General features: G+C 33.9%; 15 protein-coding genes across 20 annotated transcripts in view; 11 read left to right on the top strand and 4 right to left on the bottom strand.

Annotated features, from left to right (window-relative positions):
- The window catches only part of LOC130827621 (putative serine/threonine-protein kinase), a 3,233-nt gene extending 1,336 nt beyond the window's left edge, over positions 1–1,897 (top strand). Inside the window, exons 2-5 of one of the 2 annotated variants that reach the window (XM_057693391.1) lie at positions 317–533; positions 752–989; positions 1,098–1,248; positions 1,328–1,897. In XM_057693391.1, the coding sequence (XP_057549374.1) occupies positions 317–533; positions 752–989; positions 1,098–1,248; positions 1,328–1,648 (927 nt within the window). In that variant the 3' untranslated portion in view covers positions 1,649–1,897. The remainder of the gene's footprint in view (positions 1–316; positions 534–751; positions 990–1,097; positions 1,249–1,327) is intronic. The other variant, XM_057693390.1, reaches the window with a different exon arrangement.
- A 3,658-nt stretch (positions 1,898–5,555) lies between these two features.
- On the bottom strand, positions 5,556–8,371 carry LOC130827620 (serine/threonine-protein kinase-like protein CCR1). Its single transcript, XM_057693389.1, has one exon. The coding sequence runs from the start codon at positions 8,100–8,102 to the stop codon at positions 5,808–5,810; it is 2,295 nt and encodes a 764-aa protein (XP_057549372.1). The 5' UTR covers positions 8,103–8,371; the 3' UTR covers positions 5,556–5,807.
- Positions 8,372–39,107: 30,736 nt separating this feature from the next.
- On the top strand, positions 39,108–42,706 carry LOC130827618 (putative Peroxidase 48). The gene is made up of 4 exons (XM_057693386.1): positions 39,108–39,405; positions 39,707–39,904; positions 41,499–41,664; positions 41,781–42,706. The coding sequence occupies exons 1-4, from the start codon at positions 39,121–39,123 to the stop codon at positions 42,251–42,253; spliced, it is 1,122 nt and encodes a 373-aa protein (XP_057549369.1). The 5' UTR covers positions 39,108–39,120; the 3' UTR covers positions 42,254–42,706.
- Positions 42,707–43,509: 803 nt separating this feature from the next.
- Positions 43,510–46,053, bottom strand: LOC130827619 (aquaporin PIP2-1-like). The gene is made up of 4 exons (XM_057693388.1): positions 45,415–46,053; positions 44,585–44,880; positions 43,998–44,138; positions 43,510–43,890 (listed from the first exon to the last, which is right to left on the bottom strand). Exons 1-4 carry the CDS (start codon positions 45,698–45,700, stop codon positions 43,771–43,773), a joined length of 843 nt encoding a protein of 280 aa, XP_057549371.1. The 5' UTR covers positions 45,701–46,053; the 3' UTR covers positions 43,510–43,770.
- Positions 46,054–54,663: 8,610 nt separating this feature from the next.
- Positions 54,664–55,496, bottom strand: LOC130827617 (60S ribosomal protein L12-1-like). The gene has a single exon (XM_057693385.1). The coding sequence runs from the start codon at positions 55,345–55,347 to the stop codon at positions 54,847–54,849; it is 501 nt and encodes a 166-aa protein (XP_057549368.1). The 5' UTR covers positions 55,348–55,496; the 3' UTR covers positions 54,664–54,846.
- A 2,501-nt stretch (positions 55,497–57,997) lies between these two features.
- LOC130827616 (uncharacterized) lies at positions 57,998–61,492 on the top strand. The gene is made up of 4 exons (XM_057693384.1): positions 57,998–58,252; positions 59,291–59,402; positions 60,587–60,658; positions 60,831–61,492. Exons 1-4 carry the CDS (start codon positions 58,086–58,088, stop codon positions 60,909–60,911), a joined length of 432 nt encoding a protein of 143 aa, XP_057549367.1. The 5' UTR covers positions 57,998–58,085; the 3' UTR covers positions 60,912–61,492.
- Positions 61,493–62,182: 690 nt separating this feature from the next.
- LOC130827614 (serine/threonine-protein kinase PCRK1-like) lies at positions 62,183–68,490 on the top strand. 2 transcript variants are annotated; one of them, XM_057693383.1, is made up of 5 exons: positions 62,183–62,631; positions 63,791–64,206; positions 65,727–65,987; positions 66,379–66,501; positions 67,522–68,490. In XM_057693383.1, exons 2-5 carry the CDS (start codon positions 63,823–63,825, stop codon positions 68,023–68,025), a joined length of 1,272 nt encoding a protein of 423 aa, XP_057549366.1. In that variant the 5' UTR covers positions 62,183–62,631; positions 63,791–63,822; the 3' UTR covers positions 68,026–68,490. The 2 variants fall into 2 exon arrangements, with proteins under 2 accessions (XP_057549366.1, XP_057549365.1); XM_057693382.1 differs by having other exon boundaries at positions 62,183–62,582; positions 67,522–68,489.
- A 1,326-nt stretch (positions 68,491–69,816) lies between these two features.
- On the top strand, positions 69,817–74,955 carry LOC130827613 (RNA polymerase sigma factor sigF, chloroplastic). Its single transcript, XM_057693381.1, has 9 exons — positions 69,817–70,157; positions 70,777–70,925; positions 71,322–71,428; positions 71,555–71,737; positions 72,409–72,658; positions 72,743–72,973; positions 73,230–73,370; positions 74,087–74,287; positions 74,380–74,955. Exons 1-9 carry the CDS (start codon positions 70,067–70,069, stop codon positions 74,677–74,679), a joined length of 1,653 nt encoding a protein of 550 aa, XP_057549364.1. The 5' UTR covers positions 69,817–70,066; the 3' UTR covers positions 74,680–74,955.
- Positions 74,956–76,311: 1,356 nt separating this feature from the next.
- LOC130827612 (uncharacterized) lies at positions 76,312–81,104 on the top strand. The gene is made up of 7 exons (XM_057693380.1): positions 76,312–76,843; positions 77,407–77,503; positions 77,615–77,730; positions 79,426–79,470; positions 79,728–79,753; positions 80,110–80,245; positions 80,355–81,104. The coding sequence occupies exons 1-7, from the start codon at positions 76,489–76,491 to the stop codon at positions 80,447–80,449; spliced, it is 870 nt and encodes a 289-aa protein (XP_057549363.1). The 5' UTR covers positions 76,312–76,488; the 3' UTR covers positions 80,450–81,104.
- Positions 81,105–81,777: 673 nt separating this feature from the next.
- On the top strand, positions 81,778–100,897 carry LOC130827611 (uncharacterized). 2 transcript variants are annotated; one of them, XM_057693379.1, is made up of 8 exons: positions 81,778–81,990; positions 87,401–87,581; positions 88,278–88,327; positions 89,592–89,679; positions 89,762–90,390; positions 92,401–92,613; positions 92,731–92,784; positions 100,290–100,897. In XM_057693379.1, exons 1-8 carry the CDS (start codon positions 81,982–81,984, stop codon positions 100,446–100,448), a joined length of 1,383 nt encoding a protein of 460 aa, XP_057549362.1. In that variant the 5' UTR covers positions 81,778–81,981; the 3' UTR covers positions 100,449–100,897. The 2 variants fall into 2 exon arrangements, with proteins under 2 accessions (XP_057549362.1, XP_057549361.1); XM_057693378.1 differs by lacking the exon at positions 81,778–81,990 and adding an exon at positions 82,047–85,153.
- A 5,387-nt stretch (positions 100,898–106,284) lies between these two features.
- Positions 106,285–114,135, top strand: LOC130827610 (helicase protein MOM1-like). Of its 2 annotated transcripts, none has more exons than XM_057693377.1 (8): positions 106,285–106,720; positions 106,867–106,936; positions 107,647–107,728; positions 108,598–108,702; positions 109,516–109,737; positions 109,882–110,064; positions 112,886–113,834; positions 113,948–114,135. In XM_057693377.1, exons 1-8 carry the CDS (start codon positions 106,567–106,569, stop codon positions 114,133–114,135), a joined length of 1,953 nt encoding a protein of 650 aa, XP_057549360.1. In that variant the 5' UTR covers positions 106,285–106,566. The 2 variants fall into 2 exon arrangements, with proteins under 2 accessions (XP_057549360.1, XP_057549359.1); XM_057693376.1 differs by having other exon boundaries at positions 108,595–108,702.
- Positions 114,136–114,246: 111 nt separating this feature from the next.
- On the top strand, positions 114,247–119,654 carry LOC130827608 (uncharacterized). Of its 2 annotated transcripts, none has more exons than XM_057693373.1 (4): positions 114,247–115,587; positions 116,922–117,257; positions 117,335–117,539; positions 118,734–119,654. In XM_057693373.1, exons 1-4 carry the CDS (start codon positions 114,247–114,249, stop codon positions 119,147–119,149), a joined length of 2,298 nt encoding a protein of 765 aa, XP_057549356.1. In that variant the 3' UTR covers positions 119,150–119,654. The 2 variants fall into 2 exon arrangements, with proteins under 2 accessions (XP_057549356.1, XP_057549355.1); XM_057693372.1 differs by having other exon boundaries at positions 118,731–119,654.
- A 720-nt stretch (positions 119,655–120,374) lies between these two features.
- On the bottom strand, positions 120,375–125,528 carry LOC130827609 (phenylalanine ammonia-lyase-like). The gene is made up of 2 exons (XM_057693374.1): positions 124,949–125,528; positions 120,375–122,335 (listed from the first exon to the last, which is right to left on the bottom strand). Exons 1-2 carry the CDS (start codon positions 125,338–125,340, stop codon positions 120,586–120,588), a joined length of 2,142 nt encoding a protein of 713 aa, XP_057549357.1. The 5' UTR covers positions 125,341–125,528; the 3' UTR covers positions 120,375–120,585.
- A 7,254-nt stretch (positions 125,529–132,782) lies between these two features.
- On the top strand, positions 132,783–136,328 carry LOC130827606 (29 kDa ribonucleoprotein A, chloroplastic). Its single transcript, XM_057693371.1, has 4 exons — positions 132,783–133,222; positions 133,334–133,435; positions 134,776–135,075; positions 135,886–136,328. Exons 1-4 carry the CDS (start codon positions 132,866–132,868, stop codon positions 135,946–135,948), a joined length of 822 nt encoding a protein of 273 aa, XP_057549354.1. The 5' UTR covers positions 132,783–132,865; the 3' UTR covers positions 135,949–136,328.
- A 2,156-nt stretch (positions 136,329–138,484) lies between these two features.
- LOC130827605 (pentatricopeptide repeat-containing protein At4g02750-like) lies at positions 138,485–141,823 on the top strand. Its single transcript, XM_057693370.1, has 3 exons — positions 138,485–140,481; positions 140,950–141,093; positions 141,171–141,823. Exon 1 carries the CDS (start codon positions 138,912–138,914, stop codon positions 140,085–140,087), a length of 1,176 nt encoding a protein of 391 aa, XP_057549353.1. The 5' UTR covers positions 138,485–138,911; the 3' UTR covers positions 140,088–140,481; positions 140,950–141,093; positions 141,171–141,823.
- The last annotated feature ends 1,541 nt before the right edge of the window (positions 141,824–143,364 follow it).

Genomic DNA, 143,364 nt, shown 5'->3' with positions numbered 1-143,364 from the left:
ATCATTTTAATCAAAAGTTTAAGCTTAATGATAAAATATATTACATATTCAGGAACTGCCATCATCAACTTAAGCTTTTGATTTAGTTAGTTTCATGATATGATCTAATCAGAAGCCAATGTGACAGAAAGTCACGAGCTCAAATTTGATTCATCCCTCATCAGAGATCAAAGGACTATAACATATGCTGAGACTACAATCATCAGTTTAGGTTTTTAATTGCGTTGCTTTCTTGGCTATTGATGATTATAATCTCAGAAGATGTTATATACTCGATCAATTATAACTAATCTTATGCGTTGATTGGATATTAAAGGGTCGTCTTGAAGATGGATCAACCGTGGCAGTAAAAGTCCTTTCAATAGAACTCGAGTCACTTAAAGGAGAGCGAGAATTCATATCAGAAATAATAGCATTGGCTGATATCAAACATGAAAACCTTATCACTCTTAAAGGATGTTGTATATCTGGTGCCAATCGATTTTTGATCTATGATTACATGGAGAAAAATAGCTTGGCATTGGCCTTCCTAGGTACTTCGAAAAATTTATATATTTGTTAGAGTATATAACATATCGCGGGGCTTCAACCATCAAACTTAAGCTTTTGATTGGGTTGGTTGCTTGACATGGTATCAGAGCTTAATCTGATGATTAAGATCCTAGAATATGTTATATACTTTAAGAATATCAATTCGAATAATCAACTAATTGGTTTTTCATGTGGGGATTAATGGGAAATGTTATTCTAGGAGGATATGAAAGTAGAAGAAAATTTGATTGGAAAAAGAGGAAAAACATAGCATTAGGAATTGCAAGAGGGCTAGCGTTCTTGCACGAGGAAGTAAAGCCACACATAATGCACCGCGACATTAAACCAGCTAACATATTGTTAGACGAAAATTTCTCACCTAAGATCGCGGATTTTGGATTGGCAAAGTTGTTCGTAAGTGACACTTCTCATGTTAGTACTCGTGTGGCGGGAACTTTGTAAGTGATCGAGCATTTTGATGCATTATTTCATGTGTGTGCCATTTTTTGTGCCTATCTGTGACTGTGATTTACTGATTTTGATGAGTCTTTTACTTTTTGTAAAAGGGGATATCTTGCACCAGAATATGCAATTACTGGTCATTTAACACGAAAATCAGACGTGTATAGCTTTGGTGCGTTACTATTACAAATAGTTAGCGGACTCTCAGTGGTGGAATTCGACATAGAACATGGGGATACATACCTAGTCGATAAGGTACTATTGAGATAGTTTTACTTCCATCCATTTCATCGCGTAAATTACAAAGTTTTGTTAATACAAATTCGTTGCTCAGGCATGGAACGAGCACAAAGCTAACAACCTTCTACGACTAGCTGATCCCTCACTAAATGAAGAGTTCTTGAAAGAGGAAGTTGTCGAAGTATTTAAGGTTGGCTTATTATGTGTGCAAGAGACAGCTTCACTTCGGCCTCAAATGTCTGAAATCGTGAAGATGTTATCGAATGAATCGAGTATAAACGAAGTGTCGATAACCAAACCCGGCCATCTTCCTGATCTAAAGACACTTAAGATAGGCAACAGTGATAAGTCCTCCTCAGATAGTGCATCCAGTAAAAGCTATATGTCACTTATTACTACAACTATGACAAAGTGATCAAGTACAAAGGGGTTGGGGTAGTAGCCTATACATGAAAATCTAATTAAATTTGTTTAACAATTGTTATTTTTTGAATCGTTCTTATTTATTTTGTTGTTTATTTTCATCGTAGCCCATTAAATCTCGTGAGCTTCTTTTATATATATGAATGTGTGAAGTTGATGTATATAATCACATGAGCTTCTTATATACATATATGAAGTATGTCATAAGTGTTATTAGATGTTAATAAAAAAATATTTTTTTTGAATTTTGTTAAGCAGAAGTTTGCGTATATTACATTTTTCGAATTTTGATTTAATGGAAGATTGGGTCATGGGTGAAAGTCATTTAATGATTTTGTGATTACGAGTGATCCTAATGAGATTTGAAAGAAGTCCTCCCCAACTTTTTTTCTAAATAAAAAGGCTTAAAAATCGGTAAAGTATATAAATCAAAGCAAAATCTTAAAATGATTGTTGAGACACCAAAATATATTATATATTCTAACAAAAAAAATTTGAAAATTAAACAATCACTCTTTGTGCTCACCTATTGAGACCACTATGCATATCATGTATGATTCTCATACTACTACATAAAAAATAGAAAAAAGAACATAAAAATAGAAGAGTATAGACATGCTTGGCTCTCTGCACGCCATAAGCCGAGGCCGCCCTATGACGGGTGGAACTTGCAAATGGCATACAGGGAGCCAGGCATATTATTTACATTTTACCTAGTTTACTTTCGCGAATAAAAAATTGTTTTACATACCAAGGGGCTATAATCATCAATTAAAGCCTTTTGCTGAGCACTTAAATTAATTCCTTCACATCGAACACGATTGTTTGATCCCAAATGCAAATGCAGCAAATAAAAAAAAATGTAAGAAACTAAAAAAAGAGTAAACTACTAAGCCTATGATAAGAGAAGATCACATGAAACATAATTGTGGAAACATTGAAAAAAATGTGACAAGTTTTAGAACTCAAACAGTTTCTGTTATTTTTATAACAAACTGAAATAATATATGTTTTAGAAAAATATTAGATGAATTGATTATTGAGCTTTTATAAATATTTTATTTTATTGAAAAACATTGATAAACTTTAAAATAAATACGTTAAACACGTGAGGCCTAGTAATTTTTGAATAGATTCAAGGTTAAATATGATGTGAAACTTTTGAATATATTTGTTAAAAAAAAAAAAGAAATAGACAGATTAATAATAAAAATCACATAAAGATCTCTAAACTTTAATACTTATTGTGAAATTAGCTCAAATTTAAATTTGAATTTTTTGATTTTTCAAACACTTATATTGAGCAAATTTTAGATTTTTAAATGAAATCATAATTTTTAAGTGTATATATATTTTAATCGTTAATTATTCTATTCTTAAAAAGTAAGCCATTTTTATTAAATAAAAATGATTAAATAATTAAAAATAACAAATGCTTTTAAATATTTTTTTTAACATAAAGTAATAAATGCTATATGTTATCCTCAATGATCTCACATTCAAAATTAAAGTTTTATTAATTATAGTGATTGGCTTTAGAATTGTTCGTTGGGGATAATTAATCAAGGCTTGTTAGCTTTCTTATTTTTGGGTAATTTTTATTTGTTATCTCTTATAATTTCGGTTTCATAAATCTATTCAAATCGTAGTAAATGAAAAGATAATTAAAACTCTCCCTTACTATATTTATTTCATTTTATTCATTGATCAATTTCCGAACATGACTACATAGTAAAAACAAGGTTGTGTCATTGTATTGTAATCGTATTATAAAGGTTTTTATGCTTCCCGTAAAATTCATACCATAATTGCAATTTTAAATTTTATAATATTATATCAGCTAGTCTCTTGAGAGATCGTCTCTTTGAGAAACGTATCTCAAGCCTAATCCATTAAAGATTAATGTCTACTTACCGTATTCTTAATGCATACTTACATTATCCTTAATACTTACTTGTCGTATCCGTAATGCCTACTTTTAATACCGTAAATGTCTACTTACATCATTTTTAATGTCCACTAACATTATTCTTAATGCCTACTTACAATATTTTAAAAATAATATAATAAATCGATCAAATTAAAAATAATCTTTCAAAAACACCATTTTTCATAAGGATATTACATTTGAGCTATTTAAAGATTCTCAACTTGCAAGGTTTTACTTAAATTTAGACTATCATGAAAAAATTAGTGTGATACACATACTCCCATTTTCCAATTAAGTTTATTATTAAGAGTGATATTTTTTTTTCGTAATATATTACATTTAATAGCAAATTGAATAAAACAAAGACGTAATTAGTTATGGAGCTGTCACTATTGTTGCCTAATTTTCAACCACTATCTACTATCAAGTGTCTATATTTATCTTTTAAATTCCCAGGAGATTAGTAATGGTGACACTTTGGACTTTTGGAGTCTTCTTGTTATGCAGGCAGGACCACGGACCTTTTTTTTTTTTTTTTTTTACTTTTGTCAATATTAATTTGCAGCTCAATTTTAGATAATTATTTGACATTTTTTATCATACGATTTCATCATAAAACATACTTTTTTAAAAATGATTGTAAAACATGTTTTATATATGCGTTAATCAATCAAACTAATAAAGTACAAATTATTAGCATATGGGCTCTTGTTAAGTCCTAGTGTTACGTTAGTTGTGTGGGCTAAGCCCAAATCTAGTTATAGACAAATTGAATTGCCTTTTGATGTTGAGAAAATTATTTAAAACTACCTTTTCTATACCCTTCTTTGCAAAAAACTACCTTTTGTAAATTTTTTTGCAAAAAACTACCTTATTTAAAGTATTCTTTGCAAAAGACTACCTATTAACGGTTTCTTAGTGTTTGACCGTTAAAACTGACGTTGACCATCACGTGCAAGTCACGTGATGTATTAAAATTTTTTTTTTAAAAAAAGTAACAATAATAATAATAATAAAAATAATAAAAATAAATAATAATAATAATAATAATAATAATAATAATAATAATAATAATAATAATAATAATAATAATAATAATAATAATAATAATAATAATAAAAATAAAATTTAAAAATAAAAAATAAAAAGAAAAATAAAAAAATAATAATAATATTAATAAAAGTAATAATAATATAAATAAAAATAATAATAATAATAATAATAATAATAATAATAATAATAATAAAAATAAATAATAATAATAATAATAATAATAATAATAATAATACTAATAATAATAATATTCTTATTATTGTTGTTGTTATTATTATTATTATTATTATTATCATTATTATTATCATTATTATTTTATTTTAATTAACTTTTTATTATTATTATTTTTTTTTTATTTTATTTTTATTTTTATTATTATTTTTTTATTTTTATTATTATTTTATTTTTACTTTTATTTTTATTTTTATTTTTATTTTTATTTTTATTTTTATTTTTTTTATTATGATTTTTGTTAGTATTATTATTATTATTATTATTATTATTATTATTATTATTATTATTATTATTATTATTATTATTATTTTTATTTTTATTTTATTTTTATTATAATTTATATTATTTTTTTTATTTCTTTTATTTTTATTTTTATATTACTATTACTATTATTATTATTATTATTATTATTATTATTATTATTATTATTATTATTATTTATTATTATTATTATTATTATTGTTACTTTTTAAAAAAAAAAATTTTTTAATACATCACGTGACTTGCACGTGATGGTCAACGTCAGTTTCAACGGTCAAACACTAAGAAACCGTTAATAAGTAGTCTTTTGCAAAGAATACTTTAAATAAGGTAGTTTTTTGCAAAAAAATTTACAAAAGGTAGTTTTTTGTAAAGATGGGTATAGAAAAGATAGTTTTAAATAATTTTCTCTTTGATGTTTGACAACAGGGTGTTATTGTAAGAATTTGTATGAAAGAACAACAAATCTGAAATGGTACAACAATTTGAATACATACTTCACTTTGTGAAGTAGAAAATGGTAAAAAAATAAAAACAAGGAAAGAATACAATACAATACAATGGCAAGTGAATGTACAAGAACAATAGACTCTGAATACATGTACAATTGATAATCACACTATACTTCACCAAAACTATCTTTCCTTCGATACACCATAGAATTGTTTAGGTACTATAGAATTAGTCCTTCTTTTACGATCTGCTCGAGTAAATCAGCAATGGTAGACATAGAAGGCCGATCACACGAATTATCTCGTACAGCAGACTCAGCTATATCAGCTAATCTAAGCAATGGTTCGACATTTCGAGGAAGTGCCACATATCTGTCGATAATAGCAGCCGCCTTCCCCTTCCTTACGAGGGGGACAGCCCATTCGACGATATTAGGAGGTGAGTAATCAACATCGTATGCTTTCCTTCCACTAAGAATCTCTAACAAAACAATCCCAAAATTGTACACATCATTCTTCATATCTTCACCAAGCTCCTTCTCATTGAGATTACAACACCCGAAATCTGAAATCCTGGCTCCCCAATCGGAATCCAAAAGAATGTTAGACGACTTAACATCTCGATGAACAACCGGGGGACTAGCCTCCATGTGAAGGTACTCTAGTCCCTTTGCGGCTTGTAATGCAATCCTCAACCGGAGAGTCCAACCAAGAGGCGAAAGACCTCCATGGAGATGATCGTGTAAAGTACCGTGTGACATATATTCGTACACAAGAAGCCTCTCCCCCATCTCCGTACAATAACCTAACAAGTTTACGATATTACAATGTCTCATCTTACAAAGTATCTCCAATTCGTTCTCGAAATCCCTAATGTTAGTGTGGATTATAGTAGCTGCATTCGCTCTCTTAACCGCTACTTGTCGCCCATCGGTCAATAAGGCCTTATACACAAACCCATAGCTTCCTCTTCCTAGCTCATTAAACTCCTTGAACCCATTAGTGGCATCCTTTAGCTCTGACAGTCGGAATATCTGTGCTTCCCCGGGACATTGTGCAGCAGGCACAGGAGGATTCGCATCTGCGTTTGCATCAGATTCAGGATCTTTCTTCCCTATACACGATCGAAACTGCTTTGTGGGCCCATCTTTCGATTTGAAGAAGTACAGATACGGAAACAGACACCAACCAATCAATATCAACAGAAAACCAGATATGGACGGTCCCAAAATCAGGACGATCTTTTGCATTTGATGCTGATGTCTACGCTTCATTTCGACCTGTGCAAGCCCACAAACGTCCCAACACGAGCTATTCTGGCAAAGCGAACAAGGGGTACAAATCCGATCAGCATTCTCCGTGCACTGACTCGATGGAAAATACCCAGATGAGCAATTTGTCCCACAAGATGAACAAATATGCAAATCTTTCCTTATGCATATATTAGCCAACTCAGGTTCGTTCAGCAAGCTTGCATTGAAGGTAAATTCTCCTTCATTGCAAGCCCTAGGAGTACAAACCCCAGGACTACATAGCTGCAATGGAGGATTATAATCAGGAGGCTCAACAGTTTCATTAACAAACCAACAATCAAGAACCAAATCATCTTCTCTTATACCACAAGCAGCTATATCCGATGTAGCAATGGCGAAAAAACCAGAATTCTTTGGAATTAATGAAGAATTAAAGTCTCCCCAACATTGAACCCCATGAGTATCAGCTCTAATCCCACAAAAATGGCGGAAACCGCCACTCAAAGCAATGAATCTAGCTTCAGATGGTGGATCATTAACATATGAATCGTTTTTACCCCAACATTTGATTTCCCCAGACCCTTTTACAATTCCACAAACACTATTCTTACTAGATGCTAATGATAGAAAATTCCCAGAAATTTTAGAAATTCCCAGATTAGATGAATTGGGTCCCCAACAAATAAGCTTATTATCTTCTACAATAACTCCACAACTGAACCCATCCCCTGAAACAATCTTTTCAAAGAGCAAATCAGCAATATACTGATCATAAAACAGAACACTCTGTTTAGCAGTTAAACTTTTAGAACTACTTGACCCAGACCCAGATTCATGAAAAATATCCCAACAATCAACAGAACCCACATCATTATCCGAATAATAATACCCTCTAATAGCACAAACATGATTAGTACCAGCAGCTATATGAGAATAAGTATTGTATCTATAAAAAGACGGTACAAGATCAGAACCAGTACCATTAGAATCCCAACAGTAAGGTTGTGAAGTGTTTGCTAAAATGCCACACATAAAACCTTGACCACCGGAGAGAGCCGCCATGGAAGGTATAGAAGTAAAATTTTCCGGTGACGTACCCCAACAAATAATGTCTTGTTTACCACTAGCATCGATAGCACAAAAGAATGGATCATAATGACCGCCAAAAGAAGCAGAGATGGGACCCATGGATCCAAGCCCATATGCAGAAATGGTAAGAGAGAGAAATATGAAGGAGAAAAGGGAGGAAGAGAGAGAAAGCATAGCTTGTTATTGTGGGGTTGGGATTGGGAAAAAGGGGGACTGAAACATGGAAGGAAGCACAAAGAGAGTGAGATTTATGAGGATATGTTTTATATATTTTTTTAGTGAAGAAATTAATTGATAGTGAGATGTTGACGAGTGAGAGAGAAGATGGGGAGAATTTTGATAGCAAAGCAACGTGGAGATCCGCCATTTTTACGGTCTTCTGCTGACAATTGGTATGAACTTAGAGTGTGAGAGTCGTTTACCTGCTACTAATTGTTTACTGCTCTTTTGAAGAACTTATGAAGGTCAATTTTTCTTTACTTATCGGCATTTGGGATGGGATAAGTTTAGCGGTCAACATGGTTTGATTTGGTTTTGTCTGATATTAAAATTAAATTAAATTTAGAATTTTGGTTTAGAAATTTTTCAAATTGGATTGGACTAAAATTATTTAACAATAGTCTGTTTTGATCTGCTTTACGATTTTTTATGTTTATAATTTTTTTCAAATTAATATAAATTAATATATCTTATATAAAAATATTTCGCACTTACAAACACAAAATATAATAATTAGTAATTAGTTGATTGCATTAACATTATTCAAGTATATATTACTATATAAAAATAATTACATCTCAAAATATCAAGTTAGCGACCTTATTTTTTTTAAAAAAAAATTATAGTTTATGTCATAATACGGTTTGCAATCTGGTTTCTGAAAAATAAAAAATCGGGATCAAACCGTAAATCATAAATTTTTTATTAAAAAAAATAGAACTGACCATTTAGATCGTAGACTAAACCAAATACTAAAATTATAGGTTAATCCAATTTGGTTTACGGTTTAAATCAAATTTTATTGTATTCGTTACCTTTTTCTTCAGGAGCTTAACTTGTGCGGCTCCTATATTTAACCAACAATAAATATAAAGACATATCATCAACTCAACTACATGGATTTAGGTTTGAATCCAAATTTTAAACCAATGAAATTGAGTCAAACTTTGAGTTTACTCAAAATAAATGGATTTGTGTCAATTTCCACCTATCACCATTGCTAAATAAGCACATGGTTAATTAATTTTTGTAATTGTATAATAAGGCAAATAAAATCTTTATCAAAATGGTTAAATATAAATAAAAAAAATTAAATAAAGTGTTATCACTCCAGTAAATTAAAGAGGCATTGAACGGAATATTTATGTTTCAATGAGAGTATATATATGTTGTGCAACTTGAGTCTTAGAAGGCTTTTGAAAACATTATTATAATACAAACTTCCAAAAAATGACATCAAAAGTTTTTAGTACTAAACAACAATAAAGGATGGAACAAATCAAAAAGTGAAATATATTCTAAAATTTAAAAACTATAAAAGCTAATCACTAAAAATACACCTTAATAGAAGTAGAAGGAGGGGTGTTCAAAAATATTCGATCTGAAATATCGGATGTTCGATTCTAAAAACCGAATAATTATATGTTATTTGCAAACCAAATAACGGATTTATATCAGAATATTGACAAAATGGGTATCAGGTTTCTTTTTATTATTATGTAGTATTTTTTTTAAATATATATATGTTTATTAAATTTTTTTTGTTTAAGTAGTCAAATTTACTAATATGTACAATTCTCAATTAAAAGAAAAAAAGAAAATAACTACTTTATTGCTAATTAATTTAGACTTTTGTAACCATATATGATATATCCCAACACGATTTCTATTCAAAGTTTAAAAAACAAGCTTGATTAAAAGAAAAAAAGCAAAATGAGCTTAAATATTTATGAGTGAAAAAACGTAACTATGTTTAAAAAAAACCAAAAAACACAAAAGTTCTATAGCGGATATTCGGTATCCAATCCGGATTAAATCGGATATCCGCTTGTTCGGACCAAAACCGGATCACAATTTTCACTATCCGAAAAACCGGATATCCGGATCGATCTGGCATCCGATTTTGAATACCCCTAATTAGAAGTACATCAATTACGTTAATTTTTGGAAATTCCACGTGGTAATCTTGAGGTTTTGGGTTTTCCACGTAGTAACCAAAATTTTTAAAAAATCTATGTGGAAACTCTAAGGTTTACCAAATTGTTCCACTGTGACCTTTTTGAGCATAAAACGTTAGTAAACGTTAATTTCGAAGCTTTAAGGCTGTTGTACGCCTATCTATGCGACTCAGCATGTTAAATTCCATCAGTTTCAACGTTTTCCCCCAAAACATAAATCCTAATTGTACCTGTAATACCCAAGATTTAGCTTGAAAAGGGATTAATAAACTACTCATATCACAAGGTGCATCTTCTCTTCATGGGAGCCCATTTGTTAAGAACTCCACAGTTAAGCGTGCTTGGAGGGGAGCAATTTTAGGATGGGTGACCTCCTAGAAAGTTTTCCCGGGCGCGCACGAGTGAGGCCAAAGTGTGCTGGAAAGACTTGTGTTGGTCTGTGGGGCCAGTCTACAGTCTCCATGAGTAGTCACCAGCGGTCCGTTAGGCCGGGGTGTTACAGTACCATCTTTCATCAAAATCATATTTTTTCCCCAAATTCAAATATAGTACTTGAAATGGTGAGTTAGGACTTATGTTTTGGGGAGAAACTTGAAACTGGTGGAATTTGAAATGATGAATTGCATAAATAAGCGTACAACTGCCTTAAATCTTTGAAATTAAAGTTTTCTAACGTTTTATGTGTAAAAAGGTCACGGTGGAATAATTTGGTAAACCTCAGGGTTACCGCATGGATTTTTCAAATGTTTTGGTTACCACGTGGAAAACCCAAAAGCTCAGGGTTACCACGTGGAATTTTCCTTTTTTATATTGACTATGTTTGACAAATAGTTGATAGTTTGTTGATAACCGATTGGAGTTATCTATTTGACCACTCGATTAGCTGATTTTATCAATGTATTTGACCATGTTGGTTAAAGCAGCTTGTTGTAAATTATTTCATGACAAGTTGTTTCACTAGCTAATATACCATAATAGGCAGCATTGGATGATCACTCAACCATTTATTTACACCTAGATAAGCTGAAATTACAACAAACTACTTTGTGAAACATCTACATAGTATATTTCACTATTTTAATTCAACATATTTTGATCAATTTATGTATAACTAGAATATAAAATTTAGCACTAGCAAAGTATGTGATTATAGAACTAAATAAAATATTACTTGATTATATATTTTTAGCAACAATATCTAAGTAAAATTAAGTAATAAAATATTAAATACTTCTTCATTATATAATACTAATACCAAAACAATTAACGGACGAAATACTATATGAAAGCTCTAATCAATAATAAGTGAATCTTTTCCCAAATTAATGCAAATTATAAAAATATTTCCTAATATGCCTCAAAGGAAAAAATATTTCCCTAAATACTGTCCACGTAGGATAGCTTATTTTTTTTAATGCAGTTATACAAAACTGTCATTCCAAATGACAGTTTCCTTGACATTATAAACCGTTGTTACGCATAGCCATTCTTTTTTAATTTTTGAAAATACCAAAACTACCATTAAAAGTGGCGGTTTAATCTGCAGGATTTTTCATATAAACCGCCATTTAAAGTGGCAGTTCACCTTTCATATAAACCGCCATTTAAGGTGGCGGTTTTGTTTGCACCATTTTTCCTACTTTCTGTCAAACTATTCAACATTAAACGTTTCATACCCTGCATTAAAATACTTTAACACTTCGTATTACATAACAAATGAACCAACAAGCTCCTCCAGTACTCAAAACACCTCATTCACCGAATTTTCAATTAAAAACGAGGACAATTGTACACATGATTAATGAAAATAGCGCATATATATTACATAACGACCATTCAAAATAATACGTAAGTTGAATATGTACAATAATCATCCCAAGTCAAGTAATCTAGACTCCCCGACCCCGTTTGCTACGTACATCAGTCGTAGAGGTCGATGTGGACTCCTCAGCCTCTATGATGACTTCAAGAACAGGTGCTCGTCGCTGACTAGCACGTTGATACGTCAAGATCCGATTAGGAGGCGATGGATGTGGAGGAGTGGACACAGGCCATGGGGAAACAAATGGGGACATAGCACCTGTAGATGTTGATGGAGATTTCGAGGATCGACCTCGACTAGATGAACGACCGGATCCTCTTGATGAACCTCTACTAGAACCTCGTGAAGAACTACCTCTGTGACCAAAACCCCTAGTGGAAGGAGTGTGCAACGTGTCATCATCAATGGTAGTGGGACGGGTGGGAATTAGGTAATCATACCCCGTCAGACTTGAGACCTCCGTCAACGACGTGTTGATGGAGCCCAAGGTCTGAGTACATAAGTGATACCCTACAACAATAGGCAACGTAGAGGCACCTTGTGTTGCATCATTACACTGTACTAGAACCAATCTTAGGCGCTCAGCCAGTATATGAATAATAAGTTTTATAAGAATTAATTGTACTAATTAATATTTTGAACGTTGAAAGAAAGCCTACCAATATTGTAGTAGTGGGATGATAGTGTGATGCTGGTTGTGCAAATGTTGGGTTCGTGATGCGCAATATCGTGATCTGCCTATACCACGCCATGTACATACCCAAGCTCTAACCTGTGTAGTTCTCTCCTTGCACGATCACGCTTTCTCGATCATTCCATCTACGTGCGATCGATGTCGAACCAAGAAGTTATAGTCGGCAGTCCTTCGATCAATGACATGTCGTGTAGCCTGAGTGTCACAAGCATCCGGAATAGGCTGCTCCAAACCAAACGGGCGCATGACACGATCCGGCAAATAGAACTCCACGATGTCAAAGCAAATTAGGGGACAGTGGGATCGTCATATTACTTGGTTATCCCTACATATGTGAGGCAAAGCCTCCATCTTAGCCCCCGTGTATGGCTGCCATGTAACAGGCTCAAATTTCTTAATATTAATCTTCCGATTAATTATTCCAAAATTTTTTTTCGAATTTCTAATCCTTTGGTTATCTAATTCAAATCACTTGTAATTCCTAAACCTTATTCCGATTTTGTAATTTCTTTATAAGCACTAAAATATTATTTTCTTATTTTATACTACGAAAAGTAAATTTTTAATATTATATTTACGGTTTTATTAAAACGTTACGTTTCAATTTCGTTTCCTTAAACTAACTTTACTACTTATCATTTTAACCTTACAACTTTGATTTAATTATTTTATACTTAAAAATGAACTATATTTTTCTTATTAACTTTAAGTATAGTTTTAACCAAAATTTTCTAAGTAAACTATCATATTTTTATAATCAAACCTTAATCATACTTTCCCATTAATCTAAAACATTTCACTAGTATAAACTAGAACAAAAATTTGATGAACCAAAATCCTTTCTACATCAATCCATAATGTTCATCACTTGCACAAGCTATCACTATTTCCTTACACAAGTTAACCTTCTTCTACACTCCAAACTCTTACACATCCACTTACACACTCCAACTCTTACACACTCACTTACACACTCTAAATCACTTACACAAGTTAACCTTCTTTTTCATACAATCTTATGAATTAAAAAGTTGCCCGAAACCCATTATAAATACCCCTCCTTAGCCATGAGATCACTTGCACCCCCATCATTAAATCTTTCTACCATTCTTTCTTATATCTTCACTTCATTAACATCTTACTAACTTTATACCTTTTTTATTAGTTGAAGAATCAAATGAAGATGGAGCTTGAGCTTATCACTTCTTAAGCCAATAATCATCGACTTTTGAAAAATCAAGTATTATCTTTTAGAGCTTGGATATCTTTTTCTTTTGGGTAATTGAAGATCTACTTCTTTGAAGCTTGGAGCCTTGAAGACTTTCTCTTTTGGAGCTTATTTCTTTAAGTTCTTATTTTCCTATTATTATTCTCTTAATTGGTATAGCACCACCTTTGGAGGAAAATGGTACACATTTTCTTAACTCTCTCGTTATGTGATATTTATTTATGGTTACTCGATAATATAAAAGCATGATCAACATGATTTTATTTTAATCATTTAAACTTTACATGGTAATATTAAAGTCATATCCAGTTTAGTGATATTTTCGTCAAAATAATAATACTTTTGGGACACTCGAAAAGAAAGTCGTATATATGGAAATTTTTGATTAATATGATAATATAGATATATATGAATTTTACTAGTTAAATAAACTTATGTGTTTAAAATTATTTCATATCATCTTGGTGTTTTGATAAATTTTTTTTTATTTTGGACTCAAGTAATTATAAAGAATTATTAATCGGTTTATCGGTAAAATAGTCAAATAAATTTGTTAAAATGCTTAGCGTTGTTTTTCTCGAAAACTCATTTCATTTAGATTTTGGACCCTTAATAACTTGTCGGATTATTTTTTTATAGTTATGTTAGATCCGTTTTACTATTTTACTGATTATTTGATAAAATATGTTATTAAGTACTTAGAAATATTACTCTTGACTTTTATGATTATTTATGACATAATAATGACTTAGTTTAGCCTCAGGAATCTTAGTATAGCTATGAAAATTTGTTATTTAATTAATATTAATTTATTAGATACTAATAATTTATTTCTCTTAAAAGGGTAGAATTGTCAAATTTTTGACTAGTGGAAGTTTGACTTATAAGAATATAAACTATTTCGGTTTAAAGTCTTGTTTGATATTGCATGATTTTGATTGTATGACTCTGATAGTAAGGTAACGTCGAACCATGGACCGGCATGTAAAATCCCGGCGTCCGTGTTAGCCGGCACGTAAAATGCGATGTCAGACAGGGGGTCCGAGAAAAACCCATCCTGTGAAGTCTCGAGCATAACAATATTGAGAGGAGTGGCGACTCCCACCACAGTTAGGTTTAGGACAATGGTCCTCACCTAACCAGACCCTTACATATATCAGTTGTCATTATTTTTGTGATCTTGTGATGCGCTATGATGGTAAAGTTATGAGGCTTAATTGAATTTGATTAAATAAGCATTAAGGTTACCAAGTATTTAGTAGCAGTAATGAACTTCTGCAAGTATTGTGAAAATAACTTAGTGGCTTAGTAAAGGTGAATAATGAGTAATAATCTTCTATATTGTGCTTAATGATTATTCTGTAAGCATGATTTAAGTATCGCATCATAAGCTTGTTGAGAAAATTATACTCAGCTTCATCGCTGACCGATTTAATCGGCTGTCATCCGTATTATGGATGACAGTATTTTGCAGGAAAATTTAGCTCAGGTTTCGATTCAGGCCGCAACTTTAATTATTCCATCGAGGACTTAGCTGCATTGATTTTACTTGATGACTTTGTGCCGCTCCTGCTACATGCCATGTCATTTGTGAAAGAAATCAATAAGCTTAGTAATTTTACACAAATGATTCAAAAGTAACAAAATTATTAATTACTACATCACTTGATCGTCCCTTTGTCGATCGAGGGAGTCCCGGTAATAGACTAAGTACTTATATGCGTTCTCATCATATTCTTTAAGGCGATTCATATAGAAATTATATTTCCGAATCTTTGTCTGTTCAGAAGCTTTTCCAAATAAGTTTTTTATTGCTATGTTCTTGAACTTCTTATGCACATTTGAAGCAAGATGTCGCTTACAAAACCGATGGAATGCATATGGCTCTTCCCACCCTTTTCCAACTCTGTTCATTGCATGCGAAATTCCTTTGTGACGATCAGATATGACACATAAGTCATCCCTTTTAGTGGCATACTGTCTTATACAATCCAAAAACCAACTCCATGTGTCGTTGCTTTCTCCCTCAACAATGGCAAAGGCAAGTGGGGACAATTGAGAGTTTGCATCTATCGCCATAGCAATCATAATTGTGCCTTTGTACTTTTCGTATAAATGTGTCCCATCTATGGAGATAAGGGGTCGGCAGTGGGGAAAACCCTTAATTGATGGTCCAAAAGCCCAAAAAATTCTCTGAAAAATAACTCTAGTAGGATCCATTGTTGGTTGGATATCCCAATGCACCATTGTTCCTCCTTTAGATTGCATTAACGCCTGCAGGTACCTTGGAAGCTCCTCAAAAGACTTATCCCTAACCCTAAAGACTTTGGTTATAGCCTTATTTTTAGCCAATCAATTACACGGAAGTTTCTATTGTTAGATATTGCCCATGCTTTAACATTCTTCTTAAGGTGGTCTAACGAGTTAAACTCTTGCCCTATCTTAAAGTCACCATTTTCAGTCATGGAGTTGTCATTATTCCAGGTCATCCATGCATCAATCAATCTTTAATCAACCTCATCAATTCTAAGCCAGTCATGAGATGGAGCACCATCTCTAATCGCTGCATCTAGAGCTTCTCTTTTTTCATCATCCTCTTCTGAATCAGAATTAGTATGCTCATCCTCCTAATTTAAAGAGTCAACCTCGTTGGCATTACGCCTACCCAAGTGAGTCGTGGAGAAGGTGTTCATTCCACCACAACCAATGGCACATGAATGAGTTGGAGAAGTAAACTCATCTAAATGCTCATTAACATAATTTGGGTTTGTTAACATTTTTGTCAATGTATTATGGCGTACACTTACAACCTGATTCTGGAAGTTCCATGCTACACATGGCTTCCCTCGCATTACCCAATTTTGGAACCAATTCAACATACACCTCTATTGTCGTTCAAAGGGCTTGGGACGCCACATAAGCAAGAGCACTTATGCTTTCATCATTCCTAACCGGAACTAACACATTTTTCCCAGTCAGCGAATATTTCATCTCCATTTTTAATATAAAAGAGTTGCGATCACAACCAATTACATCATAGACTTTGCTATGAAACACCTCAAAAGTAGTATTTTGACGATGGATAAACATCACTGCATTCAATCCTCCATTATACACAACATTGGATCCCATATAACTTACTTCCCTACCCTAATACACTATAACAGGATAATGATCCATATTCTGCACACACAAGCATGTTTTTCATGTGATATCACATATACTTTATTGTTAATTGTGAGTAAGGGAACTATAAATGTGTATACAAGAATGTGTAATATTAAATTATTACAACACTTATTAGAAGAGTCAATTCAAATATAAAACTAACAACACCATGAATATATACTAAATCCATTAAACAAACCTTACAAAGTTGTAAACTTTCATTGTAGCATTTCATCGAACACTTTATATGCATACAAAAGAAATCATAAAATTCAACTATAAATGTGTAAAATGTAAGCTTAAATCATGAAATCAAGACAATGTTACAAACAATCAATCTATTATAAGTTCAAATGACAACAATCATGAACAAAAAAATCAATTTGCAAATTGAAAAAATTTAGGGTTATATTCATACCTTAAATGAGGAAGATAATAAACACAAGTAATGAAGGAGAAGATGGCAATGTAGTTGATTGATTTAGTTGAGTGAGAGGAATTGTGAATATGAAGTAATTGAGGAGTGTAGAAAAGGTTTTTTTAAAAAAAAACAGTTGAATGAGGAAGGAAGTAAAAAAAAAAGCAGCAGCAGGTTTTGTACATGACCAAAACCGCCATCTCATGTGGCAGTTTTGCCTTATACAATTTTTTTTTATTTTCCATGTATTGCAAAACACTATTTCAACTAACGGTTTTGTTTGAATTCCTAAGTAAATCGCTGTTTAAGGAAGCGGTTTTATTAAAAAAAAAAAAAGGAAAAAAGAATTTTCCAACTATCCTATGTGGACTTTCCTTTTGAGGCACATTAGAAAATTACTTTTATAGTTAGCATTAATTTGGGAAAAGATTCATAATAAGTTGGCCCGATTTATTTTTATATTTGGAAAATGGCAAGTAACTTCAATGTGATAAGATTTTAGTCTCTTGAAGAATGAGCTCCCCACTTGTTGTTGAATAAACCAAAAGTAAATTCTAGAAGTATCAATAATTCAATATTTTAAATTGGAAAATCTACTCATTTTTTTTATAGGATTTATTTGACCAACTCAAAATATTGACTAATTTTATTGGCCTTTAAATTAATTAGATGATCTAACTAGTTAGTAAAATATTTGTAAAATTATGTATTAATTGTTAACTGTTTATTAAAGAAAAAGTTAGTCAATAAATCAAAAATCAGTGAAAAAAGCTGATAAAATTAGTCTTTCATTTTGATGTAAAAAGCCAATTTTCAAATTACTAAAAATCATTAATGAAACACTTTTTTAAGTTTAACAAAGAAACAAAAGAGCAAATAAATTAAAAGCAAATGAAAGCTAACCAAACTAAAATAGCCTTAACCAGCTAAAAAGCCATGTTACATATTTTTTTTTTTATTGATCTACTTATAAGTTAAAAGTAAAAAATTAATCAAAAGTTAAATTAAAAATCATTTACCAACAACACCTATTATTTTTAAGATAAAAATATTCTTAAAATTATAAACAGAATGTGAGTCAAGTTAAACAAAAAAGAAACGTGAATGATTATAATTAATTGATTTACAATTTTAAGTCACATGCTTACACTAAGGACCACGATGGGTCGAGCTCAGATCAACTTATATATGTTTTGATTTTATTTTAAATAAATGTGAATTTTTTTTCACCTCCACTTTCGACTGAGACTAATATTTCTTGTTCTCCGACTTTATTTGGACTCAACTTTTCCAACTGTCTGTAAAATTAGATTATGACATATTTTTTTAAGAAATATTATTTTTTAACAATATATAAATTTATAAAAACAATGACTTCAAATAAGTAGCCGTTTGCAAATTTCACTTTAAAAAATATTTTTTGAGCTTTTTGTAAATGATTATTATATCTCATCATGCATAGATTTGTACATTTAAAATTTTAGACATTCAAACAGGTAGAAATCCATAATTGAAATTATTATTTGACTTTAAAATTTACATTAACATCTGCAAAAGAGAGAATAAGAAAAATAAAGAATAAGTTATGACATTTTGTTTAAATCTTTTTATTCTTAGATATTATTTCATAATAATGTGAACTCTATATCATTCTAATAAATTATTTGATTAAATTTTGTTTTAGGATTATTTAATTTATTTCCACACATAGTTTTAGTTGTTATTCTCAAAACTACCCAATGCCAAAAAAGAAAAAAACAAACCCAACAAACTAATCATCTATTAAAAATGATTCCTTATCATAGTAATGTGATCAAATTAGCAATCCTGAGAGATTAACATTTAGGATTTGGTTCCACAACAACCCAACAGATGTAACCTATAATTCATTGAGATGTTAAAATTATTATTCTTCATTATATTTATATAAAAGAAAATCTTATGAGATTACATTATATTTGGATATATCATTACAAACTTTAGTGATGGTATACCCTATAACGTACAAAATAATATTAAAATTAATGTTTATTTTCTATTTTTTATAAAAATTGAAGACCTAATTTCATGATTATATATATATATATATAGGGTCGCGTTCAGGTGAAAACCAAGGTTCTGTGCGAACCGTGAGAACCAAAAAATGTGTTACCTTTTTACAGAAAACGTGCTACTTTTACATGAAAACTGTGTTACTTTTATTTTTAAAAAAATCTGGTACTTTTTAGCAAAAAACTGTAACTTTCTGGAAAAATAATACAAATCCAAAGTAACACGTTTTTCTGAAAAAAGTAACACCTTTTTATATAAAATGTAACACCTTTTTTTGGTTTTCACGGTTCTTATATATGGATGGTTTTTACTTGAACTTCTCCCTATATATATATATATATATATATATATAATTTTATTCTATTAACTAGATAGAATTTGATTCTTAGTTTCCAAATGGGTGAAGAAGATAATATATTTGCAAACAAATATCACTATGATGAGAAATTTAGCTTCCGAAAATTTGTTATTGTTTTTTTTTTTTTTCAATTTTCATCTTTTTAAAATTAAAAGCCGAAATAAGAAATCAAAAAAGTGATTCTCACTATTTGGTTTTCGATTTTCAAAATCAATATGTTTTCAATGTAAAAATAATAAAACCAAAAGACAGAACAAGTGCAACTACAAAAATATTACTGAATAAACCCTTATTTGTTTCATAATTTTGATTTTGGACTATAGTTAGGTGACCGTTAACTTTTAAGTAACTTCTTCGTAAAGTGCCGCCTATTTCATGAATAGCACGTTTTCTGAGAGACTGTCTCTCAAACTCAACCCACTAAAGATTAATTAAACGAAAAAATAATAATGGATTGATCAAATTAGGGTCGTCTCTCAAAGAGACCGTCTCCCACAAGAATTTATGTTTCATGAATTATAGTTCATTATTATTCTAATCACGAGTCTTCTGTCAGTAACCAACATAGCTAAAAGTTTGTCAGAATATATCATAGTATACTCTATATATCATACTCTTTCGGTAAAATATGTAGAAGCAATATACGCCCTTTTATATATGATTCAAAATATTTTAATTGAAATAAGTGAACATGTAACCGTTTAAAACATACTGAAGTACTCAACTATTATTTTAGCCCCAAACTAAAATATAAAATAAGTCGAATATAGACTTAGTATGCAATATTTTCATTGTGCACCATTTCTTAATTGCCTCTTTAATTTACCAGTTTACACTTTTCACTCACTACTTCACTAACTCATATATACCCTAATCCGTACTTGTTAAGATTGATACACGTTATTTTAATGTTACATGCTTTATGAAGTATCATCTTGAATCTTCATTAGTGTCAATGTCAAGTACAGATTTTATGCACCATTTTCTTTTGATTTATTGGTCTTCCATAATTCGTTTCCTAAGTGTACAAAATCTGTACTATATCTCATAGAAATATATTACTTCAATATAATTATAATTAAGAAAAAGAGTTGACAAAATATTTTTGAGTATTCTGAAGTGGTGCCAGACACTATACAGCCAGATTTAAGCAGCAAAAACTGGCCTAATAATGAGCAGAAATGACAAGTAGTGGTAATAACTAATAACTAATAACAGCTGTTCTTAATTCATATTTTTAAGGGTTAATTACATTGAGCAATTTTGTACTGATTGTACGTTCCAACATCAAGATATCATGTGATCAATTTGCTGATTTTCTCTAATTAATTAGCTAAACCCATTACTATTACGGTCCCATATTTGTACCCCTCTAAGAAAAAAGACTAAGAGGACTGGGTACCTCCTAAAAGAAATTAATGTGATTGATATATATCTCGCAACTACAATAAAATTAACTTTTTACGATGTAAAATTTAGTGACATTTACAAAAATATTATTGATTTATTTTTTTAGTGTAATAATTGTTGGTTTTATCTTAAATTCCACTATAAAGTAATTTAGTAACATTATATTTGGCCTTTAGTGATATATATAATTGCTACTATAGTTTATAGTGGCATTTATGAGAAATGTAACTCGTTCCTATGTCGCGAAAAGTTTTAACTTGATTTTTTATTATGCAGCTAAAGGGTCTAATAAATATCATTAATACCAATAGAAATTTAATGTAGTGACATTTAAATTAAAGGTCACTAAATATATCCCAACAAAAGTATATTTTGTTTTACTGCGCTGAAAAGACTCATACAACTAACAAATCACATTAAAATTAAGCCAAACCCATTAATGATGGAGCAATACAATTAATAAATGTTGAGGCTTTGTTTATTTTTTAGATATTTTATGTCCTAAAAACAAGTATTTAAACTATATTGAAAGTGTTGTAAACTAATATTTAGGGTTATAATTTAGGGGGTTATGTACTTTCAAACATCTTGTTAATACACAGAACCATTCTTATGCATCATCAGATTTAGTGGTTAATTTTTAATAAATTAATAATTAGTATAGTAAACGAGGTAATCTAAATAATGTAGTATTAAAATAAAAGCAAGTTGTATTAGTGGGTGCAAATGTGCAATTGGGCATATTATTAATGAAGTCTAGAGTCATCCATATTGCCATAGAAAAATTGCTGTCAAAGCAAAGAAGAAGGAGGCATCAAGTAGTACGAAAGGGAAGCACCTTAGACAATTTGGCCCACTCACATTCAAGCTCTTGTCTCATGGTCATGGAGGCTTTCCAACTTACCATACAAATTACTTACACAAGTGTTTGACAAATGATTTTTTTAGTTGGCTTTTAGCTGGTTAAACCATTAAAAAGATACTCTCTTCGTTTTTATATGTTCTTTGCAATTATAATTTACGAATTTTAGTGTTAAACTTTAATATGATCTCTCATCGATCTATATGAAAAAACATATTCATATGAGATCTTGATAGATTCATCTCAGTATATATTTTCAAAATATCAACTTCTTAGGATTTTTAAAAAGTCTCGCTTAAAATTATTTGACTTTTAATTTGCATTAGGATTTGAGCAAAAAATAAATGAGAAGAACAAATGAAAACAAACTAAGTATTTGATAAATAGTTTTTAAGTCAACTGAAAGCAGACGCTTAACAATAACATAATAACACCTTTCAAACCAAAACTAAATGGTGCATTTGACAGAATTAAAAAAACGGGTACGAGTTATCTGAATCAAGTGGTTATCCACTTACAAGCTTAACCGAGGTTCACTACTAAAACTAATTGGTATTAATAAAAATTACTTCTCAGGTTTATAAAGTGACATATTTTCTTTTTTTTTTCAATATGGGATAACTAACATGAGTTTATACTTAAGTTGTTATTTCTTGTTAATGTTGTTCCACTTGCTTTATGGTAAAGGTATTTAGGCTCGGGTCTTCCCACATCATGGCCTGATTGTTTGATTGAAATTCCTAATAATATTGAAAAATAATTGTCGAGTTTTTTAAGCATAAATGTCAAATTTAGTCTTAAATTCATCTAATATTGGTATCTTAAATTCACTTGTCATAATTAAATTGTGAAGGTAGAGTTTTAATTTCCGGAGTAATATACATGAAGCACCCTTTGGATTAGAAAATTATTTTAAGTCTTTTAATGGTTGTTACATGTTGATGGAAAGAATGTCATGGTAAGTCATAGAAAATGTAAGAGGGGCAAATTAGAGATGATATGAAATTTTACTTGAGATAAAATAGTTGGAGATATGTATTTGTGTCTTAGATTATAGATATTTATCTTTGTCATGATTATTGTATGTGCATTTATATTTTTTTCTCTATTTTTATGTTATTATCATTAGCTATTTGAGTTGTCTTATTTTGCTACTTTATTTGATTTGCCTATGGTGTGTGGTTTTATCTATTTTCATTTGTAGGTTATTCTCGAATCGATAATTTTATTAGCCGCAATTTTTTTGGCTCTTTCAGTAGAAGTATTGTCTGCTGCTATCTAATCCACCCAAAACAGAACTCAATCATAAGTATATTAGCGAGGTATATTGAATACTGTTGGGATGAGTTATCCCACATCGATAAATTGAAAATGGTGTGCACGCTTTATAAGCTATTAGAGACCTTCTTCCCATTGCCATATGGTTTTGGGATGGTAAATATCTCTTTGGCTTATGAAGTGTGTGCACTTGTGTTCCCCCGTTAATATGCTGGCATTCACAATAAGTCCAGCCTAATTTAACATGGTATCAGAGCCAAGACGTTTCTGAGGAGAAATCGTCTAAGCGGCTTCATCATATACCGGGAAATTAAACCTCACCTGAACAGAAAAAATGGAGTCAAAGGACACCATAATCATGCCAGACCAACCTGTCACAATGGGGCAGCTTTTGCAACTGTTCTCACAGTTAAACACCAATAAGCCACCACCCGAAACAACCACAAACACCACCACAATTTTGATTCCCACATTCTCAATATCAGAAAAGCTAACTCACCAAAACTACACCATGTGGTCCAGGTTGATGCAATTAGCCCTAAGTGGTCGTGATCGGATCAACCATATCATCGCCGATCCACCACCACAAACGGACCAAGAGTACAGCCAATGGACAAGGCAAGATTCAGTGGTTATCTCATGGATAATTGAAAGCATTCATCCGGATCTAGTCAACCAGTTCATCGATTTCCCAATCGCAAAGACTCTTTGGAAGGGGATCGAAACAGTATACAGCAGTGGCAGTGATGGTCTCCAAATTTTTGATCTCACTGTCAAGGCTAACAAAATCGAGCAAAGGACCGACACCTTGGAGAAATACTACAGCAACTTAATAACTTTGTGGAAGGAAATCGATAGGAGGCAACCAAACCCGATGAAGGACCCAGAAGATAAAATCATTTACAATCAATTAACCCAAAAAAATCGATTGTATCAATTCCTTGCAGGGGTAAATGAAACCTTTGACAAAGAGAGAAGGGACCTTCTTCTTCAAGATCCATTACCCACGGCAGAGGAAGCATATGCATTCATAAGGAGGGAAATAATGAGGAGGGGAATCATGAAAAAAGAGCCCTCATCGGAGTTAGATTCATTGGGCTCAGGGGGCGTGTTTGCTGTCAGAGGGAGATCGGAAAGATCTTACCGGAAAAACGACGAAAGAAGCCATCTTCAATGTACCCACTGTGGTGGGATGAGGCACACGAAAAACGAGTGCTTTAAACTCGTGGGATACCCAGATTGGTGGCCAGACACGAGAAAGAAATGGGCAAAAATGACCGGCCAACTCTCCGATCAACCAAGGCCTGGAAGAGCAGCGATAGTCTCAAGCACTGATGGAAAATCGGATGAACAAAATTCCGTGGCAGCCATGGTTAAACACTCAAAGGAAGATGGAGGTAATAAGGGAAAGCAGAGCCAGAGAAAGAGTAAAGGGGAAAGTGACCCTTCAAATGAAGGGTACACGGTTTTAAAAGGGACTTTGAGGGGCGACGTGACCTCCTCTCCTTCACATGCTTTTTCTTTTTTTTGTGAAAATAAAAATATCCTGCCTAATTGTACTAACGGTGGATTCTTGATCGCGGAGCTACGGATACGATGTCTTATGATCAAAATGATTTTTTAAACCGTGTTCGACCGAAAAAAAATCTCATTAAAACCGCTAATGGGGAAGAAATTAAAGTCGTGGGTGCTGGAACTATTACTGTGTCAGGAAATTTAACCTTGAATAATTGTCTATTTGTTCCCAATCTCTCACATAAATTGCTATCCGTCAGTGATCTCACGAGGGAACTCAATTGCGCTATGCTTATAAAATCTGGTTGTTGTGTTGTGCAGGATGTTCAGACGGGCAAAATTATTAGGCGTGGTATTGAGGAAGGTGGTTCCTGGTATGATGTGGCTCACATGTGAGGGGGAGTGTTGGAAATACTTCACATGTGAGACAAGATCATCGATCCGTGGTAACGGGTACTTATTCTTAACAGTGACCTTATTAAGTTCTCTGTAATCAATACAGAGACGCATCGTTCCGTCCTTTTTTCCTTACAAACAACACTGGGGCTCCCCAAGGCGACACACTAGGTCTTATATACCCCTTCTCTAACAACTCCTCCAATTGGATTTTCAATTCTTCCATCTCCCTTGGGGCCATTCGGTAAGGAGCTTTTGAAATTGGTCCTGTCCCAGGGATTAAATCAATCGAGAAATCCACGTCCCTTCTTGGCGGCATACCAGGGAGTTCTTCTGGGAAGACATCTCTAAAATCACAGACCACTGGAATGTTCTCAAGCTGCAACTCCCGCTCCCCTACTTGACTTATACTACACAGAAACCACGGTTGCCCTTGCTTGATCAATTTCTTGACCTTCAATGATGATACGATTTTTATCCTCGGTCCCTTAGGAAGACTCCTATATTTAACCTTCTCCCCCCTAGGTCCACTTAAGGTCACTGACTGTTCTTCACAATCTAATATCGCTTTATATCTACTTAGCCAATCCATCCCAAGTATTACATTTAAGTCATCCATTTCTAGAGAAAATAAATTACTTGGAAATTTTACTTTTCCTATCTTAACCGGCACTTCACGGAACAACGTATCACAATGAAACATCTCCCCGGAAGGAGTAGAGACTGAAAAAGACGTTTCCTCAGGTTTTTCCAATTCTAAGTCCTTAACTCTAGACTTTGAAACAAACGAGCATGATGCACCAGAATCAAACAGTACTTTAACGGATTTTTCATTAATACAGAACGTACCTATGACCACATCCGTCGCCTGCGCTGCCTCTCTCGAGTTAACTGCTGAAAGCCTGCCGTCGTTCTGGGTAGAAGTAGTAGCACCTCCTTGATTCCCACGTTGGCTTGCAAAGAAATTCTCGTTTCTAGCATTTCCCGGTCGGTGCTGAAGACCGGAGTTATTCCCCGAAAACCTTGGGTTTGAGGCACCTCCCAAGTTTCGGCCAAAACTTCCACCATTGTGATTCCCCCTACCAGCATCATTACTACCCCGTCCATTAGCGATTCTTTGTTGTTGGAAACCTCTATGATTTCCCCCTTGCAATTCTTGTTGTCCTATGCGAGTATAACACTCGTACAATCTATGGCCCGGCTTACCACAGTAAGAACAGTCCACTAACGCACCCCTGCAGTCCCTTCCTGGGTGGTTCTTGTGGCATCTCCTACAGTTGAAGATTCTCTCTTTCCCATTACGATCATACAAAGGCTTCTGCATTCTAGCCTCTAGCCTCAAACTTCCCCCACTCTTGCTGCTTTGACCAGAATGGAAACCTTTCTCCTGAAAGCCCCCAGACGGTCTGTGCTTTTTAAATTGATTTTGGACTTGGTTACTCGCATTCGTATCATTATAAAACACAGGTTCTTTTCTCTTTTCCCCGCTATGGCCCAACTTCTCTTTTTCCTTCCTGATAACGTTCCCAATCTGCGCAGCTCTCTTATAAAGTTGGTCTAACGTATCATACCTATCGGTCTCAATGTGTTTTTGGATCTCATACGATAGACCTAACTCAAAACGCTGTATTTTCTTACCCTCAGTTGGAACATCGTCAGGGCAAAACTTCAAGTATTCCATAAATTTCTGGTAATATTCATCTACCGTTAGGTTTCCCATTTCGAACCTAGCAAACTCGTTTGATTTGTCCTTCCTAACATGAGGCGGATAGAATTGGTCCCTCAACGCCCCCTTAAATTCTTCCCAGCTTAAATCACCGTCGTTTTCGGATATCAATCTCATCTTACTATGTGTCCACCAATAGTCAGCGTCTTCCACTAGAAAAAAACGCGGCTTGGTCAACCATGAGCTCAGCAGGACATCTCACCACGCTAAAAAGCTTGTCAAATTCTCTTAGCCAGGTTTCCAACACAGAAGGTTCCCCTTTCCCACTATAAGTCGAGGGTTTACTTTGGGCTATCCTCTTACTAATTGACGAAGCCTTATCCTCCAAGGATTTCGGTCTCGGATTCCTTGCGCCAGCTAGGGCCTTGATTAGGTTTCGAAGTACGCGATCAGAGTTTCCTCTTGGCACGGACCTTCTCAAAAAGGGTGGCATGATGGCAGGTATACTGCATAAGGTTTAAACAAGGTGTGTAAATACATTTCTATAGCGTTTGAGGTTTAAGGAAATACTCATTCTGTTATTGCTCTAAAATATACAAGGTAGTAGCCCTAAAGGTAAAAAGGTTGAACAATAAGTCTAAAATCGGATTTATTTATTTTCCATAAACACAACTCTGAATCGATTCTACTTTCAAATGTTTATATTATCAAATAAAAGGGAATCAAAATTCAAATTCAAAACAAATAAACCATATACTTCCAATCTAGAAAGAATACTTGGGTATAATTTCCCACATAGCCATTGTTCAAAACTACAAAAGTCCGAGATAATCAACCAAATCATCAAATCAACAAAATTGTTCGCAATTTATTCTACTAAGGGACTAGACATACGAACTCAAACACATGCATAGTCAAATAAAGGAAAAACAATCAGGCAAATAAAGGTGATGCATCCATGCGGTCCCGATCCTCCATGTATTGATCAGGGTCAAAATCAGCATCATCAGAGTCATCGCTAGACGCGCTATCGGAATCAGAAGGGGTTCCCACAGATAAGGAATCACTCATAGAAAGTCGTTCTTCAGAATCAGAAAGCTCTACAATTATTGGTTCGGGTGGTTCCTCTTCCCACATCATAATTTCACTCTCTTCCTCACTCATAAGATCCTCTCGTCTCACCGGCCCACCCCCTAAAATAATATGCTCACTATCATCATCACTCATCATTCCAGCTCTATAAGCTAGTTCCCCCTCATCAGGATCTTCTACCACTCCTAAAGGATCCTCCTCCATGAATTCTCCCTGCTCCTCAAATTCCTCTTCTGGATCCTCATCGGGGTCCTCCTCCTCCGGGTCCTCTTCTGGATCCTCTTCTGGATCCTCCTCTGGGTCCCTCTCGAAGTCCAACCCCTCAAAGATTATAAATGGCATTGGGTCAGGGTCTACTATGTGAACATCCTCCTCCCTATTATCTCTCCTTGCCCCACTAGACCCTGGAACGTCAACTCCGTTCCGACCCTCAGATTGAAATGTTCTTACCCTCCTGTCAAACTCTAGGTGAAACTCGTCAATCATCCCCATCAATGTATTAGTTTCCTTTTCCATTATCCCTTCATACACCTGTTTGGACTTTTTGAAAATCATTTCCATACGTCGGGCGTAATCCAAATCACATTCTCCCTCTTTTCTATCCCAAATTCCCTGAGCCTCTATTTCTGCCCAAATTGGGGCATTATCTAAAACTCTCCAGGGTTCATCTCGGGTATTAATTCCCTCATCGGCCGGTCTTTTTCCTTTATCCATGAGAGAAGATAATGATCGAACTTCCTGACTCACAAGGAGAGAAAACAAAACAATCAATTTCTAAGATAAGACAAGGGTAGATATTTCAAATCATCAGAGATATAGACACAAAGGTCCTATCATGCACACATCAAGTTATCCATGATATCATGCTTAAAGACACAAAGCATAACACGTCATATCCCCTTAATGTCTACCCCTTTTACTCTCGTTAATTTTTTTTTTTTTTTTTTTTTTTTTTTTTTTTTTAACGTTAGTCTATCGATATAGATAAATAACACTAAATAAAACTCCCGCTCTGATACCAGTTGTAACATCTCGGAATAACTCGGGTCATACGAAAAGGAGAAGTTCATCTTTTAAAAAACGGAACAAACTGTAATCCGAGTCAAACCGGGATGTTAGAAACAGTTTAAAACAGTTTTGAAGTTAAGGAAACGTGCAGATCGAGTTCTATTAGCGTTATTTAAAACTATTAGATAATAAGAAATACTTAGCAGCGGATAAGAAACGAAAAGTCAAATCTACTTATTACAACTTGAGAGCGAAAGTCGCCTCATAAAAACCAAATGCTCTTTAACTAAACTTTGAAGTTCTTTTTAAGACTTCTTTACTTTAATAATTTATTTCTTCAAGGGACAATTCTCACTCCCCAGACCTGCAACTTAACTTACTGCTAGTCATTGCCCAGATAGGACACAACATCATCGCAGGGTCGTTAAGACCAAAAGCACACGTTAGCGAAAGTCGCATACCAATAAATAATAACATCGAGAAAGTTTAATTTGATTAATTAACAATTCACAGAACCGTACGCTTGATCATACTTATTAAGAATATTTATTTTTCTTGTAAAAGTTAGTCAGCTATATTGCTGTACTATCCGGCCATACTGCCAGTACTATCCAGCCATACTGCCGGTACTTTCCAGCCATACTGCCGGTACACACCAAACTCCATAAGTGAGACAATACATTAGGGGGAGCTAACCCCTAAGCAAGCCTCTACCATAGACACTCGCCATACTTCGGTGCCTATGGTTAAGTATGCATACCCCCCGCGGTGGCTCATAAAGCCCTCATATGCCGCGAGTAATTCTTTTCCACCAATTGACGACATACTACGTCCACTTTTTAAGTTAGTGAGGTCATACTACCTCTACTTTCAAAACAATATATAAAGATTGACGTCATACTACGTCCACTTTTGAGTTAGTGAGGACATACTACCTCTACTTAAGTTATTGAGGACATACTACCTCTACTTATCATAACAATGTATAGAATTATTGATTCGAACGATAGCATTATTCGTTCTATATACCCATGCCTTACTTTTGGGTATCATTAATACATGATACATCGATCTATTGCGAACCACGCTGCGTGTACATACCTTAAACGAAATAACCAACTCGCAAGCGTCTCAATCAATTCCCGGTCACGAACCGACTTCAATTGCTCAAGAACACACCAAAATTTGATGAACCAATTTGATGATATTAGGCGTGAGGATTAGAGAAACTTTGAGAGTATTTTTTTTTTTTTTTTTTTTTTTCTTACTTGCAATTGAATTTGAAAATGAAAAGGAGTAAGGAAAGGAATAAGGAAAGGAAAGGAATTGATTAAGGATTTATGAGATTTTATTATAATAATTTCCTTAACCTTCCATTTACTCAAATGGAAGTTACAAATCCTCCCAAATATTCCCATATGGCCGGCCAACCTTTGCCATTTCCCTTTTTTTTTATTTATTTATTTTTTTTTTTTTTTTTGAAATTAAAGATAGATTAGGAAAAGATTTGGACATAAAATGATTTTAATTGCCTTAAAAGTTGGATTCTCATGATTTAACCTACTAACAAAATAAATAATAAATGAAATATTTTTTTTTTCTAAAAAGAATAATAATAATAAAAATAATAATATTACTAGCAAATTATTTAATATATCGGGGAAAATTTCGGGGTGTTACAGACTACCCCCCTTAAAAAGGTTTTGACCCCAAAACCTCAACGTACAAACACAAAACACGCACCCATCAAACACAAAACACACACAACCACACATAAAAAAAAACACACAACCACACGATAAAACAAGCACACAACAAAAGAAATAGATCAAAGTAACTCAAAGCGCGCAAAATCCTACCGCTTCCTACCCCCTTAAAAAAGTTACGTCCCCGTAACTTACTAACCTGAGGAAAAAGATGCGGATACTTCTCTCGCATTGACGCTTCTGTTTCCCAAGTTGCCTCTTGTGACCGATGATTGGACCATAAAACCTTAACCATTGCAATATCTTTTCTCCGAGTACTGCGAACCTTTCTATCTAAAATATGGACAGGTTGCTCTTCATAGGTGAGGCTTTCATCAAGTTCTAACGGTTCCGGGTCTAAGACATGCGAAGAAGCCGCAACATAACGTTTTAACTGGGAGATATGAAAAACGTCATGAACCTTACCCAACGCATTAGGTAACGCTAACCGGTAAGCTAACTTCCCAATCCGCTCCACAATATCATAGGGGCCAATGAAACGCGGGCTCAGTTTCCCACGAGCACCAAAACGAACCACACCTCTCATCGGAGATACCCGGAGTAAAACTTTGTCGCCCACTTCGTACTCATCAGGCCGACGTCGGAGATCGGCGTATGATTTTTGTCTATCCTGGGCTGCCTTCATTTTCTCGCGAATCAACTTTACTTTCTCTGTCATTTGCACCAGCATGTCAGGTCCTAAGGTGACGGATTCAGTAAAATCATCCCAACATACAGGACTACGGCACTTACGACCATACAGTGCTTCAAACGGAGCCATTTGAATCGTTGCCTGATAACTGTTATTATAAGAGAATTCTACTAAATCCAAATGTTCATCCCATGAACCTTGCCATTCCATGGCTATTGCTCTCAACATGTCTTCTAGTATCTGATTGACACGTTCAGTCTGACCATCCGTCATAGGGTGAAAAGACGTGCTATGAAGAAGAGTGGTCCCCAAAGCCTGCTGTAATGACTTCCAAAAATGTGACAAGTATCGAGTATCACGATCGGAGACAATAGTACGAGGTATTCCGTGATATCGAACAACGTATCGAATATAGGCACGAGCAAGTTGTTCCATATCCCACTTACAGTTCATCGGAATAAACCTTGCAGACTTAGTAAGCCTATCCACGATAACCCAAAGAGTGTCATTACCAGTCTTAGTTCGTGGCAACCCTAACACGAAATCCATAGATATGTCATCCCATTTCCAGACCGGAACTTCTAGGGGCTGCAGTAACCCAGCTGGTCTTCGATGTTCACTCTTAACCTTTTGACACGTTAAACACTTGGAAACAAATTCAGCAATATTCTTTTTCATACCAGACCACCAAAACATGCATTTTAAATCTTGGTACATCTTATCCCCACCAGGATGAACCGAGTATCTAGAATAATGAGCTTCGTTCAACAATTTTTCCTTCAAGGAGTCACACCCATCCGGCACACACCATCGTCCTTTAAAACGAAGACTACCGTCCTCATGAATTGTAAAACCTTCAGCTTTCCCTTCACTGATCTGCTCACGAAGTTTAATGAACTTTGGGTCTTCCAGTTGCTTAGCCATAATCTCTTCGAAAAAGGTAGGTTGAATAGACAAGGCACTCAACTTGGCTTCCAATTCCCCTTCTTGGATTATCTCCAAGTTCATTCTCCCAAACTCCTTACTCAACTCTTCAGAGGTTATTAACGCTGAAACGGAATGCCTCGATTTTCTACTCAAAGCATCGGCGACTACATTCGCACGACCTTCGTGATATGAAATCTCCAAATCATAATCGCTGATAAGTTCTAACCAACGTCGTTGGCGCAAATTCAACTCGGATTGAGTGAATAAAAATTGCAAGCTTTTATGATCCGTAAAGACCTTGCATTTGACACCATAAAGATAATGTCGCCAGATTTTCAATGCAAAAACCACAGCCGCTAACTCCAAGTCATGTGTTGGATAATTCACCTCATGAGTCCTTAGTTGACGTGAAGCATACGCCACCACCTTTCTCTCTTGCATTAAAACACAACCTAATCCATGTTTGGAAGCGTCACTGTAGACGGAGTATTCCAAAGATGGGTCAGGTAAGGTCAACACAGGAGCTGTAGTTAACCTCTCCTTTAATAACTGAAATGCTTTCTCGCAATCCTCAGTCCATTCGAACTTCTTTTCCTTCTTCATCAAGGCTGTCAGTGGACGAGCGATGCGAGAAAAGTCTTTGACAAAACGACGATAGTATCCCGCTAATCCTAAGAAACTCCGGATATCCGTAACATTCCGAGGTGTAGACCAATCCCGGACAGCTGCTACTTTTGCTGGATCAACGGAAATTCCCTCCTTAGAAACAATGTGACCCAGAAAAGCCACTTGTTCTAACCAAAATTCACACTTCGAAAACTTAGCATACAACTGATTCTCTCGTAGAATCTGCAAGACCATCCTTAAATGCTCTCGACGTTCTTCTTGACTTTTGGAATATACCAAAATATCATCAATGAACACCACCACACACTTATCGAGGTATGCGTTAAAGACCCGATTCATCAACCCCATGAATGCTGCGGGTGCATTGGTCAACCCAAAAGGCATCACCGTAAATTCAAAGTGTCCGTATCTGGTTCTAAAAGCTGATTTACTAATATCCTCCTCCTTGATACGTAACTGATGGTACCCGGACCGCAGATCAATCTTGGAAAAGACTCCTGCCCCTTGCAACTGATCAAAAAGATCATCGATCCGTGGTAACGGGTACTTATTCTTAACAGTGACCTTATTAAGTTCTCTGTAATCAATACAGAGACGCATCGTTCCGTCCTTTTTTCCTTACAAACAACACTGGGGCTCCCCAAGGCGACACACTAGGTCTTATATACCCCTTCTCTAACAACTCCTCCAATTGGATTTTCAATTCTTCCATCTCCCTTGGGGCCATTCGGTAAGGAGCTTTTGAAATTGGTCCTGTCCCAGGGATTAAATCAATCGAGAAATCCACGTCCCTTCTTGGCGGCATACCAGGGAGTTCTTCTGGGAAGACATCTCTAAAATCACAGACCACTGGAATGTTCTCAAGCTGCAACTCCCGCTCCCCTACTTGACTTATACTACACAGAAACCACGGTTGCCCTTGCTTGATCAATTTCTTGACCTTCAATGATGATACGATTTTTATCCTCGGTCCCTTAGGAAGACTCCTATATTTAACCTTCTCCCCCCTAGGTCCACTTAAGGTCACTGACTGTTCTTCACAATCTAATATCGCTTTATATCTACTTAGCCAATCCATCCCAAGTATTACATTTAAGTCATCCATTTCTAGAGAAAATAAATTACTTGGAAATTTTACTTTTCCTATCTTAACCGGCACTTCACGGAACAACGTATCACAATGAAACATCTCCCCGGAAGGAGTAGAGACTGAAAAAGACGTTTCCTCAGGTTTTTCCAATTCTAAGTCCTTAACTCTAGACTTTGAAACAAACGAGCATGATGCACCAGAATCAAACAGTACTTTAACGGATTTTTCATTAATACAGAACGTACCTATGACCACATCCGTCGCCTGCGCTGCCTCTCTCGAGTTAACTGCTGAAAGCCTGCCGTCGTTCTGGGTAGAAGTAGTAGCACCTCCTTGATTCCCACGTTGGCTTGCAAAGAAATTCTCGTTTCTAGCATTTCCCGGTCGGTGCTGAAGACCGGAGTTATTCCCCGAAAACCTTGGGTTTGAGGCACCTCCCAAGTTTCGGCCAAAACTTCCACCATTGTGATTCCCCCTACCAGCATCATTACTACCCCGTCCATTAGCGATTCTTTGTTGTTGGAAACCTCTATGATTTCCCCCTTGCAATTCTTGTTGTCCTATGCGAGTATAACACTCGTACAATCTATGGCCCGGCTTACCACAGTAAGAACAGTCCACTAACGCACCCCTGCAGTCCCTTCCTGGGTGGTTCTTGTGGCATCTCCTACAGTTGAAGATTCTCTCTTTCCCATTACGATCATACAAAGGCTTCTGCATTCTAGCCTCTAGCCTCAAACTTCCCCCACTCTTGCTGCTTTGACCAGAATGGAAACCTTTCTCCTGAAAGCCCCCAGACGGTCTGTGCTTTTTAAATTGATTTTGGACTTGGTTACTCGCATTCGTATCATTATAAAACACAGGTTCTTTTCTCTTTTCCCCGCTATGGCCCAACTTCTCTTTTTCCTTCCTGATAACGTTCCCAATCTGCGCAGCTCTCTTATAAAGTTGGTCTAACGTATCATACCTATCGGTCTCAATGTGTTTTTGGATCTCATACGATAGACCTAACTCAAAACGCTGTATTTTCTTACCCTCAGTTGGAACATCGTCAGGGCAAAACTTCAAGTATTCCATAAATTTCTGGTAATATTCATCTACCGTTAGGTTTCCCATTTCGAACCTAGCAAACTCGTTTGATTTGTCCTTCCTAACATGAGGCGGATAGAATTGGTCCCTCAACGCCCCCTTAAATTCTTCCCAGCTTAAATCACCGTCGTTTTCGGATATCAATCTCATCTTACTATGTGTCCACCAATAGTCAGCGTCTTCCACTAGAAAAAAACGCGGCTTGGTCAACCATGAGCTCAGCAGGACATCTCACCACGCTAAAAAGCTTGTCAAATTCTCTTAGCCAGGTTTCCAACACAGAAGGTTCCCCTTTCCCACTATAAGTCGAGGGTTTACTTTGGGCTATCCTCTTACTAATTGACGAAGCCTTATCCTCCAAGGATTTCGGTCTCGGATTCCTTGCGCCAGCTAGGGCCTTGATTAGGTTTCGAAGTACGCGATCAGAGTTTCCTCTTGGCACGGACCTTCTCAAAAAGGGTGGCATGATGGCAGGTATACTGCATAAGGTTTAAACAAGGTGTGTAAATACATTTCTATAGCGTTTGAGGTTTAAGGAAATACTCATTCTGTTATTGCTCTAAAATATACAAGGTAGTAGCCCTAAAGGTAAAAAGGTTGAACAATAAGTCTAAAATCGGATTTATTTATTTTCCATAAACACAACTCTGAATCGATTCTACTTTCAAATGTTTATATTATCAAATAAAAGGGAATCAAAATTCAAATTCAAAACAAATAAACCATATACTTCCAATCTAGAAAGAATACTTGGGTATAATTTCCCACATAGCCATTGTTCAAAACTACAAAAGTCCGAGATAATCAACCAAATCATCAAATCAACAAAATTGTTCGCAATTTATTCTACTAAGGGACTAGACATACGAACTCAAACACATGCATAGTCAAATAAAGGAAAAACAATCAGGCAAATAAAGGTGATGCATCCATGCGGTCCCGATCCTCCATGTATTGATCAGGGTCAAAATCAGCATCATCAGAGTCATCGCTAGACGCGCTATCGGAATCAGAAGGGGTTCCCACAGATAAGGAATCACTCATAGAAAGTCGTTCTTCAGAATCAGAAAGCTCTACAATTATTGGTTCGGGTGGTTCCTCTTCCCACATCATAATTTCACTCTCTTCCTCACTCATAAGATCCTCTCGTCTCACCGGCCCACCCCCTAAAATAATATGCTCACTATCATCATCACTCATCATTCCAGCTCTATAAGCTAGTTCCCCCTCATCAGGATCTTCTACCACTCCTAAAGGATCCTCCTCCATGAATTCTCCCTGCTCCTCAAATTCCTCTTCTGGATCCTCATCGGGGTCCTCCTCCTCCGGGTCCTCTTCTGGATCCTCTTCTGGATCCTCCTCTGGGTCCCTCTCGAAGTCCAACCCCTCAAAGATTATAAATGGCATTGGGTCAGGGTCTACTATGTGAACATCCTCCTCCCTATTATCTCTCCTTGCCCCACTAGACCCTGGAACGTCAACTCCGTTCCGACCCTCAGATTGAAATGTTCTTACCCTCCTGTCAAACTCTAGGTGAAACTCGTCAATCATCCCCATCAATGTATTAGTTTCCTTTTCCATTATCCCTTCATACACCTGTTTGGACTTTTTGAAAATCATTTCCATACGTCGGGCGTAATCCAAATCACATTCTCCCTCTTTTCTATCCCAAATTCCCTGAGCCTCTATTTCTGCCCAAATTGGGGCATTATCTAAAACTCTCCAGGGTTCATCTCGGGTATTAATTCCCTCATCGGCCGGTCTTTTTCCTTTATCCATGAGAGAAGATAATGATCGAACTTCCTGACTCACAAGGAGAGAAAACAAAACAATCAATTTCTAAGATAAGACAAGGGTAGATATTTCAAATCATCAGAGATATAGACACAAAGGTCCTATCATGCACACATCAAGTTATCCATGATATCATGCTTAAAGACACAAAGCATAACACGTCATATCCCCTTAATGTCTACCCCTTTTACTCTCGTTAATTTTTTTTTTTTTTTTTTTTTTTTTTTTTTTTTTTTTTTAACGTTAGTCTATCGATATAGATAAATAACACTAAATAAAACTCCCGCTCTGATACCAGTTGTAACATCTCGGAATAACTCGGGTCATACGAAAAGGAGAAGTTCATCTTTTAAAAAACGGAACAAACTGTAATCCGAGTCAAACCGGGATGTTAGAAACAGTTTAAAACAGTTTTGAAGTTAAGGAAACGTGCAGATCGAGTTCTATTAGCGTTATTTAAAACTATTAGATAATAAGAAATACTTAGCAGCGGATAAGAAACGAAAAGTCAAATCTACTTATTACAACTTGAGAGCGAAAGTCGCCTCATAAAAACCAAATGCTCTTTAACTAAACTTTGAAGTTCTTTTTAAGACTTCTTTACTTTAATAATTTATTTCTTCAAGGGACAATTCTCACTCCCCAGACCTGCAACTTAACTTACTGCTAGTCATTGCCCAGATAGGACACAACATCATCGCAGGGTCGTTAAGACCAAAAGCACACGTTAGCGAAAGTCGCATACCAATAAATAATAACATCGAGAAAGTTTAATTTGATTAATTAACAATTCACAGAACCGTACGCTTGATCATACTTATTAAGAATATTTATTTTTCTTGTAAAAGTTAGTCAGCTATATTGCTGTACTATCCGGCCATACTGCCAGTACTATCCAGCCATACTGCCGGTACTTTCCAGCCATACTGCCGGTACACACCAAACTCCATAAGTGAGACAATACATTAGGGGGAGCTAACCCCTAAGCAAGCCTCTACCATAGACACTCGCCATACTTCGGTGCCTATGGTTAAGTATGCATACCCCCCGCGGTGGCTCATAAAGCCCTCATATGCCGCGAGTAATTCTTTTCCACCAATTGACGACATACTACGTCCACTTTTTAAGTTAGTGAGGTCATACTACCTCTACTTTCAAAACAATATATAAAGATTGACGTCATACTACGTCCACTTTTGAGTTAGTGAGGACATACTACCTCTACTTAAGTTATTGAGGACATACTACCTCTACTTATCATAACAATGTATAGAATTATTGATTCGAACGATAGCATTATTCGTTCTATATACCCATGCCTTACTTTTGGGTATCATTAATACATGATACATCGATCTATTGCGAACCACGCTGCGTGTACATACCTTAAACGAAATAACCAACTCGCAAGCGTCTCAATCAATTCCCGGTCACGAACCGACTTCAATTGCTCAAGAACACACCAAAATTTGATGAACCAATTTGATGATATTAGGCGTGAGGATTAGAGAAACTTTGAGAGTATTTTTTTTTTTTTTTTTTTTTTTTCTTACTTGCAATTGAATTTGAAAATGAAAAGGAGTAAGGAAAGGAATAAGGAAAGGAAAGGAATTGATTAAGGATTTATGAGATTTTATTATAATAATTTCCTTAACCTTCCATTTACTCAAATGGAAGTTACAAATCCTCCCAAATATTCCCATATGGCCGGCCAACCTTTGCCATTTCCCTTTTTTTTTATTTATTTATTTTTTTTTTTTTTTTTGAAATTAAAGATAGATTAGGAAAAGATTTGGACATAAAATGATTTTAATTGCCTTAAAAGTTGGATTCTCATGATTTAACCTACTAACAAAATAAATAATAAATGAAATATTTTTTTTTTCTAAAAAGAATAATAATAATAAAAATAATAATATTACTAGCAAATTATTTAATATATCGGGGAAAATTTCGGGGTGTTACATTTAACAAATACAATGACAACCATAATGGATGGGGGTGGTTATCTTTTCTTTTTACATTAAAAATTTCAAGTATTTTATTAAAAAAATCACTCGTTTTAATGCGCGCCTTTCGGTTCCCTCCATGCTAATATCATAAAACATTTTCAAAACTACGACAATGGCGATCTCAATGAGCTCTTACTATTTTTCGCTTCTCCTCTACATCGTTATCCTACACTACTATGCGAACGCCATTAACGATGACTCCACTTCTCTTCCACTTCCCGACACTCATTTGTCGAATAAGGCTTCCGAAGTCAAGAATCTTCTCTACGACTACTATCGATTAATTTGCCCTAATGCTGAAAGCACCATTTTCCAGATTATGCGAGATATTGTCGCCATTGATAACAAAGCTACTGCTCAGCTTCTCCGACTCATGTTTCATGATTGCTTTATTCAGGTCCATTTATTTCTCCATTTTCCTTTCATTTTCACTTTCTTGATGTCCACTTTTGTTAATCGCGTCCATGCGTTCGATGATTAGGGTGTCTTGATGTTTGAGTTGTTAATTTTTGAGAATTTGTGAAATTCGTTAGTTTGAACATTCTTATTGATTCATCCGCTTCGGAGTTTGATTTAAGTATTGGCAATAAATTGTGTTTATTGAGCTTTCACATCAGATTCTTTATGCATGAAATTCTAATGAAAATTGAAACTCAATGTAGAACACTGCTGATTTAAGAAAATTTTTTGGTAATTAGGGTTGTGACGCATCTCTGCTTCTAGATGATAGCAATGGAGACCAAAATCATTCAATTGAAAGAAATGCTGAGCCAAACCAAACTCTCAAGGCGTTTGATATCATTGACAGGATCAAGCAAGCCTTAGAAACTCAGTGTCCTAGAGTTGTTTCCTGCTCAGACATCATTGTTCTAGCCACTAGAGATGCCATCATTCTGGTAATCTCCCGCCTTTTCCAGTGAGATGCTTTCAATGGTTTATGATGATGAAGTTACATATTTTTAAATTTTTTCTTCCTCGTTCGACAAAATTGTTGCTATATAATGACGGATTACAATCCTAGAGTAATTTCTATTTTAGACTTTGTAAAGTCTCAAAATTAGAGTAATTTAATAGTGACGGATTACAATCCTATACCTAACAGTCTTAGGAAATTTAAGTTAAAACAAGTTATATTTTATCTTTTAAAAATTTTGATCATTTAGTTTGCTACAACTTCATGCTAATTTTAAGTTCAACATATCTATCAATGAGTGTTCAATCCGATTGTTTTCATGAAGAATGTACAAAGTGTATAGAGTAGTTACATATTTGTTTCCAACGTGTTACAGTTCCACATCGGTGAAATGGGACATCAATATGGGATTGATAAAGATGAAGGGATCTCTTCCCCGTAGCTAGCTTTTGGGAGGTGCACTCCAAATGTCCTATATGATTGCATATCTGCTAGGTCTTAGCTATAGTTGGATCCTGGAGTTGAGTATGTTTCCTTGCTTTCATTAAGGTGATTTAAGATTTAATCATCCATTAACCTATTCATGGGCTTTCTCAATATTTAAGATAACATCTTTCGAGGCCATTTGATTTAAATGAGCATAACAAAGAATAACACACAAATTAATGGGTATCTTCTATACCCTCCTCAACCAACAAAACATCTATATTTCTTATACGTAATTTTAACAAACTACACTAAACACATCCGCTTAAATACTCACGTTGTTTGTTTACATGACTCTCAAACACTCTCAATATGTTTGTTTTACACAAATAAACTACAGACACTCTTAGAGCTCTTTACCATTTGCCTTCTATTCCTTGCAAGTTAGGGCACTCATTTAGCTTCAGGAGCTCTTATTTCAGCTACCCCAAGCTTCTTCAATGGAGTAATCCTACTTGAAGTTCAATCCTCTTTGGTAAATCTCCATTTTGACTCTCTTTCTCTCTAGAGCTTCTTTTGGAGATGCATGGATTTCAACACATTCTTGTATTTCCACTACATCTTTTTATGGCTGTGAGATGCCTTTTTAAGCCCTAACACGACAGAGGAGTTAATCCTTGAAGGTCACAAAGTCATCATGCATGCTTGGTACTACTTCCCACAGGCCACAGCACAACGTTCTAACGCAAATTGCATGCTTGCTAGGACAACATTTGCTTCGTTACTTGTTTGATCTTATATGCTCCGGATGATTTAGTACTTGACACTTCACAAAGTACATCCGGCAGGGTTTTTCTTCTAGTTTATGCTTATATAGGCTTAGCTTAGCAGCTGAGTTATAAATATAATGCTTTTACTGCTTCAAGATTTTATGTAGATTGCAAAAGTATAAAATTTCTTGCTGGCTTTTAATCTGTTAATCATTTAAGAGCTTTTTATGGTCTGAAATTCCAAGTATCTTTATCTTAGATGTATTTTCTTGCTTTTGCACTTTGCCTAACATCATTATTCATTCCGAATGAACAAAAAGCATTGCTATGGTTTTGAGGACATCAAATGTTTTTTCTCATGCTCTTTGTCTTAAATTGCAGTCTGGAGGACCATTTTTCCCTGTGCTCACTGGACGAAAAGACAGTCTAGCATCATATTTTGATGAAGCTAATGAACAGATACCAAGTCCTGACAGTAACGTTACAGAGATGCTTAGTTTGTTTTCACAAAGGGGATTCAATGAGAAAGAAATAGTCAGCCTCTTGGGTACTTAACCATTATTACCTTTGAGGCTTTTACAATGTCTTAAGTTTTCGTTTCTGCTCTTAGTTTGTGTTCTCACAGTACTGTTTTAATTTTATTTTAAATATATGTTTTTAAAGGGGGGCACAACATTGGAAAGATTAGCTGCGATTTTATTCAAAAGCGATTCTCGAACTTCAAAGGCACCGGAAGTCCTGATCCCACAATTCCTGCAGAATTCTTGCTTGAGCTCAAAAGAATCTGCAATTCAGATGCATCTCCAAGTCCTTCTCCATCCAGACTTAGGAATTTGATAGAATCTTCCACAGGCTGGCCTTTTTCTCAGTCACTGGCATCATTTATTTTCTCAGGCTCTGGTTTTGATTCACATTACTACAAGAGATTGCTCATGGGGCGAGGCTTACTTTATGTAGATCAGCAACTGATGGCTGATTACAAGACTGCTAAGTTGGTAGAAGTGTTTGCTTCTGATGATGGTTCGACGTTCCGGAGAGAATTTTCTAAATCAATGCTGAAGATGTCCAACCTTGGATCACTCACTGACTATCATGGTGAGGTGCGTACCACATGCTCCCTTCGAAACAGTGATTGATGGTAAATTTCCAATTCTTTACTGATTTTTTGCTAGCTATTAACTAGTTCCCATGCCTCTTTTATCCATACTTTGCTCTTGAGGAGGTAAATTGTAGATCATTTGAGCCCCTTTTCAGCCAAATTTGGATTCTTTACTATTGTTGACATGCAGGCCTAAATCTTTTGCACCATTTCAGTTTATCAATAGAAGTAATACATTAAATCCTTTGTTATATGTAGAAAAGGTCTTTTTCTGTGTAAATGATTCAGTATTAGGCGTTAATATGAATGCTTGATATAGCTATATTAACACCTTACTGTCTGCACTCTGGTTGTAGACTTGCATTCACTGGCCAAATAAGTTTTTAAAGTTCAGTTGTGTGTTCAGATTATTTTTCCTTGTTATTACATCCTTTCTAGATATGCTGTTATACTAGAATGGCAGATTCCTGGACTTGAGCCTCTCTTCACTCCAAAGATGGTTATTTTTGTCAATTAACACTAGCAAATCCGAAACTATACAAGCCTCCAGACATGTCGTTGCATAGCTCTCATGAGCCTGACACCACATATGGCTCCCGTTAAGTGTGCTATCAAGCATGAGAATTGAGATGGTCCTCTTTAGTACTGTTTTTGTTGCACAGCTGAACCACTCTTAATCGGTCACCATACTAATTTTCTGTTAGTTGTAGGCTGTAGCTCACTTATAGCGTGGGTTTGTCTAGGCATTCTTATCAACCATTTGTGGATTTGTAGTTGCTCTTAATTTTTATTCTTTCCCTTTTTCTATCCCCTGTATATCTTTAGATTTGGTATATCTTTGCTTTGGAACCCCAGATTGTGATAGGAGTATCATCTTTGTTTGTCTGTTTTCATTTTGAGATATATGTTTCTCAATGTGGAACAGAAACCTGACTCCATTCATTTGTTATTTCCCCACTGAAACGAATATTAGTTTGTTGGGATAAATATGAGTTGACTAGTCTGAGTATGGCTCTCACTTAAAACAATTCAAGAATTGTTTAGATGATTAGTAGTTTTACAAAGAGCCCACTCGATCGAGCACTTAGATTAGACAGGGGCATAATCGTCTAGTGCAGAAATTCTTGAACAAGCTAGGCTGCTTGTTCGAGTTAGGTAGCAGCAAGCTGCATGTCTGAGTTTCTCGTTTGAGAAACACAACCCAACGCAAGTTACGTTTATTTGACCATCAGACTTCCCCAGAGCCCCTTAACCCTTACAAGTACACAATAACCGTAATTGTTGGGAGACTTATTGCAGAACACTGACATTTATTATTACTCAAAAGTGCAGAATACAACAAAGGAGTGGGAAGAAAAACCAAACAGAAATCTAAAGGCACAAAGTGAAAATAAGTGCCAAGACACCAACAATGACTTAAGAATAAAAGGTTATATACATCTTAAGGATCTCTCATTACTCTTTAAGCAAATTTGAAGGATAAATCAGCAAATAATCCTCATTGTAGCCAAAAACCATGCTTAAGATGAGGATTATTATGAACTTAAGAAGACATCACACATTAGATGAGCTCCTAAACGACCCAAGAGCCTTAACAAAACCGGCACGCAATATGTACTGGTGATAAATGGCAGCAATTGCAGCTCCTATAAATGGTCCCACCCAGAAAATCCACTGCATTTTTTATTTACAATAAGAAATAAAAATGATTAAAATTATAATTAATTTCATAAATAAAATGATAATTAATTAAATTAATTAAATTGGTAAAATGTACATACATGATCATCCCAAGCCTCGGAGGAATTGAAGATAACAGCAGCACCAAAACTACGAGCAGGGTTGATACCAGTTCCTGTAACTGGGATCGTAGCTAAATGTACCATGAATACTGCAAATCCAATTGGAAGTGGCGCCAACACCTACACATTTTATCCATACAATGTCTATTTTTAGTAACTTTGGAAAAGATACTCTCTCTATTCCAAAGAATTAACGTCAAATTTTTTAGATTAAAGATTTCGGAAGAAATGTTAAGATGAGACTATGTGTAGATTTTTTTTACTTTCTGACATAAGAATAATTCTCTACAACTAATCATAATTATAAGAGTGAAAGGAAAACATTTGAATTATTTATGATTTCTTATATATTTTTTTTCTCTGTTAAAAAGACTTTGCTTTATTTTCCCTTTGAATATGTTTCATTAAATTTGCTTCATTTTTTATTTTGATTATAAGTTATGACTCATTTTTCTATTTATATTCAAATTCACATATTTCTTTTTAACTTTCCTTTTTATTTTTTTATTAAATATATATTAAAATAGTATTATTTGAGAGAAACAACGGAAATAGTTGCAACTTACAGGAACATGAGAATCCCTGGCACTACGCTTAGGATCAGTGGCAGAGAAAACAGTATAGACCAGAACAAAAGTGCCAATAATCTCAGCACCCAATCCAGTACCCTTACTGTACCCATCTGCTAAAGTGTTGGCCCCACCTCCAAATTTGGTATAGTATCCACTTTGGAAAGCCTTAACTAGCCCAACACCACATATGGCCCCTAAACATTGGGCCACCATGTATAGAATGGCCCTTATTAGTGTGACTTTTCTTGCCAATAATAGCCCAAATGTCACCGCTGGATTTATGTGTCCACCTGCCCATCACAATAACTCATATATTAGGATTTAGGTTACTACACTTTTACCATTAATTCATCATATAAATTTGTTATTTGGCTTGCACACAATCAGATCGATACAAGTGGAGATTAACTGCACGAAAATCAAATATGATGCAAACTCGAAAAAATAATGTAAGTAGTTTTGAAAGGGTAATTCTATTGTATAGTATTGGATCATACAAAATCTTAAATTAAGGAAAAATAAATATTAAAAATCTAACTTTTTATTTATATGCTATAAATAAACCTATCGAAATAATCTAACATTTACACTTAATTTGCTATAGCATAACTTTTTATTTTAATAATTTAATCTTTGGCCTTAGTTTACTATCAGTATATCATATTAATATACTGACAACAAACTGAGAGCAAATATTGATTTATTAAAAAATAATTCAAAATTGAAATCATTCACGGGGAATGGGCGAAATGTTTGATTATTAATTGTCAAATTTTTTTAATTAAAAGACCTCAAATAATTGTGTAAAAAAGAAAAAAACATACCAGAAATACCAGCAGTACAGTAAACAAGAACAAAGATCATGCCACCAAAAGCCCAAGCAATACCAAGTAAACCAACACCATTACATTGATCAGCTTCATTTTGGGATTTATGGCCAATGACAGTTAATACAGTTATATACAAAAATAACATTGTTGCTATAAATTCTGCAATAACTGCCCTGTAAAATGACCATTTTGTTAGTTCTTCTCCATCTATTAATGGTGATGGTGGAGGGTCTTGGTAGTCTTTTCCTATTCCTCCTCCCACTTCTATGTCTTTCACCATTTTTTCTCTTTTTTTTAGTTTTATTTTGATTCAATTTACACTCAAAATGAAGCTCAATTTGTTGAATACTCCTAAGCTATGAGATGGTGATGGGAAAAAATGGGACTCAACACTGCCTATTTATATAGGGTTTTCTTTATCATGTTATTGATTTTTATTCATAAAGATAATTTATTATTCTTCCCTCGTCTTATATGAGCCGTTTTACAGTGAGACGACTTCAAAACAAAAAGCCGGTAAGCTAAAAGTTTTATTATTGAGTTATTTATCAAGTATGAGGCTTATCTCACAATAAGACTTTCTCCTATAAGAATTTATGTTATTCTTTTACTTTAGATTTTTATTAGTGCAATGTTCGCTGAGAGAAGGAATAGGTAAAGAATAAGGGCATATCTAATAAGTAATTTGAGTAGGCATATGATAACATTTAAAAATGGTTAAAATTTAGGATAAATTATCGTGAATAATATAATATGTATTTTTTAAATTTTATTATAACAATGCTAACTTTTGATTAACTATAAATAATTTAAAGGGTTTTTTCCTAGAATAATATCAACTTTAGTTTATTAACTAATTTATCAATTTCTTTTGTCATATAAACTCGTATAGTTTGATTTTTAATATGTTAGTAATATTATAGGAAAACACTCCCTAAGTTGGTATTATTCATAGTTAATTAAAAAATTGTATTACTGTAGGGAAATAAGCAAAATGTTGCATTTCCTATATTTATTAGTAATGTAATAAAGCGTAAAAATTGAAATTGGTTTAGTTGATTGGATAGTCATCTTTCAAACAAAGTGTTAGGGATCAAATCTTGCCATTAACTAGAATTTATGTTTAATTCTTGTGTTTTTTTTAGTTATCGGTAATATTTTTTGTTTCCTTGATCAACTCATGGTTAGGAGAAGAGTATTAAAAATCAAACTTAAAACCTTACTCAACAAAAGTAATATGGGGTGGGCTGAGGAGAAGGAAAAGATAATATGTGAATCGAATTTATGATTATTTACTTTCCAATTAAATCAAAATTTGATTCTCATTTTATTTTTTAAGTTTGCTATATTTTATTTTTAGAAGAACTTAATGTCTTTCGTCTACTAAAATATGAAATTCCTACAAATATTAAAGGTGTCATGTATCATTAATGATGTCAAATGTATATACATCAGTATATAAGTTTAATTGGTCCAATAAACTATTAAAAATGATAAATAAAATTAAAAATTTTATCCTCATCAATAGCCACTTATTGAAAATTTTTTTAAAAATATGTGCTCTATTTTTTTTTACCATATTTTCCCTTTAAACTTTTAGCAATTTTATAAAAAAGGACTAAATACGAGTAACTTTTTGCCGCCCAATTATATTTTTACGTTTTTATTATAAGTTATCTCCTATTTATGTGGTGGAAAATAGAACTGGGACCCAAAAATGATTTTGATTAATGATTATCAACCACAAAAATAAATAATCTGTCTTCTGATGCCTTCCTCCACATATTTTAATAGTGGGGGGTGCTTTCGTCATTATACGATTTTTTTTGTGGCCCCTTTTTTTCAACCAAAAATAAAAAAATTTCGAATATATTCTCCTTTTATTTATTTAGTAAATGTTCCTTTTACGTTTGAAATGTGTAATATATGGAGCTAAAAATTTTAATATAATTATTTAATATATAAAAAAATTAAAATTAAAATATTAAATATATACATATTATATTTTGTTAGAATCTGTTCGATATATAGAATTTTAATATATGTTTTTTTAAATTTCTAAAATGTGTATTTGTAGATATCAAGACTTGAATTATATTTGAAAATTATGAAAAAATTTTAACATAAATCAAATATTTATGATGTTATGAAGTTTCTAGACCCCATAATAAGTAATGATTTTTCTTGCTAAGAATTGACTTCCAATTTGTTATGGTCTTCTTCATTGTTGAGTAAAACTTACTTGGTATTCAAGTGATTACAAAATTTTATACACATTTAAATTAACTTAGAAAATAATATAAGCATAAGAGTACATTACTTAAATTGGTGTTGCTTAATATTTTTCTTATTGCCATTTTCGTGAGTTTAAAATATTTTGTTATTTGTAGTCACATAAAATTAGAAATATGGATGAAATTAAAAAGTAAATAAATATATAGATGAGATTTTTCTCTAAACCAAATTAATTAGATTCTCGAGTTAAGGGCAATGAAAATTTTATTTCTTACTCTATGGTCCACATAGGTATGAGATTCAATGGGAAAAATAAAACAAATAGAAATATTAATGTTGTCTGTGTTTGTTCAAGGTAAGTGGTTCTAACTTCTACTTATTCTATATAAAAATCATCTTATTAAAAGCAAATAAAATTGTTGATTTTGTCAGCGGTTTATACTTAAAAGAACAACTAGCATTCCTGGAACAACTTATATTGTTAATGTTGCCATATAATCGAAAAAAACATATGATGTACACACTTCATAAAACGAAAAGATATCATACTAAAATCATATGACAATTGGATGAAAGGCTCAAATGCTTATAATAAGAGTACACTTTATTTTAAATTCATCGATTTATCAATGTGCGACAAACTATCTGAATAGATACCGACCTAAGCTCCTTATTTAGTCATAATTTTGAGCAAAATTTCAAAGAAAATAGGAGTACCTAAAAACAATGAGAGAAATGAGGGTGTCTTAATCACATGAAATTAATGATGCACCGCCCCAATCACTGCACAACACAATACCAATATTCACCGCCCCAATCCAACTCAGCCCAACATTTCTTACTTTTTCTTCCTTATAACCCATTTTTCTATGCCACCATTTTTTGTGGGCCCCTTTCTTTAGCAAATCATCTGTCCCAAATAACTTGGAATTTGGAATTTCGTAAATTCCCCAATTTTAATGGAAAAAAAATGGTCATTTTTTATTGGAGAAATTTCTTTTTATGTTATTCTTAAAGTTGATAGGTTCTTTAGTTGCATTTTTCTTTAAGAGTATAAATTATCATTTTTTGTCTCTCCTTAGACTTTAATCATAGGTCTATGAGCAGAATGTAATAGGTACGATAATGATGATGATGTTTTATAAATTGGCTATAGTATTACAGACTATTGAGTATGATAGCTAGAAATATTTGTCGTGTCTTTTTTTACTGATGTCGTTAAATATATACAAGGTGTTTATAGATTTGATTAAAGAAACGGTTGAGCTATTTAAAATATTACATAAAATATTTTTAATCTATTATATTACACCCTTGCAATCCAATCGGTTGGCTTATAACGCTAAAACCGTCCATTAAATTATAAAGAGAACTTGAGGGAATCCTTATATTTTTCACATGGCACCAATAGAAGTGTTCTTTCAGCTCATTAAATCGATTAAATCAGATCAAAACCGGTCTTACGAATTGTAATCGTATTGATTTTTACATCTATGTAAAGTCGATTTAAAATGGTATTCTCAAATATAGAGTTTGGTCACATTTGAACACTTGTTTTGATGAGAGTGGAGACAACAATAAATGCAATAAGAAACGAAGTTGAAAATGTAATAAAGACAGCTTCACTTAGTAAAGATTGTCAGGAATAAGATCCCGGGGGTTGTTTCGGGACACTTCCATTTTTACGTGTTTAGGGGTTCACTTTCCATATAAAGATACTTTGTTTGGAACTATTTAGAGCAAGTTCTACTCCATTTCTTTTTGACAATTTGAGATTTGATCCTGATTTGGAGATCATTAATCCATTAATTCAAGCACGTTATTTCGTCATTATTGACTGTATATTTAAAAGTATCATCATTTTATCCGGTGTATCTTGCTTATAAAAATTATGAGTAAAGTTTGAAAAAGAAAAGAAGAAGGTAACTCACACCTATTAATAAGCATGCAGCCAAAAAGTCTCTCGACTCGAGAAAGACACTCAGAAAAAGAGATTTATGTAACGAAAAAGATCAAGTGAAGTTGAACCAGCAAACCTACACATCTTACAACACAAGTTTAAACATAATTATAAATTAATTATTTCTTATAAAAAAGACAATGTTTCCTTGATACAATTTAATTTTCCTCATTTTTTTATTTTATTCATTTTAATAAATTTATCACATTTTTATTTTTGATATAACTAAACAATTTTTGTACTATATATTCTCTGTTATTTCTTAATATCATAATACTCTAATACACTCTTCCTGATCTCTTAGCTCTTATAACCGGTTACTTCGGGTTGGTCATGGGTATAAACAAAGACATATAAAAAAAAATCAAATGATATTCAAATAAAGTTAATTGTTTTAAAACACTTCAAAAAAGAAAAAAAATGTAAATATTAAGGTTTAAACCCAAATTAATAATGTTGTCAACTTAAGGCTATAGGTAACCGATTTACTATATAAAACAATGTCGTTAGATGATTGATATTTGATAGCATTGCAAGGCTTTCCATCCGCCCTAGGTTTTAGATTCTATTGGATTGACCTCTATTTTAGAGTTTAGGTCCAAATTTTAAGTCCCAAAGGGTATAGATTTGAGTACAATAACCAACTTATTTTTCTTGTAATGTATTTGTATATTTTAATGGAAAAAACCTTAAACTAATTTGTATTCATTTTCTAGCCAAAAAATTTAATCGATAGCCAATTACATTCCTTATCGGCCAAAATAATTAGAATTAAACAAAACAAAAGAAATTAATTATAATTACACTGATTAATGATATTGAATCATTAACCAAGACTTAGAAATCTTAACCACAATAATTTTTCTTAACAATTAAAACAAATAAAAATAAAATACCGATAAAATAATAATAAGCATTGACATAATGTCATACATAAATTACATTATACTATTACCGACATATATCTGTGATGTGTTCCTAACTTCAGAACTCCTCATTTTAATGCTAAATATTTTACTTGAAATCAACCAAAAAAAGCGATAATAATTGTTGGCTCGTTGTCTGGAAAACACTAGAAATTAACATGAATAATTAAGCAATGGGCTACTAATTAAGCTAATTAAAAAGCCCATAACCACGAAGAGGAAGAAATCCATTAGCCTTCTAATTTATGGATGAATTCACAAACAATGGAGTATTGTGATTTTGGTTAGCTCTCTACCAATTAAAGAGATCAAATATGGGTATCTATATATATGTATGGAGATAATTAATATGTGGTAAATATGATAATTTATGAATATAATTTTTTAATGGTGCAATTGAGGAAATATATATGAACACACACCAAGTCATCAACCACCCCATTATATTTTCACTTTTTTATAAAGAGCCAATATAATTTCACCTAGAGCACAAGATAAGTTTATTTATTTATATAGGTTGGACAAAAATGTCATCATCCATTAGGTACAAATATTTAAATATGTTGATTGTTTTTTCATATAGGTTGGACAAGTATGTTATCATCCTGCTATTTGTCTTTGCATATAGAATATTGTGATTTTTTGTTTTCATTTGCAGATTTTTTTAAATTGAGCGTCTTTCAAACTGTAAATTTCTTTTTTAATGGTATTATATACTATTTTTCATCATTTTCTAAACTCTATTTGTAGTATTCTATAAGCAGAAATATTGACTATTGAGTATAATGTTAGATGAATTAATTACTGATGCAAATGTGGTTGCATCAAGTAAAGATACCAAAGGAGCCACACAACAGCATCACGCACATGGAAATGGAAACAACATGGAAATGGGAACAGCTCATGGTTTCAGAACAGCTCAGCAGCGAACTAGTGACCAGGCCACCTTGTACGACACGTGGAGACCAAACCAGTACGTCTAGGACCTAGAATAAAGTGGAAATGGAATCTTGGTATATGGAACTTCATGCCTTGGCCCAAGAACATCACTATACATCATGGATAACCCACTGAAATTAGTCGTGAAGGTCAGCCACTCAGCAGGTAGTACAGATCAGAACAGAACACAGTTCAAGCTTGTTCTGACCAGCTGACCTAGCACGCTTTGTCCAGATCATGTTTCATGGTATCTTGTGCCACCAAGGGTAGAAATGAAATCTCTATACTAGGAGCTTTCTATCAAGATCCTAAAACCATTCTAACAATCCACGTGGAGTCCTAGAAGCTAAGCTAAAGGAGGGCTGCTCGACTGATTTGCATCAGAATTTGTTCTAAGTGTGTTTTAGTTTCTGTTTTAAGTGTTTTGTAATAGCACGTGTCTTTTTAATGAGGCGTGTGCTAATAGAGCCGTTAAGATAGTTGAGGACTCTATATAAGGAGGGCCTCACCCATGTAATAAACGTAGAACAACTTGTATTTCAGATTGAATGAAAGTAATAGAGAGGTATTTCAGAAAAAAGAATTTTTCTGTTTAGAAGTTTTTGTGCAAACTTCATCAGTTGTGGAGCAACTTTGGCCGGAGAGTTTAAAGAGTTACATAGCAACTCGGATTCTCAAGGGAACCACACAATTGAGGCCTAAACGTCCTTGCATTGTGCCTATTGTAGGGTAATCATACAAGGCAAACAAAAGTCACTAGCCACCAACATCAGAAAATCAAGAATTGTCTTCTTGGTCGGTTTTAAGTGCCTGAGTGTTTGTGAAATATTTTGGGTTTTTGAATGCGTTATTGATTAAGGTTGTGAATCAACGATAATTATTGCATAACAAAGGCCATATTCAGCCCTTTGTTTTGCATCAATTACCAAAATTTATTTAATTTATGAATATATAGCTTCTTGGAAACCAACCACCAATGCGTGTAAGGCATGAAAAGAAAAAGAGGTTTGATTTTACTGAGTTTTTTTAAAGGAATCTATAATTTTTTTTCAATATAAATATCATACAATATCTACAATAGAGTAACAGTCGATCAAATACATAACAATTTAATCAAATAAAATTCTATATGGAAAGTCACAATCACTATAAGCAATATAATAACTAGTCTCATCGGAATGAATTGTTTTCTAATAAATTCCTAAACATTATCTTACATTGCAAAAATACCAAAATCCAATTAGCCAAATAATAAAATATTATTTGTTACACTTTTCTTCACAACCTTCAAAGGTTTCTTCCCTAATTGTTTCAAGTCCTGGAGAATGAGAAGGTTTTCGAGGATGCAAAAATGGAGGAGGAGCAACCTCCATAATAAAACTTTTATTTCTTGCCATTGTTATAAAAAAGTTAATAAATAATAAATAAATAATTTAAAATTTGTGATGAATAAAGTAAAGAATTGTTATCTCTCTCTTCCTCTAATTATGAGAAAGAGAGACTAAATTTTAAACTAAAAGAACTTTTGAAGGAGAATGTGAAATTTGAGGTCTTGAGATGAATGAAAATGTAAATTTATATTAAGATACATTTATTTAATTATCTAAATTTGCAATAAAATTCAAGTAAATATAGAAAATATTGGTTGGATAGTTTGCATCGCACCAACATCTAAAATGAGATGCAATCTACTCACCTAAATTTAACTATTTAAGGTTTATTACAATGGAATATTTTAAAAAACTTGCTAACAAAATAATCCTTTAATTTTTACTCTCCAGTTCACTTTATATGTCTCGTTTGAAATCATACACTTTTCACCGATCACTTTTCATTTGTATTTTCCACTCTTCACTTCTCGCTCTTAGTCAACAGGATTGGGAGCTATGTAGGGTTCTTCTTCTCAAATAAGGGGTTGAGGAATAGTGATATGATCCCATTTTACCTTTCTATGTGCTTGTACATGGAGTAATTAAGCAAGATCATGCAAAATACTAGCTAGATCAGTGGCTTTTCAGTTCAATGAATAAGAGAACCTCATCAGTCATAAAAATTAGTAAAATGTAATAAACGGGTCGTTTTTGTGATCAAGTATGGTGTTAAAGTCGCTCTGGTCGACTTATATACTTCAGAAGCTGCAACCCTGAACGGATGAATATCTACAACAGTAATTGAAGAAAAGAAAGAGAATATTTCGGCAAAGGAGGTTGTCAAGGAGCCCTCTCTCAATCTACCGAACCACAGACTCGAATTTTCAAAGAAATGCACTCGAGCGGGCAAAGGTATGTTCTTTCTCATTTATACTGTGTAGAATGGTCTTTCTATTGCTCAGCCAGAGAAGATAAAAGAAGAGATTCATAAACTATCAAAAATATGGGGAGGATGCAGTTGCTACTGCATACTGGTAGCCACCATTCCGATACAACTTGCCTAATATAAACCGAATTAAACTCTAATCATCTCAGTCCTCAAAAATGGAGTTATCAACAGTATGGATTTTGGTGTACTTATTGGAATAAATGGAGTTCAGCAATGTATCAGTTTAGTCACTATTGGTACAGATCTTTACGCATAGGCTCAGATTCTGCTCTAACCGGGGCCTGGATAAACTAAATCCAGACAACTCTGGAGTCGGGTGTGAACAAATCTCTCTGCATTGCCCATAGTAAAGTATAACAACATAATTGATGTGCAACAATACCACCCAATCAGCTCAAAATTCACAGGACGAAAAATTTAGCATTGGCTGTTTCAACCAATTTATTGCCCATTAAGCTATTTTGCCGAGCTCCCCCAATGACTTACTTTTACTTAATTACCTATCAAAACTTAAGAAAACTTAATCTCTGTGTTGCGAATTCAAAGAGGCATGTAGGAGAATAACCTGAAGTACCTAGCCATTGATGTATACCGAAGCAATAAACTTGATTCCAAAACTTGGAATGGAAAATGACAACTATGGAAAATGAACTCATATAATTAAACTATAACATCATCGAACTACGCTTTTACTGATTGAATTTAGCATTTATACAAATCGATGATTCAAAGATATCAAGCACATAACATGATCAACATCCTATGAACTCATTAAACAAGTAGATAACCAAAATCACAAGGCAATTGCAATTTTAAATTCAACCTATTTGCTCAAAAATCATAATCTATCAAATATCACCAAAATTATCAATGAAAACATTTGCAATTTAGAAAGGGAACAACAATGTGGAAGAACATAAATATCCAAAACATTCAAATATAACCATATGTTTTCATTAATCATTCATCAAAACCCTAATAATAATACTCTGAAGGATTACTAATCGCAAAATTAATGAAATTGAAAACAACAAGTCGATTAGCTTATTAATTTTCAGGAATTTCAACCTCATTATCAGTAATTTCTTGTTGCAAATCCTTAGGATCCTTACCATCAACAGTACAACCCACAGAAACACAAGTTCCCAAAATCTCCTTAACAGTACCTTTCAATTCTTTAGCCATGGATCTATTTCTCATAACTCTAGCAATCTCAATAACATCATCAAGAGAAATATTACCAGTATGTTTAATATTCTTAGTCTTCTTCCTGTCTCTTTCTGGCTCTTTCAATGCTTTGATCACCAATGCAGCAGCAGACGGAACAACTGTAACTTTGGCTTGACGATTCTGAACAGTAAGTTTGACAGTCACTCGTAAACCCTTCCAATCTTTTGCAGTTTCCTTAGCAATGTCTTCTCCTATTTTCTTTGGAGAAAGACCGAGTGGACCGATTTTTGGAGCGAGTGAACTCGCTGCTCCAACTTCTCCTCCGGTGACTCGGACGAAGACGTCCACTATCTGAGATGGGTCCAACTTTGGCGGCATTTTTAGAGAGAGAAAGAGAGAAAATGTGGCGGCGGTGTTGATGGATGAAAGATTGAAAGGATTGTAGGAAGGGGAATGAGCTGGTTAGACAATTAGGGTTAGGGTTTTTTAGCAGAGCAGTTTATAATCAGGGTTTTTTAGCAGTGGAATTTATTGGGCCGATGTTTCTGCGGTTTTTGGAATTTGGGCTTTTAGAAGAGTGATTTGGGTTTCAAATAAACGGTCTCATCATAAAATGCATTTATATATGGGTTGAATAGCTTAATAATACAAATTACATAAAAACTTGAATGAGAGTGTGTCGCAAGTTAAGACGAAGTGGCCGGCCCATTTCACGCGCAAGTAATAACATTTTAATTTTTTGGGCATTTAGCTTTTTTGACCTTAAAGGTATCAATTTTGAAAATTAATACCTTTAAGGTCAAAATTGATACTTTTAAGATCAAATTTGAAAAATGCCTAGAAAATGAAAAAATGCCCACGTTGTTACACGCGCGAATTGGGCCGGCCCAAATTGACCGTCTCATTATGAGGTCATCCCGTCCTAGACCAGCTGAACAAATTATCAATATATAAAATTCATGTTTTGAGGTTGTTTCTCCAAGAAACGTTATCTCACAAGAGTAGTTTTTGGGGTTTTAAATGATTTTCAAATTCAGCTAGTCTTGTATGAGATTGTGTTATACGAGATCGCCTCACGATGAATGGACTTGTATAATTAATTTGTTTTTCTAATTAAGCACTTTAAAATTGATCACGTAAGACCATCTCATTTATGAACTTATGTTTCAAATTGGTTGCATAGCTCTTCCTTGGTTATTTCGGGAGTTAACGTTTATTAGTGAAACGATCTAAAAACAAATTGCTCGTATTCTAATTTGCATAAGTGTTTTATAAGAACGTCTTACCATGAGACAAACCTATACAATCAGCGCATTCTATGATTGATCACTTTAAAGTTATAGGATCATTTTTATGACTATAAAAGCTGATCATTTAAAAAAATGTAAATAATCACCTTGATGTTATAATTGGTCACTTTAAAATTGTAACTGACTACTTTAAGATTGTAAATGATCACTTTAAGAGTATAAACTTCACCACTTTGCCATTATGATTGGTCATTTAAAACACAAATTCTTGTGAGAGACGGTCTCTTTGGGAGACCATCTCTAATTGGGTTAGTCTAATATATATTTTGTAAACTATTATAAGTAGGCATTAAGAATAATGTAAGTAGACATTTAAAATATTGAAAGTAGGCATTAAGGATACAAAAAGCAAGCATTAAGGATAATATAAGTAGGCATTAAGAATATAGTAAGTAGGCATTAATCTTTAATGAGTTAGGCTTGAGATACATTTCTCAAAGAAACGGTCTCTCAAGAGACTAGCTGCATTTAAAATTGTAAATAATCACTTTAACACTATAAATATACATTACACAACCTAATAGAGATGGTCTCACCATGAGCACAATTAGACTTTCTCATACAATAATTTGTGACTCTTTAATTGTTTTTACCAATCATAATTTATTGTCCAAAAATTCTCATTTAAGCAGTTTATATAGACTGTTTTAAATTATAGTAAATAGTCTAATTTAATTAATGCAAACATTTACTCTTGTATATAAAATTCTCATGTTTTTTTGTACTTTTTGTATAGATACGTCTCACTATGAGATGACTTCAAGCAAAAGTCGTCTATATTTTTGTTTAAACAATGGCAACTATTATTCTTTTGAAGAACATGAATTCAATTTTCACTATTCTCTTTTAGTATTTCACAGCCCTAAGCCTACTCTATACCCATAAAAATTTAATTTAACCAGAATAATTAATTTTTATATATACTAATGGTATGTGCAGTTAAGCAACTTAAGTAATTAGTTTTTAAAAAACATTAAGAGTGTCTTCAATATATCCGTATAGCAGTAATAAAAAACACTAATTGAAAAATAGCATCTATACAACGTTCGATGGTGAAAATAGTGATATTATAAAGTTTTGACTTTTAACGTCTCAACATCATGATCTGAAAATTTTGTTCTCTAACTTGAAAATAACAAAAAATATCGAGTTAAATCCGACCAAAATCCAAACCCAAATCCGATCGTTTTGCTAGTTATCTTAATTTTGTGAACCTTTTCAATTCAACTGTGTCATTTTTAGTCAACATTTGTAAAGTTAATTATTTTTTGCTCTTATTATATTAGTTGGTTGATCAATTAATTTACAACAAACAACTCACACCAACATATGTAAAATTAATTGGCAAATTATTTTCAATTAGATAGATTGCTACTGAAATTGTCCAACAAACTATTTTGACAAACAATAAACTTAGTTATGCCAATCAGCTATCAAATATGAGCAGACTCAACCAATCAAATAACGTTCCTTGTCCAAGCTAGAAGTGTTTATTCAAGTCATCGGGTCAATTTCGAGTCGGGTTTTTCAAGTCGGTTCAAACTCGGGTTTTGCGTCCATATTGATTTTTATATTATTTTAAATTAATTTTAAAGTCAAATTAAGTCGAATTCGATTTCAATATCGAGTAAATGTCGGAGTATCGTATCTGCTCTGAACACCTCTCGTCCAAGCAATAGGTTGGGTGGGTCGGATCACCAACCGTAATTTAGCCCGTGTTTGTTCAAAATCAAAACATAAACTGGCATTCCCGGACACTCCGACTCCCGAGATGGTTCCGCAGAAAGCGCAGTATTCTCCCACATCATGAACATTTCTAGAGGATCCGGTAAGAGGAGGAGAGATCAAATGGGCATTCCTAGAAGAGCTCTGCTTCTCGGGTTAGCCACTGTTATGGTATTGGGTATTATTGTTTACTTTAGATTATGGATCATTGATTACCAGACTTCTGCTGGTGATACGGACTTGCTTAGGTATGAACCGACAACCCTTTTCCCTTCGATTCACACCCAGATTGCTAGATACTTATCTGATAATGAACAATGTGAACATTTGCATGCCACTTGCTTAATTTTTCTTCAGTTATTTGAGTTACAAGCTCTAATTTATTGGGTTTTTAATTTCTTTCTCTTTTATACATGTGAATGACTAAGATATTGAGCACGAGGGGAAAGAGATTAGTTTAAGATGATTTGGTTATGTGTAACGATGGAATATTGACAAACTGGTAAGGAATATACAAAGTTGGAACTTGGGTCTGGGGATTTACTATATAGGAAGAGGGTTAGGGAGACCAAGAGCAATAGAGGACATGAGTAGGAGAGGATATGAAAACTTTTAGGAGAATTAATGTGGATAAACACTTAGACTATTCTATTGACTCATGTAATCGATCTCGATCTTTTGGGTTTAATGCTTTGTTTTTGTTGTTATATGTCAATTACTTTTGTGTTATTGTTTGCGTCGATTACTTGTCACATTTAGACATTAACATGAGATTAGAGAAGAGTGTTGGGGTTAAAGTGTGAATTGGGATTTGGGAGTTTTATATTAATTATTGTGTTTAAAATGCGAACGAGTATGTTCCAATGTGGTAATTAATGTAATGGTGATGGTTGAAGAGGTAATCAAATAAGGTGAAGAGCACATTTTTTGATAGTGGAATGGATAGCCCGGAAGTATTGAAGTGCAAAATATGACAATTCTTTCAAGAAACAATAACAAATGGATATTGGTTTCTATTTTTTATGTTTTGCTCCCTAGCTGGAAAATTAAGTGTTTAAATGGTGATTTCTGAATGTTATGCATTGATTTGCAGTATTAGTTGTTAGTTTCAGAATTAACTCACTAAATTAAATTCCTTTCGAATCTGCAAGTAGATATAAGTTGTGAATTTTGTGCGGCCTAGTCCTTTGGTAGTACTTTGGTGACTGACTTTGCTGTTAATTTGTCTAAAATACATTGGATTACTAGAAGGTTCCATGATTTGAATTGTTACTCGAAATGTGTAGGAGACAATTTGATCTTGCCCATAGAGAAGCAATGGACGAGTCGGCGGAGTGGAGGTCTAGGTTTGATGAAGAAAGGGCTAGAGTCTCTCAATGTATGAAGGAGCTCACTGAGGTATGGCACGATCCTTATTTTTTCCCATGATGTTCAAGCTACATAATTGGACCTTTTTATCGATGTTTTTTCCTCCACTTTCTTGTGTTTTGTTTAGTTGTCCCTTTCTTTAATTGGCGTGCTTATAGGTTTACTTGAATTTCGATATTATGTTTACTTGATAACCTAAAATAGGACATAAGATCACATATCTTTTCTTAAATGTTGAATGAACTAATAAGTTTCCAAAATTTTTTGCGTTAGAAGAACTCAAACACAACGATGCTTCCTTGATCTTGATGTGTGAAACAGTAAAGCCAACGTCAAAAGTCTTGGATTCAATGTACAAACCCGATTCAAATTAGTTTGATTGAATTATTGAGTGTCCGGTGAAGCTACTTTGAACAAATTAAATCTCTCGTATTTTAGGTTGGTGGGTGAAAATTTTCTACCAAATTAAAATCCCTTATTGCAAGCAATTTTGTGAATATGTCAAGGTTTGTGGATGAATCTCTTGGGATCAATCCAATAGGATGAGTAAGATTTCAAACAATTATCTATCAAGAAACAGAAGGTTTAATATTCAAAGCACACACCCTTTTCATTGATTCATTCCACTCAAATTTAGGCAAGAAAATACAAGAATATTGGAAACTCTGTATGTATGAATACCTCTTTGAATGACACCTGAATAAATTGAATTCTTATCAGCCCAAATGTTCCTGCACTAAGAGCATTTAGCTACAAGGTAAACGAAATTAGATACAAGAAACGGAAACGGAAACAAAAAAATGCTATATTTAGAAATTTGGAAATGTAGGTACAATTTTAATTTACAACAAAATAATTGAGCATAAAAAAAGGAAAGAAAAGAAAATGACTAAAAAAAAAGATAAGGAAAAAAGAAAAGAAAAGAAGGGCTTTTGTATCAGTAATCATGTTTTTGGGGTTGAAAAAATCATTTGGGGAATGTAGTTTTAGAAACGTTAATCTAGAGTTTCGAAAACAAAGGTTTTGAAATGGAATTCGGTGGGAAGTTTCCGATTTCTGGTAACTATGACCGAGCCAATCATCAGTTTTAACACCTTTTCACTTGCTTTTCTGGGAGTTTATAAACGGCGCGGAGTCTTGTAGTTTATGCATCTGTATTATATAACATGAATTGTAGTTGATTACGACTTTACGAGTATCTTTTGCTCTTTCAGGTAAAGGAATCCCATAGTAAATTGGAAAAGGACACGCCGAGTGTTGATGAAAGAGTTGAAACGCTACAAAAGGTAAATTATGTATAAGTACGAATTTTTTTTTTTTTTATACCAGGGTAAGCCTGAAGAATCCTTCGTGTAAGTAATTTTGCTTTGATTTAGCATTTTAAGCGGTATCCTCGTTATGTTTGTTTGCCATGAAAAGGATTTATGAATTATATGTGATTTTCAACTTCATAAACAGGAGAACATATATTTGCTTAAGCGGTTAGAATCCATGAAGCAAGAGCTTGAAATCGAGAAGTTGAAGTGCAAGTCCGAGTAAATTAAGTTCATTCGAAAATCTCTCCGTTGGATATGCATATATAGAACCTTAGAAGATCTATAAGTCGAAAACTTCAGCTGCTGAATTTCCGTTATGTGATAAAATCGTTCACTTCACTAGGAGTGGCTTTTTATCCAGATAACGTCTTTGCCATATAGCGTATGTGACAACTAATGGCAGGGGTGTTTTCACGGGGATGGGTGTTATGATCATCGGGCTGATTTTAAGTCAAGTTTGTAGTTTCTTGGATGTAATAGCGCAAGTTGGCTATAACAATTGATGAAAATTTCTATTTAACATCTATTGATAGTCATACAGGTACATACTATTGACTGAAATTAAGTGTTAGGATTTATAATGCCATTAGCCCTTTCTTATATTTTATGGGTCCTAGGTAAACTGAAAAAAATAAGCTTCTTTATAGAGGGTCGATTCTGAACTTTAACGTGTATTTAGAAAAATAAAATTATCATTTTAAGTAGGAAAAATTACCTAGAATAATCCAAAATATTCATGATTTTCCTAAAATTATCTCAGCTATTGATTAACTATGAATAATCCCAACTTTGAGAGGTATTTTCCTATAGTAAACCCGGTAATCGGATGACTTGCTATAACAAGTTTTTTTTTTTTTAAAAAGATAAATTATAATAAAATGTCGAAAAAAATGTTTAAAAAAATTTATGATTTTTTTTATTATTTAGAATTTTTTATGTAAATTTTCAAATTTTTTTTCTAATTTTAAATTAATTTTGAATTTACTTTTTTTTGGTGAATTACCTACTACAGCAGGTCATCGGGTTATCCAAGTTTACTCTAGGCAAATGATCCCTAAAATTGAGATTGTTTATGTATAATCAATAGGTGGAATTATTGTAGGAAAATTATGAAAAATATTAGATTATTCTATGTAATTTTTTCCTTATAAACAACAAAAATGTTTCGTATACTCCTTAATTAATAAAATAACTAATCATTGTAAATTTTCAAATCTTAGGATTTTTGCTAACTCTGAGTCCGAAATAAATGCCTATTTTATTTAGGGTAAGGAAATCCTACCATTGATAACACTACTCTATCGCACAACATTGCTACATTTATTTTATAAAAACTCTTGTATTAACAACTAAGTGTAGGAATTTTATAGAAAAGAAGAATAAGTTTCAAAGTTTAAGTTTATTTTAAAAAAATAAAAGTCACAAAGTGTACTAACGTGTAACTTAGTAGATCATTTTTTCAAAGTGAACGTCTAATATGGCTTGCTGACTTCTAGCTGCCGTGCGTAGACTTGACTCTCTTTCTCTTTCTCGTGTGTGATTCGTCAAGTGTAGATGTTTAATAAATTTATCAAATTGATTTTAAATAAATATTTTTATCAATTTAAAATTAAATTTTGTGTTTATATTTATTATATAAAATTATTTTAAACATCTATTTTTATTCGAATTATGGTGAAAGTTAATTAAAATGGGATAAATATTAACACGTTTGAATCTGAAGGTAAGAAATCAACGAAGCTTGCTTACCGTCCCCACTCATTTTCTTAGCTCTTTCCTAAAAATGTCCATTCGTCCGTTTTTCTTCTACTTTGAATTCAACTTTCTCTATCAGTTCGCTCTTCAGTTAATTTCCCTTCAGTACAGTCAAGATTCAAGAAGCTCGTGAAAGAAGGTGACTTTTTCAGCTTAATTTTGTGGGTTTTGTCACTTATTGGATTATGGTAATCTTGTAGGGTTTTGATCTTATTTTTATTTTTGTTTTCATGTATTTTTAATTGTTTTCCTTTTCTGGGTAATTGATGGAATTGAGTGAGTATATATCTATTTGTGTAATTTGGTTGTTACTATTAGTATTATGTTTCTTGTAGATCACACTAAATGATTTTTGCTGAAATAATTCTAATTTTGCTTGTAGGGTTTTATGTAATTAGTTTGCATTTTGTGAATTTAATTAAGCTTTAGGTATTCATATATGGTTGCTTGATTGAAATTTGAAACCCATATTGAAAGTTAAGTTGTGGTTTTTGGGTATATTGAGGATCTACTAATTACTAGTTATTTTGCTCAAATAATGGAAACTTTACCAATTATGGCGAGAATGATTTTGATGGGATGAAAGCTGTATGCTCAATTGTACTAATCAAGTGATAGAATCATAGAATACATAATAAGAAGTACATTATAGGGTTAAAACCACGAGCTTAAATTTTTGATTGAGTTGGTTTGACATAATACGAGATATTATTTCATTACCGAATACAAATGCCATTAATGACTCCCACGTAGGCGGGGTTTGGGGATCGGATGTATGCAACTCTGCGGCATTGCGCTTGTTAATGATGATAAAGAGTTAATCATGGTAGCAAAATCATATGCGACTCTATATAAATAAGAAGTGCACATAATATAATGAGGTAGTTTAATATAGTCTACTATGTTTTGCAACCAAAGAACTACAAATCTTTGGTCCTTGACATAGCATCAAAAAAATATTCCACCAGCTCGATATGTATATGATGATTTACCTTTAATTTTGTTTGGTCAAGCTTAAATGTGGAATTCAATTCGTTTTTGGGCTTATGATTACTCTTTCTATCTCTTTCACCGATTCGCATAAACTTTGTACCTCATGTTTCAGTTGTGTTTTATATGATCTATTAAGGGTGTATCACCTAAAAGGGGCATTTCATTATATAGTATGAGCCTATGAGGCCTTTTGCTGTGTTCTCAATTTCCATAACATAAGTCACTGCTGCCTTTTGAACTAATGATTATGCTCATTTCATTTTGGTTCACTTTATATCTGAATTATGTTTTATTAGATGGGTGATCTCCCAATTCTAATTTTCTGTTTCAATTTCTCGTGTTGCTTTAATGCAGTTGTTGCTATAGTAACTAATTGATTAGAAACGATGAAGTGTCTTCCTGTCTTTGATGAAGCTAAGAAAGGAGAGTTGAAGGAAATGAAGTTGGCATCTAACCTGTCGTCAAATTCTGGTCTTGGTGATGAAGAAGTAAATAGATCATGCTCTGATCTCAATTCACAAGGTGTTTCTGATACAAGCATGGAATCTATTAGGAAAAACTCATTTCTTAGCATGTCCCAGAGATCCACCTCCAACTTGAGAGTTTTCACATTTCAAGAGTTAAAAACTGCCACCAAAGGCTTCAGTCGATCCGTTAGGATTGGAGAGGGAGGATTTGGATGTGTATATAAGGGAATAATAAAGAGTTTGGAAGACCAATCTGTGAAGGTGGATGTTGCGGTAAAACAGCTTGGGAAAAGGGGTCTTCAGGCAAGTAACTTCCTCATTCACTTCTTTTGTTGATTATCTTTTCAGTTGCTTTAATGATTGTGTATGAATTGTTCCTATGATAAATTATTTGCTAAACTAAGATCAAACTTATTAAGTTGGTGAAAGGGCATCTTTGTCTATTGGAGTAGTTTCAAGTTTCTTTTATTGACAATTACTCTTATAGAGGTGTTCCTTTGGGTTATCGAGTCAATTTCATATTAGATGTTTTGGGTCGGTTTAAAATTGGGTTTTGTGTCCACATTGATTTTTATATTATTTTATATTCATTTTGAAGTCAGGTTAAGTCGGGTTTGGTTCTAAAGTCGGGCAAATATTGGGTCATCGGGTCTGTTTTGAACACCTCTTCTGCTTAAGTGCCTTTAGAAGGTATAAGATTGTTTATTTGGTACGAAAAATACCAATATGATACCACAGGTGTATTTAGCTATTCTAGTTAAAAATTTCTTTATTTCTTCACTCATTTCCTCTGTTGGATGCTTCTGGTGTATGAAGAAGGCATTTGTAAGGCGTGTACAATATGAATAACATTGTTCCGTCCCTAGTCGTCACTGTTTCTTCAGTTTTCTCATTGTTGACATGAAGCTTGCGTGAGTGTATGTTTTGAAGTGTACTTGTAGGCTAAGTTACTTGCATCCGGTACTGATGTCGGATACTGGTACGCGTCTAAGTGTTATGTCTAAATGTTCACTTTTTTGCCTAAAATGAACTAATGAAGTGTCTAAGTGTCGTACCAATGTACGAGCATCAAGAATCCGACACGGGTACGTGAAGCAAAATGAATAGTCCGAGTAACATAGCTTGGGGGTTTATGTGTGCATGTCTGTTTTAAATGTTGATAAAGGAAAATTTTTGTTAGTCCAAAGCAAACATGAAAATTCTAGAGGTTGCAACCATGGTAAAGCATAATAGAGTGATTAAAAAAAAAAAGATGGCAAATTTTGTGTTCTTTTACCAAAGTTAAGTTTCAGCTCAGTTACACAAGAATAAGTTCAGTTCTGTTTAGCATAAATGATTCTTTTAGTTTCAGCTTAAGTAAAATTTAGTTCTGCACAAATAAGTCTAATACTCCAATTAATTGAGCACTAATGAATTCAATCTAGTTAAGTGAATTAAGAGTAAGAAAAATAAATTGCCCAAACTTTTATATAGTTAGTTTATATTGACAAAATGCAAGTTCGTAATTTTTTTGAATCGTGTTGGTTAACTTTGTGCATGTCACATTATGTGGATATATGTAGTTCCGGTGTCACATGATCCGCTAATTTTCTTGCTAATCACGAATCTGAAAAAGTGAATTATGGTCGGTTTTAGGCTATATTTTGGTCATTTTGAGCGAATCTAGCCAGCGAATTATGTAACAGTGTGTAGTTCTATGGTAGTAGGCTCCAATTCATGGATGGGTTACATGTATTTGGCAAAGAATGCGGCTCATGTACATGTAGATCTCATGTTATTGTAGTATAATGTAGCTTCTCATTTTTGTTGTTCTTGTCTTATAGGGCCATAAAGAATGGGTTACAGAAGTCAGTGTTTTAGGGGTAGTGGAGCATCAGAACCTCGTCAGATTATTGGGATATTGTGCAGATGATGATGAGAGAGGTATACAACGGCTTCTGGTTTATGAATACATGCCCAATGGAAGTGTAGATGATCATTTATCTTCTAAGTCATGCACAATTCTTCCTTGGGCTATGAGACTAAGAATTGCTAGGGATGCGGCTCGTGGTCTAAAATACCTTCATGAAGACATGGATTTTCAGGTAGCTTCAGTTCTATAACCATTAGATATCTTTTCTGTTCACTCATTATTCTACAAAATCAAAGATTTGGGGGGGCTTGGCAATTGGTTGTTGGCTAGTGGCTGTTGGCTTTTGGCTTTTTTAGTTGGCTTGTTTGACGAGGTGAAAATGTTAACTGTTTTTGTTGGCTTTTAGGCTACCTGAAAAAGTTAGCTGCTTATGGAGTTCTTTGGTGAATTTAAGTATTGGCTGTTGACTGTTTATTAGAGCAAAAGTGGGCCAACAAGCCAAAAGCCAACAAAAAGTCAATATAAAAGTATCATGTACGTCGTACGGTGCCATCAGGTCAATGTTACTTGTTAAGTCAAACCTCCTCCGCATCCATTCTCACTAATGTTTCTGTTGCTGACAGATTATCTTTAGGGACTTTAAATCCTCAAACATACTGTTGGATGATCAGTGGAATGCAAAATTGTCGGATTTTGGGCTTGCAAGATTGGGTCCTCCCGAAGGATCGACCCATGTCTCAACTGCGGTATATTATTTTGAACTCATTTTCTATAATCTGTCCCGGAATTTCAGTTTTTCTAAAAAAGTGACCATGGATTTGTGATATCTGATGCTTATTTGAAAGTTAAAATATTTTTTCTAAACAATCTCGAAGCACAGTTGATTATTGACCTCTTAATGCAAAAACAAGGTTGTATCATCGTATTTTGACCGTATCTTAAAGGGTTTTGAATTTACCAGACCGTTACCAAAATTTAGGCCAACACAACCGTGAAACGACCCACATCATTCATGAAATCCGTTTCGCGACAGTGACCAAATTGTATGTTAGTACTAGTCTTGTTTTACATGGGATCTATTTCATAATCAATGACATTTGCATATCTTTCTAGTACCTTCTCTATTGAAATAGTTCTATAAGAAAACATTACAATCCATTTAATTCAAACCACAAGAAATAACTAGATGCACACAAACACCATTAAACCTTGATTTTCAAATATCCCAAAAACTAGAAAGAAAAACTACTAGTGTAATCAAAATAGAAAAGCATGACAAATCACTCAGATAAATCACAAAAAAGCATCAAATATAGTTTGGGTTGGGTTTAGATTTTTGGTTTTTATTTGATTCAAATCAAATACGTACCAAATATTCTGGTTTTTTATTTTTCAACCAAAAATCGAATACATATTAAATCTAAACTGTATTTCTTTTTCGATACAAATTGATTTGATTTACGGTTTTTATTTGACTAACTTTCACCTCTCTCCTGACCCGCTAGGCTCAATGATGAAGTAACTAAAGAAAAAGGCAAACACCAAAAAGAAACCCCATTTGTTGTGTTCTAGCTATTGTCTAGTGAAGTATATTGATCAAATCCAAAGACCTTATGTAGACTATAGTAATACTAAAATCGTTGGTAATCTAGTATTAGAGTGTTATATTTTAGCCCGTCTGTTGTTCATATATTATTGTCCACAGACCCGTATCTGGCGAAAGTTTTTTTTTTCTTCCCTTTTTTCAAATATACGATCTTTGTCAGATTGTAGGAACATTGGGATATGCTGCTCCAGAATACATCCGAACAGGACGTCTCACGAGCAAGAACGACGTATGGAGTTATGGAGTTTTCCTCTACGAACTTATCACCGGGCGGCGTCCTATAGACAAAAACCGCCCAAGGAGTGAGCAAAGACTTTTAGATTGGGTGAGACCATACCTTACCGACTTGAAGAAATTCGAGCTGATTGTGGATCCAAGGCTTGGTAAAAACTATTCTCTCAAATCCATACACAAGCTATCAGTAGTTGCTAACCGATGCCTAGTTCGACAACCAAAGTCACGCCCGAAGATGAGCGATGTCTTAGATATGGTAAATAGTATTGTTGGGGCATCAGCCGAGTTAGCCGTTCCGCTGCCACTTTTGGATTCGGACACCAAAGAAGCTTCTATAAACGACAATAAGAAAAAAATTATAGACTCAAAATGTATCGAGGATGATTGCTTTGCCCGTTTGTGGAGACACACCATTCGAAAGATATGTTGATGGCAACAGCGCTTATCTAATACTCGGGTTAGTTTACACGTCCGGTTACTCGTCTGATGTATAGACGGGAAAGGTGCAATGCCGAATGTATCCCTTGGATCCCAAGTAAAAGTTACCATTTTGAGGATGAGATCAATTGTCTATTAGTATGTGATAGTAATTATTTGTTGTAATGTATGATTTGGCTGAGGAATTCAAGATTTATTATTGAGTGTAAAATTGTATATTGACCGTAATCAGAAGACTTATCAAATTTTGCCCTGACTCGAAAACTTAAACTAATTCTACTCAAAAACTTCAAATTATTCCAAAGTATTTTGGAATGTGAGGGGCATTTACACTGTTCCTATAAGAAAATATATCAGCTTACAATACTTAAAAAAAAATCAGATGGTCTTGGCCGAGATGGTCCTATAATGAGATCGTGAATTTGGGCCAGTTTAATTTGTGCGTGTAACAATTTGAGTATTTTTTTCATTTTTTAGGCACTTTTCAATTTTGATCTTAAAGGTATCAATTTTGACTTTAAAGGTATTAATTTGCAAAACTAATACTTTTAAGGTTAAAATTGATAAATGCTCAAAAAATTAAAATGTTGTTACACGAACGAATTAGGCCGGTCAAATTGACAGTATCATAACTAGACCGTCTTGTCTAAGTTTTTGTGAAAAAATTACTTTAGAAATCTAATTATACATATAGTATATGTTAAACCAAGATAAGCATTTGTTTTTCTCAATTTTTTTTTGGTTTGATTTAAATGAGACTATTTCAGATTAATTTTATTCACGGGAAAGTCCAAATGTGTGACGATACTTAGTTATTATATATTGAAAAAAAATTAAAAAATCTCAAAAAGTGGTTTTTTATTTTTTCATCATGGTTATGCAAAAACTCAGCAAATATTGTTCTTCAAAATATTATGCCAAATTATTTTGGTTTATTTTTTCTTTTAAAAACAAAAAATAGAAACCACAGTCATACCAAACAACACCTTACTCACCTTAGTATTCATTTAAAGAACGCAAACATTTGTTGGCAATTCTTTAAGTAAAGGAACCGCAAATAATGTTAGTAGTTTCTATTTTCTCATTCTTTAAGGGTGAAATGATATTATATATCAACTGGTTTTGGACGAGACGGTCTCATAATGAGACTGTTAATATAGGCCGGCTCAATTTGTGCGTGTAATAATGTGGGCATTTTTTTCGTTTTTTTGGATATTTTTTCAATTTTGATGCTAAAGGTATCAATTTTGACCTTAAATATATCAATTTTCATAATTGATACATTTAAGGTCAAAATCAATAAATGCCCAGAAAATTGAAATATTGTTACACACGCGAATTGGACCGACCCAAATTGACAGTCTCATTATAAGACCGTCTCGTCCAAGTTTTTGTGATTATATAATAACACGAAAATTGCTAATATTGTCTCTTATTTTTTAAATAAATTAATAAAAAAATTAAAAACAATTCCTTATTTTTTATCTTTATTTTTCAAAAAAAAATTTACCCTACACAACAATATAAACTTTAGAAAATTTTCTTTTATTTCATAAGAAATAATTTCTTTTTGTAGCCTATCCAGTATATTTAATCTACTTTTTTTAATTTTAATTCAAACAATTAAGTTATCACCTTCATACGATTCTTCTAAAATACAAATCCTTAAATCTATTCTTACAAGTTACAAAACACCGAAATTATACTTGTAGCAATTCACATGAAACAAAAGCAAAATAGTCTTATCTCAAGCAAATACCGCTTTTTCAGATAATATACCAAGATCGATTTTCACTTAGTTTTCCTCTTTCTCGGCCCTATCTTAAATTTTTTTTTAAAAAAAAACTCCAATTTGCACTAAAGCTCGAAATTGGGAAAAGTTCAAAAACAAAACCTGATCCCTTACTGGGAGGTTATGAGGCTGAAACTGAGACAACATTCAAGTGAAGTGATGACTAATGAGCAGCAAAATCTTCTTCTAACTTCTATTTCTTCATCTTCTAAAATTTCTCTCTGCACAAACACAATTATCCATGGAAGCTGCCATTATTTTTCTTCATTCATCCCCTTCATTTACTCCCAAGTCTACCCATTTGAGAAATAATGGTTCTTCTTCTCCTTCTGGTATTCAATTTATTTGTTCTGCATTTTAATTTCATTATCTTGTGTTCCTTATCAATGGTTAGTTTTTCTTCTAAGGTATTCTATTTATATTCGGATGAATATTGGGAAATCCTTCTTTGGTTTTATATGTGGTAAGGAGTTTAATTTTGTTATAATGGGCAAATATCAAATCCCCATTTGTCACATCCTATAATTTTATTGATTTTTGGAATTGCATTTTAGGAGGGAAACATGGATTAGTGGTTTTCACCCATTGTTGGTTTTTTATTGTAAACAAAAGATTTTGTTGGATTTAAAGAATAATAACAATGACAAAGCCTTAATCCAACAATTGAAACACTGGGTGTTGGGTTACCAATGTGCTGTAATATTGTCGAACAATCAGCAGCCACTTAGAAGTGGTAGTATACTAGTATTCCTTGTTTGATTTGTTTACAATGTTAATGGGTGTAGAAACATATTTATTTGTAAGGGAACTTTCTACGTTTCCAAATTCAAACTGTTGGAAGCTTCATCATATCTAAACTATTACAACTGTTGGAGCCTTCATAGTCTCTAAATGTATGTCCTGATATTTGTTTCTGTCTCTAAATCATTGTTCGTGTCATTAATTTTGCAGCGTCCATGGTTAATGAGCAAACATCTTTTGCTACTTCGGCACCCATTTTTTCCTCGTTAAGGCAATTTCCTACTTCTGTTCTTTCACACGAGCAACGTGATGAAATCAAACCATCCTTATCAGTTCCTAAAGGAGATAATACATGTCAGGTTAGTCTATGCTTATGTGTTGGTTTGTGATAGATAAGCGCGCTTACAATATATTCTCGTTATTGCCAAGCAGTTACTGCTCCGTTTTCTGCTTAATCTTCAATTGATGCGATCCATTGTTCGAGAAGTTTTCTGTTTGCTTTTGTTATAATCTATGTTACTTGGACTCGGGGTATTGATTTCGGATACTGATACGTGTCCAAGTGTCGGATACATCTAAGTTTTCAATTTTACGCCTAAAATGAAGGGTCTAATTGCCATACCAATATCTGAGCATCAAGGATCGGATACAAGTACGTGAAGCAAAATGAAGAGTCCGAGGAACATAGTTTATAATCTATCATTCTCAGGTTCAATAATGGGTTCAATAATTTCTGTATTTTCATTTTCCCTCAGTTACTGTCCACTTTAGAGGGAAAGAAGATCGAGCACGTGCAACCTGCTCTCGAGCACCTGAGGGATTATGAACTTCCGCTTTGCGATTGGTCTGATTCGTCATTCTTGTAAGTTTGTATTTGATACATCGGATCTGTTCAGGGAAAAAAAGAAAAGAAAGTATTTTGTCCTTGTGCGTTGTTACCCATCATTCCATTTTCTGGGTCTACATCAATAGCTTGATTCTGTTTCAGGTTGCCGTCTTTTGGAAATGAGGAACCGACTACCTCAGTTGCCGTGGAAAAGCCTCTAGACCCGAAGTCATGTGACGTGATTTTCCTTGCCGAAGAAGCGCTTTCAGCCTCAAAATTTGCTGTATCCTTAGCCGAGAGCTCAGATGCTCTTGATGCTGATACAGATGGATCCCTTTCATCCAGGTGAAGCTTCCAGCATTTTTCACAGATAGAAGAGAGTGGCAAGACCAGGGAAAGTTTACTTTCAAAGAGAATAATACAACATTAAATGTTCCGTTTGATGTTTGCTACCGATGGTTTATTGGAAACAACCTCTTTGTAATCACTTACTAGGGTAATTCGTAGAGTTGCGTACATCTGACTGCCCTGAATCCCGCCTAGGTGGGAGCCACTTAATGGCATTGGAATAATGGAATGATCAAGAGAAAGTTTGAGATCAAGAATTGGTTGCCCATGGTCTATTGGAAACAATCTCTTTGTTATCGCTTACTAGGGTAAAGACGTAGAGTTGCGTACATCTAACCGTCCTGAATCCCGCCTAAGTGGGAGCCACTTAATGGCATTGGAATAATGGAATGATCAAGCGAAAGTTTGAGATCAAGAATTGGTTGCCCCTACCGATGTTCTATTGGAAACAACCTCTTTGTTATCACTTACTAGGGTAAAGACGTAGAGTTGTGTGCATCTGACTGCCCTGAATCCCGCCTAGGTGGGAGCCACTTATTGGCATTGGAATAATGGAATGGTCAAGCGAAAGTTTGATATCAAGAATTGGTTGCCCCACCCAACCCCACCCCCAACCTGATGAGTCGATCACATTAGTGTGGCATTCTGAGTATGTCTCTGTATTTCAGGTTGAGCAAGTCTTTAAGAGCGGCACCAAAAACAGTAAGGTCTTCTCGGCTTTTAGAAAGAAGAGCCAAGAAAAGGAGGTCCTCGAAGCCTAGAGTAATTCATGACACGGGTAGCTCTGAAAAGATCGAATCAAGAAGATTAAATGAAGGATATGATCCCAACGATCCTCTTCGGCTATTTTTATGGGGTCCAGAGACGAAGCAATTGCTAACCATACAACAAGAAAATGAATTAATTAGAGACATACAGGTGCCTTACGCTATTTATTCCCTCTCCAGTGTTACATTCTCACTAAACAACTTACTAATGATACTTCTATTTGTTCTTTATCAGGACCTCAATAAACTCAATACTGTGAAGCAAAAGCTTCAAACACAATTCGATCGTGAGCCAACATTTGCCGAATGGGCTCATGCCGTTGGGCTGAGTTCCGTGGAATTGCATTCAGAGATTCTCTCCGGGAAGAGAAGCCGTGAAAAACTGATCTATGCTAATTTCCGTATGGTGGTATATATAGCCAAACAATATCAAGGCCGTGGCCTCGGTCTTAAGGACTTATTGCAGGTAAAACGAAAACAATACCTCTGCTTCTGACTTCCTTCTATGTTAAGTTTTTTTTTATACTTTTAGCTGCAAAATTTAGTTAAAGGGAGCACGGGTATGGATTATCTGGCACCTTCCCTTACCCAGACCCTGTTTTCGAGTGTGATATTGGGTTGATGATGATGATGAGCTGTAAAATTTCGCATTTTTGTTATTGTGGGATTTTCATAGGACAAAAACTGAGCAAGTCTTTTTTTATTCTGTATTTCTGCCAAAGGAAGGAAGTATGGGGCTAATGAAGAGTGTGGAGAAGTTCAAGCCCCAAGCGGGCTGCCGATTTCCTAGCTATGCATATTGGTGGATAAGGCAATCTATTAGGAAGGCCATTTTTCAACATTCAAAGACCATCCGTTTGCCGGTATGAATTCTGAAATGCCTTTTTTTTTGGAGTTGGTCTTCAGTCTTGATGTCCTCTTGAAGTTGTGGAATTACCACCATCCAAAAGCTCTTCATTTTGGATGTTTCTGAATAACAATTTCTGTATCTAGAACAAAATTTTCTTTTATATTACACCCTATACTTTTTAAATGTCCGAAAACTGATAAGAGTATATAACATAATTTGGGTTTCAACCTTGAACTTAAGGTTTTGGTTTTTGTTGAGTTGGTTCCTTGGTATGGTATCAAAGCTAACATGACAAAAGTTAATGGATTCGAATCTCATCCAACCCTCATTTCAAGTGGAATATTTACCTCCAAGTTTAAGGAGGATTGTGCTGCATTTACTCTTCTAGCCTAGTGTTACATAATTTGCTAGTTAATTCGCTTTTTGAATTCGCAAATTCGCTCAAAATAACTTAAAAAATAGCCCAAAATTGATCATAATTCGCTTTTGCGATTCGCGATTCGCGAGAAGATTAGCGAATCATGTGACACTGTTCTAGCCCAAAGGGGCTCTCTTGTGATAGAATATATAACATATCCTAGGGCCTCAACCATCAGCTTAAGTTTTTGATTGAGTTGGTCACCTGGCAAAAACTTCAATACAAAATACATGTAGCGTAAGTTTTTTTTGGCTAGTTCTAATATGCTATAACCAACTACGTCCTCAATGATTACGGTTGAACTTCTGCAGGAGAATATGTACAGTCTCCATGTCAAGGTCATGGAAGCTCGAAAATCGTTAATCCAAGAAGGGCATCAACATCCGACAACAGAAGAATTGGCAGTCCGTGTAGGAATCACAACTAATAAGTTGCAGAATTTGTTAATCCTTATGAGAAATCCACTTTCGATGCAGCTATCCATATGGACAGATCAGGATATCACTTTTCAAGTGAGGAACTCATTTCGGGTTTTTCTAAACATATTGTGTTTTACAAAACCGTGCTAGTTTAATCTCCGTATTTTCCATCGTTTCTTGTGCAGGAAGTTACCGCAGACACTAAAATCGAAAACCCAGATGTATGCGCAGAAAGACAGATGATGCGGAAACATGTACGCAACCTTCTTTGTACCCTTGCTCCCCGAGAACAGCAAATAATCAAGTTAAGGTATGGTATAGGATCTGCTTCGGCTTCTGGGAAACGGATGTCCTTGTCGGAGATTGGAGCAATGTATAGCTTGTCTAAGGAAAGGGTCCGACAAATAGAAAGTCGAGCGCTGCACAAGCTTAAGGAATCACTTGACAGCCATGGCTTAAAAGCATATACAGATTTAGTCCTTTAAAGCAAATCTGAATGGTTTTATTCTCATTGTATACTAGATTGAAAAGCCTTATGGTTGAGCTTTTACTGATAAAATTGCTACCCATTTTCTTTAAATGGGTTTTCATGTAAATTTAGATGAAATTTGTGTATCTTATTCTTTCTTACAGGCTGTACATACAAGTATATCACATAACTAACAATTTTATTTGTGACTAAAAAATTTCCATGCTTAAGAGATAGATCATAGTTTCATAACTGTTTCGTAATACAAATTTTGCTTGCGTTTAAATTTTTATCACCAGACCAGTAACTTATTAGAGACTTCTTTACAAGCTTTATTATAACAAAACTAATGTCTTAATAGAAATTTGTCTTTCAAAATTTATAGTTTTTTCGATCTCATCTAATGTACTAATCTATAGCTAAGAAAATAAATTTTAGTGATGGACACAAATATCTCCTTTATTCATTTTCATACATTGTCATGGTTTTGCAAATCTCTTATTTCGTGTCTGAAATGCAAGGTTTAGGATGTTTGGTGAATAACAAATGACAAACAAATGCACAAAAATAAAGCACAACACAATAGAAGAGCACACACAAGATTTATGAGGTATCTAAGGATACCTCTCCCTCAAACAAAGATTACTTGCTTTAATATATCAATATCAACATACACTAATGACAAGCCTCACATAACCTTTGAGAACTCTCTCAAGGTAAAGACATCATCTTTAATAGTGGTCTCACTCAAACACACTAATACAAGAAGAACTTTAATGGATGAACCCTAGTTGCCTCTTGTGTATTAGCCTCTCTACATACATTTAATAATGTTCTAAGACCCCTTTACATAGTCCCCTCAACGTATTAGAAACCCTAAAAAAAAGTCTTGCTCCCCAAGTGTTTCCAATAACAAAACAAAAAGTCGTCAATTTTGGGTGTTGTACTCCGCTCGACCAAGCGACAATCCGCTCGACTTGCCTTCTGACCTCGAGTGAACTAATGTATTGATCGTGCAATGTTCTCCTTAAGCCTTGCCACAATCAATGCACTTGCTAAGCCCCATGTTTAGCACTATCTTGCTTTGATCAAGCCACTCCATGCCTGCCCAAAGCTCTCCAAGTCTTTATCACTGATCACTTCATTAAGTGATCCAAAGCTTATCCTCCCATAACCCATGCCACTGATCAAACTCATCATCATAGTGATGGGAATGGGCCCTTGTTTCAACAATGTCATTCTTTAATTTGTTGTCCATTTCGATCTATCTCTTTTTGTCTTCTTCAAAGTAGCTAAATGGATGAGATGAATAGAGAGAGAGTTTGTAAACAAGAGTAAACTAGAGGTGAGTCCATTGTCAAAATAGGAATGTGAGGTATTGAAAGGAGAAGACTAGAGTAATATGTGTGTCAAGTTTAAAGGAATATAGAGTAATTTTTTCAGCTAGCAAATTAGACATGAAATTTGTGTCGTGTCGAGCCACTATTAGGTCATACTGTAGTGGACCAAATTCTTAAAGGGTTGTGCCATGGTGGGCCATAAACTATAACAAGTTGTGTGGTGCAATTTCAGAGTGGCACAACACGAGCTTGTACCATGTACTTATATCCTGGGAACCACGTGATATGTCGCACCATTCTCATCAAATAGTGACCATAACACACTTATAGTCCACTATAATAATTAGCGGGTAGTGTACTGCCCGTCCATATAAAACAATGCTTATGCTCGTACCATCCACATGTCGGCTCAGACCGTGCCATGTTTATACAACTTTATAGAATGGTAGAAAGTTAGAAACTTGTTGCGTGAAACAGGACGCACAATGAAGGCGTTTAGGTACGCCACAATGTTTCGGGCAATGACCTTAAACCCTAATCCATTTCCAAATTCCATTCTCTCATCCCTTAAACCTCGCACCATTCCACTTTCTCTCTCCCCTTTCTTTTCAATTCGTTCTTTAGTTTCATCTTCTTTTCTGACATCTTCAATGGCGGATGGTGCTAGTATTACTCCTTTTGATGCTACTATTGACACCCAATTTCAAACCTTTCGAACCCAACTGGATGATTCTGGGAATTTGCGTGAAAGAATTCGTGCTATTGCGCTTCAAATCGACTCTATTACTAGAATCATGCATGCTAATCTTCTTCTTGTTTATCAATCTCGTCCTATTTCTGGTACTTTTTGCTTCACATTTCCCATTTTTTTCACTTATTTCTCTAGGTTTTCCTTCAATTTCAATGTGAAACTTGGTTTTATATCAATTTACTAGTTGTTTGAGAATTAACCTGAATATTATGTGCAACCTAACATAAGAAGCTCACATGATTCAGTGAGCCATTTATATGGTGTATTATTTGTGAAGAGGTTGTTTGCAATTAACCCTTCATTACAAATATCATGTGCAATTTTAAGCTCAATTGATTTAACGAACCATTTTACTGTAGTCTAACTAATTTAATGCGAAACCAAATGATTATAAATTCCATTCATAACTAGTGATCTTTGCATCAAAATTTCTGGGTTTTCTGTTTGATGATACTGTGAGTAGTTTGAATTTCTTGGGACTGTATGAGTAATGAACTTTTGTACTTTTCATTTTTCTTAACTGGCAATGAGTACATAAATCTTAGTCATTTGAACTGCATTTTATTCAGGAATTGAAATTGATTTACATTATCTTTTGTGCAAAATTTAGAGGTTAGATTGACTTAGATTCATTTTTTTGATGAAAAATTAGAGACGCTAGAGATGGCTAAGTCACGAATAGGTGTGCTTCAGGAGCACTTCAACCAGCTTGCTGAGATTGTTCGAGAGTGCCCTGGTCAGTACTACAGGTTTGTGAAAACTGAAGCTAGACTAAGAATTTTGATGATCTCTTACTTTTATTGGTGCAATTCGGGAGTGTAGCATGATTTTGTATTTATGATTGTTGGTTATATATGTAGGTACCATAATGATTGGAAGAGTGAAACTCAAACTGTAGTATCAGTGCTTGCATTTATACATTGGTTAGAGACTGGAAATCTTCTTTTGCATCCTGAAGCTCAAGAGAAACTTGGATGTGCGGTTAATTCTTAGCTTTCTATATTGTTAGCATTTTTATGGGTATTATTTTTGTGCTAGAATGTTGTACAGGATACATGCTTCATTAAGTGAGCCCTTTCTCTATAGCACTATTCTTGGTTTGAGAATAACTAATGAAGGGGGTAATAGAACACACGCTAAGATCATAGGTGAGTAGAGGTTGTGATAAAGGGGATGATATGGTGGTAAATGGATTGACTTAGTAACAACATGAGGTAGAGGGAAGAAGGTGGGATACCTCCTATAACCCCAGTGCCCAGGGTCACTATGTAACTCAAAATGAGGATAGTTCAGTAACACTTCCACTTTCTCCTTTCTTTTCTCATTATAGTCACCCATTTTTTGTACAACCTATACCTTGTTATCTTTTTGTTTAATAAGTAAGTGCCTCTTGGAACCTTCGTTTTATTAGGTTTTGACATTTTTCATCCTTCTAATGCTGTAGCCTCATCGAAGATGCTCTAAGGGTAAAGGGTGAATCTGAAAAGGCTCTATGAGAAACACTTACTTATAAGTTGATTTTGAAGCTTCTGTTTTCCTGTCTCTAGAAGCTGTTTGCCTCCCTTGGGTTGTTTCAGAATAAGTTGATTTTATTGTATATTCTGCTTTATCAAATTTCTGTTTGAATGTGAGAAACACTTTGCTTCACCACATAACCTCAATGATTAGTGGTTTAATTGACTGGCTGTGTCGAAGATGTGTTTGCCTTGTGAAATTGTGTGGTGGATTTGTGATGTGTAAGGTAAAGAGCAATGAATGCTTGGCCTTTTCAGTTTATGACCTTAAATGTTTCATTATGAGATTTCACTGTCTCTTTATAAATTTTTTGTATATATTGTGCATACTGTTTTTGCTTTAGGGTATTTGGTGTCACTCTCTTAATGTGTGGTTTGATGCCTTTCAGCTTTAGGTGTTTTTTGTCTTGATATATTCTTCCTTTATTGTGGGATGATGCTTGTCCAGTTGTCGTTACAATAGAAATCTTCTTTTGTTAAAGATTTGTAAAAATGATAATTTATTGCAGTTTTTCAATTTAAGTGTGGTCATTTCTCTACTATGGTTCATTTGTGTGATTAGGTAAATTTGAATGCTTGTTTATTTTGTATATACTCCGCTAAACCTTGATTGTCAGACTTTCCAGTTTGGGGTGTTTCGAAATACAAACCAATCTTTTTTAATGTTGACTTTTACTTTGTGTAATGAAGGCAGAACCTCTAAATAGTTTACTGTTGACAAAAAGCTTTATTTGCATCTGTATCACTGTCTTTGTCCCTATGACTTTTCCGTTACCCCTTTTTGAAGCTTGCCCGACCAATTCTCTATCTCTTCTCTCACTTGCCTTGCTGCACCCACATGGCTATGCATTATTAAAAAATTAACTCCCTTCTCTTGGAGCAAACTTATGGGGACATAGTATGTCTTGTCAACTAGGATAGTTAAGGTGATCTGGTGGGAAACCTGTGTCTTTGCTGTACTCCCATTACCGCTTCCAATCTTTGATGTAAAAGTATGTCATTCTTGTACTATAACTTATCTTCTATATTTTGCTTAAGTACTTGTTTGTGAAGTGTATAAAAAAGCACGTTAAAATGAACTCTTGCTGTTGGCTAGATCTGGGTTACAGAGTAACCTTGTGTTGCTGATTGCCACTTTTATTTTGGCCTGCTTGCAGTAATTACGCCGGAATTTGGTTTGGACATCGAAGATTATCTAGTGGGTGAGAAATTAAGATTTCATCCATTATGTTTACACTTTTTCTTTTTTCTTTTAGTTTTTTTAACATTCACATCTTTAAGATTTTCCTTTCTTATTTATCTTGGCTTCTGGATTAGAAGACAACATCCATTGCCATAAATTATTGTACAATTGCTCTTTTTCTTTGCATGTTATAATGGTCATGTGCTCATGGACATATTACTCACTATCTATATATCTATGCACACACGCTGATGTGAGATTATTTTCTTTTTGCAGGAATCTGTTTCATGTCCAATGAATTGGTAAATTTTTCATGCTATATATTTTTAGTCTCCTTCACAATGCTTTCTTAATCATGGCTTTAAAGTAGTGTAACCGGTTGGATTTTCAGTTTTGTACAACAGACTACCAAGATAGTTTTTGACTTCTCAAGTATGGCCTTTATTGGTAGTATTTTATTTATTGGGCGTCTAGTACTGTTCTTTTCCACATGGTTTTCAGGTCTATTAATGTCTTGTGCAATCTAGTCGTGTCGTGACTCTTGACTATAGTATGGACAAATGTCGGCTTGTTTTGTGTCTTATGTCAGTGCCTTGCTTCTGCTATTGATTTCTTAAGACGAATCTAATTGTTTATTGATACTACTCTTTTGATGCAGCCCAGATATGTGGTCAATAGGGTGACACATGGAGACTATGATTCACCGAGAAAGGTGCTGAACTTTTTGACCGATCTTTATGCAGCCTTTCGGATGCTAAACCTTCGGAATGACTTTCTGCGCAAGAAGTTTGATGGTTTGTTAACCTATTTTTGAGCTGTCTTTTGTGATCGACATTTTGTATGCAATTTGCTTGTATTACCCAAATGTCTAAGCACACTCCCTCCCCTCGTCACAATTCACAGGTATGAAGTATGACTTGAAAAGAGTGGAAGAGGTTTACTACGATGTGAAGATTCGAGGTTTGATCGATAATGTCGATCCTAAAGCAGAGCAATGAAGATACAGTCTGCCTGAAGCTGATGGCGAATGATGGAGATGATGTAAATTTTGTGCACTTCTACTTATGGAAATATTATCATGCATCAGATCATGACTTTTAGTATTTTACAGTTGCATCATGCATGTGTATGAATTTGCAGTGTACTTGAATGATAGCTGTTGATGAATTTTCCCCTCTTCTCTTTGATGGGTTTTAATAGTTGATGAGTATCTTAGGTTTTGGCGTATGATATGCAATGAGGGGCTGTAACAGGCTAACAGCTCTTGTAATTATCGACTATTCATCATCATCATTGTACCCAGTGTATTCCGTTCATAGAAAACTATGATCAGGGTTTGGAGATGAAAGGGAGGTAACAATCTATATCCATAAATGAGGATGCGGCAAAAGGTATTGACTGTTGAAGAGGTCAATTCGCCCGTCCTCATTAAGTTTTGTGGTATGATATGGATGAGGGGCTTGCATTTTTTAGAGTCATAAACTTTTAATGATCTCTCTGTCTCAATATTGGGTATGCTAGTTGAAGTTGTTGATTGGTTTGACCAATTGAATACATCGACTTAATATTAACTCTATTGTATCTCTCTCTATCTTTCATAAGAATGTCATGTAAACAATTATATCTCTTAACTGACATTTTTATGTCTGACAATCTTAATGGTTCTATATGTGTATGTTTTTTCAATTTTGGAATTTGGATTACATACATTCCATCCCTTTTAAAAGTTTGAATTCTCACCGCCTACAGTGTAATTAATTTCTCATCTCTTACCTTAAAATATTATCCTTATCTACTAATAAATAGTATAAATATTATCCTTGTCTTGTAATAAATAGTATAAGATAGTATATAAAATTATAGGGACAAATTTTCTTTGTAATATTCTTGTGTACAACTCTTACTCATGAGCTAATTAAGAAAAAAAATTTCAATTCAAATTTCAAGTCATAAAAAAAACTGTAAATTATGGAAAAGTTAGAGACATGTGTGAAAGAGATGAATATAAAATTATAATTAAATGTGTTAATACGAATTAAAGAAAGAACGTGGATCATGATAAATAATAGAAATATGGTAAACTTATGATATTTTTCTAATAATTTTATATTTCTTTTAAAAAATATAACAAAACTCATGGAATGAAGCAAATATAGAATAAAAATTGATAAGTTCTTTAAAGTTTTTATGTGATTTTAAAAATTATAATATTATTTTAATAATTTTATATTTTACAATATTTAACATATATTGCGTAATTTAAAATATCTGCGATTAGAGGTGTTAAATACTCATCATTCTCCATGGGACGTAAGTGTGAGGGTCCATTTGGGTGGAAGCTTATTCGGTTTCGAACATTCTCCTTCGCGTCCCAGATGCCATTTATCCGTCATTTCCTATAAAAATATTTTCTCCCCTTTCTCTCTCCTATGCTTATGAGTTCTGAGCATCAGACTGGATTCTTCTTTCAGTCTCACTGCTCACTGCTCACTGCTCACTGCTCACTGCTCACTACTCATTCCCCACCGCCATGAATGAGGTTTACTCTGCTTCCTTTACTCTCTTTAACTTTTGCTTTTTTCATTTCTGTTCTTTTACTTCTAATTTCTATCTATATACTAAAAATCAAGCAACAATTAGTTACTTACTGTTTCTTCACTTTCAATTCCGCAATCGGTTTTGATTTCATTTACTTTGATTTTGTTTTCCTATTATTGCGATTGACTACTTGATACGTTACATTATCTCGTGATTTTTCTGATTTGAAATTTGAATTTATCATGCATCTGTATTTTTTTGCTCTTTGCTACTTTTGGTTTGATATAGTGATTGAACTAGTTGTATAATCTTAGGTCTGAGAAACATGCGCTGAAATTGCTCGATTTTACTATCTTATTAAAGTAAAAACACCTCAAAATTGTGTCGATTGTTTGCATATGCATTATACATTTGCAACAATGTGTTTGTTTTTATATTCTTGTGTCTACGCTCTACATGTTCCAAATAGTTTTATTTCGTAGAAACTTAAAACAATGTATGTTGCTTAGATTTGAGTAGAGTCATATATTATGTATGTTTGTTCAGTTTCGAGGTCCACTCGTTTACAGAGAGTTTCACACAATGCTTAAATGCCCATGTTAGATTGTCGAGCATGCACGTGATGTAGATGCTCAAAGCCAAACAAGGAGTGTGTGGATGTATGCTAGCATTCAACTGTGGCGTTTTGTATTGAGCTATGAGCGAGCTTATTAGTATTTTTATTGGATCCTATGTCTATCTGATAAATGGTAGGATAAGAATGATGTCTTGTCGTCATATATTTGACTTGCCCTTTTGTGAAAAGCACTTTGTTAGAGAAATGAGCTTTGGAGGGAAAATTTGAATTTGATAACATAGTAGAAATCAAGATCCCTGAATTCAATCATTCAACAGTATTCTAAATGTCCTAAAATTTGATTTAATACATAAAAAATTCAGATAATATGTTAATATGGGAGGGTTAGACAATTTGAATTTCTAAATACTTTTTATTATTTCATCTTTGATTTTCATCTACTACATAAGAGAGCAAGATCTACCATACAAAAAAAAGAGGACAAGATCTAAATAAAAAATAAAATATAAAAAATTTATATGAAAAGTTTGATGTAAAGACTTACGAGAGAGAGGAGAGTTGGGAGAGAATAGATTTTAAATTTATGTTGTTGGTGATGAAAAGACAATTCTAAGAAGAGTTTTGTAGAGGAAAAAAAGGCGTTTATTATTTTGTTTATTATTATTCCCAATAAGAAAAATACAACTACTTATCAACTTAAAATTTTACTATAAGGAAATTATTTTCATGGAAGTAAGTTCACTACTTATCAACTCAAATTTTTTTTTTGCAACTAAATCTCATCTTATCACTCCAACATTTACAAATATGCCCTTAAATTTCGCAAATGAGCTATGCTTGATTAAATGATAAAATCTAACTATTGTTTGAATTTGAGAACTTTTGGTAAGGAAAAATAGAGTTAGGAACACAACCAATCAAATTTTGCCATGTTACCTCTTCTCCTTAATTTTTGAATCCTATATTTTCTTGCTGCTGCAGTCGTAGCTTTTCTCTCGTAGATATCCAATGAAGGTGGATTGCTAAGGTCTGATAAGTATGTCTTTGCAACTGAAGAGGAATCGGTGGTATTAGATCGTTGATCAACGACCCTTGATGTTGGAGTTGGGAACTACTTGATGGACCCGCAGGTAGGGAATTATTGAATGTTTGGGATCGTTGATTGATGCTGATTCTCCATAGACATCGATGGAAACGGAAATACCAAATCGTTAATCGTATTTGTTTGTTGTTGCATTTTACTCTCTTTTCTCACCAAATTTTATCAACAGCTTTTGTTTTATAGCATTAAAATCATAATTTTCAGCCATTAAGTTATCATAATACGCCTTCACCTATGCAAGTGCTTCTCTTAGTTGTTCTCCATTATCAAATCTTTTCCTTTTTATTTCCTTTGATTTCTCCGTTTTGTGCAACAAATCGAAACTCTTATTAAGATGAAAAAGAATGATTTAAATTGATGAAGTTATATGGAAGCTCCTCCTAGTTTTTCTCAAGATTATATGAAAGAGTTTGAAATGAAAGATATTGGTGCAGTTATGAGAATAGTCAGAAATCTCAAAGGAACTAGTGGAAGAGGTATTCTTTTCAAGAATGCTGATTGGGCTGGAGATAGGGATGAAAGAAAATCTCCAAAATAATAAGAAAATCATCAAGAAAAAATGAAACATCTTTCATTTCAAACTCTTGGAATAGTTTTCCTTTTGAATTTTCTATTTCTTCTGTATCATTATCAGTGATTATCATATCATCAACATAAATAATTAAGCATGTAATTTTATTGTCTCGAGTCTTTAAAAACGAACTATGATCTGAATTGCTTTGCTTGTATCCAAACCTTTTGAAAGCCAATGTAAATCCAACAAACCAAGCTTTAGGTGATTGTTTTAATCCACATAAAGCCTTCTTAAGTTTACAACATTCTCCTTTCTAATAATCTTGAGAAAAACTTGGAGAGCTTCCATTTAATCTTCTTCACTGATTTAAATCATTTTTCTTAATCTTCAAGTAAGAGAAAACTTCTGGACTAAATAAGAGTTTTGATTTATTACACAAAACGGAGAAATTAAAGAAAATTGAAAGGGAAAGATTAGATGATGGAGAGCAACTAAGAGAAGCTCTTGCAAAGGTGAAGACCATTATGATAACTAAATGGCTGAAAATTATGATTTAAAGGCTAAGAAACAGAAGCTGTTGATATATTTTGGTGAGAAAAGAGTAAAATGCGACAACAAACAAATACAAGTAACAATTTGGTATTTTCGGTTCCATCGGCCTCTATGGAGAATCATCATCAACCATCGATTATTCACAGAAATCAACGATCCCAAACATTGAATGATTCTCTACCTGCGGGTCCATCGAGTAGTTCCTAGCTCCAAAATTAAGGATTGTTGATCAATGATCTAATATGTGCAATTCTATTGAGAGTTATGCAATACCATCATCCTACAGTTTCATTTGCAAAGACAAACTTATCAGTTGGACCTTAACAATCCACCTTCACAGGATATCTACGAGAGGAGAGCTATGGCTGCAGCAACAAGAAAATATAGCATTCAAAAAATTAAGGAGAAAAGGAAACGTGGTAAAATTTGATGCCTTACCTTTATTTCTCAAAATAAAAAAATAGTTAGATTTTATCCTTTAATCTAGCATAGCTTATTTGCAAAATTTTAAGGGCATATTTGTAAATGTTGGAGTGATAAGATGAGATTTAGTTGCAAAAAAAAATTTAAGTTGATAAGTTAGTGAACTTACTTCCGTGAAAATAATATCCTTATAGTGAAATTTTATGATATTTGTTTTTTTTTTTTTTTAAAAAATTGTAAAAAATATGACGGTTTCTTATTAGGAATAGTCAAAGATATATTTTTTTAGGATTCTTATTAGTTGTTTCCTCCTTAATGGGGAGGTTGTTACTAAGCCTTTTAGACCAATCCTCTATTGTAAATTGAGGCTATTATTTATCATTTGTAATTAACTTGAAATTAACAAAATAATAGATCTTTTTTTCCTCTACAAAAATCTTCTTAGGGTTGTCTTTTTATCATGGTATCAGAGCGATTAAGAGCAAGAGAAAGTGAAAACCGAGTAGTCGGCTCAAAGCCTCTTCTCCTTTGACTTAAACAACATCGGCAACATAATCAACCATTTTTATCTATGGTTGAGAGACTAAACAAGATCTTTTTCTCTTCTTACACCAACTATGATAAAAACGATAATAACTCAATGGTTTTGTAAAAGAAAATTGAAGATCAATCAAAGTATTTGCCACTTCAAATTCATCATCATCTCGATAGTGTGTACCGTTCGTTGTTATATCCCTGTTTCCTAACAAAATCATCCCAGTTTCTCAAACGATCAAAATTCCTTCCCACACAACATATATCTCCAAATTCCGTTAAAATATTATTCAAAGGAGAAACAATGGAAACGACTCCGACAACACAACGGGATTCCAAAAGCTTGAATATCAATGGTGAATTTTGATCGTTTGAGAAACTGGGATGATTTTTTCTTTGGATATTCAAGTTTTTGGAATCCCGTTGGGTTGTCGGAGTTGTTTCCATTGTTTTTTCTTTAGATAATGTTTTTACAGAATTTGGAGATATATGTTGTGTGGGAAGGAATTTTGATCGTTTGAGAAACTGGGATGATTTTTTTAGGAAACAATGACAGAACGATGAACGATATACACTATTGACGATGATGATGAATTGAAAGTGGCTAATACTTTGATTGATCTTCGTTTTTTCTTTACAAAAGCATTGAGTTATTATCGTTTTGATCATAGTTGGTGTAAGAAGAGAAAAAGATCTTGTTTAGTCTCTCGACCACAGATGAAAATGGCCGATGCTGTTAAAGTCCAAGGAGAAGAGGCTTTGAGTCCGACTACTCCACTATCACTTTCTCTGGCTTTTAATCACTTTGATACCATGATAAAAAGACAACTCTAAGAAGAGTTTTGTAGAGGAAAAAAAGACTTGTTATTTTGTTTATCTCAAGTTAATTACAAATGATGAGCCTCTATTTCTAATAGAGGACCGGGTTAAAAGGCTTAGTAACAACTGAATCCTAAATATATATCTTTGACTATTCATAATAAGAAACTATCTTATTTTCTACAGTTGGTGCCATTGAGAATTTTGTGTTCTTTGAGCTTTTGACAAATTGTGGATTTGGATAAATTTGGCTACTAAAGCTCCATGCATTACCAAGTATTCTATTAAAGTTGAGTTCATGTACTTGAAAATGGAAATTAAATCCAGGTCTTTATCTCTCAGATAGTAATAGATGACAGTGTATGTAAACATTTTTATTCTACTGTGTGTTTTGCTATTTGTATTCTATATGACCCTGTTGATGCTTTTTCTTTAGGGCTTGCAATATATTTTCGTACCATATTTGGAGCTGGAAGTCCTTGTTGAGGTCTCTTGTGATTGTTTAAAGAAATTTATGGGGAGAGACTAATAGGTTGAGTTACAGCACAGCTAATTTTTTGATTGTAAATTTCTCCTAATGTACATCTTTGTTTCCCATAAATTTGCCTCATTGATCAACAAAATAAGAGAGCTTTTTGGGTTCAATATGGGAAAGTCTCCTCGAGAAAGAGGGAGTGATAGATTATAACCATTTCCATGATTTGAATATTAATATTGGCTATTTAAGCAATAAAGTGTTTCAAGGTGCTAAGGCATTATCAGCTCGCTATAGTTATAGAAGACAGGAGTAAAAAACACATGAAAGAGTATTCTTGATTCTACTTCTTCCTTGATGTAATTTTTTTTTGTGTGTTTGGTTTGTAACCCTAGTCACCTCTTCCTCTTCTCAGGTTAAGAATGACAAACACTATGTTTCTGACATTGCATATGGAGGTTCTGGCACTGGTCATATATGGGCTCAACCTAAAAACGAAGAGTCCTCTGCTTTTTATTTGGATGCAAACTTTGAAAAAGCATTTAAAATTGATGATATATCTTCAGTATTCCATTATGAGCTCATTAACAAAAATGGTAATAAGACACAGGTTATTGTTGCTTTTCATCTTCTACGTATCGAAGAGTTTGATTAAAGCCAGGAAAGATAAAAAATTCCTTGGGTCTATATAAAACTATAATGATTTGGTCCCTTTACTTGGATTTTACATATGACTTTCCCTACGATTTTTAAGTTATTCACTTTAATAATTTGTTTATATTTGTATTTTTTATTTCATCCTTTTTGATTAGTGTGACAATGAGATTGTTTGCTCTACGTTTTTATCGTGGGATAGTTTGCTGCATCCCCTTGAAATACAAAGCCTCAATGAATGTTTTTTGGGAGTGGGGAGTGGGGGGGGGGGGGTGAGGTGTTGATTTTTTTGAGAATGCTGCTTACTCCATTTTGATCGTGTATTTACGAAGACTTATCCTGTTATTTCTGCTTTATGCTTTGAGAACAAAGCAACCTAAGGCCATTAACTTTGCCGCATGGAATCTCTATGCAAGAACGGATTGTGGTATCCACGATTGTTGTCTAGTATGTCTGATACGGTTTATTTAGAATTTTCCTAAAGAGTTTGTCAGTTACAAAGTGCCACAAAACTTTGTAAATCTAGAATCTCTGCTTCTTATAATTACATGTGTTTTTTTTTAATTTATTTTTTTTATCATAAAATTATATGATGATAGTACTCTACTCTAAATCATGTGGTTCTGCTTTTCTTGTAGGAGGGCTAAATTCTTGTATGACAGAAGGGAAAGACGACATAAGATGCAACGTATGTATCTCCTTTTCCTCTTTTGTTTCTCGTGTATATGTAAAAGTAATCTTGATCAAATGGTATGTAGTGTACTTTCATCTAGACATATTTCCTGGCATCAAGAACAGTGTACATAATTCGCTGGCTGATTCACTTTTTAAATTCGCGATTTACGATGAGATTAGCAAACTACGTGACATTGATCAAGAATATAAGAATACTACTGGATGATCCCTTTCAACTCTGCAGTTTGTCTTTGTATATTCTTTGCTTTGCTTTGCTTTTTGAATGGACTAGTTGGGTGTTTCTTCCCTATCAATACTATTAAATGTTGGATTTCTGATTTTTTCTTCTCTACTACACCCTATCTGATTTGCTCTTTTGTTTGCTATTAATTTGTATGTTGCTTTTCAATTCAGATATATAATTATAATATGCTTGTTCAGCCTGTAATTTGTCTTTTACACTCTTGTAATGGATCCACGCCCGTTATTTTGATGGGGCCAAAGATTGATAGTTTTTCGGTTTTGGATTTTAATGGACTATATTAGCATGTCTCGTTAAATTATGTGCACTTTCTATTTATGTGTTATGTGTATCAAGGATCAATTGGAAACCACTTTTTTGTCATCACTAACAAGAGTAAGGCTGTGTACATTTAACTCCTCAAACCTCACATACGTAGAGCCTTTAGTGGCATTGGGATAATGAAATACAACTCTTGTGGCTAGTGGAGGGTACTTTGCAAAATTCTGTTAAGAGAATAGATTGTGGAGGAAGGTAGTAGTTGCAGACAGAGATAATAAGAAAGGGAACAGAGAGGAGAGATGCTATAAATTGGGAGGTAGAGAAAGATGTGAGTGTTTTGTCGGGGCATCTTAGCTCATTCGGAGAGAATCAAACTTCTCGAAAGTTTTAAAGAAATTAATTTACTACTATATCTTTAAGTTAATTCAATCAAAAGCATTATCTTATCTACTATTTTTTCTTAGCAATGTCAGATTGTTGTCAGTCAATGATAACCCTTGCACAAATCACAATGCATGTTGATTTTGCTTCTTAATTAAGCTTCCTCCTTATTGCAAGTTTGAAGTTTATTCTTGTCTGGTTCTATATGGCTATTTATACATGGAATCAATTTTCTTCTAACTGTTGGCTAGCTAGGGAGTCACTATTCTTCTGATTCTCTTTCCTTGATAACGTGGAACATGAGGCTCTGTATTAGCATTGGATGAATACTTGATATATGTAATTTTACGATTTGATTGAGTCACTCTTATAGGATTTTGATGAAATGCTGCATGAAGTCGAAATGACCAACATACCTATAGCAGTTAGTCTCTCACATGCTTCCGAAGATCAACTTTTTGGTATGTGTTTGATTATTTCCGCACTGACACTCCAAAGACAGAGATGACTGAAGATTTTCACTTTTTTTGATTGTAAACCCAGATGTTGATTTTGCAAAAAAGGTCCCGGACCTGGATTGTGAATTCTGTGATGAAGTGACTGCTGAAGACTTAAAATCTGAGGATCACTCTCCAGGAACTAGTAATGAAGAAGTAGGGGTATCTCAATCATCTATTCTAGAGCCTAGATGTGCAACTCCTGATGAAATTGATGGGGACTCTGGGAACAAATGTTATAATAGACCAGTGCAAAATAAGATGAAACTCATAAGCTTGCGTACCAGGGAATGTGAAATTGAAGCTTTTCAGAAAACTAGCGATATTCATTCGGGGAATACATGCGCTTTCGGTCATGATAGAAAGAAAAATCATTTTTATCTCAGCTCTGTGAAAGCACCATGCACTTCCATATGTACAAATGATGAAGTTGACTCAGTGAGTCAATGTACTGAAGTGGAGGATTTTTGTGTAGATGAGCTTTCAACTGACAGCTGTGCTGAAACTAAAACAGTAACCACTAGACAAAGGAGACTGAGTAGACCTCCACAGAGGTATGTTGACGGATCACCATGGCTAAAGTCAAGACTTTATAGGGTTAAGAAACATCCTCCTAGCTTGCTAAAGGATGAAGATCTTGAAGTTAGCTCTCAAAAGTCTTGGGCAAGCAATGTGGTATGGATCTATTTTATCCAACATTTTGATCTTCTCGTGTCCTTGGTTTTGTTTGAATTCACCAAATTTCTCACATTATAATAATGTCAAAGTCTTAATGCCTATATGGGTCGACTATTTGAATAAAAAAACCCATCATGAAGCCCTATCTAGCACTAAATTTACGTGAACTAAGAAAATCAATTTCCATGATCATCAGCTCATTTGCTCATTTTCGTTTTCTATGTCATTATCTATTGTAATCCAAGTCATTTTTGACTCATCTCACCCTATTTTAAGCGCCCCAATGTCCTTCCACTTTTCTGATTATGCACTTTTCGGTCTTCTTTGTACATGAATAAACCATCCTAAAATATCTTCTCTCTTTTTTTGTCGTCAAACTCTCAGATGGTTTCTTATGTCTACATTTGGAAATCTATTCCTTAAGGTATAGACATTCATCCATCTTAAAATACGCATTTCAGTAACCCCATCTTCCCAGAATGATCTTTCTAGAAGCCTATCATTATGACCTATATAGTAGTGTTAGTCTAATGGTAGTCTACTAAAATTTTCCCTCTAACCTTAGTGGAACACTTTGGTTGCATAATATTCCAATCACACTTCTCTATACAAGGTTTTGAGCCACATGCACTTTTTTTAGAAAACACTTGCTTGGAGGAAGTCCTTATATCCTATTTACAATGCCTCTTTCTTAGATCATCCATGCTAAATTGACAATCCAAATACTGTGTTGATTCGAATTAGTTTAAATCCTCATGGCATCCATATCTCTAAATTAGCATTGACCTTTCACTTAGACACTTATTTCTTCCACCAAAAACAATGTCGTTAACGTACACCATGCACCATGACACTTCTCCTTGAATAGGTTTGGTTATCTGAACTCAGAGAAGGGCTTACAGTATAACCTTGGTGTAGACCATCATCATTAGGAGATCTTTTATTTCTCCTCAACACGTTTAATATTCATTTGTTCCTCATACATATCTTGAACTTTACTAATGTCTTATGCAGCATGCATGTCTTTGCCAAAACCCACAGAAGTATTTTCCTTGGTATTTTGTCATAACATAAGTCTTCTCTATGGGGTCGAATCCATTATGCTAAGTAGGTAGAAGAGAGTTTACCCACATTTGTGCAGATAAGAGCTTATGCAATGTAAAGAATTGTATTATGATTTATGATGTAGCTTAGTGGTTCAAGTTTGTCCTGTAATCTTTTGGAATCACATTGGTCTCATGTTCAAATCTCCATAAGCTTCCTATCTTCTTTTTTAGTTTCTTTTTACCCTATTTAATTTTCAGCATAAACACCTTATTTATTTTAGAAATTTATGCTTATAATATTGTGTATAGCCAATTTAGAAATCTTAAATCTACCACTGTTTTTCCAAGTAGTAAAAATTATGTGCATATTCTTTTTTCTTTACCGTGCAATACGCGATTTCTTTCCGCATCAGCTGAGTAGCTTCCATGATAATTCACCCTCACTTCAAACCATGTTGGTTCTCAGAAGTGCTTGTGCATCTTCTCAGTGCTCTATCATCTTTTTCCACAACTTCATATGTGGCTCATAATCTTGATTTCCTACAATATGTAATTTAAAACCATATTATTGTCCATTGTTTGCACTCATAGTTTAATTGCAGAAATTTAAAAACAGTTGTAATTATCTTACGGGTGTGACTGTAGATGTGAGCATATAACTGGCCATCAAAGGATTTACTAACTATAGACCTTGGGTTTTGAGATCCTTGAAATGCTCGACAGCTTGCCTAATTGGGTTTCTTAGTAATTAACAAATGTGAGGAGTTCCAACTCTCAAGATATAGCTGTATATCTTCGCATAATCTATTGTGATATACGAAGCTTTGTAATTCAGCTTTGACTTTTGCTTAGTGAGAACTAGAATTTGAGACACCAGGACTTTTCGAAGCTTATTTCAGTGCTGTTTTTGGAGTTGTTAATTTTGATTCTGGCAACAACTAACGAGACACGCTTTATTTAGGAACTTGATTCAGATGAAGAATACGAGCCTGATTCATCTTGTCTCAACAGAAATTCAATGAAAAGGGGTGATCGAAGGAAGAACAGCAAGCCCTGGACATTGGATGAGGTGGTGGCGTTGGTTAATGGTATGTCACAGTTTGGTACAGGACAATGGACTGCTGTAAAGAGGGCTTTCTTCTCATCCTCAAGTCGTACAGCTACTGATATCAGGGTAATCTATAGCGTTGAATTTGGCTATTTCTACTTTGCACCTTTCTGTGAGTGTTCTGTATGTGCTTACTCATTTGTTTTTGGCTTCAAAATTATATACTACTTATGATCTTTGCAGGACAAGTGGCGCAACCTTGTGAAGACTAATAGTCGGAGTTTGAGGCCAAGAAAGGTTTGTATTTTTAGTCTTGTGACTTGCAGTCATTATGACCTGTGCATAAAGGAGTCCAATCACACATCTTGCTGCATCATCATCATATTGCCTATATCCATTCATTGTATTTTTTAAATTCTTCTCTTGCATCAACTTATAAATTATTGCTGGTATTTGATATGGTCAAGGGGAGCAGTACTTTTACATCATGCTGGCATTACGAATTCTCCACTGTACCATCTCTTGTCTGTGACAGTGGAGTTATGGCTATCGGTTACTTGCATGACTTTAGTGTTAAAACTAAATAATTTCGGTTAGTTAATAGTTTCGCATTTGGTTCACTGCCTATATTTTCTACTCCCCCATGTTTCCATGATTTTACTTCACTTTCCATACTTGGATGTCCTTTTAGTTTTCCCCTTTTTACTAGATTTGGTTAGTTGCCTCACATATTTCTCCTTGCTTTTTCCCCACATTGTCATACCTCTTAAAAAAGGAAAATTTTGGTAGGGAGCGAATTAAGGTGACGGAGGGAGCATGTTGTCATTTGATAATTCTGAATGGTCTCGGATTAGCTTGGTGCCCCTTGCTATACCTATAGATAGGCTTTGACGGAAAAAGGTTCATTAGAAGTGAAGAAATTAATAATGCGGAAATAATATTGATTTGGGTTTTGAATAATTGGTTTGTATTGAATGAATAATGTTAATTACATTAGGATATATACACAAACTAGTGAAGTAAATATGGCAAAAGGAATAAAATAAAATAATAAGTTTCCTAAAATACATTTAGGAAATATTCTATGTTCCTACACTCCCCCTCAAGTTAGGTCGTACTTTTCACCAAGACCTATCTTGCATATTGCATCTTCAAATGCTTCAACTCGCATATTGCATCTTCAAATGCTTCAAATGTCACTGCCTTGGTGAGGACATCTGCCAACTGATCCTTTGATCGAACAAATGGGAGGCAAACAATCTTTTTATCAAGTTTCTCCTTTATAAAATGTCCGTCAATTTCAACATGTTTAGTTCGATCGTGCTGGACAGGGTTCCCAGAGATGCTAATAGCGGCTTTGTTATCACAATAAACATTACATGCCCCCTTTTGAGGAAAATTCAATTCTACTAATAGTTTCCTGATCCAGAGAATCTCAGTGATACCCTTGGCAATTCCTTGAAATTCTGCCTCAGCACTTGATAGAGCAACAACCTTCTGCTTCTTGCTTTTTTAGGTGACAAGGTTACCCCCCACTATAGTAGAGTACCCAGACGTGGATTTCCTATCATCTATGTCTCCTGCCCAATCTGCATCAGTGTAGGCTAGAAGGTCAAGGTTATCATTTTTTCCAAAGAGAAGACCTTGACTACTTGTACCCGTTAGATACCTTAGAATTCTCATCAAGGCTGTCATGTGCTGTATTTGAGGCATGTGCATGAATCTACTCACTACACCAACAGCATAAGCAATATCAAGTCTTGTATGGGAGAGGTAGATAAGTTTCCCTACCATTCTTCTATAGCGATCCTTATCTGCCAACTCTGCACCCTTAATAATCTGAAGCCCATGATTAGCTATAATAGGTGTCTCTGCTGGTTTACAATCAAGCATGCCGATCTCTGCTAGTTGATCAAGAATGTACTTCCTCTGACAAATGAGGATTCCCTTTTTCGATCTTAGAACCTCAATGGCAAGGAAGTATTTCAGGTTCCCCAAATCTTTCATTTCAAACTCACAGGACAACCATTTCTTCAAATCTCGAATTTCCTATGCATCATTGCCAGTGATAACCATATCGTTGACATAGATTATCAAACATGTAATACGATTCTTTTCCTTCCTGAGAAATAGTGTGTGATCTGAATTACTTTGTTTATACCCAAACTTCATAGTGGCAGTGAACCTCCCAAACAATGCCCTTGGGGATTGTTTCAAACCATACAATGCGTTTCTAAGTTTGCATCCTTCCCCTGGAGTGAAATCCTCTGAGAAACCAGGAGGTGCTTTTATATACACTTCTTCAAGTTCACCACGTAGGAATGCATTTTTGACATCAAACTGGTGAAGCGGCCAATCTTTATTTGCAGCTATGGAAAATAAAACCCGAATTGTGTCAATTTTGGCAATTGGGGAAAAAGTTTCGGAATAATCTACTCCGTAGGTTCGGATGTAGCCTTTGGCTACAAGACGAGCTTTGTAACGCTCAATGGATCCATCTGCATGATTCTTGATCGAGAACACCCATCTGCACCCTACTGTCTTTTTCCCTTTTGGTAGAGGACATCTTTCCCATGTTTCATTTTTCTTAAGAGCTAACATTTCTTCCTCCATTGCTTTCTTCCATTTGGGATCTTGAAGTGCCTTTTCAACATTTTTAGGTAAAGCACTATAATAGAGAGAGGTATTAAAAGCCAGGGCTGTCTAAGATAACGATTCACCATTCCCTCGGTTGATAGGATACCGAGATCGAAGTGCTTCATATTCTGTATCATACCTCTTCGGCGAAACACCTCGTGTGCTCCTTGGAGGTAACTCATACCTGCTAGATATCTCAACACTGGGCATATCATTAAGCATATTATCAGACAATAGCACATCATCAGACGATATCTCATTAGTTCGCATTGCACCGGGCATATCATCTATAAACAATTCAGGTTCAGGTGTTACTTCTGGTTCATTAGGATGCTCATTAGATTGGAATGGACTGATATGAGACGATATCTCATTAGTTCGCCGGAAAACGCGTTCCAGCGTCGAAGACTCCGGTGTTGGGTTTTAACCGTTTAGTTTGCAATACCGGGGTTAGTGACGGCACACGTAGTCCGATTTCCATGATTGGTAAGTTTTTTTTTCTTTTTTTCTTCGGTAGATGATGACCACCGATACGATGGGCCAGTTATAGGTGGCCGGAAAACACCATCGGCTCTAATACCATCGGAAAACACCATCGCCGGAAAACAGTGTCAGCGGTGTTATCTACTTTCTTTGGAGGGTCCATCCTTACCTGATATGTTAACCAGCTTAGGTCATCACCAATACTCTCCCCCTGAGGACCAAGCTGAGAAAAATAATAGGACTCTTCAAAGAATTCACAGTCCATTGTGGTATACAACTTATTATGAACTAGGTCAAGACACCGATGCCCTTTTTGAGTAACCCCATAACCCACAAAGACACATTTAACAAACCAAGGTTCAAGTTTTTTCCTATCCTGCTTGGGGAGATGAACATAAACAACACAACCAAAAATACGAGGGGGTAAAGAGTAGGAGGAAGGAATAGGGGTATGAGTTTGGAGAGTATGTAGAAAGGTTTGGAAATTCAAAGTTCTTGCGGGAAGATGGTTGGTTAAGTAAGTGGCAGTAGGAATGGCTTCTGGCCAAAAATGAGAGGTAACATGTGATTCAAATAGAAGGGCTCGGGTAATTTCTAGAAGGATACGATTTTTCCGTTCAGCAACCCCGTTTTGTTGGGGAGTATCGGGACAGGTGGTTTGGTGAATTAGGCTATGGTTGGAAATAAATTTTTTCATGTTCAAGTTAACATATTCACCCACCATTATTAGACCGGAGTATTTGTGGTTTTTGATATTGAGTGAGAATCATATGTTAAAACACATCGAAGACTTCAGACTTGTGTTTTAAAAAATAAACCCAACTCATCCGAGTACAATCCTCCACAAACAAGATATAGTATGAGAAACCATGTGTGTTACATTCAGGAGCAGGACCCCAAGCATCAGAATGTATCAAAACAAAAGGTTTAACACTATGAGTCAGACTAGGAGCATATGAGTGTTTATAACTTTTGGCTAAGGCACAAATTTCACAATCCAAAGATGTATTGCAACTATGAAGAGATGGAAGAATGCGTTTTAAATACCCTAAAGAAGGATGACCTAGACGTCGGTACCACATCCATAATTGATGATCAGGAGACCCATGAGCATGCGACGTGTGACCTTTTTGAATCGCCTCGTCCACATAGTATAAGCTTCTTTTCTCGGTACCACGTCCAATGATTGTCCCGGTCAGAGCATCCTGCACAATACACCCATCAGAAGTCATGAGAATAGTACAATTAAGCTCTTTAGTTAGCTGGCTAACAGATAATAATTTGTGAGATAGACTAGGAATAAGAAGACAATTTTTTAAGTGAAGAGACAGAGAAATTTTAATTGGGCCAATTTTATCAACTTGAACATATTCCCCGTTGGCAGTTTGAATATGGGTACGGGTTGTGGGCATGATGGATAAAAGATCCATAGGATCAAATGTCATCGTATCTGTAGCTCCACCATCAAAGATCTAAGAGGAAGAGTTGGGCTTGCAAAGAAGACCAAAACCATTTACAATAGAGGGAGAATTGGGCTGGGTAGGATTTAGAGAGGCAGATTTAAGGGTTTTGGTGGGGTAGTAGTGTTTGACCAAGTCAAAAGGAAAATGAGTATTTTTATGTGTGGGTTTGACGGGATGGGGTAATGGAAATTGGTTTTGTGTGGGTTTGACCGAGTCAAAGTATGACGGTAATGATTTTTTAAGTGTTTAATTGGGTAAAGCTACAATATTTCCTTTTCCTGAAGATTTAGTTGAACCCCTTCTCCCTCTTTTTGGATTGTCTCTCTCCTCCATGTCTAATTTCTCAAACAATGGCCGCTCACTGCCTTGTTGTAACCTTGCACCGGAGCTGGCCATCACTGCCTTGAACAGAAGAAGGTTGGTAAGTTTTATTGTGGGTTTGTTTTAGATTTCTGATTTTGACGGTTGAGAAAAGTGTGGTTCTCCCTACTCTGGGTATGAGATGGTTCGTCGGAAAACGCGTTCCAGCGTCGAAGACTCCGGTGTTGGGTTTTAACCGTTTAGTTTGCAATACCGGGGTTAGTGACGGCACACGTAGTCCGATTTCCATGATTGGTAAGTTTTTTTTTCTTTTTTTCTTCGGTAGATGATGACCACCGATACGGTGGGCCAGTTATAGGTGGCCGGAAAACACCATCGGCTCTAATACCATCGGAAAACACCATCGCCGGAAAACAGTGTCAGCGGTGTTATCTACTTTCTTTGGAGGGTCCATCCTTACCTGATATGTTAATCAGCTTAGGTCATCACCAATACTCTCCCCCTGAGGACCAAGCTCAGAAAAATAATAGGACTCTTCAAAGAATTCACAGTCCATTGTGGTATACAACTTATTATGAATTGGGTCAAGACACCGATACCCTTTTTGAGTAACCCCATAACCCACAAACCCGCGGTCAAGAGCTTTGGCTTGTGCATATACTAGGTGAGGTTTATTGATTCCCAAAACCATATGGTAGTAGGAGGATTAGCCAAACCAATATATAAATGCAAGTCCACAACCCACTATTTTATCGATGTGGGATCTTGTCTCACATGTGAAGTATTTCCAACACTCCCCCTCACATGTGAGCCACATCATACCAGGAACCACCATCGGCTCTGACACCATGAAGAAATTAATAATGCGGAAATAATGCTAATTTCGGTTTTGAATAATTGGTTTGTATTGAATGAATAATGTTAATTACATTAGAATATATACACAAATTAGTGAAGTAAATATGGCAAAAGGAATAAAATAAAATAATAAGTTTCTTAAAATATATTTAGGAAATATTCTATGTTCCTACAAGAAGTACTTCCATATACAAATGTTTTGAATTTATTTTCTGTGTATATGTCCTTGCTGACTGTTTTGGTATTTATACTTGTAGCTAAGAACTATTTCATTAGCTCTCTATTCATAATAAACAGCCTTAGGGCCATAATAATATTAACCGTGAATTCCACATCCAGCAATTATTGAGTCTATGTTAGAGAGACTAGCACGAAATTGATTCAGCAACAAGTTGTCATTAATTTCTAGAGTTAGTGCTGTCTTTAACATTCTTCTTTATGTTTTTGATTCTAAACTCAAGTTGTTAAGTGAGTTCTTCAAAACCCTTATGTTAGTTAATGGCTTAATGCTTTTGTTTAGACGTCTTTCAATCATCGTTCATCCCTGTGTACTTCATTAGTTTCTTTATTATCTTGGTGGCTTCCTCACAAAGTGAACTTTGTCTTGAAGTGTTTGCATGAGACTTTTTGGATTGTTGAATAAATAGTTAGCCAAGGTTGATATGCAAACATTTACAATTGCGTTGAACTGTTCGGAAACTATCTCTACCATTGATTTTTCCTAGAGAGTGACACCCAGCTCATCCTTTTCTAGTACATCAGCAAGAAAAAGCTGAAGTTCATGTTTTCTTATCTGTAAGCAATCTTCAAAGATCATAATCATTGTTATCAATTAACTTGAGCTTATCTATCCCTCCTCATGCTTGGATTGAAGGAAATGAGTATCCTTTCATTTCATTATGCTGACATCTCGGTTTTTTTAATGGCTACTAGAGATTCAATGTACGTTTAATATGATGTATTACCACCAAGCAGTTGAGTATGATTATTTGTATGTCTTAGTTTTTTGTGCAGATGCTAGAACATTCGTCATGCTCAGTCCCTATAGCATCATGTGGTTTGTGTTCATTTATCGTAGGAGAAATTAACTTGAGATAAAGCTAGAAGTTATAAAGTTCAAAAGCCACCCAAAACAAAAACCACATTAATGCTGGAGGCTTAATTCTAAGATATTGGGTCAGCTACATCAACCAAAACTTTAGAGATTGTTTGTGTCCTAAATCAGCCATATCCTTTATGCACCCTTTCCATCCAAATCATATTTGGGTAAACTCGGCCTCTTGTGTAGTCATTTCTTTTCCAACTCTTAGTTTGTCCTAACCATGGTTACAAGAATCCAGAAACTTCCCTCCGAATTCTGTTTCGGAACCTTTGCTTCCTAAACGCTACGTTAATGTTTCCGAAACTACGTTTCCTATTTTTTTCATACCCAAACCATTTATAATGCCAAAACCTTCTTTTTTCTTTTGCTTTTTTATGGTGCCGTTTTAAGTTATTTTCTTACATATTTTTCACTCCTTTTATTTGTTGCTGTGAGCTAAAATTGTACCTACGTTTCCGAAACTGTAAATTACGGTTTCTCGTTCTAGTTTTCGTTTATCGTATCATATCGAATTTCATTTCAAGTAACAATGGTCCTAACAATAGCATCTTGTAGCTGTCAAATGAAGTCAATTCTCTTTTATGCAATACCTGTCGGCCGTCACACCTAACTTCAGTCATATATCATCATTTCAATTTCTACCTCTTAGCATATGCCCATTTATCTCGGCATACGCATCTCGGTTGCTTTCAGAGTTTGCTACTCCTTATATGCCCAACATATCAGGCACCCAAATACAATTCGTATTTATAGTTAACATCGAAGATTATACACTTAAATCTTGTTTTTAATTTTCTCTCATTAAGTCATTTGTGACTTAGCATAAATGTAAAAATAGTGGTGATGGAATTATTATTGTCTTGAGAAAGTGAGGTGGTTGACCAATTCAGCAAACTTGTTATTCTATGAGATGATTTAATCTGTAATTTTCTTTTCAGGACGATCATAATAAGAGCAGCTCACAACTGTTGCCAAAGACACTGATAGAACGAGTGAAGGAAATCGCCAATAATTCTCCTGTTCGCAAGTCTACATCAAGAAGAGGCAAGCAACTTCAAGACTCAAGATGCTCTAGTATCCCCCCTTTGGCCGAGTGACGTTCATCTGTTCTCCTATATGGTAAATCAGATTTGTCGAGTAGTTACATAGACAGAAATTAATTTTTAATCATCGAGTTAATTTTTTGTTTACGAAATACTTCTACAATTTAATTGAACCATAGGCTGACCTATCTTGAAGAGTTGTCATTAGCTTTTTAGCTTCACACCAAAAGGTAAACCATAGATAGTGCTGTAAAAAAGGTCCTCGAGTCATCTACTGATGTTAGCGTCACACAGAAGTTCTCGGAAGTGCAATTGCTGCACAACATCATCGTGCCACTGTCTGCCATACGTAAGTCTCTAAACTTGTAAATCCTGTTGAGACCTTTGTACATTTGGTCTTGATTTTGGAAGATGGTAACCATCGTTATAGTAATGGTAATATGCACAAATGAGCACTATTGTGTAATTAAGACTCATGTTGTCTTACTTTACGAGTTTTCTTATTTTGAAGCATTCTTGCTCGCTACGTTTCTCGAATCATGGCCTATTCCATTACTATCTATTCAAGTCTAAGTATACAGGTTTCGAGAATCATGAATTATCCTAACGGTTGAGGACTTTTTCTTGTACTCTTGTGACATATTTCGATTCTTACTACCCATATGAAGCATTAGTTCGTGACCTGCCCATAGGAATTTTTTAGCTTAACCCCGAATCAAAAAAAGTAGATAGGCTAATAATAGTCTTTAACTCTTACGTAGTGTTGTGACATAATAATAACAATAATAATCACATAATGAACAAATTAAAATGCCTCCTAAAATAATCACTAAATACAATATAAAAATTTCAATTTCTCTTTACATACAACAATAAAGACATTATAAATATGCATTTAACTATAAAAACATTCTATTAAGCATTTTAAATAGCATTAGAACATGCTCTTTCCATTTTTTTTGTCCATTTTAAGTTTTTTCATTTTATGAGAGAGAAATTTAGATTTGATTTTTGAAGTATATATTCAAGACAATCTATATGCATGTGGGATCTTGGTAGATTTGTCTTGATACAAAGAATTTTAATATATATTTTTTACAATGTTTACTATGCGTACTATAAGATATCGAGACTTAAAATTTATTTTGAAATATGTGAAAAAGTAAAGTGGATAAATAAAAAGGAACGGAACAAGTAAAAAAGAAAATGTTTACGATTGGGACGCAGTTGTTGCAACCTGTCGAACAACGTCAAGAAAAAAAGATTCATGGCATGGAATCCAAAGTTTCAAAGGTGTTGGAGACTCATCATATTTATCTCTCACTAATTCTAGTAATTTTGCAAACAAACCATGGTTTAACAACCCTATTTTTACTACAAATCTCCTCATATTTTCTCCTACATACACTTCGGTATGACCCTTTGGAACGTCTTTAGGAACCAACGATTTTCGACATTTTACTTTATTCGAAAAAACCCGCCATTGAAAACAACAACAATCATACTCGTGTTTGTTGCATGATTTTGTTGAATGTTGTAGAAGTTTTTTGCTCATCTTTGTTGTTATTAAGAAGTTTATACTGCCGAGAATTAAGTCTTATTTAAGTTTTTAAATTTGATTCTCACCTAATTTGCTTTTTTTCTATAATGAAAAAATAATTTGATGAAAATAAAAGAAGAAAAATGAAAATGAGAATTTGAAATGACAAAAATGAGTGATGGTAATCTATTTATACATGGGATTGAGGCTTGAGAAATGATACATCTTCGAGAAGATATTCAAACATATAGTGATGGCTTTGGTTGTGTTACTCTTTGACTGAATTAATCACTGACTGAATACTTAGACCATATCACTATCACCATTCATACTCTTAATCATTTCTTTGGCTTAATTAATTGTTAGTAGGTAGTCTTACTACTTAGTGGATTAGTAAACAATTTGGGAAAACTAATTAGGAAAATATGAGATCGTCTCATAACTCATATAATTATTTATCTCTTTAATTTTAAGATTATAAGTAATCAATTTAAGTTTATAAATTTAAAATTATTAATAATTATTTTAAGATTAAAATTGATCGATTTAAGACAAAAATTACAAAGTGAGTCAACTCAATAGAAATGGTCTTATTATGAAAAACTGTCTCATTTAATTTTTTTGTTATTTGATTTGTAATACGTAATAGAAGCATATAAATATTGTTTATATAATCATAAGGTTTAGTGATTTAGTCAAATTTTTTTAATATATAAAATTTATTATTAATTTATATAGTGGATTCTAATCTTTAGATTAAAACGTTACTTTATTTATGAAAATAAGTAAGTGGGGTTAAGTGATTTGATTGATCACCTTTATAGTAAATTTTCTCTACTGGCAAAGAAAAAAGATAAGACAATTTTGATAGGCAGAGTACGAATGTGCTGACTGCTCATGTTGTTTTCACTATGTCTCCACAAATTTGCATTATAACTTTGATTGCCCTAAATCGTGAGAATAATAATAAAAATTTATTGAGGTTTTAGTGAGAAAAATATTCCGAAAACTTTAATAATTATGACTATTTTACTTTATTTATTTTATTTTATTTATAAAATATATTTTAGTGTATTACTATTTGAGATATGATTGAATGATAATGAAAAATTATAAAAAAAAAATTCTAAGATCAAAGTATCATTTACAATAACTCAAATAAGAGTTTATTACTAGCAATCAGTACCATTAACTAAACAGATCATCAATATATTCTAAAATGGGGATAATTATGATTTATGAAGATGTAATGAAGGCATGCACGTATTAACATAAATAATTTTTCTAAACTCTTTTTTTAAAGCATCTAATAAATATTAAAGGAAGAATTTTTGTTTTACTTTGAAAGAAAAATTTATTAGTCTCAAAAATTATCATTCCCAATGAATTGATAAGCTTTATTAAGGGCTAAGGCTGTAAAGTGTTTTGAGCCCATGCATGGCCCAAACGTAGACTGACGGCACCAGCCTTCATTACAACTTGTTTAAACTAATTATAAAAATAAATCATGTGCTTAATAATAGTGGTGAGAGTAGTTATTTAGTGGTTAAATATTAATTTAATATTGGAACAATTACTTTTTCATACTTCATATATCTTCGAATACTAGAATTACAAACGCATTTGATTTTTGTTTGTCCTTTTGCTACAATCTAGAAAAGGGATTGATTTAAGTCATTAGATTGATTTTAAATTAAATTTTTTAGATCTATTCAAAATTAAATTTTGTATATATATGAATTTTTACATTATTCATTTCAAGTTGGATTTAATTCAAATTTATTTACAAGAATTAATAAATATTAAATCGTCAAATCTTTTTTAAATATATTTACTTTTTAGTACCAAAAGTGTTGCCTATCAAAATAGGCCTAAAGGAACGGAGTATGGCTTATCAAGTCCATCAGCTCCTTGATAAAGACTTAAAGAGTTTAGAATCACGTGTTCATGTATGTATATATATTTTTTTAATAATAAGAATATTTAAAATTTAAAAATTAAATTAGATCGGACGTACGACTTACAATAATCAACAAAGTATGAAAAAAATTTAAGTATTCTATTAGAATGATTAAAAGTCTTAATCATGTGTGTTAGTGTAAGTAAGAAGAGTACGTGGTACCCCTTGTGATTGAATGATTGGAAATCAAGTAAGTACACCATTATATTGTACTAAGTGATAGTGGAACATATAAGCACCAAGGATCCCTTAAGAGGAAGGACAAAGTGCAAGAGTAATGGGGACCAAAGGGGACCATGGAGTACGTGGAAAAGGCGAGAAAAACAGCTATAAGCTGCTCTACCACACATGCTCGAACGAGCATGGCTTTGGCTCGGGTGAGTACGTAGGCTGCAGAGTGCAGACCTCCAATTCTGTTGGCTATTGTCCCTTTTTGCTACGTTCCATGGCTGCCCTACTTTAGGCCTTATCTTCTCTATAAATCTACGTCATATCCTATGTTATTTATGTACCAATAGTCTCATTGTATAGTATTCTATCTTGTTTAGCTTTCTCTCTGATTAGCTCTTCTCTCCTTACGTAATATAACCCTAGGCTTGAATGGTGGATTTAGCCCTATATTGATGAACCACCTTAAAATTCTTGTTTTATTTATTTCTTTGTCGTTATTATTCATTATTAACTTGCATAATTAGTTCATACATTAGACACAACATAAACACCCATCTTAACTTCACATTGTGATCTTTGAGTGAATAAAACACCTCTCCTTTTCATATTCTTTAAACGGGAATAAGTCTTTTTGGTTTATGGATCATTTGTTTTATTAGTTTATTATTATTATCATTATTATAATTTACATCGTAATCCATAAACAAATATTTTTAATTGAAATCATTGTTTCTTGTGTTTGACTTATTTTCAAGTTTATAAAGCGATGTAATTTTTTCTCCAATGTGGGACAACTCTCAATAAAAGAACAAATTGAAGGAAATTAGCATCCTTTGATCAAGTATAATTATTTATTATATATAAATGAGACAAATCATGGAGATAAATATATTCGATTAATGTAAATGGTCATAGCATTTTGTTAGAAACTAACTATGATTTGCATCTAAAATAATTAGTGTACTACTATAATAATCAAGTCCTATGAAGAAACACATATAGGTATCAATGAGATAAAAGTACACCAATAGCATAGGATGCTCATTGGATCAATTAAATGAATAAAGTTTATAATATGAATTAATGTGTGTGTTTACTTGGTGAATTAAAACACATAATAAGTTACCATAAGTATGATATGTTAAAGGTCACCATAAATACGATATGTTAAAGGTCACTATAAGTGTGGCATGTTAATGGTTACCGTAAAAATGTCATGTAATTTATGTATGGGATGATGAATAGTTTTTGATGAATTTATATATTGATATGTATTTGTTCATCAAACAACAACTTAATATTCTAATATTCTCTAAGCATACTCCACCTAAAATGTAATGAAAAAAGGGTTTTCTTATTCAGCACTAGCATATATGGTGATTCGTTCGATGCTTGTGGGGCAATATTAGAAGAACATCGTTTAACATGCTATTATCTCTATTTTGGTATATTTAATTACTCAATTATATAACATAGAATTCATGTATTAAGGGTATGATATTCTACTATTTATGATAATTTATATTATGATATGTATGATATTCTGTTTAAATGTTAAGAAATTATTTCTTACAATTTCGCTTCACGTGTTTATATTGCTGTAGAGACCACTCAAAATTTAGGCATTAGGACTTTGTTATGTAATGTTTATTGAATATATTTAGATACCTTTTTAAATCTTTATTTGTAAGTCAATTATATGTATATAAATTGCCTAAAAAGTGTATGTAGCGCATTATGTGAATCAGAATGAATATATGCTTTCAGTTGCGTTGAAACTGTTACTAATAGTAAATTTCACCTTATAACGTATTACATATTAATCTTAAAAGAGACCCATAAAAACTTGTTAAGTTTTGTACCACCCTATAATTACTTAGTTACTATTCATGCAACTTACTCCCTCCTTTGTTACAAGATACTCATTGCTACGGAGATCATTAAATTGTGCGAATAAGATGAAAATTTTAAAAAATATGCATAATAATCAAAAATTCCTAATTAATCACTATGATTTGAAAATCGATACAAAAAGACAAAAAATAATAATAAAATAAAAAAAAACGAAACTTTCGCCCTTTTATATTTTATCACATAAGGATAATTTGTTAACATCATAAATAAATAATCGTTAATTTAACAAAACAATCATACCACTTAATATAAAAATACGTAGTGTGGTCGAGCAATAAATAGTAAATTCTTCCCTCTCACGCTGCAGTACATCCACTTTTAGGCAGCAACAGCTTCACTTTTCTGCTCACCACCATTAATACCGCTCTCTCATCTTCACTCACCTTCCCTCCGTCAACCCTAAGTAAATGCATTAACAACGCGATTTCCAATCATTTTCAGTTTCATGTCAACATCGTGCTCAAAATTGCAAAATTAGTGCGTATATGTTTGATGATTTGACGTTTGTTTTCTATGAAATTCAATTATCAGGTCATATGAACAAAATAATCCTAAATTGTTACTGTTAAAGTGAGCAAACCCTAGTAATGGCGGAAGATAGAGGACCTGTGAAACGATCAGAGGGGAAGAAAATGGAGGCTTCCCGTAAACAAGGTAACAATAATACTATCATTAAGAGAAAGAGACTTGATGCCAATATCTTCAAGAAAGGGCATATTGATCAAGCCAAAAAGTATAAAGGTATTTTCATGGCTACTTTTCTTTTTCCATGCATTTTTGCACTGAATGTAGTTAACTTTTTGCATCTTTCGCTGGAAAATGGGGTCAATTTTTGTTAGTAAAATAAAAATGGGTTTTAACTTTTCTTTTTTTGTTGTTTGTTTCAGTGTCTACTGAATGTATGCCATCTGAGAGCAAAGATGTTTTGTTGGACAACACTTCGGTACAAAATCAAAGGTTTGTAAATTTTTATACATGTGACTGGTAATAAAGATAGAAAGTGGAAGAGAATGGGAAGAACTTATGTTTATTGGTAGATTTAGGGGTAGGGATGGTAGATAATCGGATGATTTATGTTTATGTAATATCTCCAATCTTTTAAGATTATGAATTTAATAATGAATGAGTGTCATCAAAAAAAGAATTTAATAACACCTTTAATTGACATTCTAGTATGTTGTCCTTATCAAAGTGGAAAATATTTTTTTATAATGTTTAATCTATCACAAATTATCAAATGAGACAATGTTGACTCAATTTACACTTATTGTAAGTTGATCTGCGAGCGATCATAGTCTTAGAGCTATCACTTCTTTTAATTAGAAAAAATGGACTAATTATATGGTTTGTGCGATGGTAAGACAGTCTCATACAAGTCTTGGTAATCTATTGATTTTCTTTATTATCTTTGTTTTGATGGGGCGATTTATCGTTTGTTTGGTCTTGGATTATAAAAGACTATATCAAAATGGATTCTTAATTCATTTGTACTTTTATTTATGTGAAGTTGTATATGTATTTGCAACAAAGGTTCGGTTGGGCGACTGTTACTTAATGATATTGGAATTTTTTTTTTAAGGTCTAATGACATTGGACTAATGAAATGTTGTTATTGAATTTGAACTGCATTTGCTTTGTTGTTATTGAATTTGAACTTTTGTTTTCAGTTGCAGGATTGGTTATGAAGGACAGTCACAGCCTGGGAATGGAGAAACTATATTGGAAAGTGTTGGCCTTAGTCTTGTTGAAGTACGAACTTTGATTCATGTTGGAAATTAAGGCTGATTTTTTTTTCTTAATGTTTTCTTTGTTCTGAATTCTGAGTACTAAAATGGCTTTATGGTTTTTATATTAATAGTTTTATATGCTTAAAAATTTCCTTTGGAAATGCTATTTGAGCTACACAGATATGATCGTCACATTACTTTTTTTCAGACAATGTGATAGCTTAAGCCTTGAATGATTTTCCCCCCCTCCTGTTATTTTTAATCTATTCTTGTGCACAATTTAGCTAGTTTATTGCATTTCTGACTTCAAAAGGCTTAGGGGTATGCAACTTATTGCTTCAAGTGGTGACTTGTAGTTGGGTCTATTTCATTCCTATATAATAGTTTTTGGCTTTTTAGTCTTTTATTCTTTATGAAGAAATTTAATGAAACTCAACTTCTCCAACTCAAGCAACCTGGTCTCTTGCTGCCATTGCTACTAATTGCTACCGCACACCCCATAAAAATACTCTAGGATTAGCTACTAAATAAATCTACCAGATTATAGTTCATACAACATGTAGTAATTTACCGCACATCCTAGCTGTTTGAAACTATTCGTGTACACGAATGCTCAAAAAATCAGAATTTTTACTGGGCACTACTGTTAGTTGCCAGATAATTAATTTCTGAGTGTATATGTGTGTGCATAATACTCCTATTTTCTCTTGGTGATTGTTTATGGGTGTTTTGTGGGGAAGTAAATGCATGGGAAGTAAATGCATGAACAAATATTATATTGTTTTAGTCTTCCCAGTCTAGTACACTCTTCATTTTCACATTTCCCCCTTTGCTGAAGTACAAAATAGATTTTAACATTTGACCATCTGAGTGCTATCTTAACTATAGCAGGAATGTGACCAGGATCGGGCTTCCTCATCAGTAGATGTCCTGTTGCACGAAAAAACACATGGTGAAATGATTGAAGATTTGGAGCCTTGTAATAGTTATAATGATGTAAGCTTTGATGTTGCTTTTTTTTTTTTTTTTTGTTTAAGTTGTTTTTGCATTTAAGGAGGTTGAACTTGCCTCCCTCACCCCCTTAGTGTGCTTCTGCTGGTTTATTGATGGACCTGAATCAGGCATATATTCTCTTTATACATATCCGTATTTTTATGTAAGGTTATGTCGTTTTTGGTTCATTACTTATTTTTGGCTTAAAGTGCTCACTGCATTTTTATTCCCCTTGTATCGCTGCAGCATCTTTCAAGCTTTATATTAAGACATAACTGTCCGTGGAACTTTGCACAATTATCAAAATGCGCAAAGTATTACTAACACTCATTTATCACCATGTATCAATATTTAACTACATCTCATATCAGTATTGTTCCATATATGATCCTACTTTTTGAGTGGAACACTCATATATCAGTATTAACTTGATATCGTATTCTGTCAAAGTACTAGGTTTTACCCTCATTAGTGCATCAAATAGCTGATCAGCTTTTTAATTAGAGTGAATTTATTTATTACACAAGGAAATTAAACATTTATGTTTAATGACAGACCAAGTTTTGGGCATCCTGAAGAAGCATAATCAAAATCTGGGATGATTCGATGTTTCTTTGAAATTGGAAGTTTGTACGAACAAAGCTGTTTAGACATATTAGTTTTTAGTTTGTACTTTTACAAGATAACTTTTATGTGTCTCCAATCTGCCTTCTCTGAATTGTAACTGTTGGTCTCCATTAAAACTGCACTGTGGTTCTTTATCTTCATATTTTCTTATTTCTGCTGTGCTATTGTGATTTTTTTTTATTTGAGTAGACAAATTTGAGGACTTCTTCTGTTATTAAGAAATCAGAAGACCTACCTGACTTCCAGAAGAAGATGCCAAGATACGTCGAGTTCTGGGTTCCTGTTGGTCTTTCATATGTACAGCTTGAGAAGTACTGCGAGACATTAATTAAAAACTCGATGTTTCTTTGTTCAAGTTTAAAGAATGAAGTACTAGATGGTCTTCATGATGTTCTCTCTACGATTAGGAAGGTATTTTTTTTTCTGCGACTAGAAATTTGCGCAAGTTTCCTGTGACAGCACTAGTGCAGTTCAAATTGCCTTGTTTTTTCGTTAATGACTTTATTTTGGGGTCAAAATAATTTCTGAAAGATTCTGCATGTGTTTCCTTTTCAGTGCTGTGATCACCCTTACCTAGTGGATTCGTCTTTGCAAAAGTTTGTCAATGATGGGCGTCCAGTTGGTGATTATCTGAGTAACGGAATAGAAGTCAGTGGGAAACTCCTTCTACTTGATAAAATGCTTCAAGTGGTTAAGAGAAAACAGTTGAGAGTGCTAATTGTAATTCAGGACATTCAGGTATGAAATTTATACGGTCATCTATTTTTAATAGTCCCGGTCTCATTTTACAGTTTAGTCTTGGATAGTAATTTTAATGTTCCCCATGTGGTTATGGATTGAATCTTTTTCATTTTTTAACCAAACTATTGTTTATTTTTAAATTTTGATGTATTATGCTTTCTGCTTCACTACTGCCATTTCTTTTCCGTTAATATAATTATTTGTTAGATGTCACACCTCATATCACAAGAGTAATCTTTTCTATCATTTTCTTGAGCAAGAGAAAGGTAAGAATATAAATTGTGGTGTTCAAGGCAGGATTGAAATAAGAATAAAGTTGGTATTATTTTGAATGTATGAGCAACTAAGGATGTAGTAGAGGTATACAGGAAGAACGATAGGATCATAAGTGTAAAGATTGTATATGGTGAAGAGATTTTGAACATCACAACTCACAAGTGCTTATGCACCAAAGTGGGGGAGTGATGAATCAATTAAAAGGACATTTCGGGAGGATCTAGATGATGTGTTGGTGCATCGAGCAGGAGGTTGTATATCATAGGAGATATGACGAGCACGTAAGGGTAAGTTGCGGTGCCGACGAAAGCTTCCATGGAGATTTTGATGGTTGAACAAGAAAAGGAGAGTTCATTTTGGATTTTGCACTTTTATACGATTTGTTGGTTGCTAACATATGGTTTAAGAAGAGTGATTATTATTTGATGAAATATTATTTTACTTGAATAGCTAGGAGATTTTAGGAGAATAAGGGGGCAATACTAATAAAGAATGATATAACATGTTGGAATTAGAAGATCAAGATAGTGGCAAAGAAAAAGAAAGATTGATATCTTGCATTAGGAAAATTCAGGAATGAGGAAAACATATTTAAATGGAAGGAAATTAAAACCTAAGTGAGAGTAGCAGTTTACGATGTGAAATTAAGGGCTTTCAGAAAGGTGTTTGACAAACTATATTTTAAAGGACAAAAAATATCTATATAATGGCTAGAAGGAGACAAACAAAGACAAATGACATAGGTATAGTAAAGTGTATTAAGGATCTAATAACATCCTAGTACAAACATCAAAGATTATTTAGGCCAGTTGATTAATGGAGAATAAGGAATTGTTGCCTTCACTCCATATGAAGAAAAAATAGATAATTTATGCGAAAGAAGCAAAAAGTTAGAGGTTGAGGAGGTTTTTTAAGTAAATGAAGGTAAAGAAAGTGGTAAGGCCAAATGGTTTACCTATTGAAGCAAAGAGATGACTAAGGCCAATTGAAATTACTTGGCTAACTTATTTATTCAACTAGATTTGGAGACCAGCAAGTGCCCAACGAATGGAGAAAAAGTATTAGCCATACATAGAATTATGGGATAGAGTGATAGAACTACGTGTGAGGAGATGTATCAAGCATAATGCAAAGACAAGGCCGCATTGCATCAGCCGCGTTGTTAAGGTTTTCCAAAAAAATCGAACAGATAATTTTCGCGTTGTAAAAGCATAAAAAAACAGATATTTAGGTGTTAGAAATCCACATCAATGTTCTGTTACCGTGATCACGATTACAACATTTTTGCTCTAGGACACTAAGAATCAATTTGGGTTTATTCCTGAAAGATTTACAGTCAAAGCAATTTATCTAATAAGACAAATGATGGAGTACTCTAGCACTATGAAAAAAAGACTTGCACTTAACTTGAAAAAGACATACTATATGGTACCAAGAGAAATATTTAGTGACAATGACAAAGACGGTTATTCTTAGAAAATACATTAATATGTTGTGTGTTATGTATCTAAAACTGAAGACAAATAGTAGGACATGTGAAAGGGCAACATAGGATTTTCCAATTACAATTGACTTTTACCAAAGGCTCGGCCCCAAATCCTTTTTTTGTTACGACAATCTTAGACGAGATGACATGATCATTCCTTTGACGAAGAAATCCTCCTAGTCGATGCTTCAAATATCTTGGGTGCATATTTCAGAGGAATGGGGTTATCCAACTAAATGTAACCTGTAAAAATTAAGTGTGTAGAAAAAATGGAGAGTGACTATCAAGATGTTATCAAGCTGTGCCCTTAAAGCTGAATGACAAGTTTTATCGGACGACCATTACACCAATGCTGCTATATGGATTAAAATGTTGGGCTTTTAGAAAGGATTATAATTTACTTTTATTCAACTTCTTAAGCTGCAAGCATTTGTACAAAGTACAGTAATCGTAACTCATCCTTTTAGACATTTTCTTGTTTCCAATTGACTGTTGTTGTAAAAGCAGTTAGGGACACTTTTATATGTTAAACTGAGTTAAAGCAATATTCTTGTTTGAATGCCCCTCAGCTTCCAGCTTTCTTCATCCCGTAATTACTGAATTGTAAAAGAAACTTCAGCAGTATATTATTTAGAATTTCTAGATGTTAAAGCTTAATCATTCCTAATTTTATTGCTACTGTGGTGGATCAGTGGATGTCATATCTTCCTAGAATAAGTATGTTAGTCAAAATCAAGGCCGTCTATCTGCTATGGCAATGGTTTTGAGTTTTAGTTACCTGAATACATCCACTCCTATGGGTTACTTGCTGACAAAACTTTAATCTTGTTCTTCTGTAGCACTGAATTTGCTGCATTCATTATTAATGATAAATTCTATATTTGGATGATCTTACATTTGATTAGTGATTTACTGATTTTATTTGCTGGAATTTTCTCATTGTTCTCTTTGATTATAACTAATAGCTTGTTTTGCATCGATAATTTGGTTCAGTATCTTACAGCATAAAAAAAAATCTTATTATAGTTTTGTTTGCTATCAATATTTTTATTGCAGTCGATGGATTCAAAACTGATGTCCAATAATCTTCAGCACTTCCTAGATGACTTAATATGTGAAAAAGTTGGTGAAGAGTGTTACGTAAACATCTACCGTGAATTTGATTCTTCAAAAAAGCGAGCTGCGATTAATCTGTTCAATGACAAAGATAGCGGGAAGTTGGTGATGTTAATTGAAAAAGGTTCTTGTCAACCAAACGTCAAACTCTTCTCAGTAGACTGTGTCATCTTATTTAATAGTGACTGGAGATCAACACATGACTTGAAGTCACTACAAAAAATGTCTATACAATCGAATGGTGATAGTTTGAAAGTATTTCGATTGTATTCATCATATAGTGTGGAAGAGAAAGCTCTAATTTTGGCAAAGGAAGGCAATAGTTTAGAGAGCAACGTCAGCAATTTTAGCCACAGTATAACCCATTTGCTACTTCTCTGGGGCGTATTCTCTTTGTTTAGTAAACTTGATGCATTGCATAGTGATTGCTCATCAATTAAAAATCTTAGTTGTTTGTGCGAAGATAAACTGGCAGCTGACGTTACTAATGAGTTTTCAGCTATTTTAACTTGTGAAGATGATGATATGATTAGCTATTCACGAATCTCCAAAGTTCCAGGGACTAAAGATGATATTTCTGAGATTGTAGTTTTGCATGGTGAAGAAGATGAACCAACTAGAGATAATGATATACCACCATGGGCAATATGGAGTAATCTACTTGAGGGAAGGAAACCTATGTGGAAACTTTTACCAGGATCTTCGGAGAGGTTAAGAAGAAGAGGTGAACTCATGGCCAGTCCGGTTCAGTGTTTTGAATCTGATGATAAAGATGCAAAGATGACAAGCAAGAGAAATTCACATTCTGGTGATGAAAGTTTTGGTCCAAAACCATGGGTACGAAAAGGTTGCCGGTCAGATTCAGCTAAAAGACGTGGTGAAATGGCTGGTATGTTGTCCCTGTCTACTAATGTTTAAGTATTGTGGGCATTAGAAGAGCAACAATCATAAAATGTTGTACCTTGGATCACACCTTGTCTCAGCCTTTTGGTTCTTTTGCAGATCCTGGGAAATTACTTGGTAAATCTGTCAAACCATCCTCTTCAAAATATCACTACAGTAGCCTGAGTCAGATAGAAGAAACTTGGCAGCGCAGGATGAGAGAACTTATTCTAAAACAGAAAGAAGAAATTCTTCTATTTTATAGGACTAAGAGTGAGATCAAAGCAAAGTTGGAGAAAGAACATTAGTTGGAAGTGGATCTCATTAATCAAAAATATGGAGAAACAGAACTTAAACAAGACTCTCTTAAGAATTTGGATCTTCTATATGAGCAAAAGCTTGAAAAACACAACCGTGAGATGGCTACGAAGAGGGAGGAGTTGGAAGAGGAGCATTTGGCTTCAAGGTTAAAGGAAAAAGAATTGAAAGATGACATATTTATTTCTTTGAAGAAAACTTTATCGTCACAGAAAACTGTTGATTTGATTAAACATCCTATTGATTCCGCAACTATGATACCGATCCTTGACCCTGACTCAGAAACCAAGCACTCTCATGAGATCAAACCAGGAATGGTCAATTTATCTGCGCAGCGAGATAACCCTTGCTCTCCTGATCGTGTGACAGAACTAGAAATCATACACGTAGCATCTGATGAAGAAAATGATGCTATTTCGTTCAGAGAAGAAGTATCTGATAATGCAGACTGTAGAGTTAATTCCCCTGTTGGTCCGCTTCGAGAGACTGAGATGAGAGGTGCAACGGACTCCAGTATTGATACCACTGTGATTGTGCAGCAGAGGATGGAAGCTGTCGGAGCATCAATTTTTGAGGCCGAGACGAGAGGTGTTGCAGACTCGGGTTCTCCAACCAATATGATTGTGCAGCAAAGGTTAGAATCTGTTGCGGCGTATACTAGTGAGGCTGAGACGAGAGGAGCTGCTGATTTGTGTACTACTGCCACTGTTATGCAACAGCAGAGGATAGAAGATGTCCCAATTCGAGTCTGTATTTTGAAAAATCCTGCTGGCTCATCTAATAGAGAGGTTGATATGGGAGGTGCTGTAGACTTGTGTACGACTGCTACAGTGATGAAGCATAAGAGTATAGAAGAGATCATTGATGGGGACTCTAACAATGAAACCATTGCTAGCTCATTTGATGGGGAGGTTGATATGGGAGGTACATCTGGTTCAGGTACTACAGCCATTTTGTCTGAGCCCAAATATATAGACGAAGGGCTGCATGGGGACTCCAATAATGAAGCCCTCTTTGAGGCATCTAATGAGATAGAGATGAGAACTGGTTCAGATTCAGGTACTACTACCAATGTGGCTGGGCAGCAGAGGATAGAAGTGGTGCGATGTGAGGACTCTAATGTAGAAGTTCCTGTTAGGTCTTCTGATGGGGTGGCTGAGATGAGGGTCGCTGCAGAATTGAGTACTTCTATCACTCTGGCTTCGCAGCAGAGGATAGACGAGGTGCAGGACAGGAACACCAACATTGAAGTACCTTCTACAGAACCCAATAGAGAGGCTGAGGTGAGAGAAGTAAACACGGCTACTCCTGCCACTGTTGCTGTGCAGGAGAGTCTAGAAGAGATGACCATGTATCCTTCATCCGGATTAAATGCTGGCAGACAAATCTTGGTGCAGTCACAAGCATGTGCATTAACAGGAAATTCTTCACCATTAGAGCAGGTATTACAAGCTTACGTTTGTGTTTATCTATTCGTTGAAGGTAGCGTTGTGAGATGAGTGGCTCCAAACTCATTAACTTTTCAATATGGGTTCTTCAAATTTTCTTTTTGATAATCTTCCATTGCTCGTAAGTCGTATCCCAAGATAGAGAACAATCCATAGGATTTAGGAATGCAACCCTCCCATGGATTTTATCCATTCCATAATCCATGGTGGTAACAAACCCTGAAGGGGAAGATAGAGAACAATGGAGAGAAACAGTTAGACAGTAGCAGCCGTCATCTGAATTTGTCGTCTTTGTTATTCTCGTTGGATCTTTTCTGGTCTGGTCTGGTCTTGCCATTCCTCTTCTATTCTCATCATTTGTGGCAAGTGTTTATTTTATCTAATTTTCTTTCTCTTTTTCACATTTTCTTTTTGTCTGTCCGATGTGATGTTTTATACATCAGTTTTCTTCTGTATATCAGATTTTTTTAAAAAAATTCAATTATAAAATTTCAGGTTTTGTTCATCACATTAAAAAAAAAAAGACTTTGATTAATATGGTACAACTGAAATAGAGTTTAAAAATGAACACAATCTATTCTATATTGAACAAAACAATATAATAGGAATATAGGATATGCAGTATAATTCACTCCAAAAATTAAACCAAGAAATGAGCTTCGTATCGGATTCCCAACCCATACCATTACAAAATACGGCACCAGACTTAATTGTTAACCTATGTCCTGTCCTGCTACACTAGGGAAATTGGCTTTCTTTTTTGGTGGTAATGAAACTTATTTTATTGATGGAAAATAATGTGGGCTTGTTGTGGAGATTGAATTTCTTATCATAGTCAGCATCCTTTGTTGGTTTGATGATGTCTCTGACCATTTTTGCATACTTGCGCAATCCTCTTAATGTGATCCAAAGTAAAAACACTGATGCTGAAACCTAGAACCTTCATTTTCAGACTGAGAATTGTTATATATTTTCGATGTTTTTTTAGTTGTTTCTTATATGCTGTTAGGAATTTTCTTATTAGCTGCATCATTTCCATATATAGATGCTTTTTAATGCAAATGACAATTATGTCCATTCTTACGCTACCATCCCTTCCCACTTATAAGCTAATCGCATGGGCTATAATGGACAATTGCACGCCTCTTCTCATTTATTATTTTTCATGCCAAGTTGAAATGGTTTAACTAAAGAAAACAAAGGAAGTATAAGTGCTCAATTAGTATGACATCCAAGATAAGTGGAGAGAAATGGGTAATGGGTTCTTGTTAAATCTGTGTACAAAGACTAAATTACGTGCTCTCAATATTAAATTTCTGTCTGTGCAGCCAATGGGAAATCTTCCTTGTAATGTGACCAGCCATACTGCTGGAGCTTCTAACAGATCAAACTGTATTTCTAGAGTGCCTGCCTCTTGTCAAGATCAAGTGTCTCCAGGGAATAGGGGGTTATGCAATCAGCTTCTGATGCAACCAATACTGCCGACTGCTGGTTGGGAGCAGGTTCATACCCCAAATCTTGCTGGCACAGCCCTCCCACAGTCAGCCAATAGCTCCTTCCAAGAATCCTCAAATTTGAGATATGCTAGCGTTGATCCACTCCAAGATGAGCTAGTAAGATTGAAGAATGAAGTAGCAGAAGCTGATAAGATTCACAAGGATAAGGTATTTGAGTCTTTAATTTTAGAAAAGACACTAATTCTTGCTAGAAATCCTCAATTCATGCATTTACATCTGAACAGGCGACATTTTTGCTATTCTCCCGTGAAAAAGAGATTCAAGAGGTTCACAGGAAGTATGATTTATTGCTCAGCAAAGCAGAGAATGCATTAACACAGACTAAACTAGAATTGAGATCTTATTACGAAAAAGTGCTTGCAAACAAGTTATTGGCTGATACATTGAAGTGCAACTTTCAGAAGCAGACATCATCTTCAATGCCACCAGGTAAAATGTTTCAGTTTTCAGATTTGATTTATGATTTTAAATTGAATGTCACGAGCTTTATATATTCAGTTTATACTTCATACAGCAATTTGACCAGTGTCCTGTGTTAGAATATATACTTAAAAACAATATTGCCCAGAATTACATGTAAATCCATGAAGTAATAAATAAGAATGTCATAAACAACATATCTTATATACAATCCATAGTAGCCATGTTTGATGTAGGAAAACCTCTTGATCGGAAGCTTAAGTTAAGCCTACCAAAATGTAATGTCTTGTATTTTGTGTAAATTAATATTTGACTGATTCTTTGTATTTGGGGTTAATGGACAAAACAATTCATTAAATTTTTAAGATGTGTATTTTTTTTCGTAAATAAATTGCCTTTTGAGCCCATGGGCTGAATTCACTCATACAGCACAAGTTACAACAATTGTGTTGTATGAGTGAATGCAGGCCCATGGGTGAATTTGATAATGCAAAATACACCTAACTAGTAATCAAACTGATACTGCGTCCAATGTGCCTTACATACGAACAAATCAAGCTGAGCCATACTTGAATTGTCAGCAAGTTGTTCCTTTTGGAGCCATCTCTAGTGCACTGTTTACTTGACAGTACACTCCTCTAAAAAAGGAAATTTAGAGTCTTCCCACAATCCATGAAGTTAATATTTGAACTGCCATCTGATTGTAATGTGTGCAGTGGGGCGGTATGCGAATTCTATATAATTTTATCATTTGTGCTTGGTGTATTGCGTGGGAGACACTTCCTCCGTTTCAGCAACAACTTTCCATTTCTATTTTGGTTTTCTTTACCATTTTGGATCAAATTAACTCAGATGGGGTCAGAATTTTTGTGGTCCCCACACTTTCCTCCCAATTAACTCTTCATCAAAAGCACATGGGGATCACTATTCATGTGGTTTACACACTATCCTTAAAAACCGTATAAAATAAAATGGAAAGATGATGGTGAAATGGAGGGAGTACTGTAGTCTTTTGGAGATCTCATAAAATGTTCAGTTTAGCCGTCTGTGCCTCTGTGGTGGTGAACTTTAGTATATAACTCATTTTGTCTTCGGCTTTTTTTGGGGAATACTTATACGAGCCTTGTGCCTTTGTCGTGTTGGACTAAAGTTTAAAAATTTTCTTGTCCAACACATGCTGATTAAAACCTGTGCTTGTAGAAGATCTGTTGAATGCAATCCTTCAGTTAACTCCGGAGAAGCTCAACTTGGCTGTGCATGGAACATTGGTGGCTAATGTTGAAGCAACAGCACCTCCTGCTCAAGTAGCGCACGATGTATCTCAACTCATGTCTCTGGTAACAAGCAGATCACAATACTCCAGTACATTACCCGACCCAGGAAATCCTCTTGCTGCTTACCTTGTAAGGTCTTCCTTCTGCCCGCCCAGACCAATCAACTCCGCATCCACATCAATGTTTGGGTTAATGAACCAGCAAACTGCTTTTAGTCCACTCGGGTCGACGTACAGCTCTCATCAACAGGGGTTTCTGCCTGGGACTTTTCGACTTGGCAATACGATGCAACTTCCTGGGCGGCTTTTATTTGGTGGCACATCACAAAATCCTCATCTGTTGTAGCACTCTGGCACACTCTTTTTGAATGGATGTTCTTTTATATAGTACAGTTTTCGCAGTGTGCAGGGTTTACAGAAATATAGGAGATGATCTAACGAGTAATATAGGCGAAATGGCTTTTGTTTTTGGCTGCAAAATGTGTCCCAGCATGCCATATTCAAATGTGTAGATACTGAATGAGCTCATCAATTTTGTATAGCCTTACCATGATGCTTGCTCAAATATCAGCTTCTTTTACTCTAGTTGAGCACTTGAGATTACCGTGTTTACTTAACAGCTTATTACTACTTTATATACTTTGATTCATATGTTTAAACGTTTTCCTGGTGCTAAGGATCGATTAATTTGATGCTTGTGTTTTTTGGACTTATTTTTCGTACATTTCAAGCATCTAGTGGAAGAAATAAAGCTTGAGGAAAGACAAAGACATTGTCTAGAGAGGAGTATCGAGTTTTTGATTCATCTCTATATTTCGTGTTTTGTTTATCATTCAATTGGTGATGATTGTAATCTCGAGTTTTTAATAAAAGCTCCTCATATACGTGATCTTGGAACAGTTTCGCCAACTGATTTTTTATGATGATTGTGCGTTATTTTTTTGAAGTTGATGAACCCGTGTAGATTGAGCTCTTGAGGGCTAGATAATCACAAGAATTTAGTATGCCATTATATGAGAGTCAAGAACGAAGCACTATTGTTCAATCTTGTATTGATTTATCAATTATTTCATGGATTGCTTTACTTAATGAAAACTTTAAACCTCTTTTTATATAATTGTAAATTTAGCACTTTTTTTTTGAAATTGTAAATTTAGAACTTCAAATATGTCTTATAGTACAATATGCATATTCACTCGAGCATTGATCGGTGAATCCCATCTTTCAAATCTTGGATCGCCCATGAGCGTGCATGTAACATCCCGGTCCAACGGACCACTGGTGACTACATATGGAGATTGTAGACTGGCCCCACAGACCAACACAAGTCTTTTCAACGCACTTTGGCCTTCACTCGTGCGCGCTCGGAAAAACTTCCCAGAAGATTACCCATCCTAAGATTGCTCCCTATCAAGCATACTTAATTGTGGAGTTTTTAGCAAATGGGCTCTCATGAAAAGAAGATGCACCTTGTTTATATAAGTAGTCTATTAATCCTCTTTAAAGCTCAATCTGGGGTATCACAGTGCATTTGTATAATTAACGAATAAAAACAAAACAGAGTTGACATCTTTATTTTTTGGGATTTAATAAACAACTTTGCTATTTAACTTGTAATCATTACATTGATGTTACATAAGATAAAGAGAAAAAAAAAAGAAAAATTTTGTTCTTTACATAATAATCCCCATAATACAAAATAAAATTTTGAACATTAGGTTATAACAAAATGAAGCAAATACATAATTAAGTTGATAATTAAAAAAACAGATTGTGCAATTTTTAAGAGATAGGCAAAGGAGCTCCATTCCACTCCTTAAGGCAATCCAAAAGAGGATCAATGATCTTTCCTTGGCAAAGTGCAGTGAAAACTTTGTCACATTCTTCTCCCGGGGACTTAACTCTTTCTCCAGTCAGCAAGTTGGTCTGAAGCTCGTCTCTAACGAACTTGTACAATGGGTAAGACCGGCATTCCTTGATCCTGTTCGGGATGGCAGAGTTACCACTGTCGTAAGCTGCTCGTGCAGCCTCGACTTCTTTAGGTAGTCGTGCCTTGAGCTCCTCTTCGAATGCTCCGATCTTCTGGAAGATTGAAGTTCCGACATTCTTTTCACTCTCTCCGTTGGCCAAAGCCTGATCGACCAAGACTTGTCTGAGCTTCTGCATCAAGGGGTAAGTTCCACTGCAAGGATCATCTGCGTATGCAAACACGTGTTCTCTTTCGACTACTCGGATGAGCTCCTTCTCGCAGAATCTTCCTGGGTGGAGTTCACCATTAACCCCAGTGATAAGAACACGTCTGCACACCTGACTGACGGTGTTCTTCACCGAATGCTTGATGTTTTCCTCTAAGTGTCTCAAATCAATTGCTTGGCATAACGCGACAAGGAAGGTAGACGACATGAGTTTCAAGATATCGACAGCCTCAGCAGTCTTACGAGCTGAGATGAGCCCGAGAGAGTTCACATCCTGGTTGTGTTGCTCCGCACTTTGAACATGGTTTGTGACCGGGTTACCCAAAAACTGAAGCTCAGAACAATAAGAAGCCATAGCAATCTCGGCCCCCTTAAAACCATAGTCCAAGCTCGGGTCCCTACTTGCTGTAAGGTTCGAGGGAAGCCCGTTGTTGTAGTAGTCATTAACTAGTTCTGAGAACTGAGCAAACAACAATTTACCAATGGCTGCAATAGCCAACCTCGCATTGTCCATAGACACACCGATAGGAGTACCTTGGAAGTTCCCACCGTGCAATGCCTTGTTACGAGACACATCAATAAGTGGGTTATCGTTAACAGAGTTGATCTCACGCTCAATGGACTTTGTGGCCCAACGAATGACCTCGATTTGTGGACCCAACCATTGGGGTGAAGTCCTAAGAGCATATCTATCTTGCTTAGGCTTCTGCAACGGGTCCATTTCGTGTAAAGCCTTAGCAGCCTTCATGTACGAGCTACCATCCAAGATATGCTCCATGATAGCCGCAGCCTCAATCTGTCCCGGGTGATGCTTCAACTTATGAGTCAAATGATCGGTAAACTCCGGTTTTCCATTCATTACTTCAGCGAAAATAGCTGATATAACCTCAGCTAGAACAGCCAGGATATTCGCTTCAAACAAGACATTCGATGCCATTCCTGATCCAACAGCCGTACCATTAACTAAGGCGAGACCTTCTTTAGGTTGGAGATCAAAGAATCCGGAGCTGATTTGAGCCGTCTTAAAGGCTTGTTCTGCATTAAGAACCTCGCCATTAGGGCCCACGGCCTTGGAGTTGGGCCGACCCGTTAGTAACCCTGCAATGTACGAGAGTGGAACAAGATCCCCTGAGGCAGTGATTGTACCACGGAGGGGAAGGCAAGGAGTGACATTGTTGTTAAGCAAGTTCGTGATGGCTTCTAAGATTTCAAATCGAATACCCGAGTAGCCTTGCAAAAGGGTGTTGATTCGCACGAGCATGGCGGCCCGTGTTGCTGTATGAGGTAATGTTTGGCTTGTTTCTGTTCCGTTGCCAAAGATTCCAGCATTCAAAAATCTGTTACAATGTCAAAACGTTTTCTTAGTCATTAGAAACATTAACACTAAAAATTGTAGAATTATATTCAATTTTTAATTAGTTGTGTAAATTATTATTTTTTGGTATAAGTAACTGTTATGGTAACTGTTAGAATATAATATATTAAAGAATGTAATTAAAATCTTAAAATGCTATAAGTTGTAACATTTTATTAACAGCTACATACATCAGTGACACTATTTAAATTGCTACGTTTGCAAGCAATGATATCTTTTAAAGTAATGTTTTAGCCCATTAAACCACTAATCACCATGGTTAAGACTCATTAATTATTATGGGTTTATAATTATTAATGCTGATATGGAAATTTGAGCTCCTAACTTCTTGTTAGCCATTGATGATCATGACATTTAACAAATCAACTTGTGTAATTAGCAATTAATTTTGAATTAGAAAGCTTCTAATTATGTGGGTGTAATGGATGCCCAACTACCCCAACTTTAAAGATGGTTAAAGTAATGCTCAATCACGAAGTCGCCAACCTATTTTTTTTGGCCTTTTTTTTTGGCAAAGTAGATTTGATCTACCTTTACCAATCATTTACATCATCAGGACATCAGCAGAGAATAAATTGAAAATTACACAAATTTATTGAAAATAATCAAGGTAAAAAGTTATTTTTTCACCAAAATAAACGCCCTCTTATTAATAATAAAAAGGGTGAAAAAGACATTGCACGAGTACACGACGACAATGTGCTAGGTGATGTTGTTATAGAAATCGATTTCTAATTACACTGATAAAAGCAAAGTTTTTAATAATTAGATCAACCCATAAATAATGTCATTATTTCTTTATACTGATTTAAATGGAAAAAGGTTAAAGTATTTTATATTTAGGTGCACCAATATATAAACCTTTAAAAGGGATAATTTAACTAAAATTTATGTCCACAAGTTGTTCCTAGAAGTGCCAATCTTGTTTGCCTTAATGTAGGTCTACCAAAATACCAATCCCAATTTACATTTTTTCTAATAAAGTTTGGTAAAGTTGTTAAGACATCTTTTTAGCCATATTTTTTTTCTTCCTTTTTCATTTTTCTTTAAAAATAATGACTTTAAAAACTTTTTTTTTATCGTCTAAACAGTTTCTTAAGAGATTATTCAATAAACATAAAAATATAATTGCTATGTAAAAAAGTGGTGTCACCGCACAAAGGATAGATTCCTCGCTGACCATTATTAGCAAAATAGAGTATGTATGTCAACGGTACAAATACAACTGGCACTTTGGTTATTTACAGATCATTACATGACTCTTTCATCTCTTTTGATCTCATCATATCATATCAAATCATCGTAGATCCATCAAACTTTTTTTAATAATCATTGGCAATGCCCCGATCATCAATTTGAGTTATGTTTAGTTAAAAATTAGTCCGAACTTAAAATGACTTTGAATAAGCTCATTTTCTAAATTTAGCCCAAAACCGACTCAAATCCTAAATTTGGCTCTAAGATCAGCCTAAAAATGACTCAAAGTTTGGCACAAAACTATAGAGGGCCCTAAATATGACCCGAAACCAAATAAACCTTAAATTTAGCTCTAAAATCAACATGATTCCTAAATTTTAGTTGAAATCACATAAGCCCTAAATTTGATCGATCTGATTCTAAATTTGAATCAAAACCAACAAAACTCCTAAATTTAATCCGAAATCAACCTGATCCCAATGTTAGACCTGAACCCAGGATCAGCCCGGTTCACCTCTAGACGTGGCATTGATCAGCTAATAACTTCCCATGTAATCAGGAATACAGATCCTAATCAGACAAAACTGCCATCTTCATCTATTATACGTGGAATATTCAACTTAATTATTATTACATTTATTTTTGTTTTGTTCTAAAATTAAATAATAAACTTGCACATGCATTTTGGACTTTTTAATTTAATACTTCTACTATCACTACTACAACTCACGTCTCCCTCGAATCAAAATTATTCAAACTCAATTGTTTTCCTACCAATAATTCTTCTATCATTTCAAAATCAGTGTCCAGTCCACCCTCATCATATAACTACATTGGTCCCGCCCGCATCTTGTTAACCTCAACGTTTAAAATTTGATCGATGCGTACATTCAAATACAACGATTTATACAAATTATGAAATTATTTTACTAAAAACGATATTTCACTAGAGTTGTTGAACAACAAACACCCAAACATATATACGATCAAATTAGAAGAATTACAAAATAAGAAATATAAGAACAATTTTTGTTTATATAAGAATGATTTTTGTTTAATCACTATATAAACAAAATAAAAGATAATATGTTATAAATTAAGAGCATTTGTAAAATTTATGTTATAGTTAGTGATTTTTACATGTTTTTGGATCAATCGTAACCATAAATTTTTTTACTCCTATCTTATTAAAATCATCCTTATTGGATCTCTCGCTTTATATATATATATATATATATATATATATATATATATATATATATATATATATATATATATATATATATATATATTATAATTTCAAAAAAAATTAAGAACTAATAAAGAGAATAAAAATAAAAATAAAAAAATAAATAAAAAGTGTAATTAGTTTGGTTACCTAATAAGCTCATTTTGAAGTGCACCGCCATTTTTAGTCCTCCGATGAGAAGTAGCGCCAAAACCAGTAGTAACACCATAACTATCAGTACCTTTATTCATACTCTCCATTACCCAATCACTACTAGCTTTAACACCGGCTCGAGCCGATTCAGCTAGCTCCACCGTAGCACTATCGGACCCAGCTACAGCCGCGACTTGAGCCACAGTAAGAGTCTCCCCGCCGAGCCGAACAGCCGGCTTACGATATTCCTCAACCATTTTCTTAACCTCATCGAGATGGCTTCCTGTCATCGACTCGGCTGCTTTCCCCCAGTTTAATGGATCATCGTATTTGACCCGTTTAGGGATACAAATACCCGATTCGGTTACCCCGTTTTGGTTGTTTTCCATTGATTATTAAGGTGATTGACTGTGGAGGGAAATGGGGGAATGGGAGAAGATTGTTTGGTAAAAGGGAAGGATTAAGGGAAGGTATTATTGAATTGATGAGAGAGAAAGGGAGTTGGGGTTTAAATAGAGTTGGGGAAGGTGAAAATGTTGGGTGTGGTAGGTAAGAGAGAGTGGTGGGCCGATTACCCACAACAACGCCTGAAATCATCCATCTTTTTTTATTTTAATTATCACATAGTCTCGTGTTAAATGGTCTCATCGTAAGAAATTTCCTGGATTGTATAGTTTAACTAATACAATTATTAATATATAAGTTTCTTGTTTTAAAGTCCTTTTACGGAAAAATGATTTTTCATAATAATAGCTCATTTTTTATTACTCTCTTACTTTTGTTACAACTTACAAGCATATTTTATTTGTCCCAATAGATTTGAAGCAAAGAAAAATTGTGGGGTTCTTAAGAAATTGATAATAAATAAAAAAAGAATAAATTGTATGGATGAAATTAAAAGAAGGTTAAAATGTATTGTTGAGATTAAAAGAAAATGATAGGTTATTATCCAAAAATAGAAATGATGCAAAATGAGTAGAACAGACTAAAATGACAATTAATGCAAAATAAGTAAGAGAAGAGATTACATGTTATAAAGTTATAGGGTAAGTTAGATAATAGTGTAGATGAGAATTAAAGAAAGAATGTAAGTCATATTTAAAAACATTAAATACTTCTAAATTAAATAGACGAAAAAAAATAGTAAAATAGAGTATTCCCTTCGTCCCATTAAATTTGTAATATTTTTCATTTTGGTCCGTCCTACTTAATTTGCATTATTTATATTTTTGGATGATGGTCCACCACTTTCTTTTAATCTTATCTATACAATTTAAATCCTTTTTAATTTTATCCATATAATTCATTTTCTCTCCTTATTTATTAACACGTCCTTAAAAACTTTTTTTTTTAACGTAAATCAAAGAGGAGGGGGTGTATATATTACAATGAGAAAATAGGAGGGGTTGGTTGGAAGAAAATGTGATCGTTGATGTATGAGGTAGATTATCCTATGGTGGAAAGTGGAGTAGAAATGGACCCCATATAAGGAAATTGAATGGGTATGTACAAAGGAAGGGTTGTTGAAGTATGACTATATAGATTAGAGATTGGAGATTTCCTTTCTTTTCAACTTGAACTATGTAGTCAAACATAGCCAATTCTAATCTCTTTGCCTTTTGTTTTCTATTGTTTTTTAATGTTATTGTGGTTGTTAGGGATATTTTTGAGAAAAAAGGTTTGTGATGAAAGAGTGAAGATAAGTGAAGAAAAAATTAATAAAATTATTAAGAGATTAAAATTTCGAGTTTTAAACATAGAAATCTTATATTCTCTATCTTATTGACTTTAAAATACCTAAGCAAAGTTTTTTTTTTAATTTATTTATTAGTAAATATCAAGGTCATTAAAAAAGAAATTGAGATTACTTATCAATTAATGATGAGAAATGAATACGAATACATACAACAATGAGAAAGAGATCTACCTAGGAAAAAGAGAAAAAGAGAGAAGTGGACGGAGTGGCTAGGATATTTATGACTCACTCATTCTTTAATTTATCTTTTTTCTAATATAAATTATACTATTATTTCCGAAAGTCATAATTTGGATATTCGACTCTGATCCCTTCCCCTCACCTATCATATATTTTTAAAATATGACTTTCCAAATCGTATTGTCAAAAGGACAAATTTGCCCCTAAAAAAATAAACTTAAATATTGCAATTTCATCAAATATAGTCGTATCTTACAAAATAAAGACATGGATACAATATTTCCTTGTTACAACTACTTAGAATAAGTGAAGAACCAAGTCAATAGATAGCTCAATAGTACTAACCATAATAGAAAAGGGCCCACTAACCAAGCATAGTGTGGTCTATCCAATATCCATTTGGGTCTTGGTAGGTGGGAACTATGAAATTTGGAGAAGGAGGAAGTTAAGAGTAAAATGTTTGGTAAAGTATGTGATTAAGCATATGAAATTGTGCACTATTTTTTCTCCACAAAGAATGGGCCCACACCATTTTTGTGGGAAGGTGCAAGAGGATGAACTATCAAGTATCTTGTGGAATGTGGACCCTCTTCAAGCATTTTTGCCTTTTATATTGCATTTTCCACATATGTTCATGAATTCTACTATTAAATTAAGGATGGATCATTTAATAAATAGATAAAATTAATTAATACTCCATTTTAGATATTAAGATTATCCAATTTACAATGTTGAATAGAATATAGATTATCTCCATATTCCTAATCCTACCTATATATATAAATATATTGTCAGGAATATATATTATTAATATAACAATAATATTTTATGATCCTAATGTCATTAAGTGACTCTCATCTGGGTTTGAGAAAGTCGTATGTACGCAACCTTACACTTGTTATTTGTTAATGATTAAACTAACAAAGATGTTGTTTTCGATAAACCCTCGGCAGGAAACCATCATATTCAACTTCACAAAAATAATAAAATACACATAATTTGATGAGTTATTTTTACTCAGTCCATTATTATAAAATAAAATCAAAAACTATAAATTTTTAACACCTCAAAATAATAAACATTTTCCGGAATAATAATACATTAATAAATATAGCTTCCCTACCTACACCAAGTTACTTTACTCATAAAACTTTGTCACACATTGATAGTATGAATGGTCTAGTTTTGTTCGTATAATCACTCACTCCATTAATATCTAGTATCGAAATTGGCAAGGAGTTCGAGTTTGGATGGATACTTGGAGACCTCATACGTGCACGTTATATACTCAAACACGTGGCTAAAGAACTAGTTGACTTTTCATAAATTATTGTTTGAGACGGTCTTATCGTGAGACATTTTCAATACATGAATAACTTATTTTAAGTTAGACTCATCCAAAAACAGTCTTTCATCGAAACACTCAGTTTAACTAACTTTTTAAAATACAATGTACTTAGGCTTTTTAAATGGTGTTAGTTTCTCCAAAAATGTCATTTATGCGTAAAATGTTGAACATTTAATATATATTAAATCTTAAGAATTATCACCATCTATTACAAATAGTAGTGGGACAAAGTGTACTAAACATATAAGGTCCAAAAGGGTCAAAGGGAAGGGCAAAAAATAAATTGGAACAAAAATGTGCCTTTTTGTATTCTTTGATCAATAATTATTGGATTCTATTCTTGTTCAACTTTGATTATGGAGTTACAAGTGACTTAATAGTGTGAATAATGCTCATGAAGACCATAGTTATAATGGTATTGATCGATGGTCATTATACTTGATCATCAATGGGTGATTAAATGTCTATGACCCTTTGGTATACTTGAACTAGTATAAATAGGGGCTTAGGGAAGGATGTCACTTACACCCAATTTCTGAATTCTTATATCCTTACTTTCTCTCTTATTTGTGTTCTTTCAAAAAGAGTTATAAATTTCTTGTTAGAACTTCCAAATTTTATAATTCATCAAACACTTTGTTGTTAAGTTTCATACCCTAAGTACTATGGATATGGTGTATTGTTTGTATCTCATTGTGAATTTCCAAGTCAAAATCCAAGTACTTTTGTGGGGGAAATATCACAAACGGAAAGTGATTACACGCCTACAACAAGTATCAAGTTTCCGGGTAACTATTGTCGTTACAAAGATCATCTTCAAGTTATTTCTTAGTGCTTTGTGTAAATTTGTTTTAGCCATCAACAAAGGAAAATACAAATTCCAATATTGTAATTTGTATTTGCATTATTATTTCTTAATATAAAAGCTTTCATAAAAGATCATTGTTAGAGTAACATAAAAATCAAGTAGAGGTGATGTTGATCACTTCATAGCTCAATCCATAGCATGCCTAATTGAGGGAGATGATGGAAAATGCAATCATTGTGCTTGAATGTACAACAACAAACAATGATGGCATAACGCGACTTGCTCGTTCGAGCAGTTGAAGTGTTCATTCAGATCAGGCTAGTGGGTTGGTATACGTTTGTGCGATGCGTTTTACGTGCTGTACTATTATGAGATTCGTTTTATTGTTTATTGCACTATATTAGAGCATTAAATCAGTTTAGGGTTAGAGTGGAGTAGCATCATTTAGAGTGAGAATAATCCAATCAAGTAAGAGAGGGTTATTTAACTTTAGAGTGAGGCTTGTATTGAATTCATAAGAGACTCCAGTCCATTGTTGCAGATTTTAAGCTCTAGTGGGTGCGCAGTGAGCTTGCAATGGTGAGAGATTTTTTTCAATGTGCTATTGAATAGTTAATGAAATACAAGAGGTATTAAAGGCTTATTTATATTGTGTGTACTTTTCAAAGAATCTCTTCCACATACTTATATTATGTTTTCATCCTAACCACGCATTACCACCATGCACTTGCTTTCTGTCTCATTCTCCAATTTTATTTCTCTTTTCACTAAATTTTACTTATTTTACAACTTATACAGAATGAGAAACACATAGAATTTGTACTTTAAAAATAGTGAAAAAGAAAATAGGAACATTACATGAAAATAAAGGAGTATTAGTCTTAAAGTATAGTACCCAAACCTACTAAAAATCAAAGAAAATGGTCAAATAAATAAAAGGAAAAAAAGGAAGTAAGTTGCCTTGAACTTAAAGACTCATCCATAATTTTTTGTACTCTCTTTTGTTAAGTCTTTGTCTTTAAATTTCCACTGATTTTTCATTCTAAGTTTCCTCATACAATACAAGTAATTCTTCAAGATTATTTCCCACTACACTAATTATTTGCATTTATTCGATACACATAATATTAGGATGATCAAATTGGTCAATTAGTCAATATATAACTATATAAATATTACAACATGTTGAAGAATCACTTAAAATAATTAAATAAGACAAATAAGTTAAGTATTATTTGGCTTTGAGCTAATGAAGCACATGTAGCCATGCTATTAAGACTCATCAACAAGACAACTAATTAGCTACTATAATTGCTATGGCCATATTGGTGTTATGAAGGACGGTTCTATCGATTCTACGACATAGTTAAAAGTGTGATGGATAAGAGAAATAGAGAAATGAATCTCAAAATATAAGGAAAATATGTCTTTTTATATATAATAATTGAAACATCATGTATTTTTGTAACTTATATGTAAAGAGCTTTTATATGCTATTTTTTAAAAGTAAATGCTTAAAATCAAAACCAATGTTAAGATGGATCTTTATTGAAGTCTAAAGGGGTTCCGTATTATGAATAGAAAATGACATAATAGTAATATTACTTTTATATGCTATTTTTTAGAATCAATTGATGAATGAAATATTTAAGAATTAAAATAAATAAATAAATAATAAAAATAAAAAACTTATTTTATCCAATTTTTCTCACCTCAACATGTCTATCTTGCGAAAATTTGAAAAAGTTGAGCGAAAAAATAAAAAAAATTAATCAAATAAGCGATAAATTAAACTTTTTCCAAAAGTAAGCGTCCAAACCCCAAAGCTGTGCTTTGGAGCTGTTCGCAGTTATTAACTGCGAACAGGTCAAAAAAGACAAAATAGCTGTTCGCAGTTACTAACTGCGAACAGAAAAAAAAAAAAAAATTTTTTTTTTTTTTTTTCTGTTCGCAGTTAGTAACTGCGAACAGCTATTTTGTCTTTTTGCTGTTCGCAGTCTAACTGCGAACAGTTATTTTGTGTTTTTTGAACTGTTCGCAGTTACCAACTGCGAACAGCTAGTTTGTCTTATATGCTGTTCGCAGTTAGTAACTGCGAACAGCTCCAAAGCACAGCTTTGGGGTTTGGACGCTTACTTTTGGGATTTGTTTAAAATTTCGCTTATTTAATTACTTTTTTTTTATTTTTTCGCTCAACAATTTCAAAAATTCTCTATCTTGCTTCTTGCGGACATCCTCAGAGGAAGGCCATTTGGGCCGGGGAAGCCCAACTTCTTGTAGCCATTAGACTCCTCCTTATCCTTTGCAACTCATTCTCTTGAAGTTTGGCCCAACCATTTGAGATATTTTGAAGATTATGTTCTTAGTTTTCTTGCAGAGTATTTTCTTGTAATAAAAAGTTGTGCCCATGAAGGAGCAGGAAGAATATAAGGAGAAAAGTAGTAAAAGAGATTGATAACAAATTGTTAAACTCGTATACTTTAGTGTATATAGCAATGCAGCAACAAGGCATATATATATAGAGTACATCTCTATGCATTCATCTCTTCTAACATGCTCCATTCTGATATTATTCATACTGATTTATTTGCTTTTCCTCTTCATAGTCGTTATACACTTATACTTGCTTTTGTTATCATTTTTTGTTCCTTGATGATTATTTCCTTTACTTGTGGGTTTCCTGTTATAATCAAAATTTAATGTGTTTTTCAATTTAACTTATTTTCATTTTTATTTTAAAACTCAATTCAAAAAAATATCAATGGTCTTCATTTCAATGTGACAATGAGAGAGAATATGGTATTGACAATTTTTACAATTTTTGCTTGTATGAGATCGTCTCACTATGAGACGAGCCCATATAATTAACTTATTATTTAATTGATTACTTTAAGATTGTAAGTGATCGTTTTAAGATTATAAGTAATCACTCTAAGGCTATAAAAAGTGATTATTTTAAAATTGTAAGTGATTACTTCAACGTTATAAGTGATCACTTTAAGACATAAAATATATATTGGGCCAGCCCAATAAAAATGATCTCTTTGTGAGACCATCTCATTCAAAAATTAGTGATTGTTAATAAATTATGTTGCTCATTCTCTTTCATTCTTGTCCAAATTTTAGGTTGAATCACTTAATATGGTTATATACCTTATTAAATATTTATCTCACTTAATCTCCTCATTTCTTTACTCCTGTGCATCTACTTCACTATAAAATTCCCTCCTATAGTCTTCTCAAAGTGTTTGAATGTTTGACTTATCCTAATCTCAACTCCTAGTCTTCAAATAAGTATATAGTCTTCACTCCAAACTATAACCCACCCTACCACCTCAAAACAACCCCAAATCGATTTAGCGTTGTTTTATATTCAAATCATGATTAATTTTAAAACCGTTTAGATTCAATTAGACCTAATTTCTTCTCACACACTTATCAAACTACTTAGATCCTAACAAAAAGATTGAGTAAGAACATCAATGTCAAAACCCATTTCATCTCTTGGATTTGAATTTAAAATATATACAAATTAGGTTAAAATAAATTTGATTTGTATGATTATAGCAACATAAAAATAATTAGTATTAGAGAAAAGAAAGGTTAAAAAGTGCCCATTTGGCATTTGCCCATCCATTCTTTAAAATCCAAGAAAAATTTGTAAAAAATCAACTTGTAAATATTGTAAAAAATCAACTAGATAATCTCCAAGTTGTTCAATTTTTTGACCATAAATATCCTCAACAAATCTCCTCTCATCCTTCACCCTTAGGCCTTAGCACTTAGAACCACCCTTATCTTCTTCTTCATTCTCTTATATCCATGGCTTCCGCCACTTTCCTTGCTTCCTTCACTCCTAAAACTCTTGCTCTCTCTAAACCCATTACTTCTTCTCTCCCGTTTTATTCTCTCGTCGCTTCTTCACCGTCAAAAACGTCACCCAATTCCGTCGCATTCACTTCCATAAAGCGTTACGAGTCACTTTCTGCACGCTTTGTGCAAAACGTCGCTGTATCTTCAGAGTTTGAACAAGAGGAAGATGTATTGAGTGAAGATAGCGAACAGCAGCCTGACTTTTCTCCTGACCTTAAACTCTTTGTTGGTAATCTTCCCTTTAATGTCGATAGTGCTCAGCTTGCTGGCCTTTTTGGGTCTGTTGGAACTGTTGAAATGGTTGAGGTAAAAATTTCAAAAAAAAAGCCCCCCTAATTTTGGGGTTTTTTGAAGAGCTTATCAATTTCGGATTGCTGGGTAATTCACCAAATTGAAATTTTTGTTGGGTTTATGCAGGTTATATATGATAAAGCCACTGGAAGAAGCAGAGGGTTTGGATTTGTGACTATGTCTACTGTTGAGGAAGTTGAAGCTGCTGCTCAACAATTCAATGGCTATGTAAATCTTCTGTTATATTGTTTTCCAATTTTATTTAGTGGATTATGTTTGTTTGTTTGTTTTGTTGAAATGCTATGGTTGGATACAGTGAATAATGTGTGTTCTTTATCTATGTTGCAACATGAATTTTACATCTTCAGCCTGGAAATCAGTTCAAGAGATTCTAACTCTAAGTTCAGTTTATGTCTATAAAATCAGTTCATTAAGTGTAGGTTTGAAAAAGGATTGATAATAGATGTCAAGAATGGAAAAATTAAGTTATCAAAAATTACCACAAATTTGCAAATTAAATGTTCTTTGCCCTTTTGTGATTTTGTTTGTTTGTGTTTTGGTTTGTATCCAATGAATGTATTGTAAGTCCTATTAGAGTATATAAAATATCCTGGGGCGTTAACCATAAGCTTAAGCCGATGGTTGAGGCCCTTAGAGTATATACTCTAACAAGTACATAACCTATATGTTGGGAACTTGGGATTAAGGCATTTGCGTTGTTGTATTGTTGTTCTTGACGTAAGTTCACACATAATTTGATGTTTATACTTTATAGTATACCTTATATCATTAATGAGAAGCAATGGGAATATGAGCAATTGTGGAGTAAATTTTCTTGTAGATGAAGTTTGCATAGGTACTCATATGTATTATATGCAGTCTCTTAAGGGTACTTTTGTCTAGTAGGAAAGTTGGAATGGGAAGTAGAGCGTCTTCTCTTAGGAAAATGGTAAAATATGCTACTTTGTGTTGATGAAATTGATGGATATTTAGTATGACTCATTAAGACATTTGCGCTTCTCCATTAGGAAGAGCCATTTGAGGACTATACCTTTGTTAATGTACGAGTGATTGTGTACTTTTGTACTCCGCCTTCGCAATCTTTCCAAGTCTCCGTTACCGTGTGCTCGAGTTGCTTTAGGGAGTTGTGTTCATTGAAGGGAAAAATCACTTTCTGTACTTGATTTGATACCATTTTGCATTCAATTTCGTTATTTTTGTGTAAGCATCAATCAGAAAATAAAATATTTGTTCTAGTAGAGGTGAGGCTGTGTACATGACAGCTATAAATCCATGATGTATTTGCTAACCACTCTTGTAGGCGATGTGGGTAGTTTGTGGCTGTTGGGTCCTAATATCACGGTCATGATAGACCTAAAAACCTTACAATCCGTCGGTTATAATTTCTTACTTTTGTCATAAATCCCGGATGTATTTGTTCGGAAAGATTTTTACTTTTGCCATTGTTTCTTTCAGGTTTTCGCTCCATTCTTCAATAGAAGTATGTTTCTTTGTATATTCTTTGGTTATAACTTCTTCCCTCTAACATATTCTTATGATGATATCAGGAGCTTGAAGGAAGAGCCTTAAGGGTGAATGCCGGACCTCCACCACCAAAAAGAGATGATTTTTCTTCAAGGGGTGGTAGAGGTGGACCGAGCTTACAGAACGCCAACAAGGTTCACGTTAGCAATCTTTCATGGTCGGTTGATGATGCTTCCCTTAAGACTCTCTTTAGTGAATTGGGTGATGTATTGGAAGCAAAGGTGATTTATGATCGGGATAGTGGTCGTTCCCGAGGGTTTGGATTTGTAACTTACAGTTCCGCTGATGAGGTTAACAATGCAATTGAATCCTTAGACGGTGTGGTAAGTTGCTTCGTAACATATTCTTCACTTAGATTAAAAGCTGAATTTATCGTTTTATTAGTGACTTGCTGTGCTTTTGAGTGTGGAGTTAAATGGCATTCTTGCAATTGAAACAATTTGTAACACCCTGTTCGACATCATATCTAATCATCTGGATGTAATCTTCGATAGAGTCTCATCGTTCTTTCCTCATTCTTGGATATGTCGTGCAAAGGAGGGGATTGATTGGGAAAGAAAACATCTTCATTTTAGGGATTGTGTTTGGTATAATTATATGCTTGTGGTAGCCACAGTGGCGGATCCAAAAAGAAAAATGAGTGATTGCAATTTAAGTAAAACGCACCTATTAGGTTTTGATCTCTGGTCACATATATGGAAGACAAACAAACTTATCTAGGGTATATTTACATGTAATGTTTGATTTTATTTTGAATTTGAGTGATGTCAACTGATCTTAGTGACATTACCCTGAATTCGCCACCAGTATTAGGTATAATAAAAAAGCGGGAGGTGAATACTGAAACGCAACTAGCTGAAAGTGTTGATCAAGTTTGTTGAATTGGCACTAAGCTTCTTATTGTTGACAAAAATTTCAAAATTCAATGGACGATATTAAGAAAAAGAACAAATATGTTTGTGAGAATTAAGGATACTGATGGATACCATTTCCATAAAAGGAAATGTCGCAAACTAAATACAACGGATTAAAAAAATGTTTCAAATTCATGGGGATGGAGGGAGTATTTCTATAACTCTTTTTTGTTTGTTTCTCGTACTATTTGATTGATGAATCCGCGGATGCATATGCAGGATCTCAACGGGAGGTCTATCCGTGTGTCTGTTGCAGAATCAAGGCCAAGGCGCCAATTTTGAGTGAACTTTAAGGTTGAACCGATTATCTGCGCAGGTCGTTAAGACCGCTGTAGATGAACCCGACTACAACAAAACAGTACGTTGTTTTGTGCTTGAATTCGGTGAGTGTTTAGATGCACGGAGATTAGTTAGATATTGTCGTTTACACGTAGAGAAATTGTTGGATGTGAGGTACTTTCTCTAGCTGTAAGGATGCTTGAAACTGATTCATGGTGCAGCAGCAGCATTGTAGTGAATAAAGGATGGGTTGTGGGTAGTAAACTAGTAATGCTGCAATACAAATATTTTTTGTTTTGTAAGAGTGCCAAACTAAATGTTTTTATGGACCTTTGTAACTTAAATGTTATTTTTATAGACTTCTATTCTCTTTTTTAATCTTATTTTTTGTTTGATCCATATGTTTTGTTCATCCATTTTGTTTCTTGTTCACTTGGCATTCTATATGAAAAATAATGAATGCATTACTCACCTTTGGAAAGTATTGGATTAACTTTTGTCTTTTTAGTTGCTTAAAAAATAAAAAAAAATTGTTTGTTATTAGCTTTCGAGTTATAGTATAAAGGCTATGTTGTTGGTTTTTTATATTGATTTTTGTTTATTCATTATTTTTTTTAATAAACAGTCAATAGTCATAAATAACTTTACCAAATGTCTCAAACATTTTACTTTTCAAACTAACAAGCTTACAAAAAAGCATGTTTTTTTAACTGCTCAAACAAGTCAATTTAAAACACCAAATTCTGTATAAGATTGTCTCATTATGAAACGAGTTTATATAATTAACTCATTTCTCTAATTACTTATACTAGCTTGAATCTCGTACCAATCACGGATATTTTAAAAAATATTTAAATAATCTCTTAAATATAAACAAAATTAATTCAAAATTATCATGATTTTAGTTTGTTATTTGTTAACCATAATAATTAATAAACATAGAGAAAATAATATTTAAAATTAATAAACATAGAGAAAATAATATTTAATGTGTAAGAGAAATTATTCATATCACTTTATATTTTCTTGTTCATGTAATATCGGAGTATCATAGTTATTACAATTTAATCTTTTGAGTATTAGTTTAATCTTTATTCTATTAATTTTACGTAAAAAGTGAATGAGAAGAACAAATGAACATATAGGAAGTATTATATTAAAATCAATCAGTGTAATTTATAGGCATACGGAAAATAGAGAATGTTATTAAAATATGTAATATAAAATTTTATTATAAAAAAATTCTATGAAAAATATTGTAGGTGTAATCTTTATAGTAAACATGTTTATATTCATTGAAAACTATAATATAGCAATTTTCTCCTTTGGTTTTTTTAGAAAATCCCAAATAGCATTTTTATAATTTTGATATTATACTATTGTACAATTTATTTCGGTATTAATTGCTAATATCTTTTAATCATGATTAATAGTATTTTAATTCTCATGGATCCCAGATAAACTAACCACTATTAATAAATAACTAAAATATATTTTTATCGGTGAGTTTAATCTCACTATTCTTAATATTTATAAGTAATTAGTGAATAGGTTAATCACTGAGTAAATATAACTAAGCTCGTATTTTATATAGGATGCTTAAATTTTTGCTAATATCTATGAGATTTTCAATTAAAAATTTATATATCATTAAAAAATTATAATCATACTTCTATTTTCAAGACAATGTTGTTACATAATTGAGTATTCACTAATTTAAATAATCAGTGTGACTATTCTACTTTTTATATACTATAATATAAAGATTAAAATAGTTAATAAGATGTAACAAATATTTCAATATATGCAAGTCAAAATTTAATATTTTTTCATAATTTTCTTACCTTATTAGCTGATATTTTTCCTTTTATATCTTATACTTCCTTCGTTTTTTTTGTTTGTCCACTTTAAGAGAGAGAAATTTAAATTAGATTTTTAAAGTATATATTGAAGATAAAATATATTCATGTGAGATCTTGTTAGATTTGTCTTGATGTAAAGTTTTTTAATATATAATTTTTATAATTTTTTATAATGCGTACTTAGAGCTTTTAAGATTTAAAATTTACTAAAAAATACGTGCAAAAAATAAAGTGAACAAAGAAAAAGGAATAAAAGGAGTAAAATTTTTGTAATAATTTATTCCTTCAACTTCTTTACTTGTTTGACATTAATGAATGGTATATGTCTAAATATGAAGTTTATTCTATTAATTGAATTTAATGATGTAATTAACTATTTTAACCTGATTATTTAGGCGGAAATAATTTCAACCATTGCTTGACACGTGTTAATAAAATATTTTTTTAGTTTCTTTTTTAGTATATTTGTATTTTATAATTAATCACTTTAAGTGATAAATAATTCCTTTTAAAATAGCAAATGTACGTAAATTTAACCTAATAAAAATAGTCTTATCAGGAAAGTTAAAATCATTTTGTTCATAGTTAGAGGTTAGAACTTATAATGATGGATTTATATTTAAACCATTAGCCACCATTGTTTTTTTTTTTTTTTTTTTTTCGTTTTGGGTATTGGCTTCACAATACCTAAGTTTAACTATTCATCGGGCACAGACCTAATTTGTATTCTCAACTTGTCGCAAGAGTTTATGTTTGCTCGAAATGGTTCTACCTTCAAGAAATCTTGTTCCCGTCGAGAATGGGCCCCATTACTTCGTATGATTTCATAGTTTACATTCACAATAGACAGATTTCATCTACTCCTCCTACTTTAGAAGCTTATAATGACAGAAAGGAATCTCAGATTTCCAACATTTCTACATATAATCAAGATAAAATCTTACTAACTAAAAGGATTTTAAATCTTTCATCAAGAAAACAGATTGATCAGGCCAGAAATATTTTTGATGGGTTTTGTGTAAAGATACTGTTGTTTGGAATGCATTGATAAAAGGGTATATGAAGAATCACATGGTTGATCATGCACCATAACTGTTCGTTGAAATGCCTGACAGAAATATTGTTTCTTGGAATACTATGATTATTTGGTATAGTAGAGGAAACTTAATTCAAATTGCATTGAAATCATTCATTTGTATGCCCGGTAAAGATGTTTTTAGTTATACAGCAATGATCACTGGACTTTGTATGGTGTCTTGTGTTAGTGATGCTTGGCGTTTGTTTATAGAAATGCCGGATCATAATGCGGCTTCATGGGCTGCAATCATCTCTGGTTATCAGCAGAATGGGTTGGCAGCTGAAACATTGAATCTGTTTAAGGAAATGTTGGCAGCTAATGTTGAACCCAATTGTTATTCATTTACTACTGTTTTGAGTGCTTCAGCAGAATTAGCATTGCTGTCAGTGAGTAAACAGCTTTACTTACAACTTCTTAAAAGAGGGTATGAGCAGAATTCCCATATAGGGAATTCTGTTCTTTCTACATTCATGAAATGTGGTAGTCTCGAGGATGCAAAGTGTGTTTTCGAGAGTTTACATAATCGGAATATTGTTAGTTGGAATTGTATGATTACTGGTTATGCTCAACAAGGGGATGGCTTAAGAGCAATCATGACATTCCATCAGATGCAGAAATGTCGCATTTCACCTGATCGAATAAGTTTTCTTGGAGTTCTTATGGGGTGTTGCCACCATGGTTTGGTCAGAGAAGGAGAGGAATATTTTCAAAGTATGACTAATGATTATGGGATTTTTCCTGGGTGTGAGCATTATGCTTGCTTGACAGATCTTTTTGCGCGTGCTGGGCTACTCAAAAAGGCACATAAGGTTGTCATGGAAATGCCTTTTAAACCTACACCTGTGTTTTGGCGATCAATTCTAAATGGATGTAGGATTTGGAAATGTCCCGAGTTGGGTGTTTATGCAGCTAATCAACTTTCAAGATTCGAGCCTTCTGAATCATGGACTTCTCCCTTTGTTCGTGATTCTGGCAAACTAAATGACCTACCTTTCTTAAGGACGCTGAAAAAGGAGCCAGAAACCAGAAAGCAGATGGGCTGTAGCTGGGTGGAGATTCAGGGGAGGACTTATTTGTTCACATCTAGAGATGAAACCCATTTGGAAACATATGAAATTTATGAAATGAATGACCTATTGATCTACGAAAGCCTAGGGAATTTCAGAGTTCGTAATTATGAGCTAACTTATTACGAAGAATGAAAAAAGACCATCTTTTGCTCCTAATAGCTTCATGTAATGTGCCAACACTTGATATGTTGACAAGTCGACATCATGATCTCATGCCGATCTTTTAAGAGCGTGTTTATACTTTTCTGACCCCTGAAAGTGGCTTTGGATTTGTACTTGGACTTGACAGAGTTTTGTTTACACTTACTCCAACCCGCATGGATGGGAAATTGGGCTAATTGCTCCTGATTAGCAACTGCAATTGTTCTTCTGTGATCAAACTAAGTAGTACTACCGTCTATCTGATGAGGCCGTAGTATATTACCATTTTCCCCCTTCTCGATTAGGTTCCCAAATTGGTTTAAGATGCTTTTACCCAAGATTAGAACACGGACACTGATAACAATTAGGGCACTTCTGATCTAAGGTAACTAATATAAACTCGAACATTGCAAAATCGCACGTTAAAATCTACTATACAGAAGAATATGGAAAGCTATTTATATTTTAGGTGCAAGTCTGTCTAACTTCATTGTATGGCTTACTTCTACATGTCTTTGTTAGTGCCTGAGACCAATTCATAATTTAGTTCTGTATTAATTTGTTTATTTGTCTAAATTTTTTGCTTGTTCTTTGTTTTGTCAATGCTGGTTATATGGGTTGTATTTGTTATGCAGTAAGTGCTCATCATATCTGTTTGTCAATGCATCAAGAAACTAGTTGATTTGTCAAGTCTGTCTAGCCTCGTAATGGTATTGGAGTAATGAAATGTTATCGTTTTACTAAATTTGGTTGAAATTCCAGAGTTTTCAGTTATAAGGAAGGATTTATTGTTAAATCCAGCTTTGGTTTGGAATGCAGTATGCTTTTTACCACTAATGAGTCTTTTATGCAGGGAAGTTTAAGGAAGAAACTTTTGATTCTTGGTTAAGCTAGGAATGGTCTTGACTATGTTGAAGATCAATTTCTCAAGACAAATAATATTGCTGGTGTTTCTACTAGAATGCAGCAAGATTCTGCTAATGTGCACAAACCTATGGTAAGTGCATCAATTACAAGTTAGATACTTCATCATTAGTAATTAGCGTATTTCGCGCTCATAGAAACTATGATCAGACTTTGAGGAGGGATGGAAGACGACAAGTGCTAGAGCTGTGCAACTGGTCGGAGGCCCTTATCCAACCCTTAATTTCAAGGGTTTAAAAAGGGCCGGGTTGAAAATGAAACGGATTATAAACGGGCTTTAGTGATGCGGGTTGGATAAGGGCTGTAATGAGGGTTCACAAAGGGCCATAAGGAGGGTCGTCATAGCGAATGAATGGCTGTTGAAGAAAAGATTAATGGTGGTGTCTTAGACTTCATAATAAAGCCAAATTATGGCATCGTAGTATTGGTTCTTGTCTCAGTTTGAATACATGTTGTTTTTTAAAAAAAAACTTGTGCTCAATTCTCGTTGCATTTCTCCCTTAACTCTCTTCTTTCCTTAGCCTAACAAAAAAAAACGAATTACAATTCTTGCTTTATAGTAGGTTTAAGATTTGTTGTAATTTATTTGAATGCAAAGGTTGGTAATGATCATTTTTTCTGCACAATTTATCCTATTGTTAAACAAATAGATGTGTATTTTTTGAAGGTTTAATGGATACCCGAGCGTAGAGTCAACCTTATAACTGAATTTTCGACTTTAAAATCATGTAAAATTCATTGTGGACGTAAGACCCAATTTCAAACTGATCCTATACACCTGACCAAAATCGACCTGATAGTTCGAATTAATACATCTACCTCGGCCATTTCATTTATTGCTTATTGATATTGGAAACCATGAAGTAAATGACTAAGATCTTAATGCAATATGTTTAGGGAAATTCCATATGGTAGCATCTAGTTTTCATGAAACGCCAGAGGTAGCACTTTTGTAAGATTTTTTCACATGGTAGTATCCAGTTTATGCACTATCTAATTGCTGTAACATTTTCCGTTATATTCTTGTTAATTTCCGTTTAATTCATTATTTTGTAAGATTTTTCTACATGTTAGCATCCAATTTTTTCTCTCAAATGTTTAATTCACCATTTTAACGTTTAATTCCCCGATTATTTTATCAACGCCCTTAAATGTTGTAACAATTTTATTTTCGTTTAAATTATTGGCATAACAAAGTTCAAAAGGTGCATTACAAACACAAATAAATAATTCAAAAGGCGCATTTTATAAGCTTAAAAGGTGCATTGCATAAGTTCAAAAGGTGCATTCCAAGTATTAATACATATCTACTTAATCGTTACAACATTTCAGAGCGTTGATAAATTTATCGGTGAATTAAACGTTAAAATGGTGAATTAAATATTTGAGAGCAAAAACTGCATGCTACCATGTGGAAAAATCTTATAAAATGATGAATTAAACGGAAATTAACAAGAATTTAACGAAAAATGTTACGGCATTAAATAGTATATAAACTGGATGCTACCATGTGGAAAAATATTACAAAAGTGCTATCACTAGCATTTTATGAAAACTGGATGCTACAATGATGAATGATTTCACAATATTTTCATCCGTATTTTTTCATTAAACACAAAAAAAGTGGTTTCTTGCATTATTTTAAGAGTTTTATTATAATTAAATGCATAACATTCATTGTCCCTAGAGATCACTAGTACAATATAAGTAATTTCAATTCCTTACGACTTGTATCCTTCATATTAAAATCAAAATTAAATTGCCAAGATATTCAGAAAAATTGAAATGAATAAGATAAATTACCAAAAAATGCACGAAATAAGATAAGTTTCAACTTATTTCTAAAAATATGCGTGTAATTCCCAAACCTGTGGTTTGGGGCTGTTCGCAGTTACTAACTGCAAATAGATCAAAAAAACAAACTAGCTGTTTGCAGTTAGTAACTGCGAACAGGTGTTGACTTTTGTTTGACCCTGTATACTTTTCCTAATTATTGAGTTGTCACTATTATGTAAATACATATCATACATTTGTGTTGTAATTTAAAATTATATTTTGTAGTTGTATCTATATGTTATAGAGTATTATACTACTATAATATATATAGTAGATTACCTGGAGTGAAGGTCACAGGCTCTAGTGTTGTGACCTCCACTCCCACAACGAAGATAACTATTGCGTTTCTTTCTTCCCTCATCCGTTTCGTTTGCAATCCTCTTAGACTTAGGCCTCCCTTTACCACGAATTTGATCGGGATCATGTCTAAGTTCAAAGCCCGTGTATTGAGGCCATGACCTCTTATCGATCACTGGCATAAAGTAATGTTCGTATATACTTGCATAAC

Source organism: Amaranthus tricolor, chromosome 11 (assembly GCF_026212465.1).
Source record: "Amaranthus tricolor cultivar Red isolate AtriRed21 chromosome 11, ASM2621246v1, whole genome shotgun sequence".
NCBI lineage: Eukaryota > Viridiplantae > Streptophyta > Magnoliopsida > Caryophyllales > Amaranthaceae > Amaranthus > Amaranthus tricolor.
The sequence above is the reverse complement of the archived record's forward strand: the minus strand, read 5'-3'. Positions and strand labels throughout refer to the sequence as shown.

Coding starts and splice junctions, on each gene's coding strand:
- LOC130827608 (XM_057693372.1), top strand. CDS start 114,247: ATGGCTACGAAGAGGGAGGAGTTGGAAGAGGAGCATTTGGCTTCAAGG. Junction 115,588..116,921: donor ATTCTTCACCATTAGAGCAG/GTATTACAAGCT, acceptor CTGTCTGTGCAG/CCAATGGGAAATCTTCCTTG. Junction 117,258..117,334: donor ATAAGATTCACAAGGATAAG/GTATTTGAGTCT, acceptor ACATCTGAACAG/GCGACATTTTTGCTATTCTC.
- LOC130827613 (XM_057693381.1), top strand. CDS start 70,067: ATGGAAGCTGCCATTATTTTTCTTCATTCATCCCCTTCATTTACTCCC. Junction 70,158..70,776: donor TGGTTCTTCTTCTCCTTCTG/GTATTCAATTTA, acceptor TTAATTTTGCAG/CGTCCATGGTTAATGAGCAA. Junction 73,371..74,086: donor CAAAGACCATCCGTTTGCCG/GTATGAATTCTG, acceptor GAACTTCTGCAG/GAGAATATGTACAGTCTCCA.
- LOC130827619 (XM_057693388.1), bottom strand. CDS start 45,700: ATGGTGAAAGACATAGAAGTGGGAGGAGGAATAGGAAAAGACTACCAA. Junction 44,881..45,414: donor CTGTACTGCTGGTATTTCTG/GTATGTTTTTTT, acceptor TGTGATGGGCAG/GTGGACACATAAATCCAGCG. Junction 44,139..44,584: donor CCAGGGATTCTCATGTTCCT/GTAAGTTGCAAC, acceptor TAAAATGTGTAG/GTGTTGGCGCCACTTCCAAT.
- LOC130827610 (XM_057693376.1), top strand. CDS start 106,567: ATGGCGGAAGATAGAGGACCTGTGAAACGATCAGAGGGGAAGAAAATG. Junction 108,703..109,515: donor CTTGTAATAGTTATAATGAT/GTAAGCTTTGAT, acceptor TTATTTGAGTAG/ACAAATTTGAGGACTTCTTC. Junction 113,835..113,947: donor AAGACGTGGTGAAATGGCTG/GTATGTTGTCCC, acceptor GTTCTTTTGCAG/ATCCTGGGAAATTACTTGGT.
- LOC130827618 (XM_057693386.1), top strand. CDS start 39,121: ATGGCGATCTCAATGAGCTCTTACTATTTTTCGCTTCTCCTCTACATC. Junction 39,406..39,706: donor TTCATGATTGCTTTATTCAG/GTCCATTTATTT, acceptor TTTGGTAATTAG/GGTTGTGACGCATCTCTGCT. Junction 39,905..41,498: donor CTAGAGATGCCATCATTCTG/GTAATCTCCCGC, acceptor CTTAAATTGCAG/TCTGGAGGACCATTTTTCCC.
- LOC130827612 (XM_057693380.1), top strand. CDS start 76,489: ATGAAGGCGTTTAGGTACGCCACAATGTTTCGGGCAATGACCTTAAAC. Junction 77,731..79,425: donor AGCTCAAGAGAAACTTGGAT/GTGCGGTTAATT, acceptor GCCTGCTTGCAG/TAATTACGCCGGAATTTGGT. Junction 79,471..79,727: donor CATCGAAGATTATCTAGTGG/GTGAGAAATTAA, acceptor TTCTTTTTGCAG/GAATCTGTTTCATGTCCAAT.
- LOC130827609 (XM_057693374.1), bottom strand. CDS start 125,340: ATGGAAAACAACCAAAACGGGGTAACCGAATCGGGTATTTGTATCCCT. Junction 122,336..124,948: donor CTTCAAAATGAGCTTATTAG/GTAACCAAACTA, acceptor ACATTGTAACAG/ATTTTTGAATGCTGGAATCT.
- LOC130827617 (XM_057693385.1), bottom strand. CDS start 55,347: ATGCCGCCAAAGTTGGACCCATCTCAGATAGTGGACGTCTTCGTCCGA.
- LOC130827614 (XM_057693383.1), top strand. CDS start 63,823: ATGAAGTGTCTTCCTGTCTTTGATGAAGCTAAGAAAGGAGAGTTGAAG. Junction 65,988..66,378: donor ATGAAGACATGGATTTTCAG/GTAGCTTCAGTT, acceptor TGTTGCTGACAG/ATTATCTTTAGGGACTTTAA. Junction 66,502..67,521: donor CGACCCATGTCTCAACTGCG/GTATATTATTTT, acceptor GATCTTTGTCAG/ATTGTAGGAACATTGGGATA.
- LOC130827616 (XM_057693384.1), top strand. CDS start 58,086: ATGAACATTTCTAGAGGATCCGGTAAGAGGAGGAGAGATCAAATGGGC. Junction 59,403..60,586: donor GTATGAAGGAGCTCACTGAG/GTATGGCACGAT, acceptor TTGCTCTTTCAG/GTAAAGGAATCCCATAGTAA. Junction 60,659..60,830: donor GAGTTGAAACGCTACAAAAG/GTAAATTATGTA, acceptor CTTCATAAACAG/GAGAACATATATTTGCTTAA.
- LOC130827620 (XM_057693389.1), bottom strand. CDS start 8,102: ATGCTTTCTCTCTCTTCCTCCCTTTTCTCCTTCATATTTCTCTCTCTT.
- LOC130827611 (XM_057693378.1), top strand. CDS start 84,977: ATGTGCAATTCTATTGAGAGTTATGCAATACCATCATCCTACAGTTTC. Junction 87,582..88,277: donor TGAGCTCATTAACAAAAATG/GTAATAAGACAC, acceptor CTTTTCTTGTAG/GAGGGCTAAATTCTTGTATG. Junction 92,785..100,289: donor GGAGTTTGAGGCCAAGAAAG/GTTTGTATTTTT, acceptor TTTTCTTTTCAG/GACGATCATAATAAGAGCAG.
- LOC130827605 (XM_057693370.1), top strand. CDS start 138,912: ATGCCTGACAGAAATATTGTTTCTTGGAATACTATGATTATTTGGTAT.
- LOC130827606 (XM_057693371.1), top strand. CDS start 132,866: ATGGCTTCCGCCACTTTCCTTGCTTCCTTCACTCCTAAAACTCTTGCT. Junction 133,223..133,333: donor GAACTGTTGAAATGGTTGAG/GTAAAAATTTCA, acceptor GGGTTTATGCAG/GTTATATATGATAAAGCCAC. Junction 135,076..135,885: donor TTGAATCCTTAGACGGTGTG/GTAAGTTGCTTC, acceptor ATGCATATGCAG/GATCTCAACGGGAGGTCTAT.